Source organism: Mesoplodon mirus (assembly GCF_964341445.2).
Source record: "Mesoplodon mirus genome assembly, chromosome: 6".
NCBI classification, from domain to species: Eukaryota; Metazoa; Chordata; class Mammalia; order Artiodactyla; family Ziphiidae; genus Mesoplodon; species Mesoplodon mirus.
The window spans coordinates 134,607,099-134,728,994 of NC_138982.1; the positions used below are offsets into that span (position 1 = coordinate 134,607,099).

At 47.4% G+C, this 121,896-nt stretch overlaps 3 protein-coding genes across 4 annotated transcripts; 1 reads left to right on the top strand and 2 right to left on the bottom strand.

Moving 5' to 3' along the window:
- Nucleotides 1-863: 863 nt before the first annotated feature.
- Nucleotides 864-13,720, bottom strand: MIS18A (MIS18 kinetochore protein A). Its single transcript, XM_082624285.1, has 5 exons — nt 13,355-13,720; nt 9,243-9,309; nt 6,889-7,011; nt 4,452-4,548; nt 864-3,875 (listed from the first exon to the last, which is right to left on the bottom strand). The coding sequence occupies exons 1-5, from the start codon at nt 13,695-13,697 to the stop codon at nt 3,795-3,797; spliced, it is 711 nt and encodes a 236-aa protein (XP_082480411.1). The 5' UTR covers nt 13,698-13,720; the 3' UTR covers nt 864-3,794.
- Nucleotides 13,721-35,918: 22,198 nt separating this feature from the next.
- MRAP (melanocortin 2 receptor accessory protein) lies at nt 35,919-52,974 on the top strand (the record flags this gene model as incomplete). Its single annotated transcript, XM_082624381.1, has 3 exons — nt 35,919-36,085; nt 50,353-50,456; nt 52,717-52,974. Exons 1-3 carry the CDS (start codon nt 35,980-35,982, stop codon nt 52,972-52,974), a joined length of 468 nt encoding a protein of 155 aa, XP_082480507.1. The 5' UTR covers nt 35,919-35,979.
- Nucleotides 52,975-54,781: 1,807 nt separating this feature from the next.
- On the bottom strand, nt 54,782-120,743 carry URB1 (URB1 ribosome biogenesis homolog). 2 transcript variants are annotated; one of them, XM_082625717.1, is made up of 39 exons: nt 120,489-120,743; nt 118,023-118,162; nt 117,147-117,298; nt 116,095-116,227; nt 111,410-111,506; nt 109,126-109,211; nt 107,445-107,570; nt 105,389-105,513; nt 101,403-101,598; nt 99,714-99,851; nt 96,816-96,989; nt 96,107-96,236; nt 95,236-95,352; nt 93,956-94,068; nt 91,970-92,089; nt 90,452-90,568; nt 89,852-89,990; nt 88,903-89,073; nt 87,683-87,876; nt 85,720-85,950; nt 84,239-84,418; nt 81,937-82,792; nt 80,822-81,023; nt 79,727-79,910; nt 77,600-77,658; nt 75,570-75,763; nt 74,508-74,618; nt 74,351-74,414; nt 72,428-72,599; nt 71,943-72,045; nt 64,858-65,018; nt 64,301-64,412; nt 62,515-62,621; nt 61,853-61,996; nt 60,769-60,878; nt 59,132-59,329; nt 57,715-57,956; nt 56,579-57,145; nt 54,782-55,522 (listed from the first exon to the last, which is right to left on the bottom strand). In XM_082625717.1, exons 1-39 carry the CDS (start codon nt 120,628-120,630, stop codon nt 55,341-55,343), a joined length of 6,789 nt encoding a protein of 2,262 aa, XP_082481843.1. In that variant the 5' UTR covers nt 120,631-120,743; the 3' UTR covers nt 54,782-55,340. The 2 variants fall into 2 exon arrangements, with proteins under 2 accessions (XP_082481843.1, XP_082481842.1); XM_082625716.1 differs by having other exon boundaries at nt 61,853-61,993; nt 120,489-120,718.
- Between the last annotated feature and the right edge of the window lie 1,153 nt (nt 120,744-121,896).

The following is a 121,896-nucleotide window of genomic DNA, read 5'->3' on the forward strand; positions in this document are numbered from 1 at the left end:
TATAAAATCTTAAGTCATTTGCTTTCAGGTATTTTATTTTTTCCTCAGAAGAGGTGAAGACTGTGACTACTGTATCACTAAGGTCTAAAGATACAGCATTTCATTTTAGATTTATTTAATGAAAAGATCTTAGGACTTGGTCTTCTGGGTGTTGAATAGAGAAGTCATTTTCTCTTCTCAAACTTCAAGTCAATCAGTATAGAGGGAGGTTCAAAATACACAGTAATGTACTGGGAAACCAGCTCTTTGGGGGGAAGAAATCCTGAGTTTTTTAGGACTTGCAAAGTTCTCTGGTGTAAATATTCCTCATCATGGCCAATTTGAAGCTACCAAGGACTGAACAACTGGCTCACAAATTCCTGAAATTTTAACCATTGGCTCTCAGCTCTTGCACACCCTGGCGTTAGACGAAGAGGTGAGTGGATGAAGATTTCTTTCATGCCTCCTGTCTTATTTGACAAGTAAAAATTGTTAAGCCACTATACAGTGTGAATTTCATACCATAGGACCACTTTTAAACAGGTTTTAAAGTAGATATTTCATCCTAGGTAGTCATTAAAATCAGGTGATAAAGGAATGTTTAATGATGCACAAATGTTTATAAAATATTTTTATTAAAAACAATATGACAAGAACAATTCCAAATTTGCATATAAAACAAGGATATACTCCAAAAAGTGAATAATTATTCTAGTTGTGAGATTGTGTGTGGGTTTTATTTTGTTCTTTGTACTATTGATCTACTTTTCAAATTTTCTACAATGTTCATGTATTTGTAATTAGAGAAACAACTAAATCCAGTATATATATATATATATATATATATATATATATATATATATATATATATTTTAATATGGTGTTTCAGATTTTTTTCTTTTACATCCATACAATCTCATGGGTAGACTGGCTAGAAGACTAAACCAGGTCAACCTGATTTAAACAAGGTTAAATCTTTGTCACTTGTTTTTTGATGCTTTACAGCTTTCAAACTACCATCATAAGCACTGTCTAATTTATCTGATGCAAGGGAAGCAGGTTATTATACTTCATTTTACAGAAGAGGAAACAGGCTCAAAATGACTAAATGATTTGCCCAAGGTCACATGGCTAATAAAGCAATTAAAGGGGGGACTCTAGCCCAGGATTTCTGCTACCCCTGAGATTTCCCTCAAAATCTCATCACGTTGCTCATCAGGGGCCCTTCTCTCAAGAAGTTCCTACTGAACACCCAGACCCACCTCTGCAAGGAGGCACTCTCCTGGTTTTGCCCATTTTAAATGCCAGAAGCCTGACTAGAATCACCAGGGAGGACGCACTCCATCCAGGCATCAATCCTACACAAGCAACCCCAGAGCAAGCGCTTCAGCTTGGAAGTTTATGAACATAACAGGATAGCTTGCTGAGAACAGCAGAACCCACACTCTGGGATGAAAACCATGTACAATGGTCTACACACATGCATTTACAATGATCTGTAAATGTCATGTAACAGATCCTGATACTAGCCTCCACAGCTTCGCCCTAAAGGACTCTCCCTTCACAGAGATGGCTGAAGAAACATATTCTGGCTAGATCCTATCTGAAGCCTCTTTGTTGAGTCCTGTGCAACGTGCACTGGAATGTCCATTTCTTGCTTCAGGACCCTTACTCCTGCTCATGGGCAGTGCTTTGCCAGGGCTTAGGAACCAGAAACAACAGCGCACAGCATTATTCAGCGATAAGGAATAGGAACAAGAACTCATTCCTCAAGTCATAGGTTTTAGTACGTGGCTACATAAGGCAAGTTTAAAAAAAAATAATAACAACATTCTGATGAGACATCATGCAAAGCCAGAAAAGCCAGGCCACCAGCCTTCAGGGAACAGGTGGCCTCAGGAGAGGCTGGCCCGGAGTGTGAGCAAGGCCCCCCTCCTCCTAAGCGCCACAGAGCAGCACACAGGGAGGAGGAAGCAGTCCCACGTGGACCCCTCGAGTAAGCAGTGTGGGAGCCTCAGAGCCCTCTCCCCCATGGGGATGGCAAGGGCATCCCTTCAGTAACATCACAGGCAGAAGCCAAAGATACGGACTGTGCCTTACCCAGAGATACATATTTTATAAATATATATATTATATATAAATATATATATATTTCCTGGGATTTGCTTTTAGATGCTTCAGCAAAGACCATGTGATACAAATGTGTGTGAGCTCTCCACCTACACCCCAGGGGCGGTTAGTTAACTTCATCTGAAGGACCCTAACTGGAGATAAAATTCCAGGGGGGGCGAATTTGCAGGGCAACACTAATCAAAGGCCCACATTTGGAGAAGCCACAAAGGCACTTGGGTTGTTTATTACCCAAACCACAACAGAGGCTTGGTTAGCACTGTGGATATTAGAAATTACTCTTCATTGGTGAAATGAGTAGTTTTCAAGATGTATGGGTTAGCTAGAAATTCTGCCCCAGAATGAACAGGGTAAAAGGAATCAGGGAGCCAAACTGCCTACCTGAAATGGCTCTGAAAGTGACTGTTGGAGAATTCTGTTACCCGTGCAACCAGAAACTTAGCTGGATCTTGCTGTTAAAATACTCTCCCATCTGTTCTAAATGAACTTTCATGCAAGTACCACTGAAGCATCTAAAAGGGCAGACCCTTGGGACTTCCTCAAGCATCCTGAGGCAGGATGACTGTTTTGCTGCCAGCAGGTGTTGAGAAGAGACCTGGACGGCTTCCCTAATTTCAAATTATTAGAGGCTGCTGACAGATACATCAAAAAAGAACTCAATAATTGTGAATGATCAATGATCGAGTCAATTTGACTTGGGAACTTTTATACGACAACTTTAAGTCTCCTCAGACATAATGAGGGAAGTTCTCAAACATGCTGAGTACCAACATTACGTGGCCTCATGTCCACTCAAAAGCAGAGACGGCCTGGGGAAACGTGGGGTTACCTTGACGGTCCTAAGGTGGACCCTCACACTGCCATGCCCAGTAAATGTGTAGAATTCATGACACCAGGATTTCTGAGCTCAGGTAAATAACTGTTTTGGAAAAATCAACTGTAAAGCACTTTGTTTTAATCTTTATTTTCTCCCTCATTATAAAAATAACATGTGCTTACTCTAAGTCTTACATTATAGAAAACTGGAAAACTGAAAACTTCCCCAGAATCCCACCCTCAGAAATGATTACTACTCTTTTTGGTAAATATTCTGCCAGGTTTTTTTTGGCACATAGTAGTAAATAAACAGGATCAAGTGGAATTCTACCGCCACTAGAATACATGCTATTCTGCTCTTGTGCAAGATTTTGAATAGTTCTGACAGATAACTGACCAGTTTCTCCACAGAGTTGTACGCAATAGTTTTCAGAGGAGGTTCAACCACACAGTGGGTGGGAAAACTTCTAAGATTTTCTTACCACTCAATATTCAATATTGTTCAAAGTATTAAAGGTGAAAAAAGTTTAAAAAAAAAAAGAAATATAGAATAACGAATTTGGTACTGAGGAGAAAACCGTTCAGAAAATTATGGCAGTTCATCAAAATAAAAACTACGAAATTTCACTTCCAGGAAGTATCATGACTTTAAAATTGGAATTTAGGAAACAATCATCTTTTTACCATCAAATACAGCTGGAAAAGTAATTCTACAATTCTTCTCATTTGATCAGTTCAAGAGAATGTAAAGTACATGATCATTTTGAATTCTTTCAGTTCTAAGTGAAGTAAATTATAACAAGAATTGCTACATATGAAACAAGTGTCCATCAGCGAAGAACTCCAGAACGGGAGACTTGGAACAGATTTCAGCTTTTGCAGCTGGTAAAGGGCAACTTTGATTCAACCTCCCAAAGCTTTGTTTGCAATGCTTTCAAAACATCTTCCATCTATTGAATTAAGAATATTAAAAAAAAATACATGATTAAAATCATACATGGTTAAATATGACTAAAATATTCATCATTAATACAATTTCTGAACGTTATGCATTACACATAGATATTAAGTATTTAACAGAATTCCATTTAAATGAGACATAAGTTTATTAACAGTAGTTCTCAACCTCTAATCTGTAGCTTTTTTATACATTCATCACCATCTTGCCTATCTGTGAGAGGATGTTAACATTCAAAAACAAGGCTATTTTTACTGTGAAATATTGATTTAAGAAGATATATTTCTATTTTAATAGTTTTAGAATATATAGTACTTTGATTTTAGTATGAAATGTCTTCTTTATTATTTTTTTGATAAAGCTTTAGCTTAATTTGTAGTTTGGCTCCCCAAAAACTCAACTTTACTAACAACTGAAATAAATAAATAAGAATAAAATAAGCACTCTCTTACCATGAAAGTGCTAAGGTCAAAACAGAAAACACATTAAGGATTATTCGTGGAGGAGCACTTGTTCACTGACTGGAAGTTGTTCATACAAAGATACAAAAAGTGCAGAACAAGATTACCTGCTTTAGAGATTTTTCTATTTCAACTCGGCTTTCAAGATTAAAAAGCTCTTTATCTTCTGACACAATTTGCTTTTCAGAGGACCCTAAAACATAACTGAAGTATAATAACAGTACAAAGTTAAAACATGAAAAGGGAGTAAATATAAAATTTACATGAAAAATATTAAGGGAATTCCCTGGTGGTCCAGTGGTTAGGGCTCTGCGCATCCACTGTAGGGGACACAGGTTCGATCCCTGGTCGGGTAACTATGATCCCACATGCAGCGCAGCACAGCCATAAATAAATAAATACAAAAAATAATGATACTAAAACTTGAATATGTATATCAAACTATAAATTAGTACCAAGTAAACACATAAAACAACTACTTTTGCTAACAGCAACCTACACAGGAAGCTGAACTACATGAAATCATGTTTTTCTTCATAACAGCTTTGTCCGAGAGCCCTACATATTTCCCAATATTATAAGTATTTTGTTATTGGAAATAAACTTGCTCTGTAGTAAGTTGGGTGGCAAAACATTACCACTCATGGTCCAAAATTCTATTTTAAAGTTTTAGAAGATCCTGAAGAAGCCACTGCTTTATATCACTTTTTTTTTTTTTTAATGTAACTTCTCAGGAACGTGTGCATTTTCAAGTTTGACTTTTAGTATATAATTTGTGTAGTCAACTCTTGATTACCTAGGTTTGGGCAACTTCAACAGTTATCCTATAACTTATGTTTTGCTCCACTCTCTGGGGCGATAAGATGCTGTGGTTTAGAAAATAGAAAGAACAGAAAAATTGGCCTGGTAATGGAAGGAAAAGAGGCCCAGCTTTGGTAACCAAATAAATCTAAACAGTAGGGAAGAAGGTGCTGGTATTTCTCAAAAAAGAAACTTGATTCTTTTGCATTTCTTTAGTAGAAGTCTTTCATTACATGTTAACAACTTCAATATGTCACTTCTTTCATCAAATAAGAACAGTCTTCTCTTGGAAACCCAAGATTAAATTGATTAAATTTCTGAAAAATGTCATGGGAAGCAAAATTGCAGAAGGCAATTAATATCCTGTTTAGAAAAGAAAAATGAGATGGGGGGAAATTAAACGGTATTGAGTAATTTATAACACTGTAAATAAACATTACAGAGGGCATCCATTTCTAAAACAAACCAGGCTCCTTGTCATTAAAATTCTGTCCCAAGAGGTATTCAACTGTTCAGGAAAAAATAGCTTCAATACTACGACCCTCTATGGAGAAATCTTCCACACATTTTCTTTTATACAGATATGCATCACTTTTAAAGTTTTGTACCAACCGTACTGAAGAGTTCACGTTGTTTATACATGTACTCTCCCCCACATAATTTTCACAAATCTTAGTAAAATTCTCATGGAGATTAAGGGAGCAGTTATTTGGGCCTGGGTCTTCTATTAAAACCAAAACAGATCTGATCTCTCTCTAGGCAGGCCTACATGCTTTACATCAACGAGCAGTGCTTGCTATATTATTCTCTTGTGTAAGGAATATAAAAAGTTTGCAGATTTTATAATTTTGACCTAAACCTGTCTAGTTTCAAAGAAGGTGGCAAAACTGCAGTTATCAAAGAATAATTAAATGAAAAATTATAATAAGAAGAATACTATTTTAAATTCTTTAAAGAGAAACTCTAAGAAATTCAACTGGAGTGACGAAATACCTTGAGTAATGAAAGTGTAGGCATTTATTTTTTTATTTCTTAAATTGTTCTTCTTTCCTGATACTTAAGGTTTCCTCGGCATCTTTAAAATCTTGAGGGTTACATCTTTTCCAGGATAAGTGAAAATACACTGGGGTCAACTGATTAATTCTGTTTCCTATTTTAAAAAGGCTAGTGAATTAGAGGGCCATTAAGATATCTGTCATCAGACCCTAATTCACCTTGTCTCCTAACGCTTTTTAGAAGTCTTGAAAAATGAAGGTACTTCCTTGCATCTCTCAAAAAAAAGCAGACAATTATTTACCACCCTCAAGGAAATAGTTGGACTTTGTATTTCTACTTTTCCAGAACACCAAGGAGACTTCTTTCCTGACCATTTCTGAAATTCCTATTTCTTTATGATATTCTAGGAGACTAAAAACTAGAGGGAAAAATAAAATGGACAAAATATATTGATCCACACAATGGCTTTAAAAAAAAATCCTATTAAACTAAATTCGACTAAGAAAAACAACATATTTTTACTCTGAAAAATGTTCTCAGTGTTTTCTCCTACAATTTAGAAAGACAGACTTTTCCAATACCAAATAAATCGGATCCAAACAAAAAATCACTAGCTTTATTGTCAGAAGTTTATAAAAATATATTTTAACCAGTGTTGATTTAGTTTCGATGTTTTCATACCAATTTCTCTGCAAGCAAGTTTCTGAGAATTCAGTTATGAGCTATTCATTTATACATCAAACTTACCTTTCAATGGCTTCAACACTGAGGCAGAACAAGTCCCTCTTGTAGTCTAGATTCTTGGGTGTGCATCTGTATACGTAGCCGAGGTTGAGTGAACATCCTGTGCAGTACAAAGTCTCCAGGATGCTGCAACAAGAAATGCCACTGCTTTAGCAACTGGTTATAACAAAAATCCCATTGTTGAGATCCATAAACACCTAAACGTTTAAGTTGCTAAAGTATGTTATTCTGACCCTCCTAAGTCATATGTACAAAAAAAGGAATAAAGTGATAGTAAGATGCTTACATCAGAAATGTAGACAGTCACCTCCAGGCGGCACTGCCTTAAGTATCCAGTGACAAAGGGCATGTACAAAAGTGACAAGAAGAGAGTGTACTAAGGTGGTGTTTTCCTAGAATGCAAACGCCTCAATTCAGTATTAAGAAAAATTAACTAAAATTTTGAAATAAGACAAAAAGATTCTACATATCCTTTTAACGTTACATTGTCCACCAAGGATCATTAACATTCTGGGGAAGGGAGAGGCGAATTTTCTTCTGTAATGACCCAGAGAACAAATATTTTAGGCTCTCAGGCCATATGGTGTCTGTTGCAACTCCTTGCCTCTACCACTGTCAGCACAGACGCTGTCACAGATAATACATAACTGATCTGTGTTCCAATAACAATGTATTTACAAAAACAGATGCTTGGGACTTCCCTGGCGGTCCAGCGGTTGAGACTTCGCCTTCCAGTGCAGGGGGTGCGGGTTTGATCCCTGGTGGGGGAACTAAGATCCCACATGCCTCGGGGCCAGAAAACCAAAACATAAAACAGAAGCAATATTGTAACAAATTCAATAAAGACTTTAAAAATGGTCCACATCAAAAAAAAAAAATCTTAAAAAAAAAACAAACAAACCGGTGCTTGGCCCATGGGCCATAGTTTGGCATAACGGACGGGTTCAGGTGATACAAGTGAACAGGACTTAGCAACACTGGTTCAGAGCGAGAGTCAATTCCCTTTTCAATTCTCTAACAATCCTGATTATATATAAGGAGAGGAAAGTCTCAGTCTGGTGCTGGAATGTCTGTAACCTGTATCTCACAGTTGCAAATCTTTTAACAGTAAGAGAACAGACCTCGGGCTCAGAACCAGCCAGGCAATACGATCTCAGCTAGAATTTAATAACATGTGTTTTCAGTGTAATTATCTTCACAGTGACTTTCCAGTTACAGCAAATGACACATTTATGGCAGTAATATAAAGATTCCTTTTTAAATAAACTTAAATAAAAATGAGGAGTCAACTTAATGAAAAATATTAAGTACATGATACCACAGCTGTTACATGGATATGGCAAAAATGGTAAAGCTGACATCAAAATGACTAGAGTTGGGAAGTAGACAACACTCTGCAGGAAACAAAGAGAAATAACAAAGCATCATCCTAGCTCTTACTAATTAGTCCTGTGTCCTTAGTGAAGTTGTAACCTCCTCAGGCCTTGCTTTCTTCATCTACAAAATGAGAAATGATCTAAGGCTGGGTTTTCCAAATTTTAATCACCAGCATGCCAACAGTACAATTTTTGTTATATCCACATACTACCTGTCCTATTATGAATTTAATTCTCCTTAAATAGAGTAATTTTTTAAATTAAAATACTTTATTTGAATGGGACAATCTAACGTTACTAAAATTAAAAACCAACATTTTAAAATAAAAAATACATGATTATTAATTTCTGTTTAACTGCTTGTGTACCACTTATTCATATACATCAGTATGACATGTTTTGGGGAACAATACTAGGAGGCAGAACTTCCCCTTCAGTTTGCTGAGTATGCCACTTGCAGCAGATGCGTGGCAGGTATAGCAAGATATTGACCACTTCAACCATTGGAGTGGCAGCTCAGGGCCTGTGAGTGGAGGCCCCATGCTGTTGTTTCTGCAGCCCTGTCTGTTTACCTCAATAGACCGTATATATGTGTATGCATGACCTTAGCATTTTCTATGGGTGCCATGACATGAAAAAGGTAGGGAGCATTAATCTAAAGCATCCTTTGGCTTGGAGATTCCATGATACAGATATTTTCCTTTCCTATTTTTATTTTCGATTTTCTTCACAACAAGCACAAACACCCAAAAAGGGAGTGTCAGAATGTGCCCTGAGAGGTTTAGAAACTCTTCCATCACATATCTAAAGGAGACCACCAGCACTCAAGAATTGGTATATTAGAATGACTGATTTTATACTGATTACCATGAAAAAGGTTTTATCCCAAATCTTACTGCTGATGATCTCCTTAAAGACTTTTATTTGAAAAATAAACATTTTCTCTAATGGACATATTCACATAGATATAGCCTTACTCACCAACCATTTTCATTTTTACGTTTGGATAGTATCTGTTCCTTATCCACAGAAACATTACAGGAAACACCTAGAAAGAAGAAAGTAACAATAATTTATTAATGCAGTTTGTTACAATACACACGCAGACATTGAGAGAACTTCTAATTCAACTTTTATTTTAGAACCCAGAAGGCCAGAAAAAAAATAAAGGCTCAAAAGTCACACACACAGGGTAGTTTAAAACTAAATGTACAGGGTCTTCTGGAAGAAGATAGCAGAATAAGAGTTATTTCCTTCCATTCCCAGAAAACACTGAAATTAACAAAGTGAATAAAATTAGGAAGAAAAAATTCAACTGACAGTAAAATTTGGGACAATTAGAACCTCAAATCACAGACTATCAAGAACACCCACCATAGGGGCTTCCCTGGTGGCGCAGGGGTTGAGAGTCTGCCTGCCAATGCAGGGGACATGGGTTCGTGCCCTGGTCCGGGAAGATCCCACATGCCGCGGAGCAGCTGGGCCCGTGAGCCATGGCCACTGAGCCTGCACGTCCGGAGCCTGTGCTCCGCAACAGGAGAGGCCACAACAGTGAGAGGCCCGAGTACAGCAAAAAAAAAAAAAAAAAAAAAAAAGAATACCTGCCAGACACAGTAAAACTAGGATCAACCCAAGGAAGAGGATAAAAGCCTGTGCGTACATCTCCAGATCTCACACGCAGAGCTCGTTTCTCTAGAAGTAATTGAGAGGGTCCTCAGGAGCTCAGCCAAAAACCTTTTAGACCACAACCTGGACAGGGATCACAGCTGAACCCTAGAAGCAGCAGGAAACATTCCCGTTTCCCAAGTTCGGAACACACTAAAGGCGGGGAATCCGGAGCAGAGAGACATGAAGAAAGGACATCAGACCTACAATGGCCAGAACAGACCCTTGATTTCACCTCCTCTACAGTCTACCTTAACTCAGTAACTTCCACTTCCATCTACCCATCGCTCAAATCAGAAACCGGTATCGCCCAATTCACTGTCTCCTTACCCTTCTCCCCGCACAGACACTCCACAGATAAGTCCTGTCAATTCTACCTCACAACCCTCACTCCAGCCCCCAAACCACCACCACCACCTCCTCTGCCTGGACGGCTGCACTAGCTCCTGCCCACTTCCGTGCTTATTCTTCTCTTCAGTGCATCCTCCAAAGAAAAAACTGGGTCATATCACTCTCCTGCTTAAACAACAACTCACTCACTAGAATAGATTCTCATTCCATAGAACAGCCTACAAGGCCCTAAATTTTCTGGCCCCTTCCTTCCTCCCTAAATCTTATCTTTAATCTACTATTCCTCAATGGCCTTGCTAGCCTCAAGGCCTTTGCACTAGATGCTCCCTGTGCCTGGAAAAAGCAGAGCATGACACCAGAACTGAACATGCAGCCAAGTTGACAGGCCTGTATAAAGACAACAGAAAGACATTTTCAAGCACTCAAACTTGAAGTTTTCTTGGGGATGGGGAAACCACTGGTGAAGATGAATCAAATAAACAACTCAGGAATGAGAAAGCTATTAATAAGCTTTCTCATTATTAATAAGAGTCCTGGACTAGAGAAATAAGTTCATAGAAACATTACATTAAAGCTAAATGACGATGCTATGGCTACGGAACAGTATGTAAATGTTATAAACCTTGACAAAGTAAAAATAATTAAACTAACTCCAGTTGGAGCGGGGAGGGGAGTGGAAATTAATCCAATGTTCATTTTCTAATCTTTCACTGGGAGGAAGGGGGGGGAGGGGGTTTAATCAATTTGTCTAAAGCTGATAAAAAAGGATATTTATATACACTTTTTAAATTTTAAAAACTACTGGTACAGACAAACTAAATAACAGAATAGTGTTTTCATAGATAAAACAAAAGCGCCCACATGATAAAGGAGAGAAAAGACGTAAAAACAGAAAGGATGGTAAAGATTGAACACCAAACATATATTATTTCTTAAAAATAACATAAATGACACAAATGTCAATGACATTTATGTAAATGACATAAACTCACGTACTAAAAGGAAGAGCTTCTCCTACTGTATCAAAATCAACCCAAATACATACATGTTGTTTTAATGGTGGCAACACTGGGAAAAAACCCAGACCTCTGCCAACAGGGGCAGACTGGGAGGAGGAACGGCATCTCCATTAAAGATATCACTTACTTGGCTCTTCTTATGTCTTCTGAGCACATGACACACATTAACTCACTTAATCCTCCTAATCACCCCATTAAGTATTATCCCCATTTTTACAGAGGAGAAAACTGAGGCACAGAGAGACTAAGTAGCTTGCCCAAAAAGACACAGCTAGTAAATGGCAGGCCAGGATTCAAACCCATGCAGTTGAGGGCCGTCATCTATACTGCCTCTCAGCGGGGGTACAACAAGCAGCTATTAAAAACGTGAAGTATATCTATATGCACTAATATGGAAAAACACTCAGAATATATGTGCAGAATAAAAAAGTAAGGATGCTTAACAGTATAAATAATATCATCTCAAGTATGTTTTGAAAAATTTACATGTTTAGGGAGCTCCAAAAAATTTACATATTTAAACATGCTCATACATGCACGGAGAGTATCTGGAAGTATAAATGAGAATAAAGCATGTTGAACTCTGGGGACATGAGACTGTCAGCATTGGGGGATAAGTCCTTTTGCATTGATTTTAATAGCTGCAAAGGGTTAATCTCAATGAGTTGTATGGGAAATGTATGTTCTTAGGCTTTTGTTTAACAACTGAAAGGGACTCAGCAATTATCGTTCATTGCATCCTTAAGGAAAAGAAGTTCCAAAAAGTTTCAGGTTAACAGGTGGACACTGCTGTCCTGCTTTCTTCCCAATATATCCCGGGAAGGAAAACATTCCACAAATGTCAACGAATCGGTGGTGAATTTCTGCCATAAAATCTTTACAGAATTCAAACAGAGCATAAATTTCATCTTGAAAACCACAAGTCCAAAAAGAACAGCCATTTTTACACCAACTCAGAAAAAATATGTGAACCACTCCCCTATATAAATACTATGAAAACAACAAAACCAGGAAACGTTGGGGAAACATACAGTTTCAAAAGATACTGGCTCTACCAGTTACCTGTACGTTTACTACATCCTCCTTCCTCTCCAATTTTGATAGGGTTGTTGGTGTTTTTTATTGCAAGTCTCCTTTAATTTTTTTGATACCATTATGTTCTGTCAACTCTACGGTTGTTAACATTTCAGACGGTAAAGGTGTCCGCTGATACAACTATGAAGACTTGAGAAATCAACCCTGACATCCCCCGAAGGAAGCAGGCAGCTGAAAAGCTTAATGTCCTAAACCATTAACAATAGTATTTACCGATTAACAGCCCGCTAATTTCTATGAGGAGTAACACAGAATAGCTACACCCTAAATGCTTACAACCTAGTTGGTCATTTTTTTCTAAGTAATGCTCACGACGACACTGATTCATCCACTGCTCTTCTGGGATGGGGGAATCTCAGAAAAGAACCTGTCACTCGTGAGTCCAAGGTGCCGGGATGACTCTCCTCCTCCCCTTTTTCTGGGACAGCTCACCGTCTCAGATTTTTCTGCTTTTAAAGACCCTGGGAGGGTTTTTCCTGGTGGCACAGTGGTTAAGAACCTGACTACCAATGCAGGGGACTCGGGTTCGAGCCCTTGTCCGGGAAGGTCCCACTTGCCGCGGAGCAACTAAGCCTGTGTGCCACAACTACTGAGCCTGCGCTCTGGAGCCCGCGAGCCACAACTACTGAACCCATATGCCACAACTACCAAAGCCCGCGCGCCTAGAGCCCGTGCTCCGCAACAAGAGAAGCCACTGCAATGAGAAGCCCGCGCACCGCAACAAAGAGTAGCCCCCGCTCGCCCCAACTAGAGAAAGCCCACGTGCAGCAACGAAAAACCCAACGCAACCAAAAATAAAATAAATATATAAATAAATAAATTTATTAAAAATAAATAAACAAATAAATAAAAATAAAGACCCCGGGAGGCCCCAAAACACCTCCGCCTCCTCCGGGGCCGCCCAGGTGCGGCACACCCAGGAAGAAGGCGGTCTTAAGTCCTAAGCCCCCCGCCCGAACTGACAGCGCAGCAGGATGCAGTTGGTGTCTTCCTGGCTCGTCACCCAGCTCAGCGAGTCGCCCAGCGGCCGCCGGCAACCAGAGCACAGAAACACCAGCGGCCTGTCCTCCTCCTCCGCCGGCTCCGCAGCCTCCTCGCGCCGCGTCCCTTCCGTGCAGGCCACCGACGCGTCCCCGCTCACGCAGCTCCACATGCTCGCCCACTTCTGCAGCAGCTGGTGGCGGCTCGAGTCTTCTGAGAGCCGCTTGCCTAAGAGCGAGGAGTTGCTCCACTTGCCCTTGTCGCCACACGCACAGCTAGTAGAGGAGCATCTTTTGCAATAAGCCTGAGACCAAGAACCCGCCATTATCGACAAATTGCCTGCGCCGCGGAGGGTCACGGGAAAGACGCCGTTGCGCATGCGTGAGGCGGGGCAGGGCGGCGCAGGGCGGCGCAGGGTGAGGGAGGAGGGGCGGCAGACGGCTTGGGAGCGCGCTTGCTCGCGGTGGATCTGGGCCTGGCGGGGGAGTCACTGAGCCTGCATCGTGCTTTCCAGCCTTGGGAAGTTGAGGCTGCCCGAGATCCGCTCGCTAGGCTGCTTGGGGAGAGAGTTCAGGCTCTTACATAGGAGGGGAAGCGTCTTTGAAAAAGTTAGTCCCACCGAACTACATTACCAGCCCCTCACGGAGACCTTGGCAATGGTTACGAAAGAGAATATGCCGCCTATACACCACTCAGAGATAGAGGAGTTGGGGTGCAGTCCTGCTTTCTCCGGCCTCCTCCCTCTATGTTTCTGTGGCTACAACCCCTCAAATTTAGCGTGCCTGAGAGTCACCTGGGAGCTGGATGGGACACAGATTTCTGAGTCCCACTGTGGACTGAAAAAACAATGCACGACTTAAAAGTTGAGAATTATGTTTTATGTGGTGGACTCGCTGGGGACTTCAGCCCAAGAGGCAGCCTGTCAGATAGTTGGGAGGGACTGCTCCGAAGAGGTAAGGAAGGAGCCAGGATGCATAGGAGATATTGGAAAAACAGACAGATCAGCAACAACAACAAAAGCAGGTAGTTGGAACATCAAATGATCGTTGTCTTTTTTAAAACATTTATTTACTTATTTATTTTGGCTGTGCCAGGTCTTAGTTGCGGCATGCGGCACCTTTAGTTGCGGCCTGAGACTGACCTTCATAGTTGTGGCTCTAGTTGTGGCATACGGACTCTTAAGTTGCGTCATGTGAACACTTAGTTGCGGCATGCATGCAGGATCTGGTTCCCTGACCAGGGATCAAACCCGGGCCCCCTGCACTGGGAGCGTGGAATCTTACACACTGGACCACCAGGGAAGTAAGTCCCAAATGATCCCTGTTAATTAAGGAAAACCAGACATCTCAAGTTAATGAATTTAGCGCTTTTTTATATATGGGAAGATGCAAGAATCTGGGCTCATTGAAATCAGGTCAGCTACAGTGGCTGATGGCTTGATAGCCAAAACATCCTTTGTTTATTCCTATGGCAGGCACCATTCTTCGTCCACACCCCCTTCACAGATTCTCCATCAATAGGTCAGGATGGGCCCGAGAATTTGCTTAACAGGCTCCTGGGGGATGCGGATGCTGTCAGTCGGGGCCCCTCCACTTTTGGTTGCCACTGCTCTAGTTTGTCTGCCTAACTTCCTTGAGGTGGAGAAAGCAAGGATTGTTGGGGAGCCACCCTGTCACATGTTCCTTTTATGCATTGTTATTGCTCTAACGAGGCCCCGGAAAGGGCCCCAGATCACTCAGGCTAGCACTGCAAGGACAAGCTGGAAAGGTGGGTGTAGGCAGCAGTGGTGTTGCTGGGAAGCATGGAAGTGCCTCTGCTGTCTGGATCTGGGAGCCCCTCGCCCCTTGCACCAAGTGAGCATTCCTTCTGTCTGGTAAGGACAGCCTTCCTCAGCTGCCCCAGAAAGCTGGCCTCTGACTTTAAAGCACCACAGGTTAGGACAGGAAAGGATGGTGGGAAATAGACCAGCTGCATCATGGACAGCCTGGCGGCATATCTGGGAAGAAAGGTACCCCCAAGTTCCTACATCTGCTCTTAGAATCCTTTGGGTGTGTCCTAAGTCACTGCCCACTTTGCTTGGTCAGGTAAACTGTCTACCAAAAAATTTGCTTCCAACTTTAGTGCCTCTGGCCACCAGCAACAAGCAAAAACTTGGGAGTCAAAAGCCTTGGGTTGACCTAACCCTCCAGGAGGTATAACCATGTAGGAAACCGGAAAGGCTACTTGCCTTCCCTGAGTCTAATTTTTCATGGTTTATGTGGGTCCGTACTGCAGTGGGGTTGTTACGGGGATCGTGATATAATATGCATGAAAATACTTTAGCAAACTGTGCCCATGTTCATTAGTCTCCAAGTGGGAGAAAATTCTTCAGATATTTTAGGCTTTTATTTCACCTGTGGAATTGCCTTCCTTCCTCTGCTTCTTTTGTGGAGGCAAGCCTGACCTCGCAGGACTGCTGTTTTCAAGCACAATATCTCTGGTACAAGTAAATGGGTAATAACCTTGGAATTCAAGGGATAATCTCTTTGCCTCAGACTTTGGGTTCCTACTGGCAACACTAAATACTGTGGGATATCCCAGTAAGGAAGGAGTGCAGAGCAGGACTGCCTGATGACTTTCAGTGGTCCTAGGAACTTGTGCCTTGCTGGGCCCATTCCTCCATTTAAATTTTAAAAAATTGTTTTCAAATAAATCATAATAATATTAATAGTTTACAACAGTATTGCTATAAAGATACGTATACAAATATTATATTTTAAAATATTTTCGTTGACCTAAAAGTTCATTTTTTTCCTGCTGACTTCAAAATTAAAACATTTTCATGGGGCCCTAAAAATATCACAGGCCCTCAGCACTGTGTCTAATGGAAAAGTCGTCCCCAAGGCAAAATAAACGCCTTTTAAAGTCATGAGTATGTTTGTATTACGAATATAAAATATTTAGATACCCACAAAATCATGTTTTATGTAGGGACAAAAAGATGCTTGGGTACGATGACCTTGGACTGGGTGGGTGTAGTTGCTTGCTGAACAACCCTTCCCACCCTTCTTCTTAATTACACAACTAGGAGATGTGGATAAGGCTGAGTCTAAGCCCCATCACCACCACGACCATCACCGCCAATTCCAAGAATGGGTCCCCAGAGGTTTAACCCATGTCTCTCCCACAGTGACTGAGCAGGGATGGCTCCTACCCCAGGCTTGAGCCAATCGGCACATGGTGCTCCCCTGGCTTTAGGAATTGACTCGGGATAAGAACTTGACCTATGTTGTCAAATTTTATGCAGTCAGAGTAAATCTCAAGACTCTTGTTCAGTGGTTGAGGGAAGAGATATCCTCTTTGTTCGCTGGATGTGCACAAGGAAGCACATACCCATGTTGTATGGCAACCACCTTGTAAACACAGATGGGCAGAACTGAGAGAATTACAGAGAAATGGAGCACCTGATGGCTGGACTTTTTCAATTATGTGAACCAATAAGTTCTCTGTATTGTGGAAGCCAGTCTGAACTGTTTTGTTTTGTATCTTTTTACTAGCAATTAAAAGCATATGGGGCTTCCCTGGTGACACAGTGGTTGGGAGTCTGCCTGCTGATGCAGGGGACACGGGTTCATGCCCCGGTCCGGGAAGATCCCATGTGCCGCGGAGCGGCTGGGCCCGTGAGCCATGGCCGCTGAGCCTGTGCGTCCGGAGCCTGTGCTCCGCAACGGGAGAGGCCACAACAGTGAGGCCCGCGTACCGCAAAAAAAAAAAAAAAAAAAAAAAGAGCATAGATAACAGTCTGTTACAGTCTGTTAAAATTGAGGTTTTTGACTGAGAGTCCAAGATGAGGTAAAGATGACTTACCAGAATGTGTGAGACCCATTGCTTCTCCCACCCCACGCCCTGGAGGAATCTTCAGAGCGGATATTGGAGAACTAATTCCCTCCTGCCCTTAAACCTCCTCCCACATTTGGGGAATATTAGAGACTGGAGTAAGTGGTGACAGGGATGACTTCATGAGCGTTTCTTTGGAGACTGGCTGGGTTGTGAGTTCCAGTCCTCTTCCCCAATACATAGGGTGAAGGGTATCTGCCCACTTGCTTCAGTCTGGCTGAGAGGAGACTTCAAGGAACCATTCCAGAGCCTGTGTGTCCCCAGGTGTTTGCAGACACAGTGGCCTGCAGGAGAATTCGGCTGCTGAGTTGTTTTGGGGGGATGGGGGGGGACACAACAAAGGTTAGCCAGATAGGGACTTCCCTGGTGGCACAGTGGTTAGGAATCTGCCTGCCAATGCAGGGGACACGGGTTCGAGCCCTGGTCCGGGAAGATCCCACATGCCGCAGAGCAATTAAGCCCGTGCGCCACAACTACTGAGCCTGCGCTCTAGAGCCCGCAAGCCACAACTACTGAGCCCTCAAGCCACAACTACTGAGCCCGCGAGCCACAACTACTGAAGCCCGCTCACCTAGAGCCTGGGCTCCGCAACAAGGGAAGTCACCACAATGAGAAGCCCACACACTGCAGCAAAGAGTAGCCCCCGCTTGCCGCAACTAGAGAAAGCCTGCATGCAGCAACGAAGACCCAACACAGCCAAAACTAAATAAATTAAATTAATTAATTAAACATGTATACATTAAAAAAAAAAAAGGTGAGCCAGATAGATTGTCAACTAGATTCGAATTTTGCTGGTGGGAGGGTCACCTAGAATTTTAAGTTCTGCCCAAGAAGATGACCTGGAAGGATGAAGATTCTCCAACAGGGAGCATCCAAGTGTGAAAGGGCCCCTGGAGAACCAGGGGAGCAGCAGCCCAAGGGGAGACTTCCTGCTCATGGGTGTGCCGCTGGGGGGTGGGGTACAGGGAGTTTCTGAGGGACCAGGAGAGAGAGCTGGTTCTAATCATGCCAGGCCAGAGGGTGCAAAACCAGGTTATGACAGAAGCAGTTCAAGTGAAACTGCCCTGTCCCCTTTGTCCCCCACTTCAGTCTAGGAATGGGATCAGCAGGGGCCACCTGAGGTGTGAAAAGGAGCAGAGACAGCCACGTGCCCTCCCCCACTAGAGGCAGGAGCCCACTCACACATCCTACCTGGGGGAGGGGGATGAGTCTTATGCCGGAGTGAGGATTGCAGTGTTGATTAACATCTTGGACTGAATGCTGTCCTTTCATCATTGAGATTCTGTTTGCAACTAAAGTGGCTGCAAAATTCTTTACTCCCGGGGGCTTCCCTGGTGGCGCAGTGGTTGAGAGTCCGCCTGTTGATGAAGGGCACGCGGGTTCGTGCCCCGGTCCGGGAAGATCCCACATGCCGCGGAGCGGCTGGGCCCGTGAGCCATGGGCGCTGAGCCTGCGCATCCGGAGCCTGTGCTCCGCAATGGGAGAGGCCACGACAGTGAGAGGCCCGCGTACTGCAAAAAAATAAAAATAAAAAATTGTTTACTCCCTAAGAGGGAGGGTGGGGGAGTACTCAAATTCCAAGGGGAAGGTTGCTTTACAAAGTGTCAAATAACAAAGGTGGAGACTGCGTGGCAGGAGAAAACCTCAGGGATAGAAGGAACCTAGGTTAATAGCATTGGAACTGACACCACCCTTCCCTCAACCCACAGGTATGCAGGGAGGGAAACAGATAGGAAGAGCAGACCACCTTGAGAGGATCACCCTTCCATCAGGGGATGCAGCCAGCTGAGCTGACCTCCCAGGGAGGAAGACTGTAACTTAAATTCCTTGACCATGTTCTCATCCCTCCCTCCAGTTTCCTGCTGGAGCTCCCCATTGCCCAAATCCGACTGGAACCCAGAGGGCACAAAGCATATTGATGTGATCCGTACACATCAAGGTAGACAGTGGATCTGGAGAGGCAACTGGAAGGAAACCCACACACAGCCCACCTTTGGCCAGGAGCATGGGATGTCCATCCTCGCCAAATAAGTTCTTAGGGCATAATAGGAAGCAAAATTCAAAATAAGGTCTGTCTTGATACTATCCTTCAGTCCATCTTTTTTAAAAAATAAATTTATTTATTTATTTATTTATTTACTTATACTGTATTTTTGGCTGTGTTGGGTCTTCATTGCTGCACGCGAGCTTTCTCTAGTTGCGGCGAGTGGGGGCTACTCTTCATAGTGGTGTGCAGGCTTCTCATTGCAGTGGCTTCTCTTGTTGCGGAGCACAGGCTATAGGTGCACAGGCTTCAGTAGTTGTGGCGTGCAGGCTCGGTAGTTGTGGCTCGCGGGCTCTAGAGCGCAGGCTCAGTAATTGTGGCGCACAGACTTAGTTGCTCCACAACATGTGGGATTTTCCCAGACCAGGGCTCAAACCCACGTCCCCTGCATTGGCAGGCGGATTCTTAACCACTGTGCCACCAGGGAAGTGCCTATCCTTCAGTCCATCTTGCCCAACATACCAGTTACTTGGACTATCTGATTCAACCCTCATTTCTGGCTGGGCTTAAAAGACTTGGTGTAATTAACAGACAAATGCTAGTCTAATTTAATATCTATGGCTAGCATTAGAGAAAGAGAAAGAGGTGAAGCAAGAAACTATAACTAGGGTAGAGAAGGAACAGGAAAAGTGGGAGTAGAAATGCATGAGACCTTGACAGTTTTGATGGAAAAAATTTATGACTTTTTAAAAGTGCTCTGGCAATTGGGGAAAATCAGAAATTAATGGCGTCTGATTACAATCAGGGACTAGATGTTAATTGCATGCACTTCCTTACACTTACACATAGAATGACAATGAGGTGTGTATTGTGAAATGATCACGGAAAAAAGAAAGAAAAAAAAAAGAATGACAAAGAGGTGTGATTACAGGTCATCCGAGTCAGACAGCTAGCCCCTTTAGTATTTAGGGAGCTGGCTGCAGCTGCATTTGAAGAGTGTTTTGTCCAGCTCTTACCGGTAGAGAGGTGTCTGGGAGCCAAGTGGCACTTGCACTGCCGACTAGCTGGCACCAAGAGAAAGCCATGCCACGTAGTTAGCCCCCAGGGACCTTCTGCTGCAATCCGTGCCTCCTTAGGGCGATAAAATACACTGTAGGAGAAGGGTGGTTAGATATTTATATCTGTGTTCCAGGGGTGAAACAATAACTACAGGAATATGCTTCACCTTCTGAAAAATTCTCAGAGGCAGGATGTTCTTTAAATAGTTCTGTTTCCCTCTCCTGGTTAATGTGTGGAATCACGATTTTCCGGTCTTTAACAGAGATATTTAATTCTCAGGCAAGTTAAAAAAGAATAAGGAGAAGAACTTGTGACTTTTCAGCAAAATCATGTGTTTGAGCTGGAAAAGAATCACAGAGATACTTCATCCTTATGAAGTATCTACAAATAGAAGAGTGAGATCTGGTTTGGCTCAGAAGTCATGGATCTGGCTGGTGAAAGAGAACGGTGGACATCCGGGCTGTTAGATGTCCAGCGCTATTCCCCTTTCTTGGGAAAACTGTTTCCCCTTCCCCCCCAACAGCATGGTTGTGGTAGGGCTTCCCATCTTGAGGGTCTTACCCGACTCCTGCTCCATCCCAGAGGTGGGGTCTCACCAGTCTCAGCCACCACCTTCCTGGCCACAGAGATTGGGTCTCGGTGAGCAGGTGTCAGAACTAGAGCCTGTCCAAGTCCATCCCTGGAACTTTTCATGTCAAAGCTTGGAGAGAGTGTCCTCTGCTCACCCTTTCCTCTTGACTCATGATCCCAGAACTGTCATCAGCCATGTCCCCAGCTAGGTGGAACAGCCTGGCATGACACTGACCGTCAGAGAGAAGCATGATGTGAGGTGGAGATCAAGAGTAACAGCAGCATCCCGGTTCCCGCCACACTGCCCCCCAGTTCTGCAGGCACCCCTCACAAAGTGTTCCCGTTAAAACCCACTGGTGTTTAAGCTAGTTAGAATCGGGTTTCTGTCACTTACTACCAAGAGTTGTGACTAATACACAGATTCCAGTCTAGAACCTCAGACTCTTTTTTATCTTTTTTTTTTTTTTTTTGCGGTACGGGGGCCTCCCACTGTTGTGGCCTCTCCCGTTGCGGAGCACAGGCTCCGGACGCGCAGGCTCAGTGGCCATGGCTCACGGGCCCAGCTGCTCTGTGGCATGTGGGATCTTCCCAGACCGGGGCACGAACCCATGTCCCCTGCATCGGCAGGCAGACTCTCAACCACTGCGCCACCACGGAAGCCCGAACCTCAGACTCTTGACCATAAATACAGTGGTCATACCACTACACCAGATCATTGAAATTCAACACCATACATTTGATAATGCCTTGTAGTTTTCAAAATATAGTCCCTCAAGGGGGCTAACTCTGGAGGATTACAATATCATGTAAGGGAAGAATATATTTCCAGTATAAAATTCTTAAGTCAGTCCCTTTCTTTCCAAGCACCACTTTGTTTCCCCCTAGTGCTTTTCATCTTTTTTTGTGTATAACCAGAGGAAGTTCTCAATTAGGGAATAGTTTTTAACACCCATACCAAACACCTAAACTCAACACAGACGGATCCAAAAGTGAAGATTGTGACTCCTGGATCGGCAATAATACTAGAGAGACCTTAAGTATCAAAGATATAAATTATGTACCTTTAAAGAGATTTGAGGCAATGTTGCATCCATGGTAGAAGGACTGGAAGATAACATTGAAGAAAATTCACAGAAAATATAGTAAAATAACTAAGAAATATAAAAAGTGGGAAAAAAGATGAGAGGCATAAGCAATCAGTCCAAGAGGTCCAACGTCTGACTAACGGGTTGTTCAAACAGACAGGAAAGACAAAAATAAAGGAGAACAAATAATCAAAGGAATAATATAATTTCTCAGAGCTAAAAAATATGACTCTTCAGATAGAAAGGATATACCAACTGCCCAGTACAAAGAATGAAATAATCTCATACCAAGACTTAGCATTGTAAAATATCAGAACTGCAACTTTCAGAAAAGATTCCAAAGTTTCACAGAAAAAAACAGGTACAAGAATCAGAATGGTGTTAGACTTCTCAACAGAAACTCAATTTCAGAAGCTAGAAAGTTCAAAGTTCAGAGGGCAAATAATATTTAGACGGGAATTACCCACTTGAATCATGATCCATGTACTGTTGACATTTTCAGACATAACTGGACTTCAGAAATGTTTCTTAAACATATCCTTTCTTATTCAAAAATGTGTTGCAACAAGAAATGTGAGAGCAAGGTCACAGTTAAAGAAAAGCAAATATTTAACATATGAAGAGATTCTCCACCACCCTGATTTTTAAACTACACTGGAAAGCAACAGCTCACCTATCAGTTTGATAAAATCCGCAAGTTTGACAACATAATCAGTTGCCCAGACTATTGTCCTGGAAAACAGATAGTTTCCTACCTGATGAGAATGCAAGATATTATAACTTCTACAGAAAGGAATTGTCAACGTCTAACACAATTACATATGTATGTATCCCTTGACACAGAATTCTCACTTTCAGGAATCGATTCCAAAAATGCAATGACAAAAATATGATAAAAACATGAACCCAAGGTATCACAGCACTATCTGCAATAACAAAGACTGAAAACAACCCAAACAGCCACCAACTGGAAACTGGATGGATAAGTTGTCATATATATCTACACAAGGGCAGCATTATGTATCTGTAAAAAAGAAAAAATATCTCTACATGCCATGGAGAAGTCACCAGAATAAATTAAGTGAAAAAAAGCAAGATGTGAAAAAAAAAAAAAGAAATGTAGTTTGCTACTGCACATCTAAAAAGGGAGAAAGGGAAAGAATGAATATATATACATATTTATTTACTTATTTTTAATTGAAGGATAAACCAAAAACTTTTTTTTCTAAAGTGCTTACCTGGGTGGAAAGTAACAGGAAGAGAGAAGACCAGAAGCTAGAGCTCTGTAGATACACCTTATTTTGTATATTTGATTTTGGAGTCAGGTAAAAATTTTATAATTATAAATATTACATAATTATAAAACAAAATAAAACTTTTAAAATGATCTCTGAATATTGCAATATTTAATATATTTAGCGGTAGCATAACTTCATACAGAAGAACAATTTCAAGTGACTAAAACATGAAGTTGACTATACATATCTTGTAGGAGATACTCCAAGAACAACAGCAACAGCAAAAAAAACCCTGCCCCAACCCCCCAAAAAAGATCTAAAACTGTTTTCAGTAATCATGTTGTTGATATTCATATTATTATTCTGAGATTGTATGCATATTGTATATTGAGTAATTATAATTATTGGGGGGAATAGGATTTTTAATTTTGGAAAAAAGAGATGCAGCTAAGAAAGTTAAGGTTAATTAAAACCTCCATGGTGATGATTTTGAATTTAAAAGTATCAGTGTGACAACAAAGAAAATAATTAAAAACAGGAAAAGAAGCACAAAAAACAAACAAAATATCAGTATGAACTGATTATTTTTTTACCTTAAAAAATAAATGTTTCCTAGCTCTCTACATTGACTAGGCCTGAACATTGTAACCAATTCAGTAGCAATAAGCACTCTTAGCACCCAGATTATGATAGCTAAATATTTCCTACTAAAAGAAACCAGGAGTCCTTGCAGAAATGGCTGAATCCACAATCTGGGGTAAGAAATGTACAAAATGAGCCTGGAACATCTTGTCATTCCAGAAAGCAAAGAAGCTATAAAAACCAAAACAAACCAAACTACTAATATAACAAACATGAAGAGGCTCTCACAGTCCAAATACTGTATGAGGTAATCTGTGCATCAGTAAAGATAATAGCTGTAATGGATTGGAACACACAGGTTTAATTGCACGAGTTCACAGTGATTCAGAATAAAAATGAAAACAAACAAACAAACAAAACCTCTCACTGTTCACTGCTAGAAGATGCTAGAAAATCCAATTATTATTTTGAAAACTGGCAAAAAGAAAAGGAAAGAAGGAAACAAACAAGTAAATCAAATATTTGTCCTACCTTGATATGAACTGTACCTCAAGTAACCAAATAGTTCATAAAGGAAGGGTTTCTTTGTTTGTTTGTTTTCTTTTTTGTTGTTGTTTCATTTTGTTTTGTTTTTTTCAGAAGGATGGTAGCTAATAAGTGAAGAAGGAATGATGGAATAAAGAAATCACCATTTTTACAATGCTTAACGCGTTAAAGGGTCTCACTGGCTGATAACATCACACAAAAAGACACAACTGGACACTCTGCATCTCCTGAGTGTAGGACACCACACCACATATGAGGTATTCTTGCCAAAAAAGAAAAAAAATTGAATGTAAATCTGATCCAGCCTCCAGATCTAACTTCACTTTCCAGGAAATACAGGGAATGGGGAACATGACTAACCCCACATGGGATCCAACTGGCAAACCCTTCAGGGCAAATAACTCATTTCTTCAACAAACAAATTCCAAATTAAATTTTAAAAAGTAGGAGGGAGAGGAAGCCTACAAATTTAACAAGAAGACTTCAGAGTCATTTCAACCAGTTGCAACACATGCAACTTATTTGCTCCTGATTTGAACAAATTAACTATAAAGAAATTATGAGACACACTGGGAAAATCTTAACATTGACTAGATATTTGATGCAATTAACTGCTCTTCATTTTTAGTGGGATAACAGTATTATGGTTTTACTTTAAAAAAATTCGCCTTCAGAGATACATACTAAAATATTTACAGATGAAATGATGTATTTAGGATTTGCTACACAATAGTCCACAATTGGGAGTGTGGAGGGAGCTACAGATGCAACTAAATTACCCACGACTTGATGCTTGTTGAAGTCGAGTGATGGTTCCATGGAGTTTTTTTAAATTTTTATTTATTTATTTATTTACTTATTTTTGGCTGTGTTGGGTCTTCGTTGCTGTGCGAGGGCTTTCTCCAGCTGTGGCGAGCGGGGACCGCTCTTCATTGCGGTGCGCGGGCCTCTCACTGTCGCGGCCTCTCTTGTTACGGAGCACAGGCTCCAGGCGCGCAGGCTCAGTAGTTGTGGCGCATGGGCCCAGTCGCTCCACAGCATGTGGGATCCTCCCAGACCAGGGCTCGAACCTGTGTCCCCTGCACCGGCAGGCAGATTCTCAACCACTGTGCCACCAGGGAAGCCCTCCATGGAGTTTTATAATACTATTCTTGCTGCTTTTGCAAAAGTTTGAAATTGTCTATGATAAAAATTTATTTCTTCAAAAAAGTCATGCAAAGTTTGTATTTACTCTGTTATATATCTATGCTTGTTTCAATATTAAAATGTAACTTTTTACCAGAAATCTTTGACAGCAATGGATACCCCAGAGAGAAGTGCTGTGTTTACGTTAAGGATTTGTACACCCACAACATGACATTCTCTGCCCCATGTGGCAGGCTGAATAATAGCCCCCCAAAACGTCCACATCTAATGCCTGGAACCATGTGAATATTACTCTTTATGGCAAAAGGGACTTTGCAGATGTGACTGAATTAAGGATTTTGAGATGGAGAGATTATCCTGGATTGTCTGGGTGGACACAATGTCATATGTATCTTCATAAGTAGGAAAAGAGAGATTTGACTACATAAGAAGAAGGTGATGTGACAGAGGAATCAAGGGGGGGAAAATGTGTGTCAGGAACACAAGCTGAGGAATGAGAGCAGCCTCCAGAAGCTGAAAAAGGCAAGGAAACAGATTTCTCCAGAAAGGCCACCAGAAGGAACCAGTCTTGGCAACACCTTGATTTGAGCCCCAGAACTCATTTTGAATTTCTGACTCCCAGGACTGTAAGAGAATAAATCTGTGTTGTTTTCAGCCACCATGTCTGTGGTAATTTGTCATGGCAGCCATAGGGCATGAATACACCCCGTTTGCAAGTCCAAGGTGTCCTGGGCAGAGCTTGCAGGCTGCCCTACCTGCCTGTATCCCAGAAAATGGGGCTCCCAACACCTGAGTAGTGTATTGTGAGAATCGCAGAAAACACAGAACACAGTGGCCAGCTCAGGTCAGTGTCCAGTAAATGTGTGTTCCCTCCTTTCTCTCTTCCTTTACCTTCTCCCCTGTACTCCATCTGTAATCACAAGATAGCTAACAAGCATGTGCATTTCCTGGAAGAGAAAACATTGAAGGAAAAACAACTTTACCTTCAAGTTTGGGGTTATAAATTAAAGTGAGAAGAAAAACAATACCAAATGTCAAGGTCTTCGAGGTATTTGTTAATATAAACATGTCATTATTATCTCGGAGAACTGACCTTGATGGGAGTATTAGTTCTTACTTATGTCAAAGGGGAAAAAAAATTTTTTTAATCTGTTTTTCTACCAGGGCACTTTCATGGGTATTTAAAAGTCAAGATTATTACCAGACCAATAAATTCATTTTTAACAATCTGAAGTGTGAATTCCAGTCATTTACAGATGTGATTCCTTTAGACAGAGGCAATTGACTTAAGCAGGGTTTTTTGGTTGTTGTTGCTGTTGTTTTGAAACGGTCCTTTTAAAGACAATTTATTTTATTTACAGATCAGGTAAAATTTACGTACAGTGAAAAAGCATATATTATATCTTAAGTGCACAATTCAGTGTTTTGAAAAATGCATATGCTCATGTAACACATCTGTGTCGACATAGAAAACATTTCTATCACACTCAGAAAGTTCCTTTTTGCCTATTCCCAGTCTCTCCCCAACTGCCATCCCCAGAAGCAACTAAAAAAATTTTTTGGCATAGTTTTGGCCTTTTTTAGCAGTTCGCAAATATGAAATATACTGGTTTTATTCGCATTTCCCTGATAGCTAATTCTATTAAGCACTTTTTAATGTGCTTATTGGCTATTCTCATATCTTTGTGCAATTCAAGTCTATTGCCAATTTTTTAATTGGGTTGGGTTTTTTTATTATTGAGTTATATATTCTGTATATAAATTCTTTATCAGATATATAACTTGTAAATGTTTTCTTCCAGTATGTGGCTTGCCTATTCATTTTCTGAATGGTCTTTTTTGATAAGCAGAATTTTTTAATTTTGGCCAAATGCAATTTATCCCTATGCCAATTTCTATTTTTTAAAAAGCTACTGAGATTATGATTGGGATTGCATTGAATATATAAATCAATTTGGGGTCAGTTGACATCTTAATAACACCAGTGGGTATGGCTTCACCCATAAGCGTGGTTTCTGTCTCTAAGTTTTAGGCCTTATTTAATTTCTCTCAGCAATATTTTGCAGTTTTCAGTCTTGCCCATCTTTTGTTAATTTTATTCCTATGTAGTTATAGGTCTTATTTTTACACAACAGCAGACACTTTTTTTTTTTTTTTTTTTTTTCGGTATGTGGGCCTCTCACTGTTGTGGCCTCTCCCGTTGCGGAGCACAGGCTCCGGACGCGCAGGCTCAGCGGCCATGGTTCACGGGCCCAGCCGCTCCGCGGCATGTGGGATCTTCCTGGACCGGGGCACGAACCCGTGTCCCCTGCATCGGCAGGCGGACTCTCAACCACTGCGCCACCAGGGAAGCCCCAGCAGACATTTTTAATAGTATCAGAAAGCATAAATTATACTTGAAAAGATGTGTATTCTGCAACTGGAGGGTATAGTGTTCTATACAAACAATAAGGTCTAGATGATTGATCGTTGTATGAGTTTGCTAGGGCTACCATAACAAAGTACCAAAGACTGGGTGGCTTAAGCAACAGAAATTTATTTTCTCACAATTTCAGAGGCGAGAAATCTGAGATCAAGGTGTCAGTAGTGTTGGTTTCATTCTGGGGCCTCTCTCCTTGACTGTAGACAACCACCTTCTCGCTGTATCCTCACGTGGTCTTTCCTCCGTGGGTGTCTGTCCTAGTCTCCTCTTCTTATGAGGTCACCAGCATATTGGACTAGGGCCCATTTTAATGGCCTTGTTTGAACTTAATTATCTCTTTAAATGCCCTAACTTAAATCCCTAAATTTATGCTTTTTAGCTGATTTAGGGCATTTTCAGCCATTACATTGTCAATATTTTTTTTCTGTCCCATTCTCTCATTCTTGCTCTCTGGGTACCATTTACCCATATGCAAGAATGCTTTATACTATCCCACATATCACAGAGTCTATTTTCTAAATCTCTTTTCTCTTTGTTTTTCAGATAGAATAAGTTCTGATTATCACCCCTCAAGTTCCCCAGCCGTGCCCACTACCATCTCCATTCTGTGTTAAGCCCATCCAGAGAATATTTCATTACACATGTCGTACTTTTTCAGGTCTGGACTTTCCATTTGTGTTTTGTTTTTGTTTTCAGTTTCCCTTTCTTTGCTCAGATTCCCCCATTTGTTCATTCATTTTGGTTATATTTTCTTTTTAGACATTTGGACATATTTATAATAGTTGCTTTAAGGTCCTTACCTGCTAATTCCAATATCTAGATGATCTCAGTGCTGCTTTCAATTGACTTCCTTTTCTTCAGACTAGAGAGAAGTTACGTCTTTCCTATGTCTTTGTAATTCTAGTTTTTCTATTGTATACTGAACATTGTGGATGACATGTTATGGAGACTCTGGATTCTATTATCAGACTCTGCAGTGTTGATTTTTTTATCTACAGGCAGTTAACTTTGCTGGATTCAGACTCCAGACTCTGCTTCTCCTGAAATGAGAGGTAGCTGAAATCTCCATTCCGTTCTTTCAGTCTTTCAGTTGTTACTTTCCACCGGGCTCCTTTGACTCTCCCCTTGCACATATACAGCTCAGGAGTGACCCAAGGATTTTTTGTTAATTTATATTTTGAAATAATGTAAGACATACAGAAGTGTTCAAAAATAGTACAAAGAGCCCCCAGCATCGGCAAAACCAAGAAATTAACATTGGTGGAATACTATTAACTAAGCTATAGATTTTATATTGATCTCACCAGATTTCCCACTAATGTCCTTTTTAATTTTTAAAAATATTTTTTCCAGTTTTATTAAGATATATTTGACATACAACATGTGTATGTTTAAGGTGTACAACATAATAATGTCTTTTTTCTGATCCAGGAGCCAATTCAAAATGTTACATCCCATTACTTGTTACGTTTCTTTAGTCTGCACCAGTTTGTGATAGTTCCTCAATTTTTCCTTGACTTTCATCACCTTGACCGCTTTGAAGAAGACTGGTCAGTTATTTTGTAGAATGTCCTTCAATGTGGTGTTTCCTGGTGTTTTATCATGATTAGATTTGAAGTTATGCATTTTAGCAAGAATACTGCAGAGGTGATGTGCTCTTCTCAGTGGGTACATGATGTCACTATATCTTATAACTGATGATGGTAACTTGGTCACTTGTGTAAGGTGTTATCTGCTGGATTTCTCATTGTAAAGTTATCATTTTTATCTGTGTAACTAATAAATAATTTGGAGTACATATGTTTTAAACTATGCAACTGTAGTTTTTCTTCAAATACTTTTACCCACTAACTTCAGCATCCATCAGTGGATCTTGCCTGCCAACAATTACTACTATGGTGTTCTAGTGGTGGTTTTCTATTTCCATCCTTACTTCTCCATTTATTTATTATAATTCTTCTGTTAGGAAGGGCCATTCTTTCTCTACCATTTGTTTATTTAGTCATTTATTTATATCAGTGTGGGTTCATGGATATTTAGTTTATCCTATGGGTTATAATCCAACACTGTTGTTAAATATATATTTTGCTCAAGTTGTTCCAGATTTGGCTATCATGATCACTTTCAGGTTGGTTCTGTACCATAGCCAAGGATCTGAGCAATGTTGACACACAGATTTGAGGGTTTATTCTTCTGTGACCCTGTACTTTCCAGGACTCCCCTCCTCCCACTTTCCAATTACTCAGTCTGTTGCCCCAAGCTCTGTCCCCTGACTCCTCGAGCCAATGAAACTTTAGTTTTCTGTTTGAGTTCAAGCTGTTCCATGCTATGAGGACTGAGGAAACATGCAAGCAGAGAAACTGCTGTATAAATACAAATGTCACCCAGTGCAGTTCCCTTTCTCAAGAGTTGGCTTCCCTTCAGTTTCTGCCTGCTTTCAGCCCCTCTCCAGTGCCTCCAAATAGTTGCTTTATCATCCAGATTTTATAATTGTTATCTGTGGGCTGGTTAGTGTGATACACACCATTCCACAATTATTGAAAACTATTTGATTGGGTTTTAATTTCATAATTTCGTACCTCAAGCACCTGAATTAGCTGACAGCTGTTACATCATTCTTTGCAGCCTTAAGATTTCTGGTTGTTAGGAATAAGTTTTGTTTATCTCATGGAAAGCTTTTAGTATGATTAATACTATCAACAAATACTGATATTATAGTTATTGTATAAAGCATGGTCTTTGTCTTCAAAAACTTTAAAAAGCAGTTAAGCAAGTAAGGACATGTACGGAAGTGAATTTTAAAATGTGGTAGGTCCTTACCAGAGTATTTAAGCATTTGACAATAACAAAGGTTGGTGAAGATGTGGAGCAACTGGAAATCTCATATTTTATCAGTTACCTTTTTCTGTGTAACAAATCACCCCGAAATTAAAGGCTTAAAAGAACAACCATTCACTTATGGTTACCAAAAGGGAAAGGGGTGGGAGGAGAGGGATAAATTAGAAGTTTGGGATTAATAGATACACACTATATATATAAAATAGATAAACAACAAAGACCTACTGTATAGTACAGGGAACTATATTCAATATCTTGTAATAACCTATAATGGAAAAGAAGCTGAAAAATATATGTATTTTTTATATACAGTTATATATATATGTATAACTGAATCACTTTTCTGTACACCTGAAACTACAACATTGTAAATTAACTGTACTTCAATAAAAAAATAAAATTAAAAACAAACAAACAAAAAAGAACAACCTGGACTTCCCTGGTGGCTCATTTGTTGGGAATCCGCCTGCCAATGCGGGGAACACGGGTTCGAGCCCTGGTCCGGGAGGATCCCACATGCCACGGAGCGACTGGGCCCGTGTGCCACGGCTACTGAGCCTGCGCTCTGGAGCCCGCAAGCCACAGCTACTGAGCCCGTGCTTCTAGAGCCCGTGCTCCGCAACGGGAGAAGCCACCGCAAGGAGAGGCCCGCACACCGCAATGAAGAGTGGTCCCCGCTTGCCGCAACCAGAGGAAGCCTGCGAGCAACAACGAAGACCCAATGCAGCCAAAAATAAATTAATTTAAAAAAAAAAAAGAAAAACCATTCCACCTGCTCAAAATCTCATGATTCTATGGATCATCCATTAAGTCAGGCTCAGCTGGGTGTTCTTTGGATTTTGGCTGTGCTCACCCATGGGTCTACAGTCAGCTGCTGGTCAGCTGGAGTGCTCCATTCCTAGAGATTAGCTGGCTGTTGACTGGGCAACACGTCTCTGATCACCCAGCAGGCTGGCTTCTGCTTATTCACAGAGTAACTGGGCAGGGGTCTGGGACAGTGGGGGCGGGGGGGCACATGGCCTTAAGGCCTTAATATGTTGGCCTAAAACATACAAAACTTAATAGTCCTACTTATTAGTCAAAGCCAAAACAAGTCACAAAATCAAGGAGAAATGTGCTTCATTTTTTGATGTGAAGAGAATATAAAGTCACTGGGTATATAAGGAAGAGGATAGTAGGCATTTTTGCAAATACTCCATACATATACTTGTGAGCATGTAAACTGGTATTGACACTTTTGAAAACTGTTTAGCTATACCTAGTAAAGCTATCCCCATCAATTCCACTCCTGATATATACCTGATATATAAATTAGTACTTATGTCCACCACGTATGTGAAAAAGAATGTTCGGGGCCTTCCCTGGTGGTGAAGTGGATAAGACTCCACCCTCCCAATGCAGGGGGCCCAGGTTCGATCCCTGGTCAGGGTACTAGATCCCAGGTGCATGCTGTAACTAAGAGTTCCATTGCCACAACCAAGAAGACTGCATGCCACAACTAAGGAGCTGGTGAGCTTCAACTAAGGAGCCCACCTCCTGCAACTAAGACCCGGTGCAACCAAATAAAATAAATAAATAAAATATTTTTTTAAAAAAGGAATGTTCATAGCCCATTTATTCATAATAGCCAAAAAAGTGAAAAGAACTCAAATGTTCATCAAGAGGAGAATGGATAAATAAATTACAGAATATTCATACAATGGAATACCACAGAGGAAAAGAAAGAACATGGTGAATAAAATAAGTGAGATACAAAAGAGTACATATTGTAGTGCATGATTAGATTGATATGAGGTTTGAAATTAAGCAAAACTAATCTGTGATGATAGAAATCAGAACAGCAGTTTCCTTGGTGTGTATGAAGAGTGGAGGCTGGTTATCCACCAGGAAGGATCCCGAGGGAACCTGCTGGGGCACTGGAAACGTTCTGTATCTTGATCTAGATGATGCTCACGTGTGTGTATGTTTCTGTGTGCATAATAGTCATCAAGATATATCCATAAGGTATTTGCATTTAATTGTAAGTTATACATCAGTTTTAAAATAGTTTTTCAAAGGGTGGTAGTGATGCCAAATACATGTGATTAGCGTTGAGGGGAGGGAAAGTCACTGGGGCCCGGCAGGATCAGAGAAGTTGTCTTGGGCCATGGGGAGCTTGCACTTGAAGGAACCGAATAGGAGGAAGATCCAGGGATTGGCCGAGAAAGGGGCAAGCACTCCCTCTTGACCCAGCTATTCTCACACTCTGCATCAGCCCACCTGCCAATTTTGCAAATCCCCTTGACTCCAACCTTCCAACCTCCTCAGCTTAAAATGAGAGAAGAAAAAATTATAGTGACTTGGACAGGTACATGTTAAATTGCTTAAAAGTGTAAAAACATGTACGACCACAATTAAGGTAGAGCTGGTAGCATAATTGTTTGTTTCAACACATCCTTAAAAGTCAGAGATCCTCTTATTTACAAAGCAGAAATAGAGACACAGACATAGAGAACAAACGTATGGATACCAAAGGGGAAAGGTGGGGGTGGGATGAATTGGGAGATTGGGAGTGACATATATACACTATTGCTACTATGTATAAAATAGATCACTGGACTTCCCTGGTGGCGCAGTGGTTAAGAATCCGCCTGCCAATGCAGGGGACACGGGTTCGAGCCCTGGTCCGGGAAGATCCCACATGCCGCGGAGCAACTAAGCCTGTGCGCCACAACTACTGAGCCTGCGCTCTAGGGCCCGTGAGCCACGACTACTGAGCCCACGTGCCTAGAGCCCGTGCTCCACAACAAGAGAAGCCACCGCAATGAGAAGCCCGCGTGCCGCAGCGAAGACCCAATGCAGCCATAAATAAATAAACAAATAAATAAATAAATTTACAAAAAAGAACATCACTAATGAGAACCTACTGTATAGCACAGGGAACTCTACTCAGTGCTCTGTGGTGGCCTAAATAAGAATGAAATCCAAAAAAGAGGGGATATATGTACACATATAGCTGATTCACTTTGCTGTACGGTAGAAACTAGCACAATATTGTAAAGCAACTATACTCCAATAAAAAAGTAATTTAAAAAAAGTCAGAGATCCTTTATCTTTATCTTTTTATCAACAAGATCTCACTCAGCCTTGAAACTGAACCGCTCTTTGGTCACATTTCTTTGCTGCTAATAGCCTAGGTCACCTCATTTGACTTTCGATTCCCAGCGGAGAAGGAGTTCCTGTCTCTTCTCCCTCCCTGTATCCATGCCTGTGTCTTAAGAGCATGATGTTCTTTGTCAGTTGCTTTTTGTAAGTCACGTCCATGAAGACTGCCTAGTGCCAAGGGCAGCTCAGCAGGCTGGGAGTCGGGAGACTCAGGTTCTTATCTGGACTCAATCACTAATTGGCTGGGTAAGCCTGAACATGTCACTTAACTTTCTGGAAAATACTGTGTGTGTGTGTGCGTGCACACGTGCACATGGGTGCATGCTGGTGGGTAATGATGGTAACCTGAGGTTGGGAAACTTTTTCCTAGAGGTTCTCCTTAAAGGACAGGCAGAGAGCTGGAGAACGTGAATAGTTAAGGCAAGAAATAGAAGGAGTTCATCTGTATCCAAGGTTGGTGTTGTACACAGAAAGAGACGGATGGATTATAAGAGGGGGGGTGAACGTAGAGATGAAGAGGAGATGGGCTCGATGGAGGATGAGAAATGAGAAAAGAAGCATGGTGGGGTGGGAGGAAAGGCCACATTTGCTGGCAGGTGACAGCAACAGCTTATATTTACGGGCGCCTCCTACGGACAAGGCTGCTGTAAGTCCCGTGCCTGGCTGTGCCCATTCATACTTCCCAGCCCCCCCACCCCCACCCCCTGCCCGGGAGACACATGATGTGGTCATGCCCATTTCACGGATGAGGAAAGCCAGCTGCAGAGAGCTTAAGTCACTTGTCCAGGGCCACACTGCTGGGAAGAGCTACAGCTAGGATGCAAAGTGGGCAGCCTGGCTCCAGAATCCATGCTTGTGTCCCCTACACTCTACTGTCCCTTAACCAATGACTCCCAGGAGACACGTGCACAGCAGCGTGCACAGCCACAGCTGGACGTACGTGCACAGGGATGTGCATGCTGTACGGAGTGTCTTTTCAAGTGGATCTTTCATCTCCTCACTTTGGAAACGCAGGAGCTCACTTCTCCCTTTCTAATCGACTGAACCACCGAGGTTCAGTCAGGAGGAGGGGTCCCCATGGAATGCTGCAGGCCCCCCCGGTGGGCCTGAAGTTATCTGGTTCACTGTCTACACCATCAGTGCCCAGCTTTCCTCTGGCAGTGTAGACCTGAATCAAGAAGACTGGAATGTTCATATATTGGAGGGAAAGTCCCCATCATTCTGTGCATTTTGATTTCATAACTAATTCTAGGGATCCTCTCACATTTAGCCCTGCTTATTCCCAGTACTTGGAATGTTCCTCTTGATTGCATCTGTGCTCTTAGAAAAGTGACTGTACAACTTGGAGTCAGGCCCTGACCAGCAGAATCCTTGTCCCATGTGTCGTCAGCAGAGGGCTGGTGAACCCTATTCACCCTGGGGCCCTATTTCCCAAGAGCACAATCCATGTGGGATCTTGACACGAAAAACAGCCTGTCTGAACAGAGGCAACTGACTGATTGTTTCTTGGGGGCTCAGATGAAAGCTGGGAAGTGTGCTCAATTGGAGAGGAGTGTTCTTTTGGTTTAATTAATTGCCGATGTGGACATGAGAGGTTGCAAGTTCAGGGCTGACATCACTCAGGCCCTCGGATAAGGAATCTAAGCCAGTGATTTGCTGGTTGCTTAATAGCACCAAGCGCTGCCTTAATGCAAGTCAAGGGCACTGCCAGGCTTTTGATTTGTTGATTAACTTTTTAAGTACTTAAGGTAAAAAGTGACTGTCCTTTCCAATCCTAGTCCACATCTTGCTTTTCAAGGGGCCCTGGGGGATCTGTTTTCCTGTCCTGATGCTGAGGGCCAACCTGGAACTGCACTGGGACTGCAGGCTCCAGCCTTGTAGCTCTGTTTGTTTTGGAGTTCCGTCAAGCAGGGCAGGATGGAACGCTCTACTTGAACCCTGAAGATGTCAGGCCCACCCCTCTGACCTTCCTCTGAGCCCAACGGCTCTGATAAGTGGGCAGGCCTTGAGTCTGGAGACCCACAGACACACTTGGATGATTTTACAGAAATCAGCTGGGCAACCTCCTGGTAGAGCTCTGAGCAGCTCCGGAGGGGCCACCTGCCAGTGCCGCAGGTATGGCCAACCGGACCAACGCCTCTACCGCATACTACAGCTACGAATACTATCTGGACTACTTGGACCTCATTCCCGTGGATGAGAAGAAGCTGAAAGCCAACAAACGTGAGTCCCGAACTGGGAAAGCTGGCCAGGCAGAGGCTGGGGTTTGGCCCAAATGACTTTTCTCCATTCACTTAAGAACTACAACAGATGTCACCGGGAAGCCAGAACATGACTTGAGCTCGTGGATATAAGGGAATGGGGGGTGTATCTGTTATCTTCTGTAATAAGTTTGGAAGTAACCTCCTGAGAAACTAAGACACTTTGGGAGCAGAATCTACTGGTAAGATAGATTTCTTGATAGAGTTAGATTTGTCTGGGATTCCAATAAGCTAGATGAGTTTCTTCAAATTGCAGATTTCACGTTTTCTGTTGTCTCTATACAGATGTGGGAGAGAGTTACTGTGTCCACTCCTAAGATGTGTGACTTACTAATTCTTATTAAAATACGCACCGGTGTTTCATCTTCACAGTCTCAGAAAAGACAACCAGACAAGTAAACGTCCTTTTCCTCCTTGCCCCTGCACAGTCTTTATCTCTTGCATAACTTGGTACTTTGTCAGCAATCTCCTCTGATTATTCCAGCTAGTCAGTCAAGATAATGAGTTAACTGAGTGAATGAACATGAAAAACAAAACAAAACACAAACAAAGTCTCAGTTTCAGGAGCCCATCCTCCCTGCCTATTCTGAAGTCCCTTGCGTTCCTTGGGATTTCACTACCATCAGACACTATGTCCTTCAAAAAATGAACGCAGTCCTTAGAAGGAACCGATGTTTCTCGTATGAAAAGAAAGATAGTCTGTTACACACCAGCTCAAAACTGAAAAACTCGGATGGTATCATTTAATAAAAGGAGGCATATCCCTGGCAGGGCCCTTGGGGAAAGTGCTATAGAATGTCTGGTTAGGAAGTGTTCCTGTTTCCTGTTTCATTTACAACTTGCAAAAGCTGAGGACTTCTGTTTCATGTTTGCTGAGGACTTCCTGTATCCCTGGCACTGTAGCAAAACCTCTGGAGGGAAAATGATTTGGCATGTGTTTTCTGATACAAGGTATATAATCATGACATTAAAATGCAGATTTCTTTTCACCTAGGACTCACAGTAAGGAAGACATATAGTAATAGGGAGAAAGTGGCAGATTTGAAATAAAAGCCCACATAAGTATATTATCAAAAGTTCAGAACTTCGGGACACATATTGATCTGGACAACATGTAGATCTGCATTCAGGAAAGACTTTTTGAAATTAACACGAATTAAATAAAATTCTGGTTCAGCTTCAGACACTCCTGTCCTTTTGTGTGCCAGACACCCCTCTCAGCCACCACCTGGGCTCCAAAGAGTCTCCCAGCTGCTTTGGGTGGGAGGACCGTTTGCAACTCTAGAGATTTAGAACCCGTGATCTCAGTCCTTTGCCCTTCCCCCCTTCCCCACAAACAACTTCCATTTCTGACGAAGACGGCTGGTGTTCTCTAAATTGTGTATGAGGTTTGAGATGTTCTTTCCTGCACACTTGAACTAGAGTTGGAAGTTTACAACCTGGGGAGCTAGAAATGAGGTCAAATAAGAAATTCCTCCTCAAACTCCCAAACCCAGTAAAGATGATCTCAGTGAGGAATCTTACCAGAGAGACAAGTCACTGCCTTGCCACCCCCCAGACAAGCTAGATGTTGGGGGCTTTTGACTCCTACAGGGGGAAGCCAGTTGCTGGGTCATCACTCCCATGAAGAGTAAACATCGATTGGTATTTTCTTTCTTTTTTTTTTTTTTCGCGGTACTCGGGCCTCTCACTGTTGTGGCCTCTCCCGTTGCGGAGCACAGGCTCCGGACACGCAGGTTCAGCGGCCATGGCTCACGGGCCCAGCCGCTCCGCGGCATGTGGGATCCTCCCAGACCGGGGCACGAACCCGTGTCCCCTGCATCGGCAGGCAGACTCTCAACCACTGCGCCACCAGGGAAGATCTCGATTGGTATTTTCATAGCAAGGATTCAAGTTATGCATCTTAGGGGACTGCCAAAATAACTCTCCCATATCTGCATACAGACAATAGAAAACATGATATCTACAATTTGAAGAAACTCACCCAGCTTATTGGAACCCCAAACAAATAAATTAAACTCTATCAAGAAATCCATCTTAAGGAAATTCCCTGGTGGTCCAGTGGTTAGGACTCGGTGCTTTCACTGCTGAGGGCACCAGGTTTGATCCCTGGTCGGGGAACTAAGATCCCACAAGCCACGTGGTGGTGTGGCCAAAAATTAATTAAGTGATTAAAAACATAAAATAAAAAAAATTTTTAAATCTCATTTATTTAAAAAAATCCATCTTAAAAGAATATTCTGTCTCAAAAGTGTCCTAGTGTCTTAGAAAGTTAACTCCAGATTTATTACAACGGATATCAGATACCATTTGATACCCAACCCCTAGGTATCAGGAATCTTTGACACCCACAGGGAAAGGTGCTCCTTCTGGGATCCTTTATTCCTGTGTGTGTCTCACATATCCCAGGCTTCATGTCTTATCTGAATTTAATTTCTAATGTCTCTGGAAAAGAATTTTGGGGCTAGGCAAAAATCCCTGTCCCACCAGGGTGTTTATGCCCTGAATAGATTAATTGTCTTGTTTTTTCTGGGTGACCAGCCATGGGGCTGTGGCTACGTCAGGGCTAGGTGCATGGACTCCCAAGCCTGTCCGCCGTAGTTCACATCTGAGCTCTGCTACTTACTAGCTCTGTGATCGTGGGCAAATAAGTTAGCAAGGCCAGGCCAGATTCAGGAGGAGGGAATTAGATGGGTTCTAGTGGGAGAAGCATTAAAAATTGGAGGCAGTCTTCAATTCACAATAAACAACAAAAATATGGCAGATGGCAAGATGTGCTCCACAGAAAAATCAAATAGGAAGGGTGGCTAGGAGAGCTGGGGCCCAAGGAAGGGTTGACACCCTGACTAGGGTGGTAGGTAAAGGCCTCTCCAAGGTGACCTGTGAAGAGGTGAGAGATCAAGCCTTGAGGATGTCTTGGGAAGGAGTCTTTTAAGCAGCAGGAATACCAAGGGCAAAGGCTCTGAGGCAGGGGAGCACCTGGTGTATTCCAGGAATGACAAAGAGACTGCAGTGACTATTCCCTTATATTTTTGGAAACTACTTTGGAAATATCATTTTTCTTTTAAAATGGAAACCACTTTATTATTTCATAAGTCAACACAACCCATCCATCAACAAGAGCAAAAATAATAGAAATATATGGGCAATCGGTATGTAAAGACAATAACAGAAGGAACTCAGATGGCCAAGGAACATGAGGAAATGCTCAATGTCAAAAGTCATCAGGGAAATGCACTGGGAAAGAACAATCAGATACCATTTCCCACCCACTGGATCAGCAAAAATTAAAAGGTTGGTATTTCAAGTGTTGGAGTAAGAAGTACAGAAATTAGTGCTGTCAAATGCCGCTGATGGGAGGAAATCTGGGTTCACCATTTGGGAGAGCACCTTGGCAAGGACCAGAGACGTTGCAGATGTTCACAGGCATCATTCAGCATCCCTCTCCCAGGCATCCACCTCGGGAGATGCTTGCACGTGTCCACAAGGATGCATGTATTTCGATGCTCACTGCAGCACTGTATGTCGTAGGCAGAAACAGGAGATGGGATAAATAAATGATGGTGTGTTACTATGACCACTTTTTTTTTTTTTTTTTTTTTTTTTGCGGTACGCGGGCCTCTCACTGTTGTGGCCTCTCCCATTGCAGAGCACAGGCTCAGCAGCCATGGCTCACGGGCCCAACCGCTCCGCGACATGTGGGATCTTCCCGGACCGGGGCACGAACCTGTGTCCCCTGCATTGGCAGGAGGACTCTTAACCACTGCGCCACCAGGGAAGCCCTGACCACGTTTTTAAAATATATTTTTTAAAGGTTGATATGCTCCTTAGTAAATTACTTCACTCTACCAGTCAGAAAAAAAATCAGTGTTAACATTTCGGTGCCTAGCCAATTAGGGTTGTTCTGTGTCTGTATCCTCATGTGCACACAGGCACAAACACATGTGCATGCATGGACATACACACACACCTACACACCCACATACAATTGCACTCCTACTTTGTGTGCTGTTTTGTAATAACTCCTGCCTGGAGCTGCTGAGGGGAAACTGAGAACTCCCTTGGGTCCCCTCTCTCCTCCCTGGGCCTGTCTGTAACTGTATGAAGCTGGGTCCAATGGGTGGGAAAGTGAACATCCTCTCCTATGGATGCTCAGCAGAGCTCAGGTGGGGAGGACAGGCCGCTGAGCTTGCGGGAAGTTGTGTTATCGGCTGGTGACCATGACTCCATTTTCTGGTCCCTTTGGAAAACATCAGCCTACAAGCTTATCTTCTTCTTCCCCCTGGTTTCAGTCTCTCTCCATCTTCACTTCCATCTCCTCAACCTCTTCTTTCTCTTGCTGCACTCTCCTGAGGGCAACCAACCTTCTAGGTTTGCCCAGGACTGTCCCATGGATGCATATTGAGAAACCCAGGCACAGCGGATGGTCACCTTAATTCTCCTCTCCTTCCTCAAGCCCCACAAACATAAGAACAGGGCTGCCACTAACCCCCATGGTAGAGAAAATTAGAAAAAAGCCTCCTCCTTTGGGCACACAGTTAATCACAGCCCATTCAGGTGGGGTCCCTTGAGCAGTGTGCAGCCTGTGTAACTGTTCATGGCGTCCCTGCATAGGAGGGACTCCAGGCTCAACCACGTGCCCTTTGCTCATTTCCCTGCCTCTGCCCTCCCCAATAGGTCTACACCCGCTTTTCCTCCTGCTAGTCCCACTGAAATTAGGCACTGTCAATTTTGTTTTCAATCTTTTCAAAGACATCCACTTCCGCACCAGACCAGAAACACTCCATACCTTTTCCCACCTTCTGGCCATTGCTCATGATTAAGTCAACAATCAAAATTCTGTACTATCCATTACACATCAGACAGTTGCACTGGGAGCTGGAGGTATAAAAGCAAATGGACTAAACCCACGTCCTCGATTTTTTTTAACAACTATTTTATTTTATTACCATGTTGATCTATTTTGTGCTGATGTATTTCCAAGTAGGTTACAGACCTCATGACACTCCTCCAGCAAATTTAGGCAACTATTAAAAGTTAGGCCATCACAGTACATCTAAACTCTTCAACAATTATTTCTTAGTATCATCTAATCTCCGGTCTATATGCAAATTTTCCCAGTTCCCCCCAAATGTGCATGAGAGCTATTTTGTCCACTCTATGCTGATGAGCTGCGTCTAGTCCCTGGAGTCTCTCTTAGTCTAGACCAGACCCTTTTTGTAGATGGCACTGGCTCGAGGAAGAGATCAAGCAGGTCACTCTGTTTATCCTCAACCCTCCGGTCAAGTGGGAGATACTGATCAGTAATAAACGTTTATTCAGTTAATGGTGTTAGGCTGGAGATTTGCGAAAGTTGCCCACAGAGCACAGAGAAGGACACCCCTGGGGAGAAGTAAGAGGTGAAGGAAGGCTTCCCAGGGAAGAGGTGGCAAAGCTGAGTCCAAAAAATCGATGGGAATTTGCCTGCTACTCAGGGGGCAGGCGCAGGGTAGAGAACAGTTACACTCCTGTATATAAAAGATGTGCTTCCGGGAGGGGAGGGTGTTTTGGGAAGAGTGACAGAGGATGAGCTCCAGATCCCCGGGGGCCAGATTCTTGCAGGCCAGCCTCAGAGGATCCCTGTAAACTGCAGGGAGTCATTTAAAATTGTAAGCAGGGAAGAGACAAGGGCCAATTTGCTTGCTAAGAAAATGGCTCTGGTGAACATATAAATGTGAGGGTCAGTAGGGTAGTGGTGACACGTGGGCAGGAAACGGCCATGTGCTGGGGCTGGAAGCATAAAGTTGAAAAGATCCCTACCCTTAGGAGTTCACAGTATAGGAGGGAGTGGCCGCATAAATGAATGAATGAGCGTGCTCCGGTGTTACAGCCATGGGAATAGAAGTATGTGAGGCTCAGAGAGGCCAAGTGACTTACTTAATGTCACCCAGCTGACTAGTCACACAGTCAGGACCTAAATTCCAGCTCTGATGCCTCAGGACTCTTCCCAGGACACTTGTCATGATCAGGGGGCAGATTCTCACCAGGATGTCAGGTCCAGCAGAGCAGGAACCTATGTCCACCTCTCTCTCTCTCTCCCGAGCTCCTAAATAGTGCCTAGCACACAGTAGGCACACAATAGCTGTTTGCTGAACGAATGAATAAACTAATGTGAAGTAGGCGGCTCTTGCACACATTATTAATTTTTATGATGAATATTTGCACCAATTATCAATTTATTGCCTCTCAGCTCTGAATGCGCCCTTCAAAATAGGCTCTGTGATCAACGATGGAATTTTCTTTAAAGTGAGCACGTGTTAGGCTTTCTCAGGAGAGGGCTCTGGAGGGCACCGCTGGAGCACCGGGGTTGGAGGTTCAGCAGTGAGGGCGTGGGGATGTCTGGGGGAACTAGCCCTGGTCCCTGGCCCAGAACACCGTCTCCCTGAGATCTTGCAGCCTCGGTGTGGCAATAACCTCTCTACAGCCATGTAGACAAAGAAATCAAAGCTCCCGGGCAACTGTGGTCGGTGGGGGAGGCGCCACAACTCCTCCATCTTCATCCCTTCCCCCTCAACACCCCCCCACCACACACACACACCCACCAGGCCTCCAGAGGGCTCTCCACGGTTTGTCCAGCAGCTCCAGGCAAGCTCAGGCCTAGCTGAACGACCTACCCCCTCTGCCATGCAGTGGTCAAACCACATCTCCTCCAGGGAGGTCTGAACCCCTTCCAAGTTTGTCCTTCCTTGGCGTTATAGGCTGAATTGTGTCCCCTGGCCCCCCACCAAATTCTTATGTTGAGGTTCTAACTCCCAGTACCCCAGAAGGTGACTGTATTTGGAGATCAGACCTTTACAGAGATGATTAAGTTAAAATGAGGTCATTAGGCTGAGCCGTAATCCAGAGCGACTGGTGCCCTTGTAAGAAGAGATTAGAACACAGACACACACAGGGGGATGACCATGGGAGGACCCAGGTTAAGACAGGCCAAGGAGAGAGGCCCCAGAAGAAACCGACCCTGCTGACACTTTGGTCTTGGACCTCCAACCTCTGGAGCTGTGAGAAAATTAATTTCTGTTGTTTAAGTTACCCCAGACACGGTACTTTGTTACAGCAGCCTGTATTAGTCCTTTCAGGCTGCTATAACAAAATACTATAGACTGGGTGGATTATAAACAACAGAAATTTATTTCCCACAGGTCTGCAGGCTGGGAAGTATGCAACAGACACATAGGAAATGCCCTGGATTGTCCCCATGGACTTGAGGGCAGGGCACCCTCTCCTACAGGATGAGGGTCTTGGGGGACTCCAAATACTACCTACTGTCTCTAAAGAAAATTCCTTAGAGCTAAGCATCACCAAGTCAGATTTTAAGTAGTCAAGCCCTGTCTTAGTCTCCTTGGGCTGCTATAACAAAATATCACAGGCTGGGTGGCTTAAGTAACAGACATTTATTTCTCACAGTTCTGGAGGCTGGAAGTCCAAGATCAATGTGGCATTAGATTCTCTGTCTGGTGAGGACTTGCTTCCTGGCTTGTAGATGGCCACCTTCTCTTTGTCTGCTCACAGGGCCTTTCCTTGGTGCAAATGGTGAAAGAGTGTATGTGTGTCTCTTTCTCTTCTTATGAGGTCGCTAATCCTAATGAGGGCTCCACCCTCATGACCTCCTCTAACCCTAATTACCTCTCAAAGGCCCCACGTCCAGAAATCATCACACTGGGGATTAGGGCTTCCACATATGAATGGTGGGGAGGAGACACAAACATTCAGTCTGTAGTGGCACCTTTGTCTTGGCCATCAGCTGAAGCAGACAGAGAGAATTCACTCTGCACATCCTGTCTCCTAGATGTATTTCAAATCAGATCTGGCTGTGCATGCTATTTTGTACCCTGCTCTTACTGACCTCACAGTATTTTGTTTTCCCATGTTGTTAAATATTCTTTCACAAAAATTTGGCCAATAGCTGCACGGTGTTCTAGAAATATGTATCTTTGAACATATAGAATGTTTCCAGAATTTTGCTCTTATAAGCAGTGGCCTTGGGGAGAGAAATACTTCTGCCACTGTTGTGTGTTAAGTAAAGATGTCTCGCCTATTTTTGTCCTTAGTATTTGAATTCAAAAAAGTTCACTAAAAAAGAAAAAGCCTAAAAAGTGCAAAAGCAGAAATCTCCCTCATCCAATCTCTGTGCTCCCGTTATCACTGTGTCACTTTTGTTTTCTGGGATGATCAGCAAAAGGCAGCACTGGGCAGTCTCAGGGATGTTCTGTTACTTGGCTTCGAAGGTAAGGTAAGGTAAGCGTGAGTCCAGGTGAGGGTGGACAGAGGTCAACCACAGCAAGCAGGTGACCTCCTTTGCTGACCAATGTGACTTTCTCTCCCTGCCGGTTCCTCTGGGCTGGATCGCCAACCCAGTCAAACAAATCAGAAATCATCCTATCCCAGGTCTCTGCAGGGGTGCACATCAAAGACAGAAAGATGCTGGGAATGCTTTGGGCAAAGAGGCAAAGCTCTCGCTCAGATCGTCTCACTAGAAGGTCACCTAGGGCGGCTGGTAGGCATGGCGAAGTCCAGGCTGGGTTCAACTCCTATGTCAAGTAGAGAAGACAAAAATAGAAGAAAAAATCCCCGAGCTCATGTGTTAACCTAACAAGCAGGAAGGAATTTAAGATTTTTGTGTTCATGCCCAGACAGTGCAATTTATTCCATCATGGTTGGGCAGATAATTGGAAACGTCTAGGGATTTAGATATATTTTTATGAGCATTCAGTGCTCACTTGAAGGCTGTGGGTTGCCCTTTCCCAGGATGGCTTAAAGTCTGGTGTGATTCTGTTACAGGGACATCACAAGGATTGTTAGCCTTGTGATTTTTCAGACGTGGCTTCTGTTTCACGGAAAGGTTAAGAATCTTCCCAACACCGTCAGAAAGGTGGAAAATGCAAATCTGTTTCCTGAGACCCTGCCTGAACAGACTGATTACACGTTTGATCTCCTATTTGTTCCCTTTTCAGCGGCTAAGCTTAGGAGAAAAAAGCAGTCCCATATTCCAATCTTATAGCAACCATACAGATTATTTTAATACCATGAGTCACCAGATACTACTCAAGTACTCCCTTGCAGGGAGCAGTGAGATGAGTTGATTTTCCTTGGGTAGTGTCTGGCTTTACTGCTATATTATTTACTTCTCAGGTCAATATGTCTTCTTCCTTTAATTAGAGGTTAGGAAGAATTTGTCATGGCCCATATTGACTTCTGCTGATGCACTGCCTCTGGCGGCTTCAATAATAAGGAAGTCTGGTAAGCTGGGATGAAGTGAGAGAGTGGCATGGACATATAGACACTACCAAATGTAAAAGAGGTAGCTAGTGAGAAGCAGCCTCATAGCACAGGGAGATCAGCTTGGTGCTTTGTGACCACCTAGAGGGGTGGGATAGGGAGTGTGGGAGGGAGACGCAAGAGGGAGGAGATATGGGGATATATGTGTATGTATAGCTGATTCACTTTGTTATACAGCAGAAACTAACACACCATTGTAAAGCAATAATACTCCAATAAAGATGTTAAAAAATAAATAATAATAAGGCAGTCTATTCATCTGCTTCTCTGACAGCTAGGAAAGGAAGAACAAAAGCACACCACTAACCAATCTCTTCTGAACACAATGCATAGACTTCAGGGTAAAGATGGAACAAAGGACCTATATATAACTCTTCTCTTTTGGTCAGAGGGATCAAGTTCAGGTTACAAATTTAATTATGATGTTTAAGTCTTCAGCAAATGGTCAGTCCCATGGACATGACGTAAACAGTGAAAGTGATTTTTAAACAAAGATATGAGTATGTTTACCTTGGAATAAATTTCCCATCTAGCTAGCCCCATGTGGAACTGCCAAACTTGAATGAGTCTGTCATTGCTCAAAAACTGCTTGGAACTCTTACTTTGGAAATGACTTTGGTGGCCATGACACATTCTATGAAATGCCCACAGAGATAAATTATGTATTTCTTTGGAGAGTGGATTTGCTTCTGGGAAATAGTTAAGAATCACCCAGAAACCAATCAGGTGAATGGACTTAAGCTGATTGATACCAGCTGGGTGTCAAAAATAAAATATCTCATAAAGTAGCAAAATTGGTGTGTGTGTGTGTGTGTGTGTGTGTGTGTGTGTCCTTCAAGGTAATTGCAAAAGAAGAATTTATAAATGTTTGATCATCGTATGTATTTTAGGAAAATTTAGATGACTCTGTGGTAGAGAGCGGATGATTCTTTTGAAGGTCCGCATTCATTTGGATTTGTCAGTTTTGATATGTTCATTTAAAAAGTCCATTTTTTTATAGATTCAATAGAGAAAATTGGTTAAATTAACAGAGTTCCAGATAAAACAGATGTTGATTTCTCTTTCATGTACAAGTTTGAAGGATGGGATGGTAGGTCAGCTCCATGAAATCTTCAAGAAGTGGCTTTGTTCTAGCTCATCTCTCTGCCATCCCTGCCATCCAAGCCTGGCTCTAGCCATCACATCCATGTTCTGGGCAACAAAGTGGAGTAAGGGCATAAGAAGGGACATGGGTTTTAGAAATCCAACCATCTCTGCAGAAGGACTCCTAGAAGCTGTCCTGTAACTGCTCCACTCACATCTCATTGGCCAGAACCTTGTCTCATGACCCTACTAACTGAAAGGGAGGCTGGGAAATGTAGTCTTCATGCCAGGAAGCCATGTGACCTGCTAAAAGAGGGGTTCTATTACTATGGAAGCATGCGAAAGCAAACATTAGGATTGACAGCCAGCAGTCTATGCTACAATTACCTTCACTCGTAGCTTACATTGTAGTGAGCTTGAAGGATGCCGTGATATTACTTGCCACAAAGCCCTCGTAACTGAAATAATATTAGTTCTATTTATACCTTGGTTCACGACCATTAAACAAGGAATTGTGCCATGTACATTGCATATACATATTAGTTTATTTAATTTGCCTAACAGCCAAAAAACACATACTGTTATCCCCATTTAACAGATAAGGAGTTTATCTGTTAATAAATTTAGAGATGTAAAAATCTCAGATTGCCTGAGATCAAACAGCTAGGAAATGACCAAGTCAGAATTTGTTAGCCTCCAGAGCCTAGGCCCTTAACCCTGTTATTATTCCCCAAGAAGGGAAAACCCTTGGGGTTAATTTTATTCTAGGACCTTGGAGAAGAGGGAAGGGAAGGGGAGATTTCCATGGCCGGACCAGTTTCATGGTCAAGCCAGCCTGGCGCTCCTTGTTGTAAAGACAAGCCCACGGATGGTTAAACATTTCCAACACGGGGGAATGACAGCTCTCACCCTTGGTACAAAATGTTCTCTCAAGCACTTAGGCAGAACCTTCAGGAAGAAGAGGAAAAAACCCTATTTTCTTGGTTGCCTTTTTCAACAGAACACAATGAAATAGAATACAGTACAGGAAACAGCTAGTGGCTACTGTTTGCCTTTTTGGTCTGGCGAAATTAAAATTTCACTTCTCTGAAGACGCTGTGTTCTGGGAGCGGTAACATCTCATTTCCTGCTCAGCATCTGGAGATAATGACCAAGGGCTGGGACAGACAGTGTGAGCCTGGGAGAGGGGAGGGGGGCATCTCAACTGCTCAGGTTTGGAAGCTGTTTTCTTAGAGGCTCTGACGGAACTTACTTGGGTGCCAAAGACCTCAAATCCTGCATTACTTTTATGAAAGTAAAAGAGCGTTAGTGTCTGCAGACATCTGAAACTTCCTTATACAATAAAAATCCCAAACCATATTTTCTGAAAACATACATACTCTTATACTTTGAGGGTTATACAATAAATGGTGACTCTTTGGGACAGAGTTGAACCGAAGCAGATATTGTGGAATAATACACAGTGAGCAGGCAAGGAACACTAAGAAAGTCAGAGGCTTCTTTTCTTTTTTTTTTTTTTTTTTTTGTGGTACGCAGGCCTCTCACTGTTGTGGCCTCTCCCGTCGCGGAGCACAGGCTCCGGACGCGCAGGCCCAGCGGCCATGGCTCATGGGCCCAGCCGGACCGGGGCACGAACCTGTGTCCCCTGCATCGGCAGGCGGACTCTCAATCACTGTGTCACCAGGGAAGCCCCAGAGGCTTCTTTTGATTGACATATACACACTACTGTATATGAAATAGATAACTAATAAGAACCTACCGTACAGCACAGGAAACTCTACTCAATACTCTGTAATGGGGGCTTCCCTGGTGGCGCAGTGGTTGAGAGTCCGCCTGCCGATGCAGGGGACACGGGTTCGTGCCCCAGTCCGGGAAGATCCCACATGCCGTGGAGCGGCTGGGCCCGTGAGCCATGGCCGCTGGGCCTGCGCGTCCGGAGCCTGTGCTCCGCAACGGGAGAGGTCACAACAGTGAGAGGCCCGCGTACCACAAAAATAAATAAATAAATAAATACTCTATAATGGCCTATATGGGAAAAGAATCTAAAAAAAAGAGTGGATATATGTATACGTATAACTGATTCACTTTGTTGTATACCTGAAACTAACACAACATTGTAAATCAACTATACTCCAATAAAAAATTTAAAGAAAAGTCCTTAAGCTTAAGACAGATGGCAACCACCTCATTTCCTATTTCCCAGGAGCCCATACGTCCCCTTCAACAGTTTGTTGCTCTAGGGCACCCCCAGCGGTTTCTCAGGTCAGGGACAGAAAGCAGGGAGGATGTGAGAGTCAGCCTGGGGGGCTTTGCTGTCCTTGCCTGTCTTCAGTGTGAGTGCCAAGTTGCTGATGCATTACTAGGTGGTGGAGGTCCATGACTCCTCTTGCAAATACTGCATCTTTTCCTTATCACCTATTTTTGACACTTTTAGGACCTAAAATCAACTCTTACAAGGTCTCAGTTCCTCCCTCTGCCTGTCTTGGATCATAGAGGGCAGAGGTAACGATCTTTACTGAATTACTACTATTTACCCCACGACTGACTCATAGAGCTCTAATCCTCCATTCATTCATTCAGTTATTGGTTCATTTGTTCACCCATTTATAAGCATCTTTTCATTTGAATCCATCACAAGGACATCTTTTGTCTGAACAGAATCCAACAGAAGGCAGGGCAGGGCTAGTACGGACAGTGCAGGAGTGCCGAGGAGGAGGCTGGGGAGAGAGGCAGCCTCCTGAAGGGGGTCAGCGATTTCTGGTGGGCTAGGTTGGCCCCCTCTGAATCCTTAGCAGCCCCCAGCAAAGCCTGGCTCCTGTACGTGCTTAATACATGCGTGTTGATTACCATCCTTCAGTGGCTTCCTTTGGTCACACATGTAGGTGCCTAGCATATCCTGGTCTGGGGCATCTTGTCCTGGGGGCATGAGTGTGTCTGGGATAAGATACTTGCAGACACTTATTATGAGCCTGGTACTCTGTGCCCAGAGCTAAAGACAACCCCCACGAGAAACTATACCCCTGCAGTTCCCTAGCAACTTGCCGAAAGTTCCAGACCCTGAGTCTCAGAGAAAGGAACCTCCTGGCCTGCCAGGTTCTACCCAGGGCCCAGAAGAGACTAAGCATCTTTCCTGCTTTCTCTGTGTCCTTTCACCTCCGGCCACAGATACAGCCAGAGTGGTGGCTGCAATAGTGCTTTTTCCTCCTGCCACTGCCCCGCAGCTGGGCCTGTCCCTCGGAAAGAAAGGGACAAGCTCTTTCCACCTCTAGCAGGCTGGCCGTGGCAGGCCTTGGGTGACAACTCCACAGCAGGAAGGGCCTGGCCCGTCATGCGGCAGGCTGGCACAGTGGCCTAGCGCACATCTTTTTTTCTAAGTCTCTGATCTTGGGGTCTTTGAAGCTGTCCCTAACCAGGCTGGTAGGGGCTGCCGCCCTCACAGGGGAGGGGAGGCCGTCTTGCCACGAGAAGTTGCTCACAGCTCTTTCTTCTCCCTCCCCAGAGGAAGGGAGGAGGGGAAATCCATTCTCTGAGCATCAGTAGCAGCCGAAAAAGCAAACCCATGAGGTGTCACCCAACTTCATTTACTGTGTTTTCCCCTCAGGAAGCCCCCTGAACTCACCCAGAGGCCCGTGGCCCTGGGAAAACGCCAGGTCCCTGCTGTTGACCGTTTCCTTCCCAAGGTTGTCATTAATGGAAAAATCTGCCCCTGTACCTCCACCCCCCCCATCACAGCCGAGAAGACTTAGCCCCAGAGCCCCAGCCCCAGCACATGCGGGCCCTCGCTTCCCGGGGCCCTGTGACATCACACTGATGCGTGTCCACCTCCCACAGATTCAATCGTCATCGCCTTCTGGGTGAGCCTGGCAGCTTTCGTGGTGTTCCTGTTCCTGCTGCTGCTGTCCATGTCCTGGCCAGCCTCCCCGCAGACGAGGAAAGTAAGGACAGGCGGAGGTATGTGGTAAGTGGCCACCTGAGGGGCTAAATAGGGGGTGTCTGTATGTCCCAGGTGGAATATTATTTGGCCATAAAAAGGAATAAAGCCCTGATTCATGCCACAACGTGGATGACCCTTGGAAACACTGTGCTACGTGAAAGAGGTGAGGCACCGAAGACCACACGTGGTGTGATTCCCTGGATGTGAAATGTCCACAAGAGGCAAACCCACAGACAGGAAGCAGACTGGCAGTTGCCCAAGGCTGGGAGAAGGCAGAGTAAGCGGGGCTGACTGCTAAGGGGCACAGGGTTTCTTTGGGGCACGAGGTAACGATTCCAACATGGATTGTGGTGATGGTCACACAACTCAGGGAACGTACTAAAGACCATTGAATTATAAACTTTAAACGGGTGAACTTTGTGGTGTGTAGACTCTAACTCAGTTAAGCTGTTACGGACCGTGAAGCAGAAGTTAAACTGGAGGTACAATCCACGCATTCCAAGTAGTAACTAGAGCCGAGCTCGTTGGATGTTAATTCTCCTGTGCTACGCAATTGGCCTCCCGCATCCAACTTTCCCTTCCAGCTGAATCCGCCCAACACAGCCACCGCTGTCCTAAGGACAATGCTTACAAGGGGCCCTATACCACCTCTCTCCCTGCCATAGCTCATGGGACCAGGGGTGGGCAACCAACCCGGAGAGGGCTGGTCCAGGGCTGGCCACTGGCCCTAGAAACATATGGGCTGGCAGGGGAGCTGGGGCCACGAGGCACTGAGGGGGCCAGAGGAAGATGGTGGCTGGGTGCCATTATGGACCAAGAAGTCCTGGGGTGTGGGAACCGTGAGTCAGCACAGGCAGCTGGGAGCTGGGAGAGGTGGGCAGAGCCGTTCTGAGAGGAGGGCAAGAGGAGCCTCCAAGCCCCTGAAAGAACCAGTGGGCAGCCCCCCTGCCTGACGGGGTCCCCCTGCCAGTTCCCCGAGGGCCTGTGGATTTGCAGATTCACAGACCTGCCTGGAGGGGCCTCTGTCTCTCCTACCCCCTCGTCCACCCGCCCTGTCCATAGTGTCTCAAGCACCGGGTCTACACACACCAGGTCATTCTGGTTCCCTTGGTCACATGTGGGAGGCGGGGACCAGCTTTCGGGTAATGAAGAAATCCATTCTTTCAGTCTTCAGAACGCACGTTGAAGCCAAGCAGATTTTTACCCGCCAAGAGATCCCCGAGGGACAAACTAATGCAATTGACTTTCTTTTCTACTCTTCTGAGGTGACCTGGAGCAAGCCCTGTGCTAGGGCCAGTTTGCGAGGAGACTCAGCTACCCTCCAGGCGGAAGGTTCCCCGGTCTGGTGAGCACACAGGGGTTTTGCACATCTTCTGGGCTACAGTTTTACAACAGGGCAAAATAGTGACGCTCTTTGCCCTGACTGGCCGCATGGCTTAGTACAGAAAATGCTCTCTGGGAATTTTGTGACAAGGAATGCTCAGGGCGGCCAAATAGATCCTTAGTTAGATTTAGGAAAGAGAATGCTGAGTTGCTTCCCGAAGAGTCATTCTTTTCACGCTGGAAAAAAAAAAAAAAAAAAAAAAAGATTGTGCTAGCCTCACCTGAGTCATCCGGAAGGAGGGCTTAGCGCCCTCGTGCTCCCTTCCTGGCCTCCTCATTCCAAGTATAACCACGTTTGAACTAGTTCTCTAGCTTAGACAGCTATCGGGACATGGCCTCAGCTCGTCCTGATCCCCACGAGGCAGTTATCATCCCATTTCACCGATGAAACTAAAGGCAGGCGGGATGCGTCCTGCGCCCCCAGCACCTCGAGTGCAGGAGGGTCCATCTAGGGAGGATGGATTTCTGGCTCAGATACAAGTTGGCATGAGGTACGGACACGAGATGAGCTGCACTCAAACACGTGGATGGACGGAAGGTCAACCTCCCCCCCCTCCCATCCCCCCACCGCTGCCTCCGCCAGCTGTGAATCTGTGACGTGAGGTCAGAGGGAAAGCCCCAAGGTCAGGGTCACCATCGAGCACTTCCTCTTCCATTTCTCCACTGTGGTAGCCTTGGTGAGCCAGGCTGAGCCCCACCCCCACTTCCTGGGCCTGCTTCCCTGGCAGAGGGGCTCTCGCCCTGTGACTCTCCCCTGCAGGCTTTGGCCAGGCAGGAGGGTGCAGCAGGGAGTCCCCTCCCCAACCCGGGGAAGGACAGTTCTCCGGGCAGCTTGGATGCTTCCTTCCCTCTGCTCTGTCCGCAGGAACAATGCCCAGCACCACCCAACGTGCCCATGGAGTCTCGGCCTCAACCTCCCCTTCTGTGTGTGGAAGCAACCCCAGCACCAGGGGGCCCCCCAGGGTACCCCGTCACCTCTACCGAGCTCAGTCGAGGAAGCAGGTGGCGGAGCATCGGGCCCCACCCAGCAGCTGCAGCGGGAGAGTCCCTCCACCTCGGGCCCCTGCCACCCCCAGGGCCACCCTGCTCTCCTCTGGGAACTGGCCCTCGATGGGGACCTGCACGGCACCAGCTGACGCCAGGAACTTCGAGCCCAGTGAGCCTCCCCTGCAGACAGAACCTCTCGATGGCAGAACCAACAGCCCAAACCAGGGCCACTGTTGAGTGAGCCGGGGAACTCAAACCAACCCGGACACGCACGTGCCGTCTGAGAGCCTGTTTACAGGCAGCAGGATGTGCAACTAGTTCAAGAATGACTGTACAAGGGGGCGCATGTACGCATTTACCCAAGGCTGCCAACAGCCCATCTGGCTAAGGGGGGAAGTCCCAAATATTGCTTTTTATTTAGTGCACTTAACCTGCTTATTTACTGCTTATGCTTGCTTTGGGAAGGATAGAAAAGTAAAATATGGATGAATTAAGATTAAAAAATATTCACTGATCTCTACTATGTCACTTTATAGTTTCAGCTATTACTTCTGCAATGTTTTTTTATCAACTCTGAGTTCGCTTGGCTGATCTGCACCTTTTTGTTTGTTTGTTTTGCGGTACGCGGGCCTCTCACTGTTGTGGCCTCTCCCGTTGCGGAGCACAGGCTCTGGACGTGCAGGCTCAGCGGCCATGGCTCACGGGTCCAGCTGCTCCGCAGCATGTGGGATCTTCCCGGACCGGGACACGAACCCATGTCCCCTGCATCGGCAGGTGGACTCTCAACCGCTATGCCACCAGGAAGCCCTGATCTGCACCTTTTTTAGGACGCCCAGGGAATGCCTGCCAGATCCCCCTCCATCCCCCACTGACACCCACTGTTACTAAGATGGGGCAGTGTGTGCCCGGCCAGACTCGCTGACTGTGGTCAGGGGACCTGAGCCACACCTCCGACCTCCCCAAGGCCTTTCATAGACAGAGCCCAGGGAGGCGTCTCCCCAGACAGGGCAGTCGGGTCCAGCAGGCAAGGCTTAAGCCCAAGTGGCAGGTGGATCCCGTGCTGTGTGACTTCATGTGACCTCTGATCTGAGACCCCCGATGGACCTAGTTCTCTAGTGCCCGACAGCCTGCCCCTGGCAGGGTGCCAGCACCATACCACGAAGCCCATAAACCTCACCCCACCCCATCCCAGGAGACTGAAAAATAATTCTGTAAGGTGAGGGCCAGGCCTGGCCTCGCCAGCCTGGGGGACAGTGGGTTAGAAGGGAAGATGGGGGAAGGGAGACTGATGGGCTCCAGAGATGCAGAAAGAGGTCAGAAAGGACCACATGGGCTTTCCAACTTGAATCTAAGCGTAGGATTCTGGCTTCACGATATTCTAAGAACATTGTTGTGGGTGTTTTGCAGGGGAGGTAAATGCTCCTTGTTTTTTAGACGATGAGCCCCACTTGTGGGAAGGGGACAAATGCACAGAAGCATTACTCTTGTCTTGGTAAAAATCTTAAGTCATTAAAAAAAACCAGAAAAGAGTCTAAACAACACTGGAAGGAGACAAAAGTGTAAATGTTTAAGCTGAAACCAAGCCATTGCCAGTGCTATAAGCATCATATGAGCAAATAAACAGCCACCTCCCAGGTGGCAGACAGGGAATGCGTGTGCTGACGTGGCACGAGGGCCCAGCAGACCCCTGGGCACCTACCTGGGTGTGCAGGAGGGTACATGCAGAGCTTTAAATGATCAGGACCAAATTTTATCTGGGAAACCCATGAAACTTCATATTCAACATTCGTCAGCTACAATATCAATTAATGTAGGAATCTTAAAAGTCAAATCCTGACCTCTGAATTGCAGGTCTCTGTAGAATAAAAATAGCCTGTGATTAAATCAATTAAACAAAACACAAAAACCTAACAAAAATAGACATTTATTAACAAGTTATAAAATTCTAAATCCCCCTTTGAAACAGAATTTTTAAAAATATAGGCTGTCTTTCCAAGCAGAAGTCAAAACAATTTTATACTTTAAGGATTTAGTGTAACATCCTTTTTATTTACTAAAATAATTTAACACAACACTGGCAGGGCTTATTTATTCAAAAAGTTACACAAAGCTTTGTTTTAACGCCTTAAGGCAAACCTTAAACGCCTCTCTTCTTGCTCTTCTACCTGACATTATTTCTGGACACTTCAGCTTTAAAGTCCATGAATCCCTTAAGCACTCAGAAGCGCCACCTTGATTTGTGGTATTTCTTTGAGGAACAATGAGCCCCTAAGAGGAAGGGTCTGCGCTGACTGGGGCTCATGGCCCGTAGGTCCCCAAGCCCACTGTAACCCTGACCGCTTCGCACACGTGGCCCCTTGAGCTTATTATTTATCAGTCAGTTAAATGAAGCCAACTTTTCCTGTCAGGACACCTGGTCAACATTCAGAGCTTGTCATCTCGCAGGCCTTCCATGGAAACCCTTGACTCAACCTGACTCCTAGAGCCTGGAGCCGGAAGCGCCAGCCGCAGGGGGTTAAGTGTCAGGGATCGCGGCTGCAATGTCCTTGCAGAGCCTGACGATGGCCTCCTCGTCACCACCTTCCACGTCCTCCGAGGCGTCGAGGACCATCCGGACGTGGGTCAAGAGGGTGTCTGGTCGCTGGGCCCCCAGCCAGACGTCCTTAATGTACAGAGACACCAGGAACGCAGCAGTGGCTGAGGAAAGGGACAAGGCCATTAGAACGCAATCCGGTCAGTCGGAAAACAAGTCACCCACCCACATGCACAGGGGCCCGGGGCTGTGCGAAGCCCCAGATGGCAGTGAGCGTCCACTGCCATAAATTAATTCCACCTTTGCTTGACTTCTAGGTTAACCTTTCTTGTTCATTTTAAAATTATCTTTTCATGAGATGAATGAATGTGTGTGAAATGTAAAGAAGAAGTTACTACAAGGCAAGCCTCTTCCTTGGTGCTGACCACCCAGGCCGAGAACCACAACCGAAGTTTGGGAGGAGCGGCCCGAGTCACTTCCCATCATCACCTCAGTGGCACAGGTGAGAAGGTTTACAGGCCCAGACTCAACTCCCCGACTGCGGCCACAGGAGAGGGCAGGGCACCCCGGCTACCAGGTGAGCCCACCTGCCGCGCTGTGGGCCCGCCCCCTTCCCTGCCCCACCTCGTGTCCCCATCCCTCAATGAAGGGTCCACCCTCCCGGATGGAGAAGCTACCTGCACATGGTCACAGCCTCCCTCCTGTCCTCCTACAGCCTTTGCTGTTCCCTCGTCTGTGCAGTCACACCTCTATTAAGAACCTGCTAAGCACCAAGCACATAAATTGTGTGACTTGTGTTTGTGTGCGCACGTGTGTGCTCTTGTGCACATGTGTGCTCGAGTGTACACACAGACACACAGACACACACACACACACGCCTGGCCATGACATGAAACATAACTCTTCATGTGGGTAATAACGGTAGAAACTTAGGGAAGCCACTGCTCTGCAGTAGAGCATCCCGGTGGGACACAAGGTTGTGACGTGAGCATGTTTCTCCACTATAAGCAAAAACATCACTAAAGGTTTCTTTCACCTGAAGGCAAAGGCAGAGACTTCCTCTCCCCCTACACTCAGGGTCCCGTGGCCCTCTCCGCGATCCCCAGAACCATGGAGAGAGCCCCCAAAGGCTTACGACAGGCTCTAAGGAACAGGAGATGCTCCCCACCCCCGGCCCACTCCCGCGTTTCTTCAGCCTCCGACCTGAGCACCAGGCTTACCTCGTGTGGCTGCATCCTCCGCGTTCAGAGAAGAGAGGTGGACGGGCTCGAGCATCGGCCAGTAGGGGCTCCCGGCGGGGCCGCGGGCCCCCAGCTGCAGCATGACGGCGTTGAAGAGGCCGGCCACGCTCTGCTCAGGCCCTGCCAGCCCCTCAGCGCCGCAGAACCGGCTGTACAGCCTGAACACGCCGCTCGCCACGGCGCTGTCCTGAAGGAGGTCGGCCACGACCGCCGGCCGTGGCAAGATGCGGCTCCTGAGCCAGCCCAGGAGGCCCGCCGTCTCCACCCGACTGAGCGGGCTCGCGGCCGCGGAGCGCAGCACCCAGCCGGCCACCAGGACAGTGACGGCACCCACGGGGCCTGGGCCTTCGCTCTCAGGTTCGGGGTCAGGAAACGCGGGCCCCCAGTGGGTCAGGATGGACCTCAGGAGGCCCCTGCACGCCTCCAAGGTGGATGCCGGCAGCTCAGGGTCCACCGCCTCCTCGGCCTCCCCAGGCCTCCGCTTCCGGCCCCGGGGGCCTTTGGCTCGGGCTGGCCCAACTGGCTTGTTCTTATCCTTGAGCATTTCTGTCTCACACACACACGTGTGCGTGCACACACACATGCACAACACACGTGCACGCACACATACACGCGCGCACACACACACACGCACACGTGCGCGCGCACACACGCACGTGCACACACACATACACGCGCACACACACATACACGTGCACACGCACGCACACGCGCACACACATACACGTGCACACACACGCACACGCACGCACGCGCGCACACACACACAGAGGAAAGAGAAAAGGCGGTGAGACTAGTGTTCCGCCCACCCCCAAACACACACACATGCAGATGGTAGGGCGGCCCACGGGCTGTGCCCTCCCGGGACGCGTCCCCACGCTTGGAGCACAGCGAGTGCTCAGTGCTTCCCTGTGACCCGTCCTTACTGTTATCGTAGCAGCCGAGCGCTGGTTAGCGGCAGAGCTGGGACTCAAAGCCGGCCCCCAGCCCCCTCTCGGGCTACAAAGTCGGACAGGCTCTGTCTCTAAGCTGCAGACATGCCGCTCAGGGATGGTAAGACGCCGGCTGCTCCGCGGGGCAGCGAGCACGGCCTGGGGAGCGGGTCCGACACTCACTCAGCAGCTCCTTGACTTGGCATCTCTCCGCGGCGGCTCTCAGGTCCTCCTGGAGCCTGACGTCTCTCTCGACGAGGCTCCACTGGTGCAGGAGGACGAGGGCATCCCTGGTGGACAGCACAGTCTCGTTCACGGTGAAGCGGTTCATGTCCCTGAAGGCCTGCAGCACGGTGGCCCGGTACCTCAGCACGGAGTCCAGTGCCCCGAAGAAGCTGGTGAGCTGGGCGGGGGCCAAGGCAGGCCTGCGGGAGCCAACGCCACGGACTGAGCCTGGGCCACCTCCTCGTCCGGCAGCCCAGGACCTCGTCCTGCGGCTCAGCACACCGTCCACTCACAGCCCGGGCGACCCTTTACAACAGACAAGAGCGTGGAGCCCAGCGCACAGCACAGGAAACGGGGAGCCCCTCCAGGGGAGGCAGAACGGGGCCCGGAGTCTGAGCTCCACCCTGGGGGCACCGAAAGCGCTCTGGAAACCGGGAGAGCTGGGCAGAGCCTGCGGTGAGGGCGCCAGCTGCCACGCTAAACAGTTCCAGGACCGCCAGTTCCTCTCCGACTCAGGAGCTCTCAGCCTCGAGGGAAAAGGCTCGGCAAAGCCCGGGGACGGCACAACCCACGGCCAAACCTGACTGGTGGGCGCTGCGAAGACGCACATCCCTCCGAGTTCTAAGGAATTTAAAATTCAAAACCATCTGCCTTCCACAATTTTAACATTTATGATCAGTATTCTGAATAAGAATCGGTTCTCAGAGACAACCCCAAAATAAGAAACGGGCGCTCTGGCATGAATCCAACAACTGAATTCAGAAAACAGAAAACCAAATGCCCTGTCCTTTATCAAGAAAGTTTCATTCTGAGATGACAATCCATTTGCTATCGATCCTCTGGTTTCAATCAGCATACCCCTGTTCCCAAACCAGAAATCTGAGGGCACACGGTGTACTTTCTCTAACACAGTAGAATCTGAGAAGAACTGAGCTCTCCTGAGGAAACCAAGAGTGTAATTCCAAGGGGAAAATACTGACATTTTCAAGGAAATTCATGGATAAGGGAGCCCGTAGGCTAATGAAGGCGGAGGCGAGTTTGGGAACAGCTTAACTTTCCTAGGCTTAGATCATGGAAAATATGTCCTTTCTATAAAACATTTTGAGTGCTTGGATCCAAAAGTCCAATAGACGGTTTGCCTGCTAAAAATGACCTGGCACGACAGGCTTTAGGTTTTTCGCGTGTGCTCGGTTCTCACGGTCTTGAAAGGAACCTCCTGAAGTTGACGCAGGAAGACAAGCAGCTGAAGGAGGTTTCCCGGCGTCACCGCAGGGACGGCAGCCCCCCCGCCCCAGAGCCCACCCTGTGGAGCCGTGACTAAGGGGAGGCCGACAGGTGACCTCCAAGGGGTCGTGGCCAGTGGGGAGGGGCTTACCTCAGGTGCTTTGTGAGCACAAGGAGGACGTGGAGGAACTCGTCGACCAAATGCAGGGCGAGCAGCTTCGGGGGCTCCTGGGACCCGGGCTTGCGAGGAGGCCGCTCCCCTGGCTGCACGCCTCTGTCCCCCAGCGTGGTCACCCACAGCGTGTGCAGCAGGGAGATGAGGCTGCCGAGCAGCTGAGGCTCCAGGAACCTGAAACCACAAGTGGGAGAGTCCACTGCCTGTCCCATCCTCTCCTCCCAGTGACGTCTCCCGGAGGGCGTGGGCGGCAACCATGCAGGAGACCGCGACGGCGGTGACCTTCCCGAGTGGCAGACTTCTCCCGTCCCCCAGCCGTCTATCCTCGCACCTCCCACTGCAGCCCCCAAAGAGGGGGACGCAGCGTCTGAGTGAACACAGGACGTCTGCTCCAGAAATGCAGCTCCACCCCAGGGCGAGGCCCCAACCCTCCTTTCTAGACAGCCAACCACCTCAGTCCCCACTAAGGGACATTCTGGAGCCGCTGCGGCACCCTAAGAAGAGCCTTCCCGCCCACGAGAACAACTCAACCCCAAAGCGTAAAGGTAACAGCCAGGAACAGATAATCGGTCAATGATGCCTTTAGATATAAGACATCACTTTCTTTCAGAGAAAAATCTTTTAATTCTTTTTAAAAAATGCACAAAAGGAAAAAAAAATGCATGAAAGAGCCTGGATGTCCCCAGGCTTATCATCATAGGTGGCTGTCTGAAAGAAAGATCCCTGCCACCAAGGGCTGTCTGCTGAGACAAGGTCTTCATCTTTTCACACAGCCTCAAACTTAGGAGAGTGTTAGGAATCAAAACAGATCACACTATGGACTGAACTGTGTCCCCCGCCCCATTCAGAGGCTGAAGCCCTAACCCCAATGGGACTATATTTGGAGGTGGGGCCTTTGGGAAGCCATTAGGCTTAGAAGTCATGAGGATGGAGCCCCCACGATGGGATTAATGTCCTATAAGAAGAGAAGGAGACCAGAGCTCTCTCATTCTCTCTCCCTGGTCATGTGAGGACACAGTCAGCAGCGTGTCTGCCAGGAAACGAGCTGTCACCAGACCCAACCATGCTGACTCCCTGATCTCGGACTTCCAGCCTCCAGAAGGCGAGAAAATGAAACTGTGTCGTTTAAGCCGCCCGGTGACGGCAGCCCCAGTAACAAGACAAACACCCGCTCCAGCCCTCGACGCTGCTCCGGCACCGGCTCTTCGCCGAGCACCTTGACCCCGGGCGGGAGTGGAGTGCGAACCCACATCACCGCACGAGCGTGCCTGAAACAGGAACTCCCTGTTTCTGCCTCAGGAAGGGCAGAGACCTTGACACCTCGGATGGGGGACCCCACTCCAGGGGAGGAGCCTGGACCTGGCACAGGAGACGGAAAGGTGGTATAGAGGATGCTGTTTCGGGAACACAGATTCTCCGGGACACTTCCAGCGGACACGAGACACGGCAGGAGGCACCCCGGTCTCCGCGTCACCTCCTTCTGCTTGATGCACAGCATACACATTCTCCTGCTCTCACACACACACAGACACAGACAGAGACACAGACACAGACACACACAGAGACACAGACACACACATACAGACACACACACAAACACAGACGGTGCTTACTTGCTCTCCAGGATGTGTAGGATCCACGTTAAGAGGCTGTAATCCCGCAGGATCTCATAGGCAGATTTGGCATCCCGGGCAGCATTCTGTAGAATTTCCAAAATCCAATTCTGCAAACCCAAAACAAAAAGTTACTCTTCAGTGGGAAAACCTGACTTACTTGATCCAAGGAACACTTTAAAAAATAGAATGGTAGGTTCCAATTACAGGCGGTGGCTGCACGTGACATCTGCTAAGTCTGTAAGGGTGGTAGCCATGGGGGACCACCCTTCCCCACAATGACAGCCAGAGGACACAGATGGCCACAGCGAGCTCGAGCCGGGGGACGCCCACCCGCTAATCCATCACAAGCAGAGGCACGGCACGGAAGCCACACGGCCCGCATCTGGGGCAGCCTGAGTGGGGAGGAGGGCGGCCCCATTTCGAGCCCAGCCAGAACCGCTGGCGGCTCATTCACTGCCTTGATTTTACCACCTGGAGAGGACTGAAAGATGGGACTCCCGCTGGAACTGTTAACTGGGGGCTTTAGGGTTCTCACATGCTGTAAAAAACAGAAATCTACCACACTCGAATTCGGCTTATTCAAACTCACTCCTATTTACCCACATTTTACATGATACCAGAAGCAGAAGCTGACTGGGCTAGAAATTAATCAAAATACGGATGAATTCTCCCAGTTACGTCTCACGCGACATGAGCTCTGGCTCCAGGGGCCGAGCTAATGTGCAGACTCCCTCGTCAGCCGTGAGGCAGGCAGTTCCGACTCGTGACTCATTTTCCCAGCCGAGTTTTGATAACCTGCAGCTTCTGTGCATTGTGAGACATCCTGGTGGCTTGGGCGTGTCTCCAAGCACCTCAGTCATTTATGGGGTGACGAGTTTCTAGAGCTCTCAGCCGCTCCAGAGCCACCTGGGTACTCATTACCTCCCTCCCTCTCCACAGGCCCCGCCCCCAGGCCAGGGCACCGGAAGCTAATGTAGAATCGGGAGGCCAGGCTGGGTGAGACTCCACGGGGACTTGACTGGCAGGTGGAACCCCGCGCAAGGGCCCAGGCCTCGGGCCCCCAGGAGCGCTGGCCGCCTACCTGGGCCACGTCGTCGCAGAGCGGGCTGCTGAAGAAGGACAGGATGATGTGGAGGATGCCCCGCCTGGCGCAGAGCTCGTAGCAGTACTTGTCCCGCATCCCCTGGCGCAGGAGCCCGAACATCCACTCCCGCTCCGTCTTCTGCTGTAACCCAAGCAACCAAGAAACTATCGCTAAAGAAGTGAAGGCCTTTTCCCCTGAAAACCCTTCCAACACCAGTACTTTCAACTGGGGGCAAAGGCTGCAGCACGGCTGCCCCCACCCTCCGTTTCTGGGTATGTTATTAAAAATCCTCCATCTCCGCTCTGCTTCCATTTCTCCAGGTCAGGAATAAGGGACCAGGTCAAGTTTACCCAGTGAACTGTGCTCACTCACAGGGGGTGTTCTGTAAAAGCACATTAGTATTCAAGCCAGTGCTTCACCAAGAAAATACAACGAGGATGCCATGACTCGAGGCCTCTGGAGTAGTCTGTGAGGTCTGAGAAGCCACCCAAGAATCAAGGTGTGGAATGGGAAGCGTTTCCACACACAGGCCTGCCTGGCCCCCGGCTCCACCCCAGCCCATGCTCTGTAGCTGACAGTCTCCTCGGGGAAACGTCAGCGCCGTGGCTGAGCATCCCATTTAGGAGCCTTTCCAGGACCCCGAGACCTCAGAGCGTTACCTCGAAGTCGGAGCTGTAGAAGAACTGGTAGAAGCCTGGAACTTTGTTCATGTTCAGGTACTCATGGGACAGCAGGAACTTGTTGACCTTCAAATACATGTGCTCCTCTGTGAACACAAGCAGACAGTCACTCACCAGAGCGCCAACAGGACAGCCCGTGGCCGGCTGGAGTAGTGTAGTAGGGCCCTGGCGGGGTGGGGGGTCAGACATAAACCCCTGCCCCCTCGGGGCTTTCCAATCCTGATCCAGGTTATTAGTTCTCAAGAATTAAAACGCAGTTAAGACACCTTAGTTCTACACAGCACACGGGCTTCTCTTGCAGCCCAGGAACTACGTGAGGATGTCCAGTCCTTCGGAGATGTCACCCCTCCCCGGGCATCAGCCCACTGCCTAAGCTCTAATCAGCTGGTGGGGAGAGTGCGGCCTGGCCACACTTCAGACAGCACAGGGCTAACACCCAGCCCATCGGCCTCCCGCTGAGGCAACCGCCACAGCAAAGGGGGCTCACACGCACCCTGAGTCACTTGGCTCTTGAGTGCAATGGGGCCGACACCTCCTCCCCTGGTCCCAACCCTGGACCACTGATGCTGCCCTGTGCTCCAACACCGACATGAGGTCTGATGTGGGACAGCTTGCCTAGAGGGCACAGACTGGATGGGAGGCCAAGACCATCCACCTTGACCTCTGCTGGGGTATTTTCACAGAAGAGTTTGTTCCTTTGGAGTCTAAATGGCTAATTACCTTCTTTCCTCCTGTAATTTCTAAGGTAAAGAAAAAACCATGTAATAAAAACGATACGCGGGGACTTCCCTGGTGGCGCAGTGGTTAAGAATCCGCCTGCCAATGCAGGGGACACAGGTTCAAGCCCTGGTCTGGGAAGATTCCACGTGCCACGGAGCAACTAAGCCCGTGCGCCACAACTACTGAGCCTGCGCTTTGGAGCCCGCGAGCCACAACTACTGAAGCCCGTGTGCCTAGAGCCCGTGCTCTGCAACAAGAGAAGCCACTACAATGAGAAGCCTGCGCACCACAACGAAGAGTAGCCCCCGCTCGCCACAACTAGAGAAAGCCCACGTGCAGCAACGAAGACCCGACGCAGCCAAAAATAAAGATACAGGGGAGATGAAAATCAAATCTGAATTCTAACAGCAACTTGACTACAGATTGATTGTGGGGCTTGAACAAGCTATTGAACCTTGGGGGCCCCAGCTGGGAGGCTGTCTCCTCATCTAAAAACAACCCTGTGGTCCCTAACGTTATCAACATTCTATGACTTTTCACTAATTACCAAAAAAAAAAAAAGGTCCCATGAGACTGACTTGTGCTCACACTACCTCGGCAGTGCCCTGCTGTGAGGAACAAAGCAGAGTGTTTTGTGTTCCATGCCCTGGGTGACACCTGCGCTGGGACCCACAGGCCGCTTGTCCTCTAGCTGGTGAGCTACACTGACGCTGACCCCCGAGCTCAGAGAGACAGCTGCCAGCACGGACGGGCCTCCGTGTCAGGTCCCTCTAAGCGCTCACGTATGGATCCGTGACGCCCTCGAGCAGTCCCTGTGGTGGGAGCTGTGATTTGCTTTCACCACAGCTTTATACCCCCACAGGCAAACAGGAGCACACGATCTTCCCCCATCACACACACTCTTCTGCGCCTGGCACGTGTGACCCTGATCCGTCTCCCTCACATGTGTGGTGGACTGGTGATGCCTGCGGGATGAACGCCTCCAAGTGGCCTTGCTCAGCCTCAAAACTTCCACCTCACCCCAACCTGATTCTGTCAGTGGTACCTGGTTTCAAAATTTGCAAGGCTGCTTTGGCGATGAAGAGAGTCAAGGTGAAGGTGAGTCTCATGTTCTTAGTTCGGATCCCGTTCCGGACTACGTCCAACAGGTACAGTACCTTCAAACCAGGAAAAAGGGGGAAAACAGAAAAAGAGAATTTGCAGAACGGCTGTGATCAGCCTTATCTCGTACAGCCTAAACCACAGCTTTGCAGAGTGGTCTGCTCCTCGTGCCCCAGGGACCACCCAAGGTGACGCCTGTCCCCACCACCTCAGGGCGCGGCTTCTGAGGCTCTGTGTGTCCTGGGTGACAGCTGCCGTCACCCCTGAGTTCAACAGAAATTAGAACTGCTCTGCCCACCGCGACACAAGAAGACCACTTGTAAGGGGAGACCTGTCTCCATCTCCCGGGGCTGAGGACCCGAGACAGCCTCAGGTATCACCCCCCCTCCCCCAGCAGGGGACAGACTTTGTCCTCTATCAGTCTCCCGGCAATGCCTCCGATCTCCTTAGGAAATCCTTCCACCAGGCCGGGCGGACAGCCGTCCCCGCAGCCCCGCTCACCTGGGGCTGCTCCCGGAAGCGTGCCCCCTCCAGCTGTGAGTAGTAGGCTGCCAGCACGGAGTAGGCCGCGGCTCGCATCGGGGGGTCGTAGCTGCTGAGGGCTGTGACAGTTAGGCCCAGAGCATTTGAATCCACAAATTTCCGACAATCCACCACAAATTCTGAGGGAAATAAAATACAGCATTAACTACACACACACACACACACACACACACACACACACACACACACACACACACACACACACGCTATGATTCCGTGACGCTCGTGCAACACAGAGAATTCCATTCGCTCTTGCGTCTTACCACCATCAGCTACGTGTGCGTGCTCGGTACAAGAAATGCAAGTCTTCCTCCTGCTCTCCTTAACTTCTGCTAAAGCCGGGTAAAAGACTATCTCCTCTTCCATGGCAATAATCACATGCCTTCAGTTTCTAAGATGCTTGTAAATCCCAAGAATCCCAGGAATCTTTCATTACTTCTCACAAATACCCAGAGATCAGAGGTGACATTCGGACCCACCACTGAGATCCCAGCATGCGGAGGCCTGGGGGACACAACCAGAGGGTCAGCAGAGAAAGCCGGCTCTCGGGTCTACCCTGTTCAGCCCTCGGCCTCTGAGTTCCCACCCACAAACACGGCCAAGGAAAATATGTAAGGCGGCGATGCTGGGAGATACAGCCAATGCGAACTGGTCTGAGCTGAACTATCGATTTTACGAAGGATTAACTTATATCCACTCTGCAACCCTAGTTCTTTCTTCAAACAAATGACAGAAATCTCACAGAAGAGTGGCTCACCAAGCCTGAACAAAAGCTACAGCCCAGAGCTTGCTGGCTGATATTCTCTCATCACCTGTGAGGCCCTGAAAAACTCACATCACTCCAGGAGAGGATGTGACGGGAGAGAAGGTCGGATACGTGAGGGGACCCACTTGATCACACCTGCAATTCGGGACACTTCAAATCCTCTTTAACAAAAACCCAGGCCTTTTTACAATATAAACATTGTCAAGAAAAACCTCAGAACAGGGATAGGTCACCTGGGGAGGGTGAGATGAACTGGGAGATTAGGTTTGACATAAATACATTGTAAATCAACTATACTTCAATAAAACAAACAAAAGACCAAACAAACAAAAAAGAAAAATGCACTAGATGGGCTGATCAGCAGATTAGACACTGAATAAAACAAGAACAGTGAACCTGAAGACAGCAACAGAATCTAACTGAACTGAAACACAGAGAGAAAGAAGAATTTTAAAAACATGAGCATCACTGAGCTGTGGGACAATTTCAAGCAGGCTAATACATGTATAACTGGAGTCCCTAAAAATGAAGAAATAATGGCCAAAACTTTTCCAAATTTGACAAAACCACAAACCTACAGGCCCAGGAAGCTCAATGAACACCCCAAACACCAAAAAACATAAAGAAAATTACACCCAAGCTTATCATAATCGAATTGCTTGAAACTGGTGATTTAAAAAATCTTAAAAGTGGTCACAAAACATAGAGTGGAACAAAGATAAGAACACTGCTTCTTGTTAGAAACAATGCAATCCAGAATCAAGGTGGCAACATCTTTAAAGGACAATAAGAAAAAAACCTGTCAACTGAGAATTTCCTACCCCATGAAAATCTTTCAAAAGTTAAGACTAAAAGCTGAAAGAATTGATCACCAACAGCCTTGAACTATAAGAATTCTTAAAAGTATTCTGAGGAGAAGGAAAATGATAGAAGATGGAAATCTGGATCTACACAAAGGAATGAAGAGAAAAAGGAATGATAACTATGGGGTAAACAAAATATTTAAATCCCTTGAAAAGGTAATTGACAGTCTGAAGCAAAAACAACCACATAGGGCTTCCCTGGTGGCGCAGTGGTTGAGAGTCCGCCTGCCGATGCAGGGGACACGGGTTCGTGCCCTGGTTTGGGAAGATCCCACATGCCACGGAGCGGCTGGGCCCGTGAGCCATGGCCGCTGAGCCTGCGCGTCCGGAGCCTGTGCTCTGCAGCGGGAGAGGCCACAACAGTGGTAAAAAAAAAAACAACAAAAAAAAACCAACCACATATTGTAGGCTTTTTAACATTTATCAATAGATGGAAAATGTATGATAATTATAGCGCAAAGCCAGGAGGGGAGAGATATATATACTATTGTAAGGTGCTTCTACTGTCCATGAAGTGGTATAATCTCACTTGAAAGTAAACCACAATAAATTGAAGACATATCCCATAAACCCTAAAGCAACCAACACACACATGCACACAAAAACACGTATACACACACACACACGTACATATGCTGACAAGCATACACACAAATTATAGCTAAAAGCCAAAAAAGAAAATAAAGTGGAATCAGATCGATAATCACATTAAATGTAAATGGTGTATACATTCCAATTAAAAGGCAGAGATAGTCAGATTGGATATAAAAACAAAACCCAAGTATACGCTGTCTACAAGAAACCACTTTTAACCTCAAGATGCAGATTTTAAGTAAAAGGATGGAGTGGTGATTATTTTGAAATGTAGAGAAATAGGTAATCACTATGTTATGCACCAGGAACTAACAGTGTTGTAGGTCAACTATACTTGAAAACAACAAACAAACAAACCCACAGGAAAAGAGGTCAGATTTGTGGTCACCAGAGGCAGGAGGTAGGAGGAGGGAAAATGGATGAAGGCGGTCAAAAGGCACAAACTTCCAGCTATAAGATAAATAAGTACGAGGGATGCAATGTACAACATGGTAAATATAATTAACACTGCCGCATGTTATATATGGAAGTTGTTAAGAGAGTAAATGCTGAGTTCTCATCACAAGGAAAAAAATTTTTTATATTTCTTTAATTCTACATGTATATGAGATGACGGATGTTCACTAAACTTACTGTTGTAATCACTGCATGACTTATGTTAAGTCAAATCACTATGTTGTACACCTTAAACTTATACAGTGCTGTATGCCAATTATATCTCAATAAAACTGGAAGGAAAGAAAAAGTAAAAGGATGGAAAAAGAATAATTAGAAGATTCTTGGGCTCTAACAGCTTATGGACTAAATTTTCTCATTTCTAACAAGTGACTACTTTTGATGGGAGGGGGGAAAAATGCCAAATGCTTTACAAAGCATCAAACTGAGGGATAAAATTATATTGTTTTGGAAAAGATGAGATATGTTTAAGATACACCCACCTACCTACATAACACACACACATAAATGGAATAAATCTGGAAAAGAGAACACTCTCAACATTTAATATTACACTCACTAAAAATAGCTAGTACTTAGCAGGGATATTTTTAGTAATCACTGACACGCTGTAAGAGAAAAGGGTTTTCCACGTGTCCATGAGGAAAAGTCAATTTCATGTTCTGTAGTCATCTCTGTTATTCTCCGGAAGTCTTGGCTTTGTAACATGTATGGAAAAGAGCTGCCCTCGAGTGCTGAAAACATAATAGGCTATCAAAAAATAGTTATAAATACCATTCTCTTTAAGAACCTCATAAATAGAAATTCGGCCTTGTGATAACAGATTTTCAAACCAAAATGGCTTAACCAGGACAATTACCAAGGATTAAAAGAAAAAGCACCCCACACTTTACGGGCTTTGGTGGCAGTGCAGCTGCGCTGTGGGAGCAGAAAGAGCCGTTCGTCACGCCTCCTCTCACACCATCTCCTAGAGGCAGCCCGGCCAGGAAGCCTCGTCACAGGGAGGGGTCCATGGAGCCTATGTCCAGTGGTCTGGTGAGAACCGCACGTGGGCCCCCCTGTTCTGTGAATTAGGAGCCAAAGAGTTCAGCCCGGTTCTCCTGAGGACAAGAATTTGCTGTGGAAAAAGCATTTGTCACTGCCATTGCTAACAGCCTTGGCTGGCCCTGCTTTTCGGCCAAGGACTCAAAGAAAAGAAGCAGTAAGGTTAAGAAAACAGGTTCCGTTTTCAGCAAAGGGTTGACCTGGAGCAGTGAGACGAGTTTCTCTGAAGCCTGGCCACCACACACACAAACTAATCACACACCCAATTTAGGACTGCAGAATGTTGAGCAACACTTGGACCCAGGTGCCACTGCAGGAAGTAAAGACATGCTGTGGAGAACTTCTGCTACACACAGCATGGATGAATCTCACCAATATAATGCAGATAAATGAAGCTGATACAAAAGAATATAAAGTGTTTAATGCCATTTACATAAAGTTCAAATACAGGACACTGGTCCCTTCTGGGGAGGAAGGGGTACTGGCCAGGAAGGGGCCTGAGGAGGAGCCGCCGATTATGTTCTGTTCCTATTTGGCCAGTGGTTTCACCCAAACTTGAGCCATACATATATGATTTGCATTGGTGTCTATATATCACACTTCAATAAAAATTTACTTAAAATATTATTCATGTTTAGTTAGCCACCAGGGCAACAGTAAATGGAATAGTAACTTTTTAAAAAATAATAAAAAGAAAAAAAAGATTCGTGACAATTCAACCACAGTAAACCTTTGGCCATTGTACAGTTCACAGATTTCTGTTCTGTTCAACTTATCATTTTACTGCTAGGAATTTTCCTCTCCTGTTGAACTGGTATACTTCCTTTTATCAGATGATGAAATTTGTTTAAAATATTATGCTTCCATTTTTTTTTGTTCTGGATTATAAGTAGCCCAGAGCAAAATTTAATGAACCTAGTTTTTCTTGGTTTGCTTATTTGTTTTGCATATCTATTTCCCTATCCACTTATATGCTTTTTAAAATTTTCTACTTCAACATGAATGATTTTGGTGTAAGCAGTATTTTAAGCTACTGCAAATCCTTTCTGGGTAGACATGCTCTGCAAATTTTTCTACCTATATTATACCAATAAAATGTAAACGTGGCTGTATTTGGAGATTTCCCTAACTTGAAAGAGCATTTACTAGTTCTCTCTTCACAAAAGGCCTTCCAGATCCTGTCCTTCCCCCTTACCCCAACTATTCAAGATTCTGGGAAAAACACTGTCCTGATTTTAATATCTCTCTACTGTTTTCCAAGCCTTTGCCTTCTATCTCCTAAAAGCTCTCCTGAAAGAGCAACAGACTAAATGATTTGTTGTAATTCACTAAAGCTGCATCATATTTTTAGACTGTGGAAAATCTATTTTCATGTTTGATGAGAAACAGACTTAGCCAGCACTGCCAAGACCTGGGGGGAATCAAAGAGCGTAGTAGATGTGCCTCACTTAGCCGCTGCTAACAGCCACCGGGGCAGTTAAGATATCTGCTGGCCATCATCATCATCTGACATTTGCATGAAATGAAATGCCCCTGCTCTCTTGCAAAGAAACTCTAGCTCAGCCACAGAACCCAGTGGTCATGGAGAGGCTAGTCTCTGAGAACACAGCCCTCTCATCTTTCTGTTAGGAGCTAAGGGCAGTGGTGGAGGATCAGCAAATCCATAAGGAAGAGCATTTGAGTATAAAAAGACCATCAAGTTTAAAAGGGGAGAACACAGGGCAATCAGTGAGGCATGGTTTCCGGGTGCACCTCATCTACACGGCCATTACAACCAGGAGGGAGGAGGAGTGAGGGAGCCCCTCAGGCATCACGCTGGCTGGTCCCCACTGGGCATCAGAGGGACCCTAATACAGAGGAAGGACGAGGCTCCCGCTTGGTGCCAGTGGAGGCCACGTGAGGAGCAGTAATGGCCACTCCCGCCCTCCCAGCCAGGAAGTGTCAGTGCAGGGGCGCCGGGACTCCCCAGCCCAGCAGTAACCAGGAGGAAGGGCGAGGAGGAGAGATGGAGGACCGACAAGTGGGGATGGGATGGGAACACCCACAGGCAAAAAAATGAAGCTGGACCTAAACTTCACACCTTATACAAAAATTAACTCAAAACAGGCCACAGACTTAAATGTAAAACCTACAACTATACAACTTTCAGAAATAAACATGGGAGAAATTCTATAGGATGGAGCGATGGGCAAAGAGTTCTTAAGACTTGACACCATAGCATGACCCATAAAAGGAAAAACTGATAAACTGGACTTCATCAAAATTGAAAACTGCTGCTCTCTTAACTCTGTTAAGAAGGTGAAAAGATAAGCTACACAGTGGGAGAAAATATTTGCAAATCATGTATCAAACAAAGGACTAATAGGTACAATATATGAAGAACCCTCAAAACTCAACAGTAAAAACAAACAAACAAACAAAACCCATTAGAATAAATGGGCAAAAGACGTGAACTGATGTTTTACCAAAGAGGATTACAGATGGTAAGTAAGCCACAAGATGTTCATCATCATTAGCCATTAAGAAAATGCAAATTCCGGGCTTCCCTGGTGGCGCAGTGGTTGAGAGTCCGCCTGCCGATGCAGGGGACATGGGTTCGTGCCCCGGTCCGGGAAGATCCCACGTGCCGCAGAGCGGCTGGGCCCGTGAGCCATGGCCGCTGAGCCTGCGCGTCCGGAGCTTGTGCTCCGCAACGGGAGAGGCCACAACAGTGAGAGGCCCGCGTACCGCAAAAAAAAAAAAAAAAAAAAAAAAAAAAGCAAATTCAAAGCACAGTGAGATAGCACTACACACCAATCACCGACAAAATGCCCCAAACCAACAGACCTGACCAGCCTGGGAATCAGACGCTGGTCTTTACCAGCGTGTACTGATACACGTTTCTGTTCTTTCAGTCTCTCCGAAGCATTCACCCACAAAGATTCCCACCCTCAGGGTAGTAGACACAATATGCAATTTCAAAAATATACTTCAACCAAGGAAAAGCCAACCTTAGCAGGCTCTCACTCATCGTCAAAGACAAAGTCTCTCATTTCTGCTGGTACGTGACCACTATTCAGTGAAAATTCAGAAAAGGCTCTTGTCATTAAAATTAGGAAAACGTCAAAGACAAAAGGACACTCCCAGATTTTAAAATTATAATTAAAAAAAAATCACTGTGTATTCAAAACATTAACTGTTACTTTGCTGAAAATCACTGGAATGGAAAGGTGAGAAGGCAGCTGAAGATCCTTCAAGAATTATTTTCAAGATTAAGGTCCTAATTTGGTAATTATGGTAATAATCATGCCCCCTCAACCCACCCGGAAGGCTGCAATTACCTGGCCTGGTCAATTCACTGAAGAGATGAAGGAGGAAACAGGGGTCATAAAGGTCACTGAGATCCATCGTGCTCCCGTCTTTAAATATCGGCTCCTCTGTGTCCTGAAATAGCCCGAGACAAACAGAAACGTGTGGTTCGACTGCGTAAGTGTAACACCATGTGAATGTTTGCCCACTATTACCCAGAGTTCAAATTATTTTGAATATTCAAGCCCATTAAAAAATGGTTCTATTCAAAAACAACAGTGCTTGTACATGAAATTATACCTTTGATATTTGCTTTTGTGGAAAGAAGTTATAAGAGAAACAAGTATGGCCAGTGCTGAGAAGTTTTGAAGCTGGGTGGTGGGTATGTGGGTCCTGTCTCTGTACCTTTGCATATGGTTGGAATTTTACTTATAAAAAGTTAACAAATCACAAGAAAAGCAGTGCTTGTATTTTATAGCGGCTAAAACCTGACGGCTTCCCCCTGGGCGCCCCGCACCTCGGCGGGCAGCAGCCTCCGGCTCTGGGGGAAGTGGAGGACAGTCTTCATCACGCGGTCCGGATCCAGCAGGCGGAGGATGTCCCCGACGCTCGGCTGCCGCCACAGTGACTTGCCCAGGCTCTGGCACGTCTTCTGATGCTCCACGGCCGCTGGGCCCCACGCTAGCAGCCTAGAGCCGGATGGGAGAGCAGACTGGTCACAGGGCCCCATCGGGAACAGGGGCGATGGTGGGGATGATGGCACTGCAGGTAGCTTTGTCAAGCAGCTAGCACGCCAGGCACTGAGTACCTGTCCTGTGTTGTATCATTTAATCCCCATGATAACTTCGGGGGAAGGTGGGAGTGATGGAGAGGTTGACAGTGATGAGGGCGGTGTGACAGTGTCGGGGATGATGGAGGCCAACACTTACGGAGAGTTTACGATGTGCCAGGCACTATTCTAAGCCTTTCAGGTGTATTCATTTCACGTAATCTGCACGGCTATCCCATAAGGTAGGTACTATGGTCATCCCTATTTTGCAAATGTGGGAAGAGAGACACAGAGAGGATCTGGAACGTTGCTCAGCTGGTCCCCTGCCCAGCTGGTGAGTTGCAGAGCAGGAATTCACATTTGGGGAGCCTGGCTCCAGAGTCTGTGCTGGACACAGTGGCAGAACCCTGGCAGCTCAACGATGCTCTACTGTTACAAACCTTTCCTTGTTGCCACGGGGCCGTGAGCAGACCAGGTCCCCAGCTCTACCTTTCGCGCCACCAGTCCCCATGGCAGCCGCCCAGAGAGGTCACCTTGCCTTCCTCCTGGAAAGCGACTGAACCCGTCCATTAACCCGAGACGGGGTTCTGAGGCCGCGGGGGTTGGGTAGGACGGCTCACTCTTCTCTCTGAGGGAGACTGCTTCTGTTTTCTCTCCTCTCCCTCATGTGCACAGGGGCTGTTTATTCCAGAAAGAATACCACTGACGCAGCACCACCTCCAAGGCAGTAAGTGGGTGAGGCCACGAGGGGAAGGGAGAGACAATGTTTATTCATGACCTGGGCTCTTTTAAGAGGCAGAAAATGGTTCTCTTTACTGTTTTTTTTTTTTCGGGGGAGGGGGGACTTCTAGGCTAATACATCTTTAATCTTTAAAAAAAAAAGAATTCTACAAGGGAAATATATTTTTCCCTTCCCTGCAGAGTTCTCCTGAACTATTTTTCTTGGCCCAGTAAGCTCACTTCCTGTCTCAGCACACAAAGCTCTTCTTATGTACTGGGCAGATGCTGGGGTGCTGGTCCCAAATTAAGGAGAAAAGAAAGTAGGGCAGCAAAGAGAATCTCAGATGCTGTCTATGAACAGCTTAACCCCGGCCCTTGCAGAGCTCAGGCAGGGCCCAAAGGGAGAGGCATCATCCCAGCCCCTCAGGGCCCAAAGCTGTGCTGGCCAAGGAGCAAGCGGCCCCTGGGAACCCAGGAGAGACAGACAGACACAGAGACAGACAGACAGGAAAGAGACAAATCCAGGGACAGACACCGTGCGCACGTGCACACACACACACGCACGCACGCACGCACACACAGACAAGGAAGAGGGCGGAATTAACATCCAGCCAGCACTCCTCAGTCTTTTCCCAGATCCCCACCTAAGTCACTCCCACCTAAAGGAAGGCACCAAGAGAAAGGTTTTCAGAAGAATCGACTAAATGACCCCCAGGTCAGGAGTGAGTCCGAGGGCAGGTCTGTGACAGACACACACTGTCAACCAGTGAGGTGGCCCAGCCCAGACAGGCCCGGCCATTGGGGACCATCCTCACAGTGAGAGGCCAGAGCAGCCCACGCTGGCAATGGTGTGTGAACCGAGGGGTCCACCCAGCCCCCCTTTTCCCTGGGGGAGCTTACTGGGTGGGGCCTTCAAGGCCTGCCGTTCTCACCTCCAGGCCCAGCGCTCACCTGAAGTTGACCAGGCTATGGTTGTTCTGTTCGTAGGCCCGCAGGAGAAGTAAGATCTTCTGGTCTAAAGTCAGTTGAGGGTCAGTTTAGAAAGCTTCCTGGTGACCCCCGAGACCTCATACGCTCTGATCGCACCGCCCAGTCCCCGCACCCTCACCCAGGACGCTGAGAGAGGCTCCGTAGGCCCCGAGGAGCACCGCGAAGTGGCTGTTCTCGCAGACAGAGGGGCACAGCCTCACTGCCACCAACATTAGGTCCACCAGCGCTTCTGGAAGAAAAGAACAACGAGATGCCCAGCAATTCAGGGGGATGGGCACATGCAGAGTAAACGTGGAGAAGGAAGCACTTCAGCAAACACAAATGCTTGAGATATCCTTCTCTAGACAACACTGGTCTGAGGACTGTACCCGGTCCCTTCCCTGCTTTTTCCTTTTTAAAAATAAACACAACTTTGACGAGGCTGCCATCAACCTCTCCAAGCCCCCTCCCAAACTTTAAGGCAACAAAGATTTTTAAACCTAAGCATTTTTCTCCATGATTATGTTACCAAAATCTCTAATATTTCTACTCCTGCCTGAAAGCGGGGAGCCTTTCTACTTTTTCTACTGCCTGTACCAGGAACTTGGGTAAGGGTTCTCTCCAGTTCAGCAGTTTATTACAGACCAGCTCTGCAGTGATTCCTAACAGTTTGGGGATGTCAATTTTGTCTCTAAACAGGGTATGGTTTCGGGAGGGCAGGACCCCTCAGACCTCTGCCATCTCCCACAGCCTTCGCCATGCTAACGTAAACGCTCACCAAACCGACTAGGCAAGAAGCCTGGGCTGTACAAGTCCCTAGCAGGGACCCACCAACAGGGACCTTCGAACCCTTCACCCTTGATAAAAGTTTCAATCACCCCATTAACACATTTAATGCAACTAAACAATTTCTCCCAGGTGAGAAACCCCCGCTCCTAACTCCCCCTAACTCCCAGGTTTTAACGCTCACCCACGATACGGCAGAAAACCTTAAGTCTGGCTTCTGCCGGCCAGAATAGGCTCTGAAGAGAGGTCTGCGTTTGCTGTGTGACCCCAAGTCAGAGGAAACATTTCTTGAGCTTGGATTTGACAGACATGAAATATTCAGACACCGTTTGGGTAATGCTTCCTTAGCTCTGAGAACACATGAAATCCGGAAATAAGCTCCGCGTCTGAAGTGGGAGGTGGGGTAAGGAATCACCTCTGACGGGACTGCCTGGGGTTTCCTCCTCTCCAGCCGTCAGCAAAGTGGGCAGGAACAGGGAGTGCTGGGTGAGCATCACGTGGACCACCGACAGCTGAGTGAGCCGCGAGCGCGCGGCGCTTTCCGGGAGATACAGGAGCTGGACGGCAGCACAAAGGGCCTTTAAAAATGCATGGTCCTGGTACCGAAATCTAAGGGAAAACCAAAGGGAAAACTAGCTTCATAAACAATAGAAAACCTTTTTTCTCGACATCTTATCAAGGAAAACTTCCAACATGCCACACAGGCGAGAACCCTAGAGCGCACAGTCATACACCCATCACCCAGACTACCCGTGCCGCTGCAGCACACCTGCAGCATCCCACACCTCGTCGCCCGCCCATCACAGGGAGCACTTCTGACCTGGCCTACCTGCCAGGTCAGCTTCCCTCCTTCCTTCCTTTCAGCTACTCAAAACGCCCCTCCAACGGTTCAGAAGCCTTCTCATCTTAAATCCCTTTAGAACCCACTAAAGAAATGAAAGCATCATGCTCTGGAGAAAAACGTTTTTAGTCATATGTGAATATTGTTAAGAATCACTTAGCACACAGGGAACATTCTAGAAACGCAAATGAACCAGAGACTCAAAGAAATGTCGTCATGTCACGAAGGTAATCCTCCGTTGCCATTAACCTCTGACTCACCTTCACTTATTTCTCTCTCTTGGGTATTTTTCTCTGTTTCAAACTGATGAATAATCAGGGAAATGAAAATTACAGGTGCAATGAAATACCGTTTCATGACTACCTGACTGCCAAGAAGAAAGAGTCTGACCACATCAACTGCTGGTGAGGAAGCGGGGACAAAACGAACTTCCACACCATGTTACGTTAGCTTGGAGAACAAATAAAAAAATCTAGTGAGGGCTTCCCTGGTGGCACAGTGGTTGAGAGTACGCCTGCCGATGCAGGGGACACGGGTTCGTGCCCCGGTCCGGGAAGATCCCACATGCTGCGGAGCAGCCGGGCCCATGAGCCATGGCCGCTGAGCCTGCGCGTCCAGAGCCTGTGCTCCGCAACGGGAGAGGCCACAGCAGTGAGAGGCCCGTGTACCACAAAAAAAAAAAAAAAAAAAAAAATCTAGTAAAACTGGAGTTGTGCCCACATTAAGAGCCAGCAAGCGACCCCTCCCCCAGAAAATCTGGCACCTGGGCACAAGGAGACATGCAACGTTCACTGCAGGGTCGGGAGGGAGGAGGGAAGGAAAGGAGGGAGATCCTGTCCACGAGTAGGACACCGGCTGCATGAACTGGGGCACGGTCGTAAGACGGAATGCCCCACAGCAGTAAAAAGCAATGACTCGGATCTCCACGTATCAACATGGGTAACTCAAAAACTTCTGAGTGCAAACAAGGGACAACAGAGTGATACATCTGTATACAATGTCAAACTCAATAAACACTGTGGTTTACTGTTTAGAGACATACTGACATGCAACCAAAGTGTTAAACACACAGGGCCATGACAAACTCAACCTCAGAAGAGTGACACTTTGGGGCAGGGGAGGGAAAAGACGCAATTAGGGCAAATAGGGAAAACTGTCAGCACTTATTAAATCTGGGTGCTCCTGTATTGTTCTCTGCACATTTCTGGCTTTTAAAAAATATTTCAGTAAAAAAAATTATTTATTATTATTTTTTTCGGCCGTGCTGCGTGGCTTGTGGGATGTTAGTTCCCTGACCAGGGATCGAAGCCGGGTCCTTGGCAGTGGGAGTGCAGAGCCCTAACCACTGGGCCACCAGGGAATTCCCAAAAAATATTTCACTTTTTAAAGGCTGCTTCTCTCATCGCTGTTAGAAGCACACACACGTCAACGGGCAAATCATTTTCCCTCCCCAACAGTGCTGTCTCGTCTCGTCTGCCCAAAATGGGAGCAGCATCTGCTCCACCACGTCCTTTACGCTAATAACAAGCTACACCGCTGGCCCTGCACCAGCAAAGACACTCGCCGCCTTACTGAACAGCACCAAGAAAATAAATTCAACTTACTTGAGTCCAGTCTTCACAAATTTCTGCCAGTCACCAGGATCAACTTCATTAAGTGAATTCTAGGAATAAGGTAAGCAAGAAATGTATGTGGAATATCCGAATTAATTTAAAATAGACACAGAATTTAAATTACAGCCCTACAGTAAATATGGAATATAGTTATCTAAGCAATTCGCAAAAGCTTGTAGTTGCTTCTTACTCTGATTTTTTAAAATTGTTTTGTTATTTCCACTATTAGCTCTGTCTTAGCATACCTATGATCACCAAATGACCAAAAGAAAATTCCCAAGATAGTTGTGCAACTTTCCCCTTTGTCCACCATTGTGAATAGCACTGACTGATCCGCGACACACAGCGGTGCAGCCACACGTGACTGCTTAAACCCAGAGCAAGACCACTGCGCCCTAACAGGGCCGACGGAGATCCATAGTCCCTGACGTGGAGGAAAATCTCCAAACGTGGTGCATTATGTTACATCGGAAGAGTGGCTGCTCTGGGGGGAAGGGGACCAACTAGGAGAAAGCACAAGAGAGCTTTCTGGAATGATGAAAATCTTGGATAGCACAGGGGTACTTGTATCTGTCAGCACTGAACTACACACTTAAGACCTCATATTCCACGAGATGAAAACCACACCTCAATTGCAAGGAAAGGGCTGCTGGAGATGCTGATGGTGAGGAAGCTGTGCACGTGCGGGAGAAGGGGGCACGTGCCAACTCTGAGTTTCCGCCCAATTTTGCTGTGAACCTAAAACTGCTCTAAAAAGTTAAGTCTGTTAAAAAGGGGGGGGGGGGAAGCAAGAGCAAGAGAGAGAGAGAAAGAAAACAGCCAAGTCGGGTAAAGAGGGAGACCTGTCCCGAGAACACAAATCCCTAGAAGAGCAGAGCCCAGCACCCCCGGCTCCACAGCTCGGCTCCCTCACATCCCAGGAATGCTTCTCCTCCTCTTTCCTAGCTCTACGGGGTCAGGGTCCTACACGCCTTAAGTTCACAATCCTGTAACACAACACATTAAGTGCTTCAGGATGCTAATGATCTCTGTGCAAAAATGTAGCATTAAAAACAAAAGAGGGGGCTTTCCTGGTGGCGCAGTGGTTGAGAGTCCGCCTGCCGATGCAGGGGACATGGGTTCGTGCCCCAGTCCGGGAAGATCCCACATGCCTCAGAGCGGCTGGGCCCATGAGCCATGGCCGCTCGGCCTGCGCGTCCGGAGCCTGTGCTCCGCAACGGGAGAGGCCACAACAGTGAGAGGCCCGCATACGGCAAAAAAAAAAAAAAAAAAAGAAAGAAAAGAAAGGCCCCAAACAGCTAAATATTTCCAAATTTTATGAAAGCTCTAAACTCACAGAGCCAGGAAGCTCATTGAACCCAAAGCACAGAAAAGCTGAAGAAACGACGCTCAGGCATATCGCAACCATGTTGTTTAAGCAATGTAAAGAAAAAAATCCTCAAAGCAGCTGGAGAAAAAAGGCATCATGTAAAGAGAAATACAGATAAGAATGAGAGATTTCTTATCAGAAACAATGCACACCAGAAGACAGTAAAGCAACATCTTTAAAATGCCTGAAGAAAATAAAAACTGTTAACCTGGAATTTTGTACCCAGTGAAACTCTTCCTAACTCAACCTGAGGCCAGTATTACCTGATCCTAAAGCCAGACGAGGACACTGCAAGAAAGTAAAATTATAAGCTAATACCCCTCATGAACACAGATAGGAAATTTCTTGGTAAAATGTCAGCAAATCAAATCCAACACTATATAAAAATGACAACATATCATGACCAAGTAGGTTTATTCTAGGAATGCAGGGCTGGTTTAACATTCAAAAATCAGTTAATATAATTCACCCCATTAACAGTCAAAACAAAAAACAATACCATATAACCATCTCAGTAGATGCAACAAAAAAGCATTCTGACAAATTCCTGCAACCATTCCTGATAAAAGATGGCTCATCATTTCAAGGTTTGCCCTCCACCAGCCCTTCGCCTCCTAGACATGGCTCCTCTCATCCCCGACCAGGTCGAATTCACGCCACCTGGCTTGAATGTATGTGCAAACCTGGGTTTGTCTGTCTCACTGTTTCCCTTAAAAATTTAACCAGGGGCTCTAATAAGAGACACCTACCAACAGTTCGTTTAATCTTAGCAGCATCTGCTTCTCTCGATCCTGGGTACCATCATCTTGCTGGCCGCCGCTAAAGGACGCGATCAGCCACTGAACACAGGCCTCCAGCAGAGTCTTTTTCCAAGCACGCAGCTCTTCTGCCGACCCTTCCAGGACAGCCGAGACAGGGTCAGCCACAACCCAACTGCGGCAGAAGACAAAACTCAGAGTTACAGGCATGGCCCGAATCCCTCTAGCTTTAAGTATATATAATCCAGCATCACAATGGGCCGTATGAGGCAGATGCCCTGAGCCCTGGTCCCTACGCTAACTACCCAAGCACAGAGATCACAGGCTTCCCCTGCCCCTTAAGCAAACTTCAAAGACGTACCAGAACTTTTACGACTAGGGGAGACACTATTAGCACACCAGAAAAAGGATATATTGTCCAGACTTTGTCTAAATCGGGCTATCTCAGCCTCAGCACTACTGACATTTTGGGCCAGATAATTCTCTCTTTGAGAATTAGGTTTATTCTAGGAATGCAAGGCTGGTTTAACATTCAAAAATCAGTTAATATAATTCACCCCATTAACAGTCAAAACAAAAAACAATACCATATAACCATCTCAGTAGATGCAACGAAAAAGCATTCTGACAAAAAAACAACAAAAAAGCATTCTGACAAATTCCTGCAACCATTCCTGATAAAAGATGGCTCATCATTTCAAAGTTTGCCCTTTGAAATGAGGGGAGGGGGCCTGTCCTATGCATGACAGGATATTTAGCAGCACCCTTGGCCTCCACCCTCTAGCAGCCAGAAGCAACAAGCCCCCCATACCCAGATCGTGACAGTAAAAGGTGTCAGGCGTTGCCAAATGTTCCCTGGAGCGGGCAAAATCACCCCTGGTTGATAACCACGGCTCTAAGGGAATCAGAACCACCCACTTATGGAGATGAACTTGCTCCAGCCAGGATGGAAGTAGAGTTCTCGGAGGAACTGCGTTCTCCCCAACTGCACAACAGCAATGCAGCAATTTCCACTGCTTTATAACCACTACAGGGAAAAGGGAAGCTGAGACAGGGAGAGCCATTAAACGATCTGAGGCTTCATACCTCTTGTGACTGCCTGGAGCCTGAAGCAAGCGGGGCAGTCGGTCCATGAGGACACGGAGGTCCTTGGCTCTTGCAAATGGGACCAGCTGGGCCAGGATCTCCTGATGCAGCCCAGACTCTAGGGGCCCGTCAGCACTGAGAAGCCTGGTCTGCAGCGGCCTCCACAGGGCCTTCCTCAAGACAGGAATGACAGCAGAGGATACTGGGGCAGAGACAAGCAGGAGAGGGAGGTGAGCGCCGTGGAGCGCTACAACCGGCTCACAAGGGCTGGGGCTCTGTTTCAGGAAACCTGTGACCTGGGTGATGTCCCACTGGTAGCACGAGACGGACCACGGCAGGAGCTGTGATGCCACGGAAATTGGCAAATGCTACAAATCAGCCTCCCCCAAGAGCCAGTGGTTAAAACATTTACCAGCACGCCACTGGTCACCTCTCATCACTCAACCCTGACAGGGACTGCTCAGTCCCGCAGGCCCTGGGCACAGTCCCAGCTCGAGGGTCATGACGAGACGGTGAGCACCCAGGTCCTGAACTCACTCGGGAACGAGAAGAGCCCTGAGAACCACTGGCCGGAAGGCGCCCTCCTGCAGGGGCGCTCTTACTTTTTAAAAACATCTGTTATGGATGATATGAAGCTATGCAGCACAGAGGCAAAGCAGTGAGCGAAAAATCATTCATACACACGATAAAAATGAATTAAGTTGAATTGGAGGTGATCAGGAAGTGCCTTGGATCTGAAACCCAACGGGTGGAGAGAGGAGAGAGAGCGGGGCCCAGCCGAGTGCCTGAGCTCAGCACGGGCTCACCAACGCTCCCAACGGTGGGGAGAGGGAGACGGGGCAAAGGACCATCACCCGCGCCACTCCCTCGACCTAACAAGACCCAGCCGGGGCCGCTCCTTCCTTGGCCCCCAACGGCCATAGCTACCGCCCACCGCCGGCCCCAGCTTCCCGCGGATAACTCAGGGTCGATGGGAGCTCCATCCTCAGAGCTGCGTCAGACATCGGAGGAGAAACAGAACTAAACGATACCCCCAGAACGTGAAGTCCCAGGGCTTAAGGGTGGACACACAGTTCTCAGCACCCCCGGCTGCCCGAAGCCCCCCCTTCCTGTACCTCCTGCGGGGCGCGTGAAGTCTTCCCGGGTCCTGCACTGGAGGTACGTGTGGACGACAGGAAGGAAGTCGTCCAGGGCCTCCTGCAGGCAGAGCCCCAGGCTGGCCCGCCTGCACCACCGCTCAAACCGCAGCAGGTGGGGACAGCTGTGCTGCAGGAGCAGGGCCGCGGTGCCCAGGGTCACCGGCGTCCACCGGGCCAGGCAGTAGTCGAGCAGAGCGACCCCGACGGCGGGGGCCAGAGCCGGCTCTCTCTGCAGAGCCTGGAGGAGCACGGCGTCCAGCTCGTCCACGGCCAGCGTGGGCAGCAAGGCCCCCAGGTCTCTCACGTACTCGGAGGCCCGGAGGAGCTCGCCGCTCTGCAGCTGCTCCTGGGGGCGGCTGGTCAGCAGCTGGACCAGGGTCTCCCCGAGAGCGTTCAGGTGTCTCTCCTTCTGGCGGGACTTAGTGGGTCGCTGGGCCACCAGGTGGGCCTCGGGCAGGCTCAGCAGGGCCAGGGTGACCTCCCGGAGCTGGGCGCCCTCCATGTACGGGTGCAGCCCCTGCAGGGCTTCGAGCTGAGGAAGGGTCTTTGGCATCGGCGTGGCTGCGTGGGCCCTCCGGTTCTGCAGCTCTTTCAGGACGCTCTGGGTGATGGCCTCCGAGTACCTGGCCAGGAGCCCCAGCTGGCCAAGGCTCTGGAGGACTGGGGCACTGGCCACCAGCAGCGGAAGGACCCCCGCGCTGAGGTGGGCCGCCAGGAGCTTCACGAGGACGGGACTGAGGGTGTGCGGGGGAAGTGCCTGCTGCTCCAGGGCCAGGTACCAGCCCTCCAGCGTGGGGTGCTTGAGGATGGCCACGAGCACCTCCTCCAGCGTCTGAAACACAGTGACGGGGCACAGGCCTCACCCACGGCCCAGCCAGCGGCTGCCCCTGAGGAGGACGCAGAGCAGAAGGCAGCTTTCCTAAGCCACTCCAGCCTCAAGCCTAAGTCCCAGTGCCCCCCTCAGGGGTGCCCGCGGCACCCCAACCCGAGCCCAAAGCTCTAACCCCATCCTAATGCACCTCCTCCCCTGTACAACGACGGGGCCTGGACTGTGACTCAGTCAGCAACCCCCGGACCAGCAGGAATCTGATGAATGCAGCCTGAATGAATTTACCGTGCAGTGAAACTGCCCTCCACGGTCACTCGGGCAGGGCCGAGCCACGCAGAAATGCCAAAATGGGATGACGATCGATTGTCTCCTGGTTCCTCCCTAGCAGCCCTGCCCTCCTAAATAAATCTGGTTGAGGGACGTGGGTACCACCCGACCACCTGGGCAGGGCTACCCTGGCTCCGGAGAGACTCTGTGGCTGGGGAAGATGGGTAGGGGTTCAACGATCCAGAACTGAAGGTGAAACTGCGTCCACTTTCAGAAGGAGACTGGGCCTCGAGTGACCCCCTGAGAACTAGCTCTGACCCCAAGACTAGTTTCAACCACTGAGCAGAGAGCCGCTGAGTGTGCTTTGCTGGATTAGATGATGATCTGATGCAGCCTCGGTGAACACGATTCCTGGTCAATGAAGTCACCCAGTCCCCGGGGACAGAAATAAACTTTTTTCCTTATTTACTCTTCAGGAAGGCAAGAGGAGCCTATCACACCTTCCAGCTGAGCTTCCCCAAATAGAAAGAAAAACAGAAAAGCACACATCAGGAGTGCTTTGCCCAACGACTGGCTAACAGGTGGTCTTGCACCAACAAATGCCCCCCCAAGAAAGCCCCCCTTGGAGATCAAAGGAAGGGAGCCATGCGTTCGACTGTGAACTGAGGCACGTGCCTGCACCCGAACCCAGTACAACAGGTCAAACGGCAAATGGTGAGAAAGATGCGGCCTGGCCCCAGGTAAAAAGCGGACTCACGAGACTGCCAGCAGGAGAGGAAGGCTCACTCTTCCCCAGGCAGTGTGGTCGCCGCGTGTGTTCACGATGAAGGGCCCCACCCACTGCCCAGCCTTTGCTCAACACAGGCTGCAACCCTTTAAGAGGAAAAGACGCAGCCCGAGTTCTCAGGACGCTCACGGCACGGTGGGAGGGAAAGTGCTCGCAGCAGGGCCAAGTGTGAGCAGAGGAGTGACTGGAAAGACGAACGCCCCAAGTAAACCGTGCTTCTCTCGGGGTGGGTGGGGGGTGGTGCTCAGGGCCTCCTCTGGAGTTCTCTGCGTCCCCCTACTTCCCTGCAATGAACACGTACTTGCTTTTAACCGGAATGGAGGGAAAGCCAGTGGCTGTGACCTCACAGGAGAAGGCGAACCGGAAGGAGACCCAGGGAGGAAGGGTGGCGGTACCTTGTCATTGGCCAACTCCAGCGAGGCCACGGACTCCACGTCCAAAAAGAGGTCAGACTCAGCCTGCGCGGCCTGGCGCTTCTGCTGGTTCTGGGCGTCCAGCTGCTGACAGTGGATGACCAGGTGCCTGAGGAGGTCCAGGAGGAACTGCAGCAGGGGAGGCCCCGTCCTCCTGCCCAGCTGTGAGGACGAGAGACACACGACCCTCAGGCCCAGGAAGGGCTGACAGTCACCACAACACTGACTGCCGCGTCCCCCCAGGGCCAGAAGGGGCGAGTTGCCAGAAACAAGAATCAAGGAGGGAAGCAGGCTAAAATGGCAACTCCCGGTAAACTGCCAACAACCTCAAAGTCATTTGTTTTTCTTATAAAAGTTTTTTAAATTTATTTATTTTTGGCTGCGTTCAGCCTTTGTTGCTGCGCGTGGGCTTTCTCTAGTTGCAGCAAGCGAGGGCTACTCTTTGTTGCGGTGAGCGGGCTTCTCATTGCGGTGGCTTCTCTTGTTGCAGAGCATGGGCTCTAGGCGCGTGGGCTCAGTAGTTGTGGCACATGGGTTCAGTAGTTGTGGCTCGCGGGCTCTAGAACGCAGGCTCAGTAGTTGTGGCACACAGGCTCGCTAGTTGTGGCTCGCAGGCTCTAGAGCGCAGGCTCAGTAGTTGTGGTGCACAGGCTTAGTTGCTCTGCAGCACATGGGATCTTCCCGGACCAGGGCTCGAACCCATGTCCCCTGCATTGGCAGGCGGATTCTTAACCACTGCGCCACCAGGGAAGCCCTCAAAGTCATTTATTAATAAGATACGTCCTCCTAAATCTTGATGAAACACACAGATTTATTTTGACCAAGATGAGGGGGAAAAGCCCACCTCAGAACCTAAACTAAGGGACTTCCCTGGTGGTCCAGTGGCTAAGACTCTGCGCTCCCAATGCAGGGGTCCCGGGTACAATCCCTGGTCAGGGAACTAGATCCCACATGCCGCACCTAAGAGTTCACCTGCCGCAACTAAAAAAGATCCCGCACGTGGCAACAAAGACCCGGAGCAGCCAAATAATTAAATCAACAACAACAACTAACAACTAACCTAGGTGGTAAACCACCTCAGGGACAGAGGCCCAACAATGAGCCGCCGACTTAAAACTTATGAAGGCAGAGGGGACGCCTGGTCGTGCCGCGGACCCGCTCAGCGTGCGAGGGGCCCCGCCCGGCCTCGGCTGCCCCAGCGACCTCGTTCAGCTGCGCGTGGCTCCCAGTCTGAGATCTGCGCCTCTGCCCCGGGGAGAGGGCACAGCACCGGGAGCCGGGGCTCCCAAACCGCGGCCCGCTCGGGGCCCTGCACGCTGGCCACTGCCCTCCCCGCGTGCGGACGAACGGGGCGCCAGTGGGGCCCCAGGCCTCCATCCACACCGTCACTCAGCGTGGACCTGACCGGCAGAAGGCCACGCTCTCTGCAGGTGGCGAAGCCAGGGAGCGGGGACAGCGCTGACCTGGCCGAAGTTCTCCACGGCGCTCCTGATGTACAGCAGCAGGTGTTTGGCAGAGCGCAGGGCCTGGTGCATCGGGAGGTGCAGGAGGGCGGCCCGCAGCCGCCCCTGGACCCCCTCGTCCAGGAGCGGGAATGCGCCCGGGCCCTGGCCCGTGTAGGCCATCTGCAGCAGGGCACTGAAGGAGGGGGCCGGGGGGTCCAGCGGAGCAGGGCTGCCCGACGTCTGCAGCGCCTGGGAGACAGCAGAAGAGGAAAGAGAAAAGACAGATCAGCACCAGGGGCAAAGGGCACAGGGTGCTAAAACAGGGACAGGGCGACACGCACAGAGGGACGTTTCACAAAAATCACCTACTGATACTAAAATCTATGGGACCCTGTGGCATTTTATTCACGTGAAGGCCCAACAAGCTCAGTCACACGTATTTTCCTAGCGTGTGTCCACGTGAGGGCACTGAGCCAGGGAGGTATTTACACGCTCTGGAGAACAGGAGCCACGCGGCACAGAGACAGGATTTTAGGCACAGGAGTCACTGTGATTAATCCCTGGAAACTGGGAAATGCCACCCTGGGAAGGAGCCGGCTGGGTGAGCTGCACGCCTTCCAAAGGCCTCCCCCGGGAGGACGGGAGGATGAGAGGACGTGGCCGGATGGAAGATAAGTTCCTGAAGTCGTTCTGTCTCCAAGTGGGTCATTTCTTCTAACTTAATTCCCAAACTGCCTTCTTTATTCACCCCACGTGGCTTTTCTTGTTATAACTCCAAACACTGTTTCCTAAGGCCAGTACAACTAGGCTGCATGGTGCCCTGAAACTCAGCGGGGCTCGACCCTGGACCAGCAACAGCGTGACCCGGGAACTTGCTAGAGATGCAAATTCCCGGACCCACCCCAGACCTGCTGAATCACACGCCCAGAGACCACGTCTAAACGAGCGTCTGGGGGATCCTGACACGCCCTCACGGGTGAGAACCTCCAAGTGCCTGACTCCACGGAGTGGACGCCTACACCTGGAGCATCGTGCAGCACCGCACAGACTGCTAACACCCACGGAAGCTGCTGTGTGGCTCTGACCACCTCCTGACCACGGCCTGTCAGTGGGGGAAGGCGGCGATAGCTGTGATGGGCCTGTGCTCTGGAGCCCAGAGGCCTGCCTGGATCCTGAGTCCACCACTGCCTGGGGGCGGAACTGCTCTGAACCTCAGTTTCCCCACGTGTACAAGGAGGACAGTTAAGTCCAGACCCCTCTCTGAGTTGTGAGGATTAAATGGCATAAAATATGTGTGATGCACTTAGGGATGAGGCCCTAACAAACCGCGAACATGAAATCAACACAGGCTCCGGCTACCAAGTTCATAAGAGGAAGAGGTCCTCCTGAGCTGCCTGCTTTTTCAAGCACAGCCACAACTGAGTGAACACACAAAAGCGCACACACAAAGTGAATTCTTGCTCCACCCAGCAATCCTAAGCATGCTGCATCAGAGCCAGACCTGCAGCACCCCTTTTAAGAATGCAGTCCCCAAGAGAAAATCATTTCTTTCTTTCTTTTTTCACTTTCCCGTCTAGCAGAGCGTAGCCTGCTAGCGGCCTTCAGGTCTAACCGCTGAGCACGCCAAGTCTAGGGGCTGCTGAGGTGTGCAGAAGAGGGCCGTGAGGCGAGCGCGCACAGACCACTCGGGAAGGGAGGAGGAGACCCCGCCCCCAACCCCAGCCTCAAAGCCCAAACGTGCAGCCAGCGGCGAATTCAGTTCTGCTGCATCGCGGAGCCCCGAGGGGCCTCGTCACATTAGCTGAGCGGCAGAGACACCACGTGCCTTCCTCTCCTACTCTGGGGAAACGAGAAGGCGAAGACCGTTCACCCTGTGAAGCTGTGAAAGCTACACAGCTGGGGTACAGCCCGCCATGGCCCACAGGGAGGAACCTCCGGGGCTTTCTAGGTTACCGCAGGAGTGGTGGTCGCCGCAGCTCACCAAGGCCTCCCGGGCTGGCTCCGGGATCCAGAGGCTGTAGTATCTGTTGAACCTGGACAGCTGACGGCAGCAAGGTGGGAGCGGAGGCTCCAACTTGTCGTAGGACTGAAGCAGAAGACACAGAGCCAGCGGGTCTCTCTGGGTGTGGAGGAGGTCCGTCAGCACCCCTGTCAGATACGCCACGATGCTTTCTCCTGCAAAGGAGGGAGACACGGCTGGGAGAGGCTTGCGGGGACCGCCCTTCTGTGACCCATCAATAACACCAACTCCCACCCATATCCAAGACCCAGAAAGAGTCATGACCATTCTGCAAGCGATCACACAACCACGCTGGAAGGCAGATGCTACCACTGCAGACCATGCCAGACTTTTATTAAACATACAGCACACAGTCAGACTTGGGGTGCTGAGGCCCAGAAGTGGAGAGCCAGGCACCGAAGAGGTGAGGCCAAGGCCACCCGGGACAGGGACTTGCTTGGTGCAAACCAATCCATTTCCACTTCCTTGGCACACAAGCCTCCCTTGCAGTTAGGCTGGGACCACACGACTCGCTTAGCCACTTCCAGGCCTGGCCAGAACACCTCCGCTTGACTGTCCACTCTCCCTTCCTCTTCCACAGTGACCTTGGAAGCCATATGTTGAGATGGCACAGCTACAGGATGGGAGCAGCCAGGATCCCTGAGCTACCTCCTGGACAACAGCCACCCAGGAGAGCACCTGACCTGTCCTGGACTATGACACAGTCGAGAGACAGACCTTTATTCCTTAAACCACTGACGCACTGGGGCGTGCGTGTTACTGCAGCAAAGCCTGAGCAATCCTGACTAATTACACCACTGCGATCTGTGAGTGCTTTCTCGGGTCTATGCTGCCTGGATAGCCAGTAAGGATGAAGGACTTGCACCTTAGCATCAAGATATCAAGAATAAAGACTGAAGAGAAAATACCGGTGTTACAGCAGGTGTCTGTGCAGCCACGCAAACACGTTATTTCAGACTCATCCGTCAAACGACCATTTCCCAACAGCCTAGCCAGCCTCTAGGTTCCTACCCCTGTACACTTAGTTCTACCAGCTGTGCAGCTATCACTTCGGTGGGTCTGAACCCTGGCTGCCTTGGGTTTTCAGCAATTATTTCCAAAGCCCTTGGAATCCCACCTCCTACCCCACAGAGGCCCAGCTGGCCTGATGCAGCCAGAACATCCTCACTACACACAGGTACCTGCTTCACTTTCTGTTCCAAGGAGCAACTTATTCCTGGCTTCCAGGGCAGCGGGGACCACAGCACTGAACGGGAATGTGAGCAGGATCATGTCTTCATTCAGTAAGAATCCAACCTCCTCATCCAAGCCTTCGCTGCCCTCCACCAGGACATCCACCATGTCGAGAACATCTGAGGCAGAAAGTTGGGTATCAAGGCCAGGCAAGAGGTGCCAAAGGAGTCTACTGCAAGAATCCCACAGGTAGGGCAAGCAAGAGAACGTGTGCAAAAAGAGGAAAAAATAAAAGCTAAACTTCTCTTGGGGGAAAATGCTTAGTGTAATGTTTGATTCTAAACAAATAAGGGCATTATCTATAAAATCTTAAGATCTCTGCCAGACAAAATGCAGGACTATCCAGCTCAGGTGATAACAGGTTGAAGTTTCCTCGCGTGACACTGAGAAGCCCAGAAACTTTAACCTGGATAGTCATGGAAATAAGCCAAAATCTGAGAAGCCACAGAGCATAAGGGTTGATGCACAGACTAGGGCCAGAGTGCCTGAAGTCAAATCCTGACTTTGCTACATCCTCGCTGTGTGAGGCTGAGCAGATTGCTTAACCTCTCTGTGCCTCAGCTGCCTTGTCAATACATAAAATGAGGATAATCTCCCCCAACTTGGGGTTGTTTATGAGGTTACGTGAACTAGGATTTATTAAGAGCTTAGAGCATGACCTGGCACAAAGTATAAACACTGCACAAATAAAAACAACGCAGCCAATAAGCCCTGTACATATTTCCTGTTACATAAACAAATAAGGGGATTTCCAATTCCAGAGGCGGCTGATCTCTGATGCAAAGAAATGGGACGTCTGCCCTCCGCACAAGGCTTCAGTGCAATTCTGTTTTGCCTCTAATACGCCACCGAGGCTGGCTCTTCAGAAGCCCGAGGAGCGCGGGGAGCGGCACCCACCGTCAATGTGGGAGATGGGAATGCTGACATCATCGGCGTCCTGCCGCGTCACGGAGGCCTGCAGGGCGCTGGCTTCCTGGACAAAGTCAGACGCTTTGTCCGTGTATGAATAGGGATTCGCCACCAATGTCAGGAGAACCTGAGCATTAGAGTCAAGTAGGAAATACTTAGATGGTCACACGTGAAATGAAAAATGCCCCCAAATGTCGCAGGTAAGATAAAGGGAAGAGCAAAAACCTTAACAGGCCTTCAAAGAACAACAGTTTTTCTGCGAAGTTTTTTTAAAAAAACTTTTTGTTGTAGAATGTTAAAAAATATCTCCTTTTCGCATCAGACTATTGCTTTTAATACTGCTCTTAGTGTACCACTAACCCCTCCTACAAAAACAAACGCCCAAAAGGAAGTTAACAGCACACAGGAATATAGTCCCATTTTACAGATTCTAAAACTAAATAGTTCTGACAACTCAGCAAGAATTAGGAAGTGAGTCAGGAGGAGAGGCCTCTGGGCTCTGGCACATCAGAAATGCCTTCATTATACAGAGGATCACTTAGTACGTCGTCCCGAACATGCTTCTTTACGTGGGAAATACGTGCTCACGCGTTCCAAAAACTGAATCACGGCCTCCTTGTTCTCCTCCGCGGTGTCATCCAGGTGCTCCAGCCACAGCTCCAGCTCCTGCCAGGTGTGCTCAAACACCCCTGTGTCCCGCAGGATCTGAAAAGTCAGGGAAGAACCCGCTTTCCGTGGGTCCTCTGAGACCCACGGGGCACAGAGCGGGTAAATGTTCCATCCAGTTTTACCCTAAAAGCTACGCTTCAGAACAACACCCACTGTTCAGGGAAATGAGGAAAAGAGGTCTCCCTGGGCTCGATCAAGGAGAACGCAGTCCCTCGTCTCGCTGCTGCTTATTCCTCTCCTTCAACTCCTAAACGATAAAAAGGGAAAATATCCCGGGGCTACTTGAATGTCTGCTTTTCAACCTGGGACTTGACTCCTCCCAGCCACTCAACCCTCAGCCTGCATGAAATTCTCCAAGACAGTGACCCAGTCAGGCCGAATCATCTCAGTGTGGCTTCTCAAGACCCAGGCCTGGGCCGGAAGCACCAGCTTAGTTCTGTTCTAAGGGAGCAGAACTTGTAGCGAGGCAGCACCTGGTGAAATGACGTCCCCAAATGGCCCGACGACACAACTCGGGGTCTCAGCAGCCCCTCGGCACGAGCCCTGCACAGAGTGCTCCGAGGGAGAGCCTGACGCGCCATTCCACCCACATGCAGGGAGTGATCGTGAAATCACACCTGCACAACCTTGTAGACGTCACAACCTAGACTTTCGCGTCCTCCAAGCAGCTCAGGCAAGGCTGAAGGGTGGCAAGACTACTCGCACTTCAAAGGTAAGATCTCTGTACCCTAAATACAATGCATGTGATTTTTCTAGCAACCCGCCCGGCCCCAGCCCTGACCGGGATGTCTGCTGCCCAGTGGAACCAAGGAACTAGATTCCCTAGCGCTGCAGCAAGACCTGACGTAGCCCTGGAAAATGAGTTCAAGTGTAAGAAAGAAGAGATGCCAACAAACTCCTCACTCCCTTCCGCTGACTCTGGCGACACCTGTGCTGTGGGTGACGGCTACGGTCAATCGCCAGGGCCCCGGAGAAGGCTGAGTCTGGAGCTGAGGGAAGAGGCATCACCTATTAAATTGCTCCCCAGAGGGCCGAAATCTCATGTTTACTGAGTCTAGAATGTGCCAGGCATGGCCTACTATTTGATCACACGTAACCTCGCTTGCAACCCTACGGTTTTGTTATTCCCGTTCACCACAGAAAAACTAAGTTCAGAGAGGTTAAGCGATTTGTCCAGTGCCACCCAGGAACGGCAGAACCAGGACTCAAACCTTGGAACAGGACTTCAAAGTGCCCGCTTTTCCCATTTCACCAGGTTGCCTCTTGGGAACACAGCCAGGTTAAGACAGAATACATTAAAACTGCCATAAAACCTTCTGTTTTTAAATTGTAACAGTCTTAATACATCCTTAAGTCAACAACTGTTGACTAAGCATCTACTATAAGGAAGACTGTACAAAACGCTTCTAGAACTAGGTGCTGGTAGAAAAGGCTCACCTTCACGATCAGAAGTTTGGTTGATGACTTGAGATGCGAATGGCTACTGGTCACAAACATCTTCATCAGTAAGTAAAACACGGATCGTTTTCCTCCAATAATTTCTGCATCTGGGCCTTCCTGGAGTTTGAACGATAGAATATGATAAATGGAACAAAGGCCACTGCTTGCTGAGCGAACAGGTACTGCGTGCCCAGTGTTCCTCCCGGCCTCTCATCTCATCTCATTTTAACCACCACGCGGCAAGCCCGCCGGGATGCTATACACGAGGAACCACAGGAGTTAGGAGCTCCTCCCACACCCCGGAGAGCAGCTGTAGTTAACAACAGTCACAGCAGGAAGCACGGGGGCCCTTCAGGGGCTTCACATACGCTAACTCACGTTGTCCTCCCAACAAGCCTGCGGTGGGGACAATCGTCACCCCCATTTCACATGTGCAGACACTGAGGCACAAGGAGGTAACGGCTGTTTAATGACCGAGGTGGGACTCAAGCCCAGGAGCCCTGGCGCAGACGCAGCACTGGCTGGCGGGAAAACACACCACCCAGGGCTGCCTGACTCCGTCCAACGCCACGCTTGCTGCATTTCAGCAAGATGCCGGCGCGGATATAATCGGCCTTCTCCTTACACATAAGCAAGCCTCTTAACAAAGGCTTCTGGGCTTTGAACACGTGGAGCTCCAGATTCCCAGCCCAGACTCCGATGCATCTGTGTCTCCCTGGAGTGTCCCCGCAGCCCCGATCTGAGCACGTGAGGGCTACCGTTCACAAAGCCCAGCAGACCCATCGTATGAGCAAAAAACGAAGCATGGGATATAAACTCATATGTTAATACCAGTTCTTTCAAGGTAAGAGGCCTCTGTTCCCTTTCCAACTAAATCGTCAAGACCCCAATGGCCCAGTTCAGCTGGGGTAAAAAACTAAACACCCCAGACTCATCCATCATCTCACTGGGGTCCTGGCAGTGACCTCACGGGGGTTGTCAAGTTGAGAGCAGGGTCTGGGCAACACTGCCTGGGTCCAATCCTGGATCCCCTACTTACGGCTGGGACCCCACAGAAGTCTCCTAACCACTCTGCACTCCAGCTGTCTCGTCTGTAAGTGGTGATAAATGAGATGATACATAGCACACTTGTGCCAAGCCTGGCATTCAGTAAGTTCTCAGTGAGAACTATCCCCAACTATGAGGCAGGTGAACCTTAGAAAGAGGTCTTAGGGGAACACAGAGATCCCAGTGCCATGGTGTTTTTCTACCTTTCTGGACACATCACCTCTGAAAGTGCCAGTGTATGTTTCCGCACTACTGGTTCCATACAAGAACCCAAAGAAGACGTTAAGTCATTAAAACAAGTCATCTGAGCCACTGAGAAACACACTCAGACAATGCTTAATTTGGCCTGGTCATTTTCCCTCTTTGGATAGAAGTGACATAGCGTCCTGTGTTTAAATACAGAGGTAGGTATCTGTTACATCTTGAGTTCCCTTTACGATTCAACATTATGTTCTCCAGAAATCCTAGGAGACATTATCAAAGACACAGAAAACAACGCCAGCAATCTTGACGGATTTTTCCACCAGCCTCAACCCTCTCGTGGCTTGGTGTCTATTCCCATCTCTGTCTTCAGTCCTTCCAGGATGAGGACAAAGGAGAAGGAAATGTATTTTGTTTATTTCCAAAAGGGTTTTTAAAGGACACGAAAAATGTAAAAGAGTCAAGAGAAAAAAAGTAAAAGAAACTCCCAGCACCCAGCAATAATATATTTTCAGTAAGGATAGCTAAGCACCTTACTTTGCAAAGCAAAGAAATTCCTGGTTCACAAATCAGGACCTGGCCTCTGCTCTAGAGGCTTCTCTCTAAAAAGAGAACCGTCAACGTCTTCCTTCGCAACCAGCAGTCAGGGTTCTGATGCAGCTAGAAATTCCCAGGCCAGAAAGCCGACAAGCCTGCAGGTGAGCTAACAACAAAGGTGGGGTCCCGGCCTCCTACCTGGGCCTTTAACCACAGAAACTTGCTGGCGGGCAGTACCAGGGCCACCTTGAGAAGAAGGTGCTGCAGGGTGACAGGCACCTCCTCACGCAGGCCCTCCTCTGAGATGACTCCTGTGGGTGGGAAAGAGGAAGACAGATGAGACGTCGGGGGGTGGGGGGCGGGCACAGGGGCCCAGCTACTGCCGCCCTGGCCACGAGGACGGGACAGGGAACTGTCCAGGGAACTAGGCAGAAGACGTGGGGTTCTGCCCGTCCTTGTCCTGCGGTCACCCTCACACAGGCTGTGCCCACTCTCCTGCCCACACACCTCACGGACACATCCCCCCCTCCCAAGGTCTATCCAAATCCTTCACCAAAGAGTTGGGGTGCTGTCTGCCCCTCCCTGCACTCGGCCCACAGTGACCTCCTCCTACAGCTCAAAGCCCCCCGTGCACACTGCCCTCCAGGTACAGTCTCTCGTGAGTGTGACCCCTGGTGCAGGGCACAGGCCTTGCTCCCTAGACAGCAAGCATCTTGCGCACAGCCTGAGGCCGCCTGGGTCCAAGAAAGGGTCCTCAGCCTCTGGCCTGATTTCTGGGTTAATCCTTTGCTTGGGAAGGACGTGGTACCAAATGTTAAATGGCCACTTTATAGTAAATCTCATATTCTCACAGCAAGAGAACTTTTTGCCTTTAAACCATCAAGAAGTTAATTACAGCTTTTTGAATAGGATTATTTCAGTAGCTTATATAAATTCCAAGAATGATATTTCCGCAAGTCTTCCTCCGTAGGCCCAATCACAAAGTCAGTTTTATTAGACAAACTTTTCCATCAAGGAAACGGGGCCAGACAAGCATAATGTTACTTTTACAAGATGTGGTTTGAACGTCACTGGGTAAAATATGAGTAACTATGTCCGAAGTGCCTGTGCATGAACGGGACCTCCTTCTAAGGGGCTCTCATTTCTGCACCCCTCTTCCTTTGCAAAGAGGCTTTAGAATTAACATCACATAACCTCATCTGTCTATCACCCATGGCAGGCAACTCAGCCTGGCTGGCTTCTCCCTTCTCTCTTGATGTTGCCAAGTGTGCATCTGATATCTCCTTAAGGAGGACCAGCTACTTAAAAAACACTGGTCCGGATGAAAACACCAGGCTGGTGGATCACACACGCCGGCCACAATGCCCAGCAGCCTTCCCAGTCCTCGGCTCCGGAGCGTCTGCTCCAGTGTATCCGCACTTCCTTCACCCCCACCGGCAAGGCCAGCGGAGGGGCGCCCCCCATCCCTCGAGACGCACCTCTCAGGAGCTTGCTGAAGTCGAAGTTGTACTGCGTGACCACGTGCGGGACCACCTCCTGGTAGAGGCAGATGACCTGGAGCAGGACGGCTTTCAGAAGAATGGTTTCTGCATCATCTGAACCAGAATTAAACAGCCTGAATCAGGAAACGCACTTGTTCTCTGCCCTCAATCAGTGAGCGATCGAACCACCCGGGACCCATCCCGGTCAACTGCGTGTGGAACGCTGAGGCTGCGGACAGATCCCCACGGAGCGAGATTTAAGGAGTCAACGTGGTCAAAGTCAAAGCGGTTCACACAGGCTGGGTCTAAATCCCGATTTCACCGCTGTGAACTTGGACAGGGTGAAGCTACTCTGTCTCTCTGTGCTTCAGCGTCCTCGTCTGAAAAATGGGGACACGCAGCAGTGCCTACCCCTCCAGGGCCGCGTGAGGATGAAACAGGACAGAGATATAAGACGTGAAGCCCACCGCTTCACCGGTGACAAGGTCTGAGTCAACACATCTTACTTCCAGGGGGACCGTGTAGCCCACCGCTCTCCGCAGAACAAAAGAGGGGCCTCCTCCCTCACGGAAAGGCCAGAGCACATCGCGCTCATCATCCAAGTTTTTGGAGAGACACGGTGCTTGCATAAATCTTGGGCACATTTCTAACAGATGTTAAAACTCAATGTACAAAAACAAAAAACAAAAAACAAAAAAACAACTCAATGTACAATGCCATGCTCATTCTTCTCCCTAAGCAAAGAAGGACACAGGATTCATTCAGAGCCAGAGAGGCCTTCACAAGTCCCTCGAGACCAGCCCCCCTGGACAGGAGGCTCCCAGGCTGCCTGTGTTAGTGGTATCTGCAAACAGAAGAGGCCCCTCACCGCTCTGGGGAGCCACGCAGGTAGCAGGGGTCCTGTTGCCCCTTTTCTTTGCTTTGTCGTCATCCTGTTCTGTCTCCTGCTTCCTAAGTGACTGCCAGACCCACACGATGGCGTTCAGATCTGGTAAAATCTAAAAGGGAAAACAAAGAAACAGAAAATCAGTCACGTTAAAAGGAAGAGAAACAAAGGAACTGAACCTACTAAGGAGGAGAAGCAAAGAACAGAGGAGAGGGGCCAGCACGTGCAAGTGTGTGTGTGTGTGACCGAAAGGGGTCCCGGCCTCTGGCAGCTCTGTTTTGGGGTATAATTCCCAGAACTGAACACTGTAAGAATGTGGTGAAAACACAAGCACCGATCATTAAAACAAACCCCTGAAGACTTGTTCACTGGAGCCGGACACTGGGAACCAAGAAACTGCTCCTTACGACCGGCTGGGGGTACCCAGCCCAGCAAGCCCTTGGCTCTTCCGGGCAGCCACCCAGTCTGCGGACGCCTGGCCTCCCTGCTCACCAGACCGAGCCCCAGGGAGGAAGTAGCAGGCTACCCATCACTGCAGCCCCAGTCCTGATGAGACCTGAGTCCCAGGAGCACCCCAACCCCCTCCCTTCACTTTGCACCCGCCCTCTGGGCCCCCAAGCTCGCCTTTTCCCTCTAGTGTGCTCGCCTGCGACCCCTGTGAGCAAAGCCCAAGCCTGGCTCCCGGGCCTACCTTGCTCAGGGCTTCTCTGAAGAGCCGCACGAAGTCCTCCATCATCGCGGCCGTGTACACGCCCGACTCCTGCCAGGCCCCTTTATTCAGGCAGTAGTCAATGGTCTTTAAGGCTCTCTTCAAAATGACGGAAATAAGGGATAAAGCTGTGTGTTTCACTGATTTGCTGTCCAGCTGGGAAGAAAAAGAGGTAAATCCACAAGTGTCTTCGGGCTGCACTGGTGGACACAGAGCACCCAGGCCCCGGCCCTCCCCAGGAGCCCGCCGGACCTCTGTGCTGTGCAGAGGTGGCCCGGGGACCCTGCCCGCTTCACCTCCTGCAGATGTGACCTCAGCAGGTGCCGGGAGCACAGTTACTAAAGGTGGCGTCCGATAGTTATTCTTAACTGCTGTTCCACAGTCTGTTTTTGGTAAAGTCTTCCCTGACCACCACTCGGCTCCACAGATTACCTGCCTCGACAACAGCCGAGATCCCACCGGGACCCGACCGGCCTCTCCACTTATCGTCAGGTGGAGAGGTGACGGGCAAGGGCACCAGGCACCCGAGTCCGGCCAGCCACCTCTAGGAGCACAGCCTCCACCCCAGGCCTCCCACATCCAGACTCTCTACCTGGATTCAGACAGCCAGGAGGGCCTTCAAAATCCTCACTCGCTGAAGAGGTTCAAGAACCTGTGCTATTACCACAAAGGGGGAAAGGCTAGGCCCTGGCCAGTGGCAGTATGTCCCTGGGCCAGCAGCAGCGAGGATGTCTCCTGGGCACTCGAGAGACACGTTCGATCTCAGGCCCAGCCCAGCCCAATGCCATCAGCCCCGGGTGACTCCCAAGTACAGAGAAGTCCGGGGAGCACCAGCTGGGATGCTGCAGCTTTACAGTCACGTAGAAACAAGAAGGTTTTCTGACGGGCCTTCAGTTTAATAACACCCCAGGCCCCCAGCGCTCCAGCTGGCTGGCGTCTCATTTTACATGGACATTGTACGCTAAAGCAGCGCTACATTAAATGTCTTAAACCAATAACCACGCCCAACCCGTCATCACTTCAAAGGCAGGACCCAAACGAGTGTTACACCCACCAGCTTGGAGCGCAAAGCTCAGTCCACAGCCTGAGACCCTGTCTCCAAACACGTTCTTGCTTCCTGCTTCTAAAACGAGCTCACTCTTTTCTTTCTTTCTTTCTTTTTTTTTTTTTTGTGGTACGCGGGCCTCTCACTGTTGCGGCCTCTCCCGTTGTGGAGCACAGGCTCCGGACGTGCAGGCCCAGCGGCCATGGCTCACGGGCCCAGCCGCTCCGCGGCACGTGGGATCTTCCCGGACCGGGGCACGAACCCGTGTCCCCTGCATCGGCAGGCGGACCCTCAACCACTGCGCCACCAGGGAAGCCCTCACTCTTTTCTTTCTGATCTGAAATGCACGCCATTAAAATTCTGCAGATAACACCGTAAAGAATACGACAAAAACGTCATTAAAAAACCCCACGCACTCCTAAGTCCACCCCCCAGACACACCTGTCTCTGGTGTCACTTGTACGAACACACTGTCACAGCTCAGAAAGCGCCAGTGACGAGAAGGCGAAGCTGTGGCTTCCCCTCCGCTGGCCCTGGGCCTGCACAGGACGGCAGCCTCGGCAGAAGAGGAGGCCATGAGCTCTCCCCAACCCAGGGCCACCCCGTCCAGTGGATGCAACACCCCCTAGGGGCACAACCCCTCTCTCCTGAAACAGCGTGACAGGGAGCGAGACAGCCTTTTATATCCCAGACTGGGGTATGTACCGGGGTCAGCTCAAGGGGCAGTGTAAGTGCAGCCGGCCAGATCGAAACCATCTTCTACCCGTGAAGAGGCGGCATCAGATACCTTCCTTTCAATTCTACTTTGCAAGTCCCTGGAATAAGACATCTTGTGTCTCTCACAAAACAGATGGGCAAGCTAGCTGGGTCCTAACCTTGATTCTGTGATTTGGCAACCACAGCAAAAGGCCTTCCTAGCTGGTCCCACCCAGGCCTCTTCCTCTTTATTCCAGCGCCTCCCCACGGCCCCCTGGCTGCTCTCAGCACAACCCCTGGATGGGCATCAAGAAATGCTCACTCCCACCACCCAGTCCAATGAGTCTTCACCAATTTACGAACTGCCCCATCACCACTGGAGCCGACCCACTACAGACCTGGTCCTGCTGTGTTCAGGTAACAACCCAGCCTGCCTGAAGGATGGGGTCTCCGCCCGCACCGAGGAAAGCCCAGGCCCTGCACTCCTCTGGACACCTGGTCTCCCCCAGGTGGGTCTTGAGGCAACCTGGGTTTAGGAGGGGCTGGCTGGCCTAGGACCCGTGTATGCCAACAATTCATGGCTGTTCACCTAAGGCCATGATTTATGGTGAAAAATGCATGGGTCCCTCACAGTGTGGTTTCTGATGGGACTCGGGAACCTTTGTAATAAATCATGACACGGACTTGAAGTATCCATTTTTTTCCTTGAACATGTCGTCCCCCAACTCCTGAAACAGCTGGTCCTCAAAGTAAATGTTCCCCAGAAAACTTAACACTATTCATTTAAACCACAAAAGAAAGGATTTGCTAGGCAAACTTCAGTCCTGCCCTATCCAGAGTTCCTAAAGTAATGAGACTTTAACACATGACATTAGGCCGTAGCTGAGCACACTTCCCCTCCCACCCTTGGGAAGGCCCAGAGCCGTGGAGGGGTCCCGCCGTCCCGGCTCTGTGCTGGAGCAGGGCAGGCATGTGCCTCGGGCCCCAGCGCACCGTCTGCGGGCGAGTGGACACGTGGAAAGCCTCAGAGGCTCTGACAAAATGCGAACCAATACATGCAGGCCGGTATTCTCAGCACAGTCCCCAGCACGGCCAGTGGGGCAAGCGGGAGAGAGTCTGGAGGCAGGGTCCCCACTCACGTTCAGTGCTTGGGTGAACATGACCTTGGTGCACACCAGGGGCGCAGTGGTCACCATCACCATGGCCAGGAGCCGGGGGAGCGGGATGAACTCTCTGGTCTGAAACGCCCGGGAGATTTCTGGCTGGGCGGCGTAGATCTAGGGAAGGGAGAACGGAGAATGAGCTGGTGGCGGAGGTTAGCTTGCAAGCCTGAGTCTGTCTAATTGTAGGTACCCAACAGTAAAGCCGCTGCAGTGAAACAACTACAGTAATGAAGGTCCAAGGCTCGCCACAAGGAACAAGGTCTGGAATATTAACCCCAAAATCCACTTGTTAGAGACAAGTCGGGTCATGAGACTGTTACTGGCGACAGCGATCTTCAAAGCAGAGCCTGGTCTGTGGTCTGGGGAGCCTCTTAAAACCTCTGATGGCAAACAAGTCACTGCTAGAACTCACAACCGGATTATCGACTCACCAGTTACTGCACTCGGCAGGCACCTAACCAAGTATGTCATCTTTTCAACACTTCATGACAACCCTTTGGGGTAGGGCTATTTTGTATCAAGATAAAACATGTTTACAGATGACACAAGTGGACCTCGATGAGGCTAAGTAATTTCTCTAGGGCCATGAGGCTAGAAGGCAGAGAAGCAAGGACTCCCATCCTGCCCTGCGACGGCAGTGCGCCTGTCCCTGCCCCTCCGGAGAGCAGCGGCAGGGCAGCTCCCAACAGGGGTGGTGGCCACAGGGATACCGTCACCGAAGTGGGGGGCAGAGTGCCTCCTTCTTGTCCCAAATACACACTGGGAGGGAATTCCCTGGTGGTCCAATGGTTAGGGCTCAGTGCTTTCACTGCCAAGGGTGCAGGCTCGATCCCTGGTAGGGAACTAAGATCCCTCAAGCCATGTGGCGTGGCCATAAAAAGAAAAAAAAAAAGCAAACACCCAAATACACGCTGGGACCACCGCGCACACAGGCATTCAAGGAAAATGAGGGAATATGTGAATAAAAGTTTGTTTTACAGGTAACCCCGTGCCCAGGTCAAAGCACAAGACAATAATCCCAGGTGTGTCACCATTAGGCAGTCCATAAATCAGAGAGACAGAGAGAGACAGAGAGAGACAGAGAGAGACAGAGAGAGAGAGAGAGAGAGATACAGAGAGATAGAGAGACAGAGAGAGAGAACCAGAGAGAGGTGAAGCGAGCCGGGCAGTACTGCGTAAGCATCTGTAGCAGGCACTTCCTTTGGTGGATGAGGGGAGGTTGACACCCATGATCAGATGGAAATTAATTCATATCCACTTGGACAGACCACCAATCACAGCTTATTTCAAGTTGTTCTATGTACTTGAAACGGCAATCTTTAAAAACTATTGTACGGTTCAGACATTTCACTGATTCCGGCCCAGCTGTGCCAAAACTCATCAAGATCTCACTCTGAGCAAACTCTGGTTGAAGAAGATTCAACTGGCTCATCGGATTCAAAAGCATAAACCTCAAAACTCAGCTCAGTGAAAAGTCAAATGTCTTTAGAGGATAAAGACACCAAATTAACATCGTCTAAAGTACGCCGTGAAGAGCGGCTGAAAGAAGCCCCTCAGCCTGCAGAGTTCATCAGAGCGTCACTCACCCCCTCACCACTACCAACTCCTCACGCCCACCCGCCCACGGCCCCAGCTAGCTGACTTCGAAATGACCCTGGCCTTCACCTTGTTGAGCAGTTTGATGTTATTGGACCAAGTGGACTGCACCCTTGGGAGAAAGGAAAACGTCACTTCCTTGAAGTACTTGTTCAGTAAGTCCGGGCACACTTTCAGGATGTTCACCACAAGTTCAGCGACCAGCTCGTCGTCTGCTGCAGTTTTCAAACCCAGCAGGAAGTGCAGGAGAGTCAGGTTTCCTCCCCTGCCAGGGAGAGAGAGGAGAGAGAGGGGTGAGCAGGGCGCCTTCACAAAGCACTCAGAGCTCAGGACGACGGGGGTAGCTCCGCTCGGTCAACACGGCTGTGACACAGGGATGGGCAATTCATTTCTGGTGAATTTCCCTCCCGGCAGAAAGTGAGATGTTTTCATGGTCTGTAGGGCTCCCGCTCTCCACCAGAGGGCCTGAACTTCACTCCTCCACTTCTGAGTGGCTGAAAAAGTCTCTACCTTGTTCTGTTCCCCACCTCTCCTTCCCTCCCTTGTGTTCCAGCTGACTTTTAAAGAAGAGGAAATTTTAAAATTTTCTTTTGTGATCTTACTGACCACTTCCCTCCAACCACACACAGAAAAGCACGTATGTAAAGATGTATGTGTGCGTTAACTATAAAAACACAGAGAATGCATTTTTCTTTTAAAAGGATTACGGTTGGGCTTCCCTGGTGGCGCAGTGGTTGAGAGTCCGCCTGCCAACGCAGGGGACATGGGTTCGTGCCCCGGTCCGGGAAGATCCCACGTGCCGCGGAACGGCTGGGCCCGTGAGCCATGGCCGCTGAGCCTGCACGTCCGGAGCCTGTGCTCCACAACGGGAGAGGCCACAACGGTGAGAGGCCCGTGTACCACCAAAAAAAAAAAAAAAAAAGGATTACAGTTTTTTCCCCAGGAAGTGCTCACAGATTGCCACAGTCCAGAGCGCCACAGAATTATTTCTAAAACTCAACCAGATGGCACAGAGTTCTTCTACGGGTTTCTGCTTCCTCTGTTTCTAGCTAGTTTCAAACTCCTACGCTTTCACTTCACAGCCGAAAGAAGTTAATATAGGAGGAATAATCTACTGTATGAAAAGAGTCAAAATTTGTCCCAAAGTGGGCAGTTTTCAAAAATATAAGAAGATGATACAAACAGGAAAACCTAGACATTAAAACTTGGAGAAAGGGAGCACCTGGCCTAGGATCTACATGGCCAAGTAGGTTTTACCCCCAGATACTTTTTAAGAAAAGATGTCTTTTCATATCTGCTTGTCCCTGGGAGGTCATAATATCCAGAAAAAAATCAAAATTTGCCTCGTTGGCGTGTCATGTTGATGGCTTCTGGGATCACCACTGTTTTGCAGCCCCTTATAAACTGACCAAAACTAAGATGCAATATGACACTTTACAGACAATAAAAATTTTTCAAAAATTGAATTAGAATGAGTATAATTTTGATCAGAAAGCTATCCTTTAAAAAGCTTAGAATTCTTAATAGGAAAATATCATGAGCAAACATAGTTTGTGCTTTCAAATGCATGGAATGTTAAATTTGCAAAGAGTGGGACTTGCCTGGGGGTCCAGTGGTAAAGAATCCACCTTACAGTGCAGTGGACATGGGTTCGATTCCTGGTCAGGGAACTTAGATCCCACATGCCATGGGGCAACTAAGCCCACGTGCCACAACTACTGAGCTCACATGCCTCAACTAGAGAGCTCACATGCCGCAAACTACAGAGCCCACGTGCCCTGGAGCCTGCGCCACAACTAGAGAAGAGAAAACCCGGATGCCGCAACTAGAGAAAAGCCCACGTGCCACAATGAAAGATCCTGCGTGCTGCAACTAAGACCTGACGCAGCCAAAAATAAATTAAAAAAAAAAAAAAAGGTTTACCTAGAAACTCAAAAAAAAAATTTGCAGAGAGTGCCAAAAACACTAGACACACACACAATTTTAATCAACGATGTAATAAAATGAATAGCATTTAATTTAGAGTTTGCAACACGTGCCAGATACTGCTCGAGGCAGTTACCACACACTGCCTCTCTCTGGGGTGGGCACTAATTGTATTTCCTTTTTATAGACGAGGCAACATTGGCAGAGAGAAATAGTAACCCGCTGAGGTCTCAGAGGCACTCCAGAAACTGTTCTCTGAACCTCCACAGTAAGTCTCAGCAAGCTCTGGCCCACCACCTGCCGTTGTCAATAAAGCTTTATTAGAACACAGTTACACCCATTTGTTTATTTATAGCATGGCTGCTTGGGTACCACAATGGCACGGTTGAGTGAGCACAGTAGGGACTGTATGGCCCACTAACCCTAAAATACTTACTGTCTGGACCTTCAGAGAAAAAGTTTGCCAACCCTTGCCTACACTATAATGCCTCACTTTCAATGCCTACTATGTGCCAGGCAGGCACACAGGGATTCAAAACAGACTAGGCGTAGGCTCTGGGGATTCAAAACAGACTAGTCTCTGTTCTCACGAATTCTTGCCTATTGGGTAGTGAACAAGCAAATAAATAAATATGCAAGATGGTGATAAGTCACCATCAGAAGCAAGGGCCAGGCGAAAGGACAGTGACAGTGGAAGGACTATCTCAGAAGAGGGCTGCCAGGGAAGGCCTCTCTGACGTGGCGACATCTGCACGGAGACCTGCAGGAAACGAGGGAGCTTTACGACCACTGGGAAAGGAGGCATTTCAGTTTTCTCAAAGCTTTCCATTAACACCCCACAAACAAAACTCCCTTCCTCTCTCCTAAGCACAAACATTTGTCTTTTGCCCATGGCTGAAAAATTTTACATAAACCATAGCTTATTTAAACACACCCACAACCGCTAGTTGACTCAGTATGCTCATTAAATGATCATCTATTTTATGGGTCTCCTTAATAGGGAAAACAAGCCTTTTTAGCATGGTGTTATATCATATTAAGACTCAAAAAGTCTGCTCTTACATTTCAGCAAGAAAACAAGCTTTCTCTCACTGATGAGAGAAAAGCTACAATATCACCAAAACAAAATTAGAAGAAAAAGGAATGACATGGCAAGTTAATTCATAATAATCACAGAATGAAAACAAGTTCAAAGCCACAAGCAGGGAAAAGAATTCCCACCGAATGAATCCCATTATGAGGGATGAGTCATTTTCTGACCGGTTGAAACCGAATCAAACCATCTCTATCCTTATAATAAAATGTCAAGGGGGTAAAACTAAGGGTCATTCACAATGACCAGAAAATATGTCCAATGTTTTTAATTGTCAAATGGGAAAAAAGCAGGTTAATGAACAATATATCTAACAGTAGGCCGTTCTGGTTTAAATATTAATAACGTGGATATGTATTATAGGTCTATGACTCTAAAGAGAAAGTCCAAAAGAACATAATCTAAATCATTAGCTGTGGACTTTGTTTCCTTACTGATGAAATGTTATCAGAATAGTGAAATATGAAATAAAACGTAAAAACAAAACTGTGAAATCCCAACTCATCAGCAGCTGCCCCCGAGGAGACAAGGGCTGTGTAGCTGTCACGAGTGTGGGCTGGGAACCAGATCACCTAGGTTCCAGTCTGAGCTCCGCCACTTTCAGGGTGAGTGACCTGCCCTCTGTGGGCCCATTTTCCTCATCTGCAAAACTGGGGTAACAATGGTACCCACCTAGGACTGTGGTGAGGCATGAGAGGGCACCCCATCTCTGGGAAGGATGATGTAACAGAATTATTCTCAGATCCAGCTGGCACATAGCTGCCGAGTGAACACACACAGAACCTTCCTGGGTGAGATACCTCACACTGTGTGTCTGAGTCAACTGCTACCCTGAGACTCTGCCCCGAGGGCACACAACGAACGGGAGCCCTCTGGGTCCTATTCTGAGTTCATCCCTAAAATGAGTCAGATAACGCCTAAAATGCTAGTTCTAACCCACTACAGTTCCGTTACTTAACAGATTTCCACTGTAAGTCACGTACGTGATGACCTCTGAGAACTCACACTCAGGATTCACACGGGCGTTACACTTTACCTGCCGAAGGTACCAAGAGACGCGTCATAAAAATTAATTCCATGCTTGAGCGAACAGCAGAGATCCATCAGGAAGTTATGAACGAGCTGCCTCACCATGGTTTTCCCTGCGTCTTCAGCAGAAGTCTACGAGGGTTTCAAAGAAATTCAGTGACAATCCCAAGTTCGTAAGTCTTACGAACAACTACAGGGTAAAAACTGGACCATATCACATGCCTAATGGCAACTTAGAAAACATTTTAAATTGAACACCTGGTGTAATTCAAAAACAAAAAACCCCACAAAAAAACAGAAACACCAATCAAAATTTAAAAATACTCTTATAGGTGGAATCTAAACAAAATAAATAAATAAAACAATAACAATTTTTTTAAAAAGCTCACAGATAGAGAGCCAATCAGTGGCTGCCAGAAGTGGGGGTCAAGGGGCTGGGAAAAAACGGGTCCACTGGGGTTTTCTGTTTGTTTATTTTTTACTTTAAATAAATTGAAGTTAAAATGTTCTTTTTAAAGTTGAACCAACAGGGAGTTGCTGGAACAACAAGAAACTACAGATAACTTGAGATTTTATGTCATTTGCTATTGTTTCCGAGCACTTCACAATAATTCTTATAGCAGCCCCGTGAGTCTGGCAGGGCAAACATGATGACACCCATCTCACGAATGAGCAAACTGTGGATGAGACAGCTGAAGTCATCACTGAGTTAGGAAGTACACGGCACGTCAGTATTAGCATCCCCAGCACTAAAGATTCTCTGTTTACAGTATATGCTTTAAATAGAACATTTTTTCTAAGCTTTTTCTTGCTTCTGCATTGTGATACTGTGACAGAAGAAATAAATATTTGGTCATTGTCTCCAGTTCCTGGCACAGAGCTCCTAAATCTCTCAGAATCTCCTAGGTGATAGGGGCATCTTTCATCCTAATGAGGCAACTCGTAATGGGCCCCAGGAGAGCTTCAGGATGGGGTCTGGATGCCAGAGTGTGACCCGTAATGAGAACATCACTTAATTCCCTGATTCTGAATGTCCTCACCTATAAAATAGAACCATTAAAACAAACAAAAACAAACTCGGGACTTCCCTGGCGCTCCAGTGGTTAGGACTCGGCGCTTTCACTGCCTTGGGCCCGGCTTCCATCCCTTGTCGGGGAACTAAGATCCCACAAGCCACGTGGCATGGCCAAAAAAAAAAAAAAAAAAAAAATACTCTTAAGAGGGGCAAGTTTAAACCTGTATTTTCAAACAAGCTTATGAATGACTTAATTTCTCTTGCTCTTTTGAATAAAATTCCGCATTTGGGAGTGTTTTTATTAAGCCCCTGAGGCTTCCTGGTTATAGAACAGACAAAACATGTCCAAAACAAGAGGACATAGGCAAGTCGTGGAGATAAAAGGAAGCAAAACAGTGGGCTCTTGAGAGGTGAAGTATCATAGAGTTAACAGGAAGTCTGAGCCTTCATGACCCTGGCCAAGTCCATGTTCAGAAACACTCTGAGGAAAATCCAAATGAGGAGAATTAAAAAGTACACTGGCTTTGGGTCCATGTGAGAGTAAGTGTTCTAATTTAGCACTTGTTACAAAGTAAACTCTACATGTCAGTAGGTGAGGAAATTGAGGCTCCCTAGGTACTTAGGATCCTGAAGTAGAAGCAACAGGCCTTGAAACTCCAACTGCTGGAAAAGTGTGAAAAGAATGGATGGGAGAGGAGAGGGAAGTGAGGCGGGAGAGGTAGCAAGGATCAACCCTGTAAGTCTACTGTGCAAGGTGCAGGGAAAATTCAGATGCCACACAGCTAAAGGGAATGACGGTTTCCACATTAAAAAAAAAAGTTTAATATCATGCTACCTCAGAGATTAGAAAAAAATCTTATAGTAAAAAAAAAATTTTTTTCTTAAATCATATTGCAACTAAGTTGGGAATTAACATAACCACAAGCCAAAAGAAACACGAAATGGGGGACTTTCTTGAAGGCAGGTGTATGTGTAGATTCTTCAGTCTCCCGGCTCTGGGTATCACACACTAACAGTGAGGCCAAGCGAAAGCCAAAAACGACTGTACCTCAACATTCTCCAGGCTCACGTCGACAATCCCCTTCCAGCTGTACAGAGACGCTATGTGGTTCAGCACTTGCCCGGTGAAGAAACGCACCTTCTGGGTTTTTGTGATATTTTTGTTGTGAACTACCTAAAAACAAAAAAACAAATGAATTTCAAGGAAGCTGATTTTTAAAATCGTGTTTATTGGATTTCGTCATTATAAAAATAATGTAGGCCTGCGGCACAATATTTAGCCAGAAAAAGAAAAAACGTAAAGAGAAAACATTCACCAATATTGCCACCACCCTAGGATACTCACAGCTCACATTCTGGTATATTTCCTTTCAGCCTCCCTGTCCCCATCAACCACACAAAACATACATGTGTATGGATTAGGTTCTTGTTGGGGGTGGGGGTTTTTTTTTGGCTTCTTTGAGAATATATTTAATTACAGTTTTGTGCCTGCTTTTACTTAATGCAGCATGAGCTGTCTCCACAACATTAAAAATTCCTTTAGAACATCATTTTGGAGGGCTGAACGTCATTCTATCCTATGAGCGACTATAACTTATTTAACCGTTTCCCAGGTGTGTATAATTAGGTGGCTTCCAAACTCTGGCCATGACTAGCAGCATCCCTGTACAAAGCCTGCCCTACAACCCTGACTCTGGACTTGGAATCGTGGCATCAGTTCTCAGCTCCACAAACCTACCCCCCCAGCTCATATCTCTGAGGGTTTATGTATTTCAAATACGTTCCCTGGGTGATTCTGTGGCAATCCCAACCCTCACTCCTGGTGTACAAACGTTTTTAAAACCTCTGACACATACTGCTGGACCTGCTGTCTTCCAGAGGGGCTGCAACACTTCCTCCAGGAAAGTACCTGACTCAGAGCATCTTTGCTGGCACTGAATATCACTGTTTTGAAAAGTCAATGCCAATTTGGTAGGTGAAAAGACCTGTACCTCATTACTTGCACTGCTCTGAATCAGGGTTTCTCAACCTGAGCACTACTGACATTTTGGGCCAAATAACTGTTGTGAGGGGCTGTCTTGTGCACTGTAGGATGTTGAGCAGCATCCCTGGTCTCTACTCACCAGATGTCAGTTGCATTTCTCCAGTTATGGCAACCAAAAATTGCCAGATGGCCCGTGGAGGGCAGACCTGCGCCCCGCTGAGAAGCACTAAATACGGTGCTAATTAGCCATTTTTACGTGGGCTGCCAGTTCACAGCCTTTTGACAACTATTTATGTTGGGAGGATCGTTGAGTTTTTCTAACTGATCATTTAAGGGGCTTCTGTATCAAAGACAGTTATCCTTTCAGCAAGTTTAAAAATTTCTGTAAGATGCGTGTAAAAGGCAGAACATGCAAGATGACACAAAATAACATTTTGCCAGGTGAGAAAATGAAGAAGAGTTGTATTTACAGCTCAGTTACCCCAGTGGCTTCCTGTGAAATAGCGGGGAGCAGGGAGCAGCTTTTCTCCTGTTGCGATGAAACAGCAGCCTCACCTGAACTGAAGTGGTGGCTTCAGTGCCTGTAACCTTCAGGACTGGCTCATCACCACCAAGCTTCTGCTTAAGAAACGGTTTCCCATTCAACCTATACAACAACCCATATAACCTACAATGTTATAGCTCTAAAGTTCTGTAAAACTCTGGAGCAAACAAATGATAGGAACATTGATCACCAAAAACGTACCTTTGTTTTCAGCGTGGATAACAAAATATTGATGGTAGAGATCCTATCTTCCTTCATGCCTGAGCTGAAAATGCAAGGAATAAATTCTGAAAGTAAAAGTTTCAAAGCATTAGATTCAACAATACTTTGAATGAGAACCGATGAGAGAACACTACTTCTTCAAATGTTTGTTTGCTGTACCATTCTTAAAATGGTACAGCAAACAATGCCATTTATTTGCCTTTTCTTTTTGTTTTTTAAGTTTTGTCTTTTTTAATTATACAAGTTCACAATAGGAAAAACTGTTTTTGTGACATACGAAATAAATATCTAAAGGCAAAACAATGACTGAACCATTAAAGTTCAATAGTTCCTTTAGTTCTGGTTTACTTTCCTTTTCTCATTAACTTCGGTAAAGTTAATTTAATACTGACGGTTTGAAAGAGAATGTATGGTACGATTACAGTTTTCCAAAGTTTCTTCGCTTAGGCTTGCTCAGAGATGTATTTAAAGTGATGGTCGTGTGGGATAGGGAGGGTGGGAGGAAGGGAGACGCAAGAGGGAAGGGATATGGGAACAGATGTATGTGTATAAGTGATTCACTTTGTTATAAAGCAGAAACTTATACACCACTGTGAAGCAATTATACTCCAATAATGTTGTAAAAATATATAATAATAAAAAAATAAAAATAAAGTGATGGCTGTCACTTTATTGACTCGTGGTAGAACTTGGACTGACTTATTTATTTGCTTTCTCTTCATACTTTTGGGATCACCAAGGACTCAGCCTCCACGGCTTGAAGCTGTATCATTACTAACATACAGGTGAAAAGCAGCAAAGCAATTACAATTTCTCTTCCTCCATACATGCTTAATGGGCACACGTAATTTCTACAAAAGCAAATTCATTATTCTTTAAAAAAAAAATCAGAAAATACCAGACAGAAATTTAAAATCAACCATAACTCTACGACCCAAAAGTTAACACTGTTTATGTCTGGGTTACCAGTTAACTGTTAACCTTCTGATATATCCATATTCTGTTAAATTTAACTTTTAGTAAAATGGGATCATACTTTACCAGTTTTATAACTGAGTTTACACCCAATCCTATATCCTTATAAAATCTGACATCTATATATATATTTCTACATCATTGTTAATAGCTGCATTCCTCCTTATGACCAGTCCTCAATTTGCTCAATCCCTTGCTGGTGGGTAGTTAGGAGGAGTCCAATTTTCAGCTAATATGAAAAAATGTCCCCTAACAAAACCTCTGCTCCACATCCTTAATTATTTCCTTAGTATAAATGACTAGATGCGGAATGGCTGGACCAGCCCAACTGCCCTGCAGAAACTTTAACAGAAGTGCATCCCTGCCCCTTTAGCAGCATGGATGTATAACCCCAAATCAGTGTCCTTTATTTAATAAATGGCCAGACGCTGAGAAGACCCAGAAGGATTCTGAAGAAACGCCCAGCCCTGGTTGCGGAGGGCATCCCACACGGGCCCGGCAACGAGCAGGACGTGTCCACTGCACCATGCAAAGGAAGCATCGCCTCCAAGGGGCTGCTATACAGACCAGGCTGACAACACACAGGGAGCAGTACCCGCACCTGCTCGTACATGGTCTCTGCAGCTCGTTCTGGAGGGGGCTCTGGGTTCCCACGCTGGGGGGAGGTGGGAGAAAGGCTGGCGGCCCCATGCTGTCCCTCCCCCGACAAGTCCCTGGGCCCCAGCTGGGACACCAGCTTCTCACCCCAGACAGGGCTTGATCCCGGGGGATCTTACTGGACAACTGCCCTCTCCGCGCTGCCATTCACAGTCTTGATAAAACACAAGTAGCCCCAATAGATTAAACTACGCCAAGCCTTGCTCTAGAGACACTGGCATCAGAAGGTGGTACTGGTGGAATTCTCTGAAGCTCTACTACTAATATTCGGGTAACACTGGGCATTTTTTAAATACAATTACTAAGAAAAGCAGGGTAGCCACGGCTACGAATCCATGTACTTTCTGGAACCACAAAGCCTCCTTTGTCTGCAGGAGTCTCTGAAGTGTGCACTTCTCCTTTGTTAGGCCCGCTCAGCATCCAGCTAGCGAAACAGGGCTATCTCTGTCCGCACTGACCAGCGATATCAAAACCGCACTGACCAAAGTCTTGCGCCACACACACGCTCTACCCCAGTGTACAGGGCAGCTGCAAAGGCTGCAGACTTTTATTAACCTGCAAAACGCCCTGTGGTAGGTTTTTCAAAACAATCACGAGCAGGCTGTGCCCCGAGACAAAGAGACACACCTACCTTTCAACTCCAGCACTTGTACGATCGTGCTGTCATCGCCTGTGATCAAGAAGGAAAGGGCGAACTGAATGTAGGCCAGCCGGACGTCATGCACTCCCTGGGGGCAAAGGAGACCCGCGTGTCACGTGTGTATCCACACACCCCCCCGGGGAAGCAGGGACACGCAGCAGGCACGCCACCCCCACCCCGTCCCAGTATCACAGGGGCCTGCCAGGCTTGTGCCCTTAGCGGGTCTAAGTCTAAAACCACCGGTCATCTCTTTATGTAAACGAAGGGTTTTCTTCTTTGCCCTTTCCCCTCAATCTTCTACTCTGTTTCTCCCTCTCTTTCAAGATCTCTCTAAATACAAAAGTCTAGGTCTCCCCTTCCCCGACCGTAATATATACACATTTTTAGTTCATGGACCACTTCGGTATACAGCAGAAGACTCTCAGCCTGTCCAGATATGACCTACTCTTGTGTAATGAAATAATACATCTATGTTTTTGAAAACCCAGAGATAATGGAAAGGCTAGTGCTGACTCTGATGAGACATCAATGAGGTGACGTCTGGCTTTTACATTATAAATTTACATCAGACACCAAAGTACAGATGCTGTCTGATTACAAACCCACCATGGCCTTCCCAGGACTGCAATCTGTACCGTCCCGCAGGCATCAGCCATTACCCGGGAGAGCATCCTCAGTGAGGGCCCAAAGGCCATGACCAACAGCCAACACCTCAGGGGAAACCACTAGGGCCACCTGATCAGTTTTCCCTCCCAGTAACTTTAAGACAAACCCGTGTCTCATGTTCCTTTTTTACACCCAAAGAACCCACAGCATAGGATCATGCAGGTCTCATCAGTTGGACCAGAACTAGCACATATGCTCAGATCCTCCACTGCTTACACTGAAAACTTTTCCCTATTTCAGTTACTCCAAAGGTACTTTAATTTGATGACAAGAAGTAAGTGAACATCATGGAGAATCATTGCCCTGAAAAATCATTGCCTGAAAAAATTAAGGAGTCTCCGCCTTCCAAGAGTCCCATTCCACTTAGAAGTGGCAGCAGAGGTGGGGGCAGTAGTGATGATGGTGATGATGATGGTGATGATGGTGGTGATGATGGTGGTGATGATGTCAATAACATTCACCGAGCGCTTACTATGTGCCAGACACTATGTCAGACGCTACATATCTCTTATCTCATTTACTCCTTATAACGATCTGAGGTACAGATGCCCACAATACCCATTTTACAGATGGGGAAACTGAGGTTTTAAAAACCTCGCTTAAGGTTACATAACTACTACGTGAGTAAGTACTGGAACTGGAATGATACGAAATATCCATACAAACACACTGCTTCATGCCCAACATCACATCTGCCTACAGAGAAGTTCCTTCTTCTCGGGGGTCCCATGGCATCTTCGTTCCACTTTTTCTCAGGGTGCAAGGACCGCAGTTGGCACCATTTAGGCCTCCATGTATTTAATGAATTCTGTCTTGTTTTATTGGGTATGTTTCTTCTGGAGAAAAGAACGAGCACCCGAGCCCTGGTCCGTAACATCTGGGTGGAGGCCTTGCTTGTTCCTTGTACTGATGGGAGTTTATCTCCATCCACAGCACAGAACACACGTCAGCAAGACCTCACAAGATCAATGCTGCTTTATTCCAAATACACTAAGAGCCCCAAACTACCCTCTTGCTCTGGGGACCAACCTGTGGGCCTCTTCACAATATGGGTTTGGGTACGATGATGGCTAAAGTCTTGAAAGTGAGCTGCACTCCTCAGACTGTCAGCGACGCTCCAGTGCTTCATTCACCAACTCGATGTTAATAAAACACCAATTACACTCAAGATGCCATAAACTCAGGCTGAGAGGATGCAAAGGTGACTCAGATACTGCCCCTGTCCTCAGGAAGCTTAAAGTAACAACCGCTCCCAAGCCATCCAGACGTCTCACCGTTCAAACAAACGTGTCACCTAATTCAAGCACAGTTAACTTGTTATCCTGGTCTACGTACACCTTACATTTCAAAAGAATTCTGCCAAAATGCTAAAACTTGCCTTATAAAATTAAATTAGGTTTTATCCTTTCCCAGAGAGTAGGAAAGGTTCCACAAGTTTTAGGGTTTTTTTCCTCCACTGAAGTATTGGGAGTCAGGGCCCTGGAATGTTGGCCCCAACCTGTCCTTGCAGGTCTTTCTATCCTGCGCAAACACAGCAGAGTTGGACCAGATCCTCTCAGGGGTGCCTCCAGCAATGGATTCTGAACTGAAACAGAGGTTAGCTCTCATCTGCTGGCATCCATCTTGTATATCCCAGAGCACCCCAAATTTCAGATTCCTGACATTGTGGAGAACAAAACCCCCGAGACATAGCCCCTGCCCCTCTCCAGCAGCCACCACCAGGCCTCTCCACCTGACCACAGCCCCTCACTGCCCCGGAGCCCCACCTTCCACCTCCAGCGAACTCCATGAGAGGCAAGAAGGCCACACGCCTACTCTTCATTCCCGCCCTGTGAATTCACAGGGTTATTATCCCAGGAGGAAAACATCCTGAACTCTACGGCTTGTTCTGCAAAACACTGTCTAAAATAGACCAACACATATTTGGTAAAACTGTTCTTTGGCACAGGATTTTTAACAGTGCTTTCTTTGGATGAAAAAATATTCATAATCCTCTTTCTTCATGAAGCTTTAATAAGTCCCTCTGAAATGTTAAAAACACTCAAAAAAATTTATCTCCCAGCTTCTTCAATAACTAAATGGCATTAAAAAAAAAAAAAAAAAAAGGTGGGGGAGAGGCAGAAAACTCAAAGCAATGAAGAGATTTAAGAAAGGTATCAACCAACACAACGTGCAGCTCGTTTGGACCCTGATTTGAACCACGAAGTGTAAAGACGTTTCTGAGACAGTCGGGGAAAAGCTGAGGCCACCCTGGGCATTAGATGATGTTGAGAAATTATTAATGGTGTACAATGATGGCACCATGGTTTTGTTTTCTAAAATGTTCTTTCTGTTAGAGATACACACTGAAATACTGATGGTGAAATATATGTGGGATGTGCTGTAAGACTACCCCAAAACAACCCAAAAGGTGGGAGGGGTAACAGGGTCCGAAGCTGGACGACAGGTACGTGGGAATTCATTGTGCCGTTCTCTATTTTTGAATGGCCCTGATGTTTCTCATACTAGAAAAAATTTTTAATGTCTAGAAACCATTTCCTACAATATACAGAGTATTTAAGATACTTGATACAGATGATTAAAGAAAGTAAAAACACTTTCATTTCAACAACTCCCGTTTTACAGATCAAGAGAGATGTCAAATAACGCGCGAGGCCCTGAGATGAAGCAGCACACGGGCTGTCCTGCAGCTGGATCCGGGCCTGGAAGCCCAGCTTGGGTTTTCCCACACTGGGTCCTGGCGACTGGCCTGTCCACTGACATGTACTTTACTTAGATGGCTAGGCTGGCTGAGGTCAAGACACGGGGTGGGAAAGGGAAGGGATTCTGACAGGTAATTACTGCCAGGCTGATTGCCAGGGAAGACCGAAGAGCCATGACATCTGCCCTGGCATGCAAACAGGACACACATTCCTTTTATTAGACACGCACTTAGACGCCAGGAGCCAGCACTCATTAAATGGAACTTCTGACACATTAAGCGTAGTATCCATGAAACAGTAAGACCTGGAATTTTCTCCTCAGAGAAAACCTTACTCATAACCAAGGAAAACCCTCAACACTGCTGTTCCCACGATTAACCTTCAGTCTACTACCTGGCAACGTAGAAACTCTCAACTCCCGGGAAGCGCTGGAGAACGAGGTGACGCCTGGCTGCAGAAGTCACTTATTCTAACGTGGCTCCTCCACCCGGGCAGACAGGGGTGGGCCTCTGTGGCCTGGTCCCGGTGCTCAGGAAGGGGGCGTGGGGCACAGAGCCCGGGCGGCTGTGGCACTGCCACCGGGGCACCAGCAGGGACAGTGGACGCACAAACGGGAACAGGTGCTTCGGCAGCCCGCAGCCGGCACACGTGTCGGGAGGGCGCCCTTGCTCCAGCCTATGAGGCCTGAAACTCATACTTTTTCCTCAAGAACCTTTCCGAACCCAAGTGAAACTTCTGGAGCCACCAGGAAACTTTTTTTTTTTAACAGCTCTCCTGAAAACCAAGCATTTACACTTCTAATTCTCTTTGGCACAAGCCAGCCCCTACTCATTATAAGACTTATAACTGGGAGGCGCAAGAAACAGAGTAAAAAGCCATAAACGTCCTCTTTGATGAGGTCACTGGCTTGGCCTCCCAAGGCTTTTCTACAAAGTGGACGGAACCCACACGGGAGGACCAGGCCACCACCAGGGGCTCACCACGAGGCACGTGGAGACCGTCTCCGCTGCTCTGTGAAGACGCTCACAAGCTACATCACCCTCACAGGCCAGGTAGGCACTGCGATGCTGAGCCCCCAGAGAAGCTGGCCTCAGACGTCCCTGCCACTCGGGCTCTGCAGGTGACCGGACCCTCACCGCCAGCCAAGAGTGAGGCCTCTCTTCTTTATAGGCTCCAGCAGCCGCCAAGGCACACGTCTCTCCACACAGGGGCCTCCCACCCCATCTACGCGAGGACTGAGGCCAGAGAGAGGAGGACACGTGAAACACTTTGGCCCCCTCAAAGGGAAAGGACGCTCGGCACTCCTACCTTTGAATCCCTCTTGGTCACCAGCGTGTACAAGGTCTTTTTATTCAAATCGAAATGGCTGCAGACGTCCCTGGCAGCCTCGGGACCCTGGGTCACCATGGCGGCCATCAGGTTCAGGCAGGCTCGAGCCATCCTATGCAGAGACAAGAAGGAAACCAGGAGTGTCAAGACAGCAGAAACACAAAGCCACCCCCCGAGAAGCAGCTGCACACCTGGCTGTGTGGTCTGCTACCCCCAAACCAGAAAACGGAAGGAGGGAGACATGCAGACACGCTCTTTCTTTAAAAAAAAAAAACCCTCAGGAAATCTTCAAAGAAAGCTAAAAATCTGAGTTTGAGTAGGATCCAAGAACACAAAAGGCAAGGTCAGAAGAAGATGGCCGCGTCTGTGTCCAGTAAATGGTCATGAATCTGGACCCACACCACCCCTGCCTTTGCAGGGCACGAGGAACACTTCTGCACGGCGGGCATCTCCAAATGCGAGCTCCTGGCTGCCTTCCCATCCTGCAGTTACCCAAAATTCATGGTTACAGAGCACCTACTACATACTAGGCACCGTTTAGGTGCTGGGAGGATGGCGTTTTACAGGACGGTCAAGGCCTCCACCTGCAGGTACCCTGAATTCTAGGGGAGAGAGACAGCGAGTCAGGATGTGGATATGGATATTAGGTCACATGTATAGCCGTGGATGCGGCGGCCAGAGAGGGCCTCCCTGAGATGACACCTCTGCAAAGCCCTGAAGGCAGAGAGGGAGGGTGCCCGTGAGGACCTCAGGGAAGAGCTGTCGGGACAAAAGGACAGGCAGCTTGAAGGAGGTCTGAAGTGCTCCCGAGACAGGAGAGAGAGCAGCAGGGCAGGAGGAGAGGGACACCTGGTGGCAGAGGGTTCGGTGAGGGGCCGGTCAACAGGACGAGGGACAGAGCCATGGTCCTGACGGCCTCGGAAACTGCTCTGCGCTGTTTGGGAGTGGAGGAAAGGTCACGGGCACTTGTGGGGCGCTGAAGGCAGACCAAGCCCAAGGCCAGTCCTGCCACAGAAAGGCGGGCAACTTACCTGTAACCCGAAGCGTACAGGGACTCACAGATGAGCTTCATGTGGTTATTCATTAGCTTTTTCACGATGTTGGTTCCCACCACATGAAAATGGGAAAGGTCACTGGCTGTCCGCAATAATATGGCCTCGAAAACTTGAAATATTAAAAGCATCTGCAAAGACAGAACTGAGATGGTTACGAACCACCTCCTTTCTTTTCCTCTTCTACGTATGTTTTCCTCTCGTCTTAGCCACAGCCACCTGCAGGTTTAAAACCTTCAACTTGCAGGATGACGCCTACCCACATCCCAAGCCAAACACAGGGATCTGCCAGGCCCCAGGCTCTGGAATTAGCCTTGTTCCAACGGTCTAGCTAAATAGAGATAAGCTTGCTTACAATTAAACCAAATGAAATTAAAAGAGAAATTTCTGCTCTTGATTCAGCCTCGCTGCTTTGGGGATATTCAGGTCTACAGCCTTACGGCAATAATCCTGAGATTTCAACAGGTTCATAAATATCCCAAATTTTGAACCTCTTTGGAACCAGAAAACAACAGTCAGCTCAATATATGTGTGTACCTGTGACACACAGTCTTTACCTATTTCCCTTCTGTTAAAGCAAACCATGGTGAGACTAAGTGGATTTAGATTAAGAATCTATGATCTTTCCTTCTGGTATTATTCACCAATAACAAGTTACTATTTTCCACTGAAATGCTTTCAAAGGTTATAATGCAAAAATGAACGTATCCCTACAGCACAGGCACAGAGCATCATTTTCTGTAGAAAGCTGGTAATGTCTTAGAAATTTATATCACATTTCTCTTCATCAAGCTTAACACAACAGTGGCATTAACTTCTTCTTCTCTCCATCAGGCCAGGTAAGAAATAGCATACTTCACTTTCAGGGTGCTTCTCCCCACTCAGGAGCTGGAAAATCTCTGCACACTCAACAGAAATCTTTATGTACCCCTCCACGACATCATACACATCTTCTCGTGGCAGCTTCTTGGCCGCAGAAACAAACGCTTCCAAGGCTGAAATGAGAGGTAGGATCAAATGTGAACGAGGACAGTCTAGAAACAATCTCAGCCGCTACTGCAACAGAGGGAGATTTCAGCAGGAACATCCAGGTGACTGGAAGTGCCACTGACTGAGATGGGAGAACAGAGTAGCAGGGAGGAGACGGGGAGATCAAGAGTTAGGACACGATCTTTCCTCCAGCACCACTAAGTCACAGGCAACATCTTTCAAGGGCACTGGTTTAGAGCAGAACGCTTCCGGATGCAGGTATCCTCCCCGATGTCGAAACCCATCCACTCCTGAGCACCCTCTGGGCCTTTATCAATCTAACCCTGCTCTCCCCTCCTACCCACCCCTCCCCCACCACCATGAAGGGACTATAATGGATAAAGAAAATGTGGTATATCTAGACCTATATACAGAAATATACACAATGGAATATTATGCAGCCTTTAAAAAAGAAGGCAACTCTGCCTTTTGAGACAACATGCATGGACCTTGATGGCATTAAGTGAAATAAGTCAGACAGGGAAAGACGAATACTGTATGTTCTCAGTTATATGTGGAATCTAAAAAAGCCAAACTCATAGAAGCAGAGAGTAGAATGGATGTTGCCAGGGACTGGGGGATGGGTAAAATGAGGAGATGTTGGTCAAAGGGTATAAACTTATAGTTCTAAGATGCCTAAGTTCCAAGGAATCTAATGTACAGCATTGTGACTATAGTTAACAATACTGTATCATATACTTCCAAGTTATTAACAGAGTAGATCTTAAATGCTGTCACCACAAAAAAAGTGGTAATTACATGAGGGGATGGAAGTGTTGACTAACCTTATTTGGGTAATGATTTCACGCTGTACATGTGCATCATATCACCACATTGTACACCTGAAACTTACATATGCTGTATGTTAATAATATCTCAATAAAGCTGGAAAAACAAAACAAAACACAGCAGAAAAAAAAACCTTCCCTAAAAGCTGGATGAAAACAAAACCCCCTAACATTGATCAAATCCACTTCTCTGATGGTCCAGTGAGGTGATCCTATCACAGAAAGTTACGAGAACATATCAAAAGGGAGGGAGAATCCGAGACCAGATTCAAACACAAATCCAACAGAGCCTCACACAAGGGATTCCCACTTTCACCCACTGCCTTCAGCCCTGCCACACCTCCCACCTCCTTCATCTGCACCCAGCACCTGTCAACCCTGGTTTCCTTCTGCAACCAGTTCAAATGCAGTGCCCAGAAGTACAGAGCTCTGGGCAAAACCACGAACGTGTCTACGGTTACAATCCTTCAAATAATTAAACGTGCTCTTTCTTCCACCAGAAAGTTTCCTATCCCTGTCTTTTAGAGGACTTGTGCTGGAACAGTCTGTACGTGATTTTACGGATTGATATCTGCCTTTCCACCTGATTATTCATAAGCTTCACGGTGGCTGGGCCCACGTGACTCTTACTCACCATTTTATCTCTACCCTAGCAAATAACAACCCCTTGTAAATAATGAACAAATGAATGTATGAAATGTATAATTCCGTGCTACAGCAGGTATCATCTTCCTAGCACTGGCTAGCAGTTGCAGGTATCAAACGTCTAAAAACAAAATCTGTGGACGACAAACTGGAAACTGAGGAGATTCTGGCCATTAACTTAATAATTTTTCAGTTGAGAGAAACACTGTCACTGTTTCATTTTGACACAGTGCCCGTGTTTCCACATACTAGCATATTCAATTGTGTTTCGTCCCTGTAAACTAAATACTTTCTAATGGATTACCAGGAGTTGTGACGGGTGGTCACACTTTTCAAAAAGTGAAATTATAGAATCTGCTTCGTATCAGTCACTAGTCTAATCCGGGTCAACTGACAAGTCCTGTGGTGGCTTCATGTGATAGCTTATTACCTGTTATAGGGTCAGTGTGAGCGTTGGAGAATCAGAGCTACGGAAAACAGAGCTGACAGCCACGGTAGTAGGAAACCTGCTCACTGAACAGCCCCGAGATGACTCACAGACAGGAATCGACAAATAATTTGTTGTGTGAATGAGTAGTACAGTTATTCACTTTCCTAGAAGTTGCAGTAAAGAATTTTAGAGCTTGCTGAGGGATGCTGCCCAGGAAAGGGAAGCATACAGTCGCAGGGAACTGTCACAATCAAGCAAGTCGGGGCCCTGGACTCGAACGCACCCGGGTCTCGGTTTCCCGACTGCAAATCGGGAGACTGGTCTCTGCAGAAAAGGAGCGGCTGTGTCTGCACACGGAGGCCCCACCCAGACCGAAGCCGGGAGACAGCCTCGCACGCTCGCACTCTCTTCCCCGAGCCCCACACTCACCCGGCCCAGCGCCCTGCGGGTCCCTCAGCTGAGCCTTGAAGCGCACGCCCGTGAGCTCTTCGGTGCGGGCCCGCTTGGCTGCGCCCGCTGGGGGAGCCGCACCGTCCTGGCCGCCCGGGGCCTTCCTCTTGGGGCCCCCCATGGCCGAGAGGGCGGGGGCGCGCCGGGATCCACACACCCGGGGGCCTGACAACAGGACACGCGCGGAAAACCAACGCGTGTCTCGGACTAACACGTGGGCTGAAAGGGGCGGGGCTGGCGGAAGAGGAAGGACCTCCGGAGGGAGGTCGGCGGAAGGGGCGGGACCTCTGAGAAGGGCGGTCCGACGGGAAGCAGGTAGTGAAGGTGCGGGAGCCCGGCGTCTTGGGTTCCCCCTTGGTGCTAATGGTCCAGCTGGCTTGCTGGCGACTCGGGGCAAGCTGACACTCCACGACACCCCCGCTCGGCCGCGGCGGGGAGAGGCCCATCGGCGGCCTTCTCGAGCGTTCTTGGAAGGAAGAACCCCCAGGTCCTTCACTCCCGGAGGGCCCGAGCTGCTACCTGACTGGTAGCAGCACAGTCAGATCAGTTCTTGACCTGAGGGCGCTCTGATGAAGCCTTTTGAACTTGATTGACATGCAGCGGGATTCGATGCTTTGCCTATTCGAGGCCCTGCGGGTTGGCCGGGAGGGTGGATGCCCCTGGCTAAATGCCAGGCGGGCTTCTGCGGGGAGGTCCTTGGTCAGACACCCGGTCCGAAGTCGTGTGGACTCCCCTAACCCTGACCCCTAGCGTATCTCACATCTCGGACCAAGACCAGCTTGTTTGGTGGCATGTCGCCCCAGAGTGACCTCCACTTCCCCCAAACTAATGGGAGGACGGGCACCCTTCCGGCCGTGCAGGGTGGGAGGAAAGGATCAAATGAAGTAACGTCTGTGAAAACCCTTCGTGGACAGCACATCGGTCTCGACATCTAAGCCACCATCATTAAAATGGAGACAGCAAAGCCAGCTGTCCTGAGTGGAGAAAATGATGCAATGCATGAAAAACTGCTCTGACGGGAAAAAAAGTACTGTGTGTTTTTGTAAGATGTTATTAATTGGCTTGAGAGTCACATTAAATGTTCTGAAATAAAATGGAGGCATAAATAAGTAAAAACAGGCTGGTGCATTTTTTAATACAACTTCATCAATACTTGGTTATGTGTTCAAATAAATCATGAACCATTAGATGAGTAATTTGGTGATTGCAGGAATTGTCTGTCAGCTTGTCCTTTAGTTTCAGGAAGTACCCTCCTGTGTTCTGTAAGCAGATCTGTAGTGAGCATCTGAGAACGTGGTTTTTTTTTGTGGCCTGTTGGAGTTTCAGAGTCTCTTATAGAAAAAATCTATGGGCTTGACCCTGGGTCCCTCACCTGACAAGACTATTG

What these genes read in the sequence shown, in the direction of transcription:
- MIS18A (XM_082624285.1), bottom strand. Translation starts at nt 13,697, where the DNA reads ATGGCGGGTTCTTGGTCTCAGGCTTATTGCAAAAGATGCTCCTCTACT. An exon ending in CAACTGCATCCTGCTGCGCT is followed by an intron (nt 9,310 to 13,354) that starts GTCAGTTCGGGC and finishes TCTTCTTTCTAG; the next exon opens with GTGTTTCCTGTAATGTTTCT. An exon ending in TAGAAAAATCTCTAAAGCAG is followed by an intron (nt 3,876 to 4,451) that starts GTAATCTTGTTC and finishes TTAATTCAATAG; the next exon opens with ATGGAAGATGTTTTGAAAGC.
- URB1 (XM_082625717.1), bottom strand. Translation starts at nt 120,630, where the DNA reads ATGGGGGGCCCCAAGAGGAAGGCCCCGGGCGGCCAGGACGGTGCGGCT. An exon ending in CTGTACGCTTCGGGTTACAG is followed by an intron (nt 116,228 to 117,146) that starts GTAAGTTGCCCG and finishes GTCTCTGCATAG; the next exon opens with GATGGCTCGAGCCTGCCTGA. An exon ending in GCTCCAGGCAGTCACAAGAG is followed by an intron (nt 79,911 to 80,821) that starts GTATGAAGCCTC and finishes CTTCTGCCGCAG; the next exon opens with TTGGGTTGTGGCTGACCCTG.